Source organism: Ochotona princeps, chromosome 1, assembly GCF_030435755.1.
Source record: "Ochotona princeps isolate mOchPri1 chromosome 1, mOchPri1.hap1, whole genome shotgun sequence".
Taxonomy (NCBI): domain Eukaryota; kingdom Metazoa; phylum Chordata; class Mammalia; order Lagomorpha; family Ochotonidae; genus Ochotona; species Ochotona princeps.
In genome coordinates, this window is record NC_080832.1 from 110,345,141 (window position 1) to 110,488,087 (window position 142,947).

The following is a 142,947-nucleotide window of genomic DNA, read 5'->3' on the forward strand; positions in this document are numbered from 1 at the left end:
TTATGACCAAGCTAAGTGGTTACACTCTTTTGGACAGGGGAACCAATGGCCATCTCCATCTGGCAAACCCTGAAGGATGCCCTTGCAGACTTCACCTGAGTTCTATCTCTCTTAGGACCCCTGAGTGACTGATCTTGTTACTGGTTTTTAGCCCATGGCTGTTTAGCCAACTCAGTGAATTCAATTCCTCTAGAAAACAGCAATGTTTCAAGATGATGCTGGCCACGCAAGGATTCCAAGCATGGGAAGCTGAGTGGGACCCAGCTCCTGACTCAGCTGCCCATCCCTGGGACCCCTAGATCAGGCATCCAGAGAATTCCACGCTCTGGATAGGCATGGATGACCAGTTCATAGCAGATTCAGAGACGGGGCCACTGTGAGCAAGCCTGCCACTCTGTGGGGTGTGCATTTCTGCTTTCTCCATGCAGCACTTGCTCCGTGCTGTGGGTGATGACTCCCCAATGCACTCCTGAATTCTTTCTTGAGGCAGTGTGAAGAATCTGGATACCTGGTAGTGAGCACTTGCTCTGTGGTGCCAGTACCACCTCACACCATGACAAGAAAGGTGCATAAATAGCATGCTCATCTGAGAAAGACCACACCTGCCTCTTATCATATTGCCATGATTGCTTTATTTTTAGCTGTTACTGATAATATCACATAGCGCCTAATTTATAAAGTACTCTTATCTCAAGGGTATGTATATGTATTGCAGAAAATATGGCATATGCTGGGTTCAGGGCTGTCTGTAGTTCTAGCCAGTTTCTGGGAATCTTGGAACACATCCTCCCCAAGGCAGTGGAAGATGACTGCACCACATTTTGGATATCCCCCTATGGATATGTGGGCTACTTCCTCTTTTCAACGATTGTGACTCATGCTACTATAATCATGGATGGTTCTGACTTTGTGATCTGACTTTCAATTCTTTGGGATGACATCTGATGTGGAACAACCTCCAAAACAGGTTGCAGAAGTTGCCATAGAACCCTCCCCCACAAACAAAACACAAATTTTGCTTGCTTGCCTAATGCATAGAAAGCCAATCACTGACACTGAGGTAGTGGACAAAAGCAGAGGATTATTGCAAAGCCACAGAACAAGGTGCTGGACAGCTAGTTTAATTCTCCATTCCCCCAAGGGGCCAGGGTACAGGTGCTTACAGGTTGAGGTTGGGACTGAGCAGTACATGTTCAGCTCACACCCAAGTTCCAGGTTGGTCTGCAGTGCCAGTGGCCCTCCTTTGATTGGTCACCAATATTGTGTCCTTAGGGAATTTAGTTGACTGCAGACTGCAGACGGCACCAATCTGGGGGTTATGTGAAAGGGGGAGTTAATCTTTGCTTAGCGATTCCTGGAAACAAAACAAAACTCTCAAAACAAGACCAAGCATTAAGATGTTATCTACAGGAGAGACAAATGACATCATGGGTGCAGTCAGGAACACCTTACCTGGGTGGTGATTAGGGAGCTGTGTGGCTGGCTGCACCAGCCCCTCAATTCAGCGAGTTCATGTGGGCATGGGCCCAGCTTTCATTTGAGTTGGTGTCCGAGGGGCAGGCTTCAAACCAAGCAAACTGCTGGATGACACGTGGTAATTTTAAGTTTTTTCAGGAACTTTCATACTATTTCTAGGACCTCTTTTACTATTTTTTCTATTTTAGTTTCAGTAGTTTCAGAGGGAGGTGGTTATTCTGCTTGGTTTTTGTGGCATGGTATTGTGAAATAAGTGTTTCCTATCCATTTCCAAGTCTGCAACTCCTAAAGTCTTTGGAATCTTCAGGGAGCATGGAGGTCTCATTTGTACCACTGAGCTGACTGGGAGCTGGTCGCTGGAAGATCCAGGTGGGACGAGAGGCTGGGGCTCCCAGCCAACCTTACCTTTCATCTGGCGTGGGTGGCTGTCTGAAGGTCAACCAGTGGTCACTGACTTAATTAGTCATATATAAAACATGAGATCCCCAAGAAGCTCAAAAAAAGCAAGGCGTGGGGAGCTCCTGGAAAGCTCAACACATGGAGGGTCCTAAAGGGAGGCGCCGGAGAGGACACAGAAGCCGCATGCCTTGCCCTGTGCAACCTTCCACATAGCCTTCACCAGTGTACTCCATAATAACCTCTGCACTGAGCCAGTAAACGTGAGGCAAGTGTTGCCCCGGCTTGAAACTCGAGGAGGGGTTGGTGGGTCCTCCTCCCCACAGGTAGGGGGTCCATCAGCAGCACACACAGGTCAGACAGACAACTTCTGCTGGCATCTAAAGTGGATTGGAGGGCAGTGCGGAGCTGAAGCTGTCTCTAGGGAAATAATGTCAGAGTTGAATTCCTCTGGGGAATGGTGGCTCGCTTGCTGCTTGGGAGAAATCTCCCCAACACGTGGCATCAGAATCACAGTTTGGTACTTTTTCCTGCTTTATCTCACTCCTAAATAACAAAATAATATTTGCCCCCCCCCCTTTTTTTTAACATTTTTAAAAAGATTTATTTACTTTTACTGGGAAGACAGATTTGCAGAGAGAAACAAGGAGAGACAGAGAGAAAGATCTTCCATCTGCTGGTCTACTCCCTAAGTGGTCACAATGACTGGAGCTGAGTTGATCCAAAGCCAGGAGCCAGGAGCCAGGAGCTTCTTCCGGGTCTCCCATGTGGGTGTAGATTCCCAGGCCACAAGCAGAGAGTTGGAAGGGAAGTGGAGCAGCTGGGACATGAACTGGTGCCCATATGAGATCCCAGCACATGCAAGGTGAGGACTTTAGCCATTAGGCTATCACGACGGGAACAAACATTTGACTTTGAAAAAAGAAAGGTGATTCTGACTCAGGTTGCAAATTAGGATGAACTTTGGGCACATTACGCTAAATAAAATAAGTACATCACAGAAAGACAAATACTGTGAGGGACTTGATACATGTGGGACTTGGCACAGCCAAATTCAGGGATAGAAAGTGGGAACCATGGCTGCCAGGGTCCAGGGACAGAGGGAATTGCGAGCTGATGTATAATGGGAAGAAAGTGTCAGGTTTGCAAGTTGAGGAATTCTGGATAATGTGAAGGTGCTTAACAGTATCTCGAGTGAACGCTCAGAAGTTACTACGATGGGAGCAGGTGTTGCGGGCAGTGTATAAGCTGTCTGTGTCTCCCATCAGAGTACCTGGTTTACGTCCCAGGTCCTCTGCCACTGAGGCAGTCCCTGATGGGGCACAGCACTGACGGCTCCAGCAGCTGGGCCCCTGCTAAACCTGCAGCACTCCCAGATCTCACCCCAGGTTCTGGCTTCAACCTGGCCCTGCCCTGGAAGTGAATCAGTAGATATAAGATCTCGGTCTTAGCTTTTCAAATAAAATGAAATAAATTTGAAAAATGTTTAACTAAGATCATAAATGTTAGGTTGGATACATTTTATCACAGTTCTTTTTAAGTCTGAGCAACACGATGAATGGAACATAGAACAATGATTTCAATGACTGCAGATTTTAAAATATAAATCATAGAGCAAACAAGTAAAGTAACATCTTTAAAGTGCCAGAAAAAGAGAGAAAGAGAGAGACAGAGAGAGAAGGTGGGCTTAGCAATGAAGGCAAAATCAAGACATGAGCACAAGCATGAATGCTGAGAGAACTGTCAGCAGACCTACTGGGAACGGAAGTGCGATATTTTTAGCTGAGAGGAAAGAACTCTACCAGGAGCAAACGTGGAACTTAAGGAAGGAAAGAACATTCACCGCTTCCTCTTCAGGGCCTTACGCATCTGCGTGATCACCGAGAGCAAAACTCCCAGATCCTGGCCAGGTTTCTCAGTACGTATAGATGTCATCCACCCGCATCAACTACAACACCCTGGGGAAGGTGAGAGGACTTAAACGTTTATAAAGCTTGCACATTTGACTTTAGGTAGCAAACTATTTTTTTTCAAAGATCTATTTATTTTACTTGAAAGTCAGGTTTTTTCTTTAAATGTTTGTTTTTATTTGAAAGGCAGGTTCTACAGAGAGGAAAGATCTTCCATCCACTGGTTCACTCCTCACATGGCCACAACAGCTGGAGCTGGGCTGATCCCAAGATGCACCTGGGCCATCCTCCACTGCTTTTCCAGGCTAATTAGCAGGAAGCTGGATCAGGAGTGGAGCAGTCAGCCCAGAGCTATGCTTAGCGGCTAAATTCTTGCCTTGCGTTCACTGAGATCCCACATGGTTACTGGTTCATCTCACGGCTGCTCTATTTCCTATCCAACTCCGTACTTGTGGCCTGGGAAAGCAGTAGACGATGGCCCAGAGCCTTGGGAGCCTGTACCCATGACAGAAACCTTGGAAAAGCTCCTGGCTCTTCATCGGCTCCACTGTGGCCACTTGGGGAGTGAGACAGCAGATGGAACATCTTTCTCTGTTTCTCCTTTTCTTGTAAATTTACCTTACCAATAAAAATAAATAAACAAGTCTTAAAAAGTGGAGCAGCTGGGTCTAGAACTGGCACCTATATGGGATGCCAGCACCACAGGATACAGGATTAGCTTTACTTTGCCACTGCTCCAGCCCCAACAGATGATAAACTAAGTCTAAGTCTAAGCAGATTCTGCATGGTTAGGCTTAATCCTTAGATTAATCTCTTAAAAAACAGAGATACAGCCCAAAGTCGATAGAGGAGAATATTCAAAGAATTCAAAAGAATTAAGCTGAACACAAAAATAAGTAGAATGGCAGAAATAAATCTAATCATATTTAGAATCACTGTAAACCACCTAAATGAAAACAAGTCTGTTTGACTGCATGGGAGAACAAGACCCAACCGTTATCACATCTTGAAGAAATTCACATTAAATATGAAGACAGATAAGTAGTGAGAAGGATGCAAAAAAAAAAAAAAAAATGTGGAGACCAGCTCTGGGTTCTCCCCTGTCCGGCAGGTGTGAGGTGGGACAGGTATCATGGGGTCATCCTTGGGACATGCATGCTTCATGTCCCTACAAGCACGAGTAGCTGAGGATCCGTTTCTCTGGTCTTCCCCCGGCCCCCACCCCACAGCCGTCACTCTCACCCCCTGCATAGCTAAACTGGACAGGTGTCCTCAGTCCTTGTCATAAGGGGATGCTTCTGCTCAACGTGTTGGCTGTGGGGGCAGAGCAGCCACTCTGGCACGCTGGCCCTGCCCAGGAAAGCCACTGAACATTGGTGCAGCTGACAGCTTCCCAGGCTCTCTGACCAGGAAGCAAGGGTGGGAAGTGCTGAGAGAGGAGTGGCAGGATTGGTTCTGGGGACTTGATTTTAGCCCCTGATCCTCCAAGCTTCACATGGGCCAAGCCTAGCCACACGCTGTCCACCAGAGGCTCCTGCCTCCAGAAGCCTATGAGGTGACCAGCAGGAGATTCATCGCCCAATCTCTTCCTGGAAGAACAGAAGCAGAGGTCTGTTTAGGTAGAATTGCAGAGACTGAGCTCCACCAACATCGCACATGCTGAGGTCACACTATGCCAGCGCTGGCTTCACAGGTTTTGTCAATTTTCCAGTCACAAGCAAACACATTTCAGAAAATGCTAGACTTCAAAACACAGTGAAGAGGAGTTCATGTTATCTTCAGCCTCAGGAACAATTATGGCCTTGTTTCTGATCATAACAGAGATAATGTCCACGTTTTATGGCAAATGTTTTATGGCAAAGTCAACTGCGAACAGGCTCCCCACTATATCTAATGGGGAAGTTCTGTTTTCATAGGTTCCCACTGTAAATCCCCCTTTCTCCCTAAATCCTAGTATGTTTCCCCCTGCCCTGGTCCTCACAGAACCCTCATTTTTATTAGGGCATATTTGGCTGGCTGGAATAGAGCAATCCCCCAACCTCCCCCTGTCACCTGGTGTGACCTGCTGCAGAGACTTGCTTCTGCCCAGTGCATTGTAAGAGGAAACACGACAGGGAAGTGTCCTCAAACCTTAACCCAGCACTGTGGGCCAGGCCTTGTTGACACAGTGGGTTACACTTGTGCATGAATTGCCTGCATCCCCATCAGAGTGCCTGGTTCGAGTCCTGGTTACCTCATGCTTTCGTTTGAGCTCTCTACTAATGCACCTGGACGGCCCAAGTGTGGGCACCTGCCACCCACATGGAAGACTGAAGGGGGTTCCTGACTTATGGTCTCAGCCTGTTGTGTACATTTTGGGAGCGAACCAATGAACAGCAAATCTGCCTCTCCTGGTCTGTCACTCTACTTTTGAAAACTAATCAACCCCCACCCCCATACACACAAAAAATCATTGTCGGCACATTTCCTTTGTCCCTTTAATTGATCCTGTTGCCTAGAAAATTGGGTGTGGAAACAGCTGGAGTGACAGCGAGCCAGCTGGATCAAGGAGACCTAGCAAGGAATCCAGCAGACCAGCCCTGGCTTTTCCATTCTGGAATTGCAAACAAGTATAATTCACTTAGTTTTGGTTTGTGTGACACATGGCTGAATCGAATTCTTAAATGGCTCCCAACAACTAAAATCCAGAAACTCTCCCAAAGTATTCCAAGGTGGAGTAGCAGGTGGGACATAGGAGACACACCAGACAGAGCAGCATCCTGTACCTGAGTGCCCGGACAGGAGTCTGAGCTGCACTCGCCTTTCCAGCTGCCTCCTTGTGTGCACCTGCAAGGCAGCAGGTCATGGCTCAAGTGCCTGGGTTCCTGCCATCCATACGGAAGACCTGAGTTCCTGGCCCTGACTTTGGCCTGGTGCACTCAGGCATTACTGTGGGTATTTGGGGAGTGAAGCAAAGCAGTGAACTAGAGGATGGGTGACCTCTCTTGGTCTCAGTATTTCAAATAAATTCATAAATCTTAGAAAATTTTAACATGAATCCTTTGAACAATGAAGTAGGGAGAAGCTCTGGGTAGAGAAGCTATTCCAATCTACCCTCTGTCGGGGGTAGTTGGGTAGCTTTCTTCAGACATTTTGCAGTGAGGTTTACGAAGAGAAAACCATCAGCCACCAGCCCAGAGCAGGCCTGCTGAAGGGCCTGATGGGGAGGCCAGGCCGTGGTATGGCCTGGTGGCGAATGGCCTCAGTAGCAGGTTGGCTCTGCACTTCCATCCTTGGCCCTGGTCTGGGTCCTCCATGTGCCACAAGGATGGTTCTAGAGAGACTGCAGGCTTTTGCCCACCACTGGGATTCCAGTGGGGAGTTTCTACCTTCCACTAGGCTGCCCACTTCTTGTGCATCAGTAAAGCGGCCCTCAGCAGGGGCTTGTCCCCACACTCAGCACCTGGTACCCCCTCCATCAACGGTGAAGAACCATGTCCCCAGCTCTGTCACCTCTGTGGTGTCCTTCACTGAGCAGGTGTCAGGTGAGTGTCTGCTGGAATCCTCCAAGGAGGCCTTTCCACCTCTGGGTGAGGCCCTGCTTGCCCACCTGAAGACACATTCCTATATGTATAAGGAAAACCCAAAGAGGGAGATCCTTGAGGTTATGACTTCACACAAACCACAGCACAGAAGTCAGCAGGTGGAGGAGGAAATACACTGTTTATTTACAATTCTTTCACTTTATCCACAATTTCCCATACAAACATAAAAACTAAAAAAATAAAACCACCACTTGGGAACGCAAGTGTCTGTCTGTAATTAGTTTGGATGAAGGAGGCTCCCCGCCTCCCCACCCCATGTAGAGGGAACTACTGAGGCACACCGACTCGGGGAGAAGGGTGGGCAGAGGGGGGATGCCTGAGAGACAGCTCTGGGTGGGACCCTGACCTTCCCACAGGGTTGTGGGTGGGGCTGGGGTTCCTCTGTTGGCAAACTTGGGGATATCTCCCGCTGGGGATGCAGCCCTGTAGGGTGACAGGTGCTGTTCCACCTCCCAACACCAAAACCAAGCAGGGGTCACATGCGTCACGGGCTGTGTGAGGAGCGATGGTGGTAGCAGGGGACATGGAATGCTGCTGTGAGAAAAGCTCCAGCCCGGGAACATGGGCAGCCTTAGCCTTGGCAAAGACCAGTCAAACCACAACTTCTGAATTGCATGTTGACCCAAAACACGTTAAGTCGAATGTGCTCCCTGGACTCTTGAGTGGAGGGGCAGGGCCAGAAACTTGCTTCTGCCTCGATGGTCCCTGCATCGGGAGGTTGCTGTGGTGACGGTCTGGGCAGGGTGGGGTTGTGGGGGTCTGTGCCACAGATAGCAGGGCAGATGCTCCAGCAAAGTCCGGGAAGAATGGGAGGAAAGCGGAGGAGAGAAACAGAGACCGATGCTTGAGAGGGGCTGCAGTCAGTGTCCAAAGCTGCTCCCTACCCGGCCACATTCACACCTCCATGCAGGGTACCCTGGCACATACACAGAGTCCCAGTGGCCCCGCGGGCGCCTTCTTCTGTGCTGGTAACCTATGCTGCGTTCACATGTTGATGCACATTATAAATATAAAATCATATCTGCTACAAAGAGGACATATATTTGTACATCTTTACCCATATACATAATAACACAATTTACACATAATATCTTGGAGTGGGTCCTCATGGAAAAAGGTTTGGAGAGGGAAGGAGTCCCTTCTCCCTCCCGCCTTGATCCCTCTCGAGGGAGCTCAGCCAGTTGGGCCCCTGTGGCCCTTCCCAGCTGGGGCGGTCAGGACTGGAGAGGATATGGGGAACCAGACATGTGACAAGAAGTGGAGGGACGGCATGATGCACACACTGGCCCTGGGGTGCAGGCCTCACCCAGAACTCCCAAGCGTCCATGTTCCTCCATCTGAGAACCATGGGCTAAGAGGCTGCCCCTACCTGACTCAGGGCAGCAGGCAAAGGGTTAGGGAGAGGTCTTAAGGGGCTGGTAGTCTTATGAAAACAAGGGTGTTTCTGACTTGTGATCAAATCATATCAAGTTACAAAAAAACAATCAGTTGGGGGGCCTGGAGGCAAGACACATGGCCAGTTAGTCCGTGTCGGGACAATGTGAGTGGGGACCCTGAGCCCTTCCCCTTCTTTCATCCCGTTCACTGTGAAGGGGCAGACAACCCTGTACCTCCTTCTCTGGCCTTCCCCGCATGGCATGGAATACTGACAGTGGTCCAAAGGGCGCCTCCAGAGACGTGGAGTGCTGGACGCCAGGCAAGTTAAGACCTGGGCAGCGGCTGGGAGCTTTGTACAGCACGAGTGGTTCCTGGCCGGGGTTCGCGGCTCGCGCCATGGCCACAGTGATCAGATTGCTATCAGAGATGGGGCAGTCTGGGTCCCCAGGCGGAGACAGCACCTATCGGCGGTAGTGATTGGGGGCGTCGGCAAACATGTACTTGAGTCTGTAGGCCTCAGCCAGCAGTAGCCCGATCTCTTCGTTGCCCCAGTGTATCGTTGGCAGGTTCTGCAGCAGCATGAGCAGACCCTGCAATGCGAGACAAGACTTCAACCCAGCCCACAGGCCCAGGCGTTGTCAGGCCCTCACTTGGAGGTCAGGGCCTAGAGTGGGGCCCCTGCCTCCTGGTCACATGCCCAAAGGCTCTGGTCCCCCTCCTACCATGGCCCCAGGCCCTTGCCACCACAGGAACACTCTATATCACACTCTGTGACTTACTAACACCCCTGGCCTGTTTAAATTCCTCCAGTAGATGACACGGCTGTGCTGAAGGCCGTGCTGAAGGCCGTGCTGAAGCTAGGAGCTGGGGGCTTACTCTGGGTCTCTCTCTTAAGTGACAGAGACCTAAGTACTAGGCCCATCCTCTATTGTCTCCCAGGCACATTTAGGGGGAGGTTGGATTAGAAACAGAATCAGGGGCCCGGCACAGTAGTCTAGGGGCTCATGTGAGGGCATCCCATATAGGCGCCAGTTTGTGTCCCGGCTGCTCCACTTCCCATCCAGCTCTCCGCTTGTGGGCTGGGAAAGCAGTAGAGGACGGCCCAATGACTTGGAACCCTGCACCTGCGTGGAAGACCTGGAAGTTCCTAGATCCTGGCTTCAGATTGGCTCAGGTCTAGCTGTTGTGGCCACTTGGGGAGTGAACCAGTGGTTGGAGGATCTTTCTTTCTGTAAATCTGCCTTTCCAATAAAAATACATAAATCTTTAGAAACATTGAAAAAAAATAAAGAAAGAAGAAGAAGCAGAGGCAGGAGTTGAACCAGATGCTTCACTACGGGATATGGCATTGTAATCAACAGCTTAACCTGCAGCGCCACAATGCCTGTCCTGACAATAAAGACTTTAAAGAGAGAAAAAGACTTATCATCCAAATATATAGCTCTTAATTTTCAAATATTTGTTTTTAGTCTTTTCATACATGTTCCTTCTTTAAATAGTTGTAATTATAACCTTCTATGTGGTTTTTTTAAAAAAGATTTATTTATTTTTAGTGCAAAGTCAGAGATATACAGAGAGGAGGAGAGACAGAGAGGAAGATCTTCCATCCGATGATTCACTCCCCAAGTGACCACAACAGCCAGTGCTGTGCAGATCCAAAGCCAGGAACTTCTTTCAGGTCTCCCACGCGGGGGCAGGGTCCCAAGGCTTTGGGCCGTCCTCGACTGCTTTCCCAGTCCACGAACAGGGAGCTGGATGGGAAGTGGAGCCGCCGGGATTAGAACCGGCGCCGCTATGGGATCCTAGCGTGTTCAAGGTGAGGACTTTAGCCGTTAGGCCACCGTGCCGGGCCCAACCTTCTATGTGCTTTAAAAAGCACTTTAAAAAGAACTTTCTTTTTTTTTATTTTATTTTTAATTAATATTTAGCATTATATGACAGTTTCATAGGCTTTGGGAATCCCCCTCCCCCTCCCCTCCCCCCTGGTGGATTCCTCCACCTCGATGCAGCATTACAGTTCAAATTCAATCAAGATTCTTTCCTTGCAAACATATATTAAGCATGGAGTCCAGCTACTTATTGTCCAGATGGGTTGAATAGTTTCTTGGGGAGACCATTTCTGGTCCGAAGTCAGAGCTGGTATAATATCATCACAGTCAAAAAAGAACTTTCATGCTCTCCCACATGGGTTTCTATCATGATTATTCCTGGCCTGAGCCATTATGATGCCGGGAGAACTGGTTTCAGTCCCAGCTCCAGTCCCAGTTCTGGCTTCCTGCTGATGCACGCCCAGGAAGACAGCAGGTGACAGCCGTTAGTTGGATCCCTGGAACGGATGTGAGCGCCTGGACTGGCTAACTGGTTAACTCCTGGCTCTGGCTCAGTCCAGCTCTGGTCATTACAGGCATTCTCTCTGACAGTCTTTCTCTTTCTCTCTGCCTCTCCAATAACTAAACAAAAAAGCTTTTTAAAGATTTACTTATGGGCCCGGCGGCATGGCCTAGAGGCTAAAGTCCTCGCCTTGAACACCCCGGGATCCCATATGGGCGCTGGTTCTAATCCCGGCAGCTCCACTTCCCATCCAGCTCCCTGCTTGTGGCCTGGGAAAGCAGTCGAGGACGGCCCAATGCCTTGGGACCCTGCACCCGCGTGGGAGACCTGGAAGAGGTTCCCGGTTCCCGGCATCGGGTCGGCGTGCACCGGCCCCGTTGCGGCTCACTTGGGGAGTGAAACATCGGATGAAATATCTTCCTCTCTGTCTCTCCCCCTCTCTCTGTATATCTGACTTTGTAATAAAAATAAATAAATCTTAAAAAAAAAAAGATTTACTTATTTATTACATGAAAGGCAGTGTTAAAGAGGGTGGAGGGAAGGTAGATTTTCCATCTGCTGATTCACTCTCCAAATGGCTGTAACAGCCAGGGATGAGCCAGGCTGAAGCTAGGAACTTTTTCCAGGTTTCCTATGTGGGTGCAGAGGCCCAAGAACTTGGGCCATTCTCCACTGCTTTCTCAGGCCCATCAGCAGGGAGTTGGACTGGAAGTGAAGCAGCTGGAACTTGAACCAGAGCCCATACGGGATGCTGGCATTGCAGGCAGTGGCTTAACTGATTATGCCACAATACTGGCCCTACCAAAATATTTAAAAATTATTCTTAATGTTAATAGTATATCACATGCTATATCCTAATTTACTCAACTGTTTTCCTTTTGTTGGATACTTAATTTGATGCTTTTAAAAAGATCTTTATTAATAAGACCACAGCACATCTTTCTCCGTATCTCCCCTCTCCTTTGTGATCTCCATGGGTCACCCTCTGCAGCCCTCAGTGACTGGCTTCGCCCTACTGTCCACTCACTGTCCTGTGTCCACAGCTCATCCGAGCCAGGCCCACTCCAGCCACCTGTGCCTGCACCGGCACGACTTACTTTCTCCTGTCCTTTCACAGCGGAACACCCCCCTCGCCCCTCCCCACTACCCAAATCTATCTCGGGCGGGCATTTAGCCTGGTGGTTAGGATGTTTGGGAAGATGTCCACACCCCCATCTGGGGGCCTGGGTTTGACTCCTGGCTCTAGCTTCTGGCTCGAGCTGCTTACTTTTCTGGCTCGAGTACAGACCCTGAAAAGCAGCAGGCGATGGCCTAAGTGGCTGGGCTTCTGCCACCTGCATGGGAGACCTGCATGGGGTCCCTGGCTCCCAGCTTTGGCGCAGCCGGCCTCAGTGAACCAGTGAATGGAGCTCTATCTCTCTGCTGCTCAAATAAATAGGTGGTTTGTTTTTGAAGTTACTAACAAAAATTTTTTTAATTTCTTTTTTAAAAAAGCTTTCTTTCTACTGGAAAAGCATATTTACAGAAAGAAAGAGAAACAGAAAGACAGGTCTTCCGTCTGCTGGTCACTCCCTAAGTGGCCACAATGGCTAGAGCTGAGCTAATCCGAAGCTAGGAGCCAGGAGTTTCTTCCAGGTCTCCCACGTGGGTGCAGGGTCCCAAGGCTTTGGGCTGTCCTGCTTTCCCAGGCTACAAACCGGGAGCTGGATGGGAAGTAGAGCAGCCAGAACATGAACTGGTGCCTATTTGGGATCCCAGCAGATGTAAGGCTAAGATGTAGCCATTAGGCTATTATGCTGGGCCCCAATTTTTAATGACAAGACTTCTCTTCAGATTCCAATGTCCTTCATACAGTTCCATGGAAACAGCATATTAGAAAGGACATTAGAATTAAAAGTGAATGTGATATTTTAGGTTTTCTCCACCTAATTTTTAATCTATTTAGCATTTAATCATAGTTACTTCCTCTCGTGTTAAAAACTCCTGTTAGACGTTCCAATGACCAAAGAGTTTTCCATAATGCAAGACAGACCATAATTAGCTATCTGTACTGAGCCCTGGAGTTTTTCTAGTTTTTCACCTTCATAAAACTATTACGAATATCTTTGAGCAAAAAGACACTTCTTGGATTGTTCCTTTGGATTAAGTTCCTAGAAAACGAAATTACTATGACACAGGGCACAGAACGTTGAAGGTACTTAATGCTCATTCAGAAAAAAATAAAAAAGTGCATTCCAGCAGGCGGCCCCTCTGCTGGGATCCCTGCCAACAGCAAGTACTCTCAGTACACACACACTTGATTCCCTGAGACCTGTTTCCCTCACACCGCCTGCATCCAAAGGGCTGTGAACTCATGGAGGAAGATGAGGAGCCAGGGAGGACTCCTTCCCCGCAGGCCGCACCCACTGCTTCCACTGCTTCCACCGGAGCTTGCAGCCTCTGCCCTGAAACTGCTGGGCTCGCCCCTGGGGTGTGTTGGCCACAGAGGATCGCCATTTCTATCTCAGCTTAAAAAAAAAGTTGACCTGCCCCTAGGCCTTTTGTCCTTACTCCCCCACCTCTTACACCCCGGGGGAGGAAGGGGAAGGGATTTATCTGGCTCAATGAATCAAGCTTAAATCAGGTCTCAGCCTGTTCTGTACCCTAGCATGTCTATATATACACAAAACACAACTCAGAGTAATCAAAATATTTTATAGACAAATTTGTGAACTTCACCTCTGTGTGGAGAGATTTCAGGTCACCATTTTGCTTGCCTGATTTGTTTACTGGAATTTTCTGCTTTTTCTCGTGTCACTGGTAAGAAACACAGCCAGCAGAGGGCTGAGTCTTCTAAAGCGAATATTTTTTGCAGAGATGGGAGCTACCCATAATTTCCAAAGCTTCCAGCCTCAAGAAAATCTCTCCAGAAGCTTCCAAATTATCCCACCCCGGCCAAGCTAGCTGTCCAGGCTTCCCCAAGGGAAGTGAGGCTTCGTTTGAAGGATCCACTCTGCCACCACGTGGTCGTGCCAGAGAACTGCAGCGCCCCAACCCCCAACCAGGGCTAATGAATGGAGCAGACATAAAGGCTGGAGGACAAAGGTTAATCACAAGCCAGGGTAGAGAAGAGGCGCTCCAGGCACATGGAGGTTGCTGACTAGTTACCAAGCCATTCTGGCAGGACATGTCATCAGAGCAAATTCTAGTTGGGAGAAGACAGCTTCTTCTTGATTGAAGGAAGGGACAGTGGCCTTTCTCAGGAAAATAAAAAGTGGAAATGTCTGGAATAGCAGGAAAGGGTCTTGTACGGGTACCTGCAGAAAACCTAAACATCTTAAAGAAAGGTGACAGGGGAGGAATCTAAGCCATGTGTCAGGGGTGGGAAAAACCAAAACTAGGTAAGGAGCAAAAGGAAAAGGACCAATATTACATAATAAGCAAGGAGACTTTTTAAAAAAAATTATCTTTGAAACAGAGAGATCTTCTAATCCTGGTTTATTCCCCAAATGCCTGCAAAGAGCCAGGGCTGGCCCAGACGCCAGAAGCCAGTCCTGCATTCCGATCTCCCACGTGGGTGGCAGGGACCCATGTCCTGCAGCCCCCATCTGCTGCTCCCAGGGTGTACTTCAGCAGAAGCTGGACTGGAAGCTGAGCTGGGACTCAGTGCCGGGCAGTCCAATGTGGGATGCAGCAGGATTCCCAGTCAGGGTCTTAACCCCTGTACCACAGCAGTCACCCCAAGACTGTTCTTTCAGTAAGGAAACCATACAGGGAAAACTCCTTAGAGCATGTTCAGAGGCTGGAAGTACAGGGAAGTGGGAGAACTCCAGGATAACATTTCTTCCATCAGCACTCAGTGCAGGCCCCATGGGGTTCTAGGTGCTTCACAGTTCACTGAATCCTCACATCACCTCACGAGACAGCATTACAGGCGAGGAGACTAAAGGACACAGTTTGAGGAACTTGTCCAAAGTCTGGCTCAGATCTGAACCTGCACAGTCTGACTCAAGGGCCTGTGCACATAATAATAACCCTGTATAAGAACACTTCTAAAAGTCTGTGGAAAATGGAATTAAAAGATAAAATTTAATCTGGTGCAGAAAACTTGAGATCCACGCATAGCTGGTTTTTTTTCCCTCCATAATACATACTTTCTGTGAACTTTTTGGAGATTCTGCATATGTGTCTGTCCTGGAGGGAGAAGGGAAGCCGGGCATAGAGCAGAAGGACAAAGGAAGTCCAAGAAGAGGTTGTTTGAAAAGACCCTTCAAGAGCTGGTTACTGCAGCTGCAGACAAAGGCAAGCGCAACCCAGCAACAACCAACAGCGGAAGAACCCAAAGGCCACAGAAAGCACTTTCTTCTCACAGAAGACGTGGGTCGGGAGTCACTTTGCAATGCTGCCACCGCCTCTGCAAGTGTCAATTTAAACATGCAAACTACTCTCCTAGTCAGAGAAGCAATATCAAGTCTCTCCTGTTTTGAGAACTGGGTCCCAGCACATATTCAAGACAAACGTGTCTTTGCGTGTCAGTTTTTGAGTCCCACTCTCATCCTCCATGCCAAAGCACCCAGTGCACCCCTCAGAGCTCCCCTCTACGCACCTGTGCCTCCCACACCAACCAAAACTGGGCTGAGAAGCTTCAAGTCCCTGGGAAGCCCTCTTATGGGCAGGACACAAACTGACAATTCAGCAAACGTCTGTAAAGACAGGGCTTGCACTGGGCAAGGCTCCACAGGACACCAGGAGTTCCTGCAGAAGCAGCGGGCGGATGCCATCTGGTTCAAGGGAATTATTTACATTCAGTTTGCGATTCAGGCCTGGAACATCCCACGGGTCTGCACTGCTTCATTGAATAATCCCAGCCCGTGTCCTCAAAAGGCACCTTCGGAGTGGGAGCCTCGTCACAGTTTGCTTCAGTAAGACAGGAGCCAAGGATTCTGAGAGCAGCTGGTCCACTGAACTCCCTGCCGTCTCCCTTTTATGTACTTAAAGGGGACTCTACTAGCTGCACAGCCTCTGGCTGGGGTTTCTTAAAACCAGCCTCGGTAAGCCATCAGTGGCCTCAGCGGCATTGCCCTTGGTGCTGCTTCTCGGGGGGAGTTCTGCAACTGTAGGCAGTGGGATGCCACACAAAGAGCTGCTCTCTGCCCAGCATCCTGTGCCAGTCTGTGGGGACGCTTTGGGCAGCTAACCCTTCAATGTGTCTTCAGCCTTCCAATGAGGGGGAGGCTATCTGGGGGATGGAGAAGTCGTAAAAAGAGGAGGAGGAAGAGGAAGAATACGCAGATCCTTGCCTGAAGCAGCCCTTTGTGAGCTTAGCTCATGTGTTCCTGGAAGCACCCAGCAGCTTGAGGGAGAGGAACCAGAGGGTTGGGATCCAGAAAGTGGATTCTAGATTCTTGCCACTCACACCCTGGGTTAGCCTGGCCTAGCAACATGACGCTTGCTGTACTCCCTTTTCCTTGTTCGTAAGATGGGGTATTAGGCTGGGTGGGGCTTCTCCCTTTAAATTCCCCCTTATCCCAAACACAGAAGAAAAAAAATGTGGAAACAATGGTCTTACCCACTTTCCTGTAGCCCTTGACCCTCTGTGCCCTAATCAACTATGTAAAGATCATAAAAATAAAATAATTTAAAAAAAAGATGGGGTATTACTTGTAGGACTGGCAAGGACTAAGCGAATCAGAACAGGACAACATTTGGAATCCTATTTACCCATTCTGAGTGGCTATTCAGACTCAGTCTCAGGAAATGACAGAATCAATCCCCAGCCTGAGGCTGAAACAGCCCAGGGCCTCCTCCCAAGAACCAAGAACTTTGGCCCAGCTCTGCTGGAAACTCAGGCGCAGCAGCCAGGAGCCCTGAAGCACCTGCTGACCCTGTCCTAGCAGTCGTACATGTGCCTTGGCTCCCCCCTGCCCAGTGGTCTCAGGCAGGACAGCCCTTGGTGGGATCCGCCCCTGTCTGAGTGTAGACCCCAGACAGCTACTTAGTCAGGAAAGCCCAGGAGGCTCCTGCAGAGGCGGGCACACTGCCCTTGGCCCCGGATGTTCTGTTGGCTCTGCAGGTGCCACCCAGGGTGAGCCTGCTGTGGCCTATTGGTTATGTGAAAGAAAAACAATCAGAAACTTGGGGTCTCAAGGTTCTTGATGCACTTCAGTGATACCCAGACTTGGCAGTATGGAGCAGAAAACAACAGGAATGAGAATAAACGCACTGCTTGGAGGGCTATATGCCGAGCACTGCATTCTAATAGCTTTTCATGGATTAACACCTTTAATTCTCATGATAGTCCTAAAGATTGGCACTGTTACCCCATTTTATAGACAATAACACTGAGGTGCGGAGAGCTAAGGCTACATGACTAGAAAAGCAGCAGAGCAAGGTAGTCTGGTTCCAAACATTATGATTTAATGCTGGACTTCTCTGCACTGTCCCCCACTTTAGTGGGAGGGGGCTGTACCCCCACCCTGCTGGAGGGAGAGGCAGCTCTCAGCCTTGTCGCTAAGGCTAACAGTAGGGGGTCTGATGAAACTCCCACTTGCATTTCTGTAACCAATTCACCCGGTTTATCTCCGCGTCAGTCACTGTAGCTTTTAGCCCTCAAACGCTGCCCTTCCAGGATACCTGTGTTCATTTCCCAGAGCTTCCTTGGCCGTGATTTAATTACAAGTGGCCCCTTAATGGTTAGCATGCACGCACCTAGCTTCTCTGCAAAGAGCACGCCCAGTGGCTCCCAACCTCACAGTGCTCTCCTGCCCTCACCCCTCACCCCTCATCCCTCTGCTACGATCCTGTCTCAGAAAGGCCCACACAGTCCTGCTGTGGCACTGGGTGGGGGGAGCATCTGGATTATCTGGTCTAATGAAAGAGTGAAATCCCTTCACTAGGAGCACGAACTGAGGTGCCAACGCAGCAGCAGCAGACGGCAGGCCCCAGGTCCTTCTGTGGGTTCCATGTGAGACCCCAAATCCATCAGATAATGGAAAACGAGACCCTGTAAGTAGCATCTCTAGACACACATTGTCTTAAAAAAATCACAGCGTCCTGTCCTCTGCTCCACGGACCTTGTGAATCACGAAGAGCCATTCCACGAATCCCCTCCACTCCCCTCTGCTCAGTCTCCTGCTGACACGGCTCTCAGCCTGGCTCATGATAACTCAATTAGACTTCGTGCTCTCGACACGCTGCCCACCTCAACCACATTATCAGAATTGATAGCTCGCCCCGGCACACGGCCATGCAGCCCCTGGTCCTCATTTATCGCAGGACAGCCCTTCTGCTGCTGCTTGGCAGAGGCTGTGGCTCTTCATCAGCGGCCCGTGGCCTCCGCGCCACAGCTAGCGTCTACTCTGGATGTCGGCTCCTCTGCTGTCCTCCTCCTCCTGAAGCCTTCCCTCAGGCCACGTGGGTGCCATCTCTCCTCTACCTGCTGGGCAGCCTCCAGTTACAGAGGGCACTGCCAGGGGACCGCAGGGAGAGGCTGCTGCTCCCGACACCACCTAGGGTACAGTCAGAGCTCAGAAAAACGTTCAGCCTTTTCTGGATTTCTTTTTCCTATGTTTACAAGAAACATATGCTTGGGCCCCTGCTATCCATGTGGGAGACCTGGATGAGCCCTCAGCTGCCAGCTTCCAGCTGGCCCAGCCCTGGTTTGCTAGCCACTTGGGGGGTAAACCCAGCAGGGAAATGATCTCTCTTCTCTACAGTCTCTCTCTCTTTTTTTTTTTTTTGGTTACTCTGCATTTTAAATAAATAAGTAAATCTTTAAAAACAAAACCCAGAAATATACGTTTATTAAAAAGAAACCAACCAACTCCTTCAGGTGGAAAATGTGCAGGCCTTCCCTGGGTGACCTGGGGCTGGCCTCCCTGCAGCTGCTGGCCTGGCGAGCTTGTCCTCTCCCTGCCAACCCACCTGCCATGCCCACCCAGCGCAGGCCCTTCCAGCACAGGCTCCCACCTATCACTCCACCCAACCTCCTCTGCGCCATCCACCTCTGCTCCCTGGCCTCTTGATGCAAGAGGGTGCCAGGGCTAGGTCTTGTTTTCCGCTCTGTCCACACTCATTTCCTTAAGGATCTCACTTGGGGTCTGGCTTTACGAACACCTGGCTGTGGGCACCTGCATTTCCGGGTCCAGTCCAGACCTCCTTTCCGCTGACCTCCAAACTCATGAGACACATGTGTCTAATCCACATGCCCACCTGCCTAACTAATGGCATCTCACATGCAAACTGAATTCCTAATCTCCACCCCATCCCAACCCTCCCACAGCCCTGTCCCTCCCTTTCTGTCCTGCTCTACTGACTAAGCAGACCCCTAGTGAGCTGTTCTCACAGCCCCGACTCTCCCGCAGACCCTGCAGGAGGTCGTTGCTGCAAGCCTTACCCCACCTGCTGCTGGCAAAACACTCAGAATGATCCTCTGAAAAGGGGTCAGTCACATGCTTCTGCCCGAGGCCCTCTTGGGGTTCCCTTTCACCCAAAGTAAAAACCCAAAGTCCTCCTAGTGACCTGCATCCCTGGTGACTACTTCCCTGTCCTCCTATCTTCTGCCATGAGATCAATGTCAAGGTCCCTCAGTCCAGGCATGCGCTGCACGGGCCAGTACCTTGGCCCCAACTCCCCCATAGTTTGCAAGGCTTGCTCCCTGACCCTTTTAAAGCCTTTGCCCAGCACCATCTTCTCAGCACTCTATTCTAAATGGCAACCTCTCCCTTCACTACTACCTAATCAACCCTTTACCCCATTCTACTTTTAAGAATTACTAGTCTCTGGGGCCGGCACAAATGCCCAACCAGCTAATCATCTGTCTCCAAGTGTCGACATCCCATATGGGCACTGTTTGTGTCCTGGCTGCTCTACTTTCCATCCAGCTCCCTACTTATGGCCTAGGAAAGCAGTGGAAGATGGTCCAAGTCCTTGGGACCCTGTACCTGCATGGGAGACCTGAAAGAGGCTCCTAGCTCCTGGCTTCAGATTGGCCCCATTGTGGTCATTTGGGGAGTAAACCAGCCGATGGAAAATCCTTCTCGCTGTCCCTACTTTTCTCTGTAAATCTGTCTTCCTAATAAAAATAAGTAAACCTTTAAAAAAGGACTCATTCCTTATCACTTTATAACATTTTAAAATATTTACTGTTTACCATGCTTTTGCTTATTGGATGCTTTCTCCCTATCTAGCACATCAGCTCTATGAGAACAGAGACTCGGTGTGTTTCACTTCTCAGGACATCTGTGCCCTTGCCATGCCCAGCACACAGCAGGTATGTGATGCATACTGGCTGATGAATGAGCGGCAGATCTCTCAGGCTCACCCACTCACTCTGCAGCCTTTCCTGCACAAAAGCCCTTTCCACACACAGCAACCCCTCTGGGAGGGGCAACCTCTCTGAGTAACCCCCCTCCTTGCCTCTTTGCAGCTGAGTACCTGCCAAGGCACCTTCTTGCTGCCCTTTTAGAGCCCAGCTCCCATTTGGGCATTCCTTCCCCGTTTAGGCCAGCTTCTAGGCTGCTCACCTGAAAGTCCTCTTCGTCCAGGATCTCCTTTCTCCACTTGATCAAGAAGGCGGCACACACATAGAGATGAAAATGAGAGAACCCTTCTGGCTCAGACTAGGAAGGGAAAGAAAGAGAGGAGCTGCTGAGCCCTGACAACGAGCCAGCTCTGGTCCTCTAGGCCTTCTGGAAGGTAGAAGAGCAGCACAAGACCTGTTTCATGGTTGGACACAGGGGCCAGAAAGGATCCAACTGAGGTCCCGCCTGGACGGCAGAAAAACGGGATGGGCATGTGGGAGGTCCGTGCAGTTCCCTCTGGCAGGGTGGGGAGCTGGGCATCTCCAGGGCACCCTGGAGGGAAGAGAGGGCAGGGGTTTCCTGGTACCTGATAAGTGTCCCACAGGCGAATGGTGCAGCGAAGGGGAAGCTCCCGCATCAACAGGTTGTTCATCCAGCGAAAGGCAAACTGCAGGTATTCGACCTCGTACCTCCTGAAGTGATTATGCACCTGCTCTGAAACAAGAAGCATCATTGGTCTCAAGGTCATGAACCAAGAGCTCTGACCCTGACAGGATCACATAAATCAAAAAGTTTCCTTTGCTTGATCCCCAGTTCCCAGGGAGCCAGACACAGACAGACCAAGGGGCACCTGCGTCGTTCACACTGTTCACACTGGACTCTGTTACCGCATAGTGACACTGCAGGGCCCCTGTCATGTCCCACAGTGATCTCCTAGGTGCCCATCTCCCTTCCAGGGGTCTGCTCTGGCCACAGGGCAGCAGATGGAAGGTTCTTGATGTTGTCCTGTCCTATCACTCATCAGAGAAAGAGCCAGACTGGGAGAGAACGTTGGAGGGCACCTTGGCCGCCTTCCCAGTGGTGTGGATTCCTCTGCAGCATCCCTGGCAGATGGCAAGCGGCAGGGCCTGAACCACTGGCTGCAGTCAAGGGCAACCTCCTGCACGGACACACTGCATGATTCACTACCACGTGCTCCATCGTATTCAACCAGCCACCTGCTAACTGCCATCACTCGGGGCCTGTGTGTTCTTCTGGGGCAAGGCAAAACAAGCCTGATCCCTTGCGACGGTTCTCCAGAGAAGGCTCATGGAATCTGTCCTCTCCAGTCTACAAATCTAAAGAATAGGAACAGGTGCTCCTACCACAGCGGGTTTTGAGGATGAGAAAATGTAAGTGCTTACAGCACTACCTGGCATGTGGTAAATATTTAATACAAGTTTGAAAGAACTAATAACAATGATTAATGCTGGCAAGAGGAATTTAAGGACGGGAGAGGATTTCTATTTATTTTGTGCTTTCCTGAATTGTTTACATTTTTGGAATCAGGAAGTTTGAGCACCACTTCCCTAGTGCTAAAAAATGATAAAGATATATTCATTTAAAAGTCCTTAGTTTACCTATGAAACTGTGTCACATAATACAATGTAATTAATGAATTAAAAAAAAAAAAGTCCTTAGTCCTGGGGCTGGTGTTGTGGCACAGCTGGGTAAACCGCCGCCCACATGCTGGCATCACATGTAAGTGGCCCAGTTCGAGTCCGAGATGATTCTGATTCCATTCCAGCTTCCTGCTAATGTACCAGGTAAGGCAATGGAAGATGGCTAAAGTACTTGGGCTCCTGGTGGCCCCTGTGGGAGATCCAGGTGGAGGTCCTGGCTTCTGGCTGCAGCCTGGCCCAGCCCTGGCTGGTGTGGTAATTTGGGGAGTAAACCAGCAGATGCAAGATTTCTCTTTCTCTTCCTCTGTTACTATGCCTTTCAAATATGTAAATACTTTTTTTTTTAATTAAAAAGGAAGTCCATGTTTCTGAATCACTGTGTCTTTATCTATCAGGAATGTACAAGGGACGGAAAAAACAAGGACACAGTAGAAGGTGGACAAAACCATCGTCTCCTTCCCTGGGCAGGCAGCTTGGCACCAGAAGAGGGTAGCGTACACCCGCACTGCACTGTGGGGCAGGGTGCCGAGGCCTTGGCGAAGGTCCACCAAGGAGCTGACAGCTGGCCAGGGAGAGGACACCCAGAGGGGGGAGCACTACACATCTGACATGCAGGGAACGGTTGCAAAGAAGCCACGCGGCTGGGAGACAGAAATTCCCAATTACAGAAGGAAGCTGGAGTGAATGGGGAAAATCAAGGAAGGTTTCCATGAGAAGAGAACCTGGGAAAGCAGAGATACAATCCTGGTTGGCAGATACTAAACCTCTGTTTGGATCCACACAGAGGAATTAGCTGGTGTGGCAACAGCTGGAATCCTATTGCAGTTTCTCTATGAGGTATGAGCTGAGCTCACGGTCTGACCGTATGTGCCCCTAGGAAGCTAATCCTGACTTGTGTTTATGGGTCTCGGTTTCCCACCAGTCAACAGCAGAGCTTCTCACAGCGCCTTTAAATTGTAACATTCCACACTTCTAGGCCAGACAGCAACTGTAAGGCCCAGGAAGAGCCACATCTCAACTCCCCCAGTCAAATCCAGATCACAGGAAGCTGCAGTGAGCCCTCCTGGGGTCCTGGCCAGACCCAAGGGCCATGGGGTGCAGGCCAAGAGCTCCGAGATCCATCACCTTATGAAGGAAAGGCCCAGACTGAAGACCAAAGGCAATGGAGAGCCCCAGGAGGTTTCATCGCAATAGCTGGGCGCAGAAGCAGGATGTGACCTCAGAAAGAGGCAAGTGTGGGAAGACAGCTGGGAAGAGGATGAAGTGTATGGAGGAGGCAGCTCCTTCTCGGAGGAAACTGCAGCAATCCAGGGATGGCAGGAGGGCGAATTGTGGGGAGGTACTGAAGGAGCAGGGATGGGACTCGGATACAGAACACCAGGGGGAAATGAGCAGAGATGACAGCAGAGTTCTCAGCTTCCCTCCCTGGGATGCGGAAGGATGCTGGTGAGTGTGCTGGTGGGAGAGGCCATGGCTGGGAAGGGGGCTGGCGAGGGCAGGAGTGCCAGGAACCTACCATCAATCCGGCTGACGAGCTCTTCCAGGGCCTTGACCTTCTTCTGAATCCCTGGCTGTGCAAAGGTGTAGTTATCCTGCAAACGCCACAGAGCTGGGTTGAGCAGGGACTCCCCACAGCTGTGGTGATCACTGGAACACGTTTAAAAGCAAAAGCTGCCTTTTGGCGGGGGTGGTGGGGACAAAACAAAGTTGGCAAAGCCCTGTGTTGTGGAAACAAACCCAGATGCTTAGGGTGCCCAGGAGGAACTTACTCCACAGACAAAGGCATTACACATCTGTCCGTGGCTGTTTGGAAGCTGAAAAGCTAACGAAGGACACAGAGACAGAACAAAAGTTGTATGTGTGTGGCGGTGGTGGAGGGAGCCTGCCCAACACAGAAGAGAAATAAACAAACCAAAGCCCTGAAGGGAGCCCCAGGGCACACTCACCTGGATCCCGTCCAGCAGCTTGCTCATGCACCAGAAACTGTCAGCCTCAATGCTGCGCAGCATGTCCTGAGACAAGTTGGTCACATCAAAGTTCTCCACATCCTCTTCTGCAAAACAGAAGGTGGAGAGAGTGCAGCGCTCTGATCCAACACACACAGAGAAAGACAGAGCCTGGTGTCTTCAACAGGGCCTGGAAGCCTGAGAAGCAAGCTGACCCGTTGCCAAAGACCCAGGGCGCGCCCTTCCACTCCCATTATCAGGTGGCCAGGCAACAAGGGGTCCCTTACATCAGTTCATCTGGGTGGGCCCTGTCTGCTATAATCCACTCTGTTGGAGAAAATGACACTCAATGAGCGTCACTAAGCCCCTGGAAAAGGTCTAGAAAATCTGATTTCAGAATTTCAGAGAGCTGCCCAGTGCACTGCCACTTAACATACAGTAAGAATAGCTGGCCTTAGAGAGCCCCTACGGTTCACTTCAAAGACGGAAAGTCAATTCTGATAAGGCAGACCTGTGGCCTGCCAACTCACAAGTACAAGGTGTGTGGTTTGTGTGGGTTGTGTGGTGTGGTGTACGGTATATTTGTGGGGGGGTGTGATGTACCAAGCCTATGAGTGCCCTGGGCGGGAGTCAATTCCCTTGAGATGGATTTCCAGGACAGGTTCTGAAACGCACCGACCACAAAAGGTAACTCCAGGAACAAGAACAGTCCCATAGGCAATGTAGCTGAGGCATGTTACATTACACAGCTCCATCTTGAAATTCACAAAGATCACAGCCTACAAAGACACAGTAGGAAATTCTGTGTTAAGTAAATCTACTTAAGTTTGTTTATCCAGCACTTCCCACATTTATGAGAGCAATTCAAAAAACTCATGGAAAATGAAACTAAGATATTCTGGTGCAAAAATTTTGAAATCCTCGCATACAGTTTTTTCCCCCATAATATACACTGCTGTGAACTTTTTGAAAGCTCTTCGTAGTTAGTCACAAAAAAGCTTTAACATAAAGAAAAAAATTTTTGTTTTTAGAGACAGAGAAGGGGGGCGGGAAACAGAGACAGAGAAAGGGTGGGGCAGAAACAGAACACTTCCATTCACTGGTTCATTCCCCAACTGGCTGCAGTGTCTGGGGTAGAGCTGGGAATGCAATCTCCCACACAGGTGGTAGGAACCCAGTTAGTTGAGTTATCACTGCTATGTCCCAGGGTTGGCATTGGCAGGACACTGGAGTCAGGGAAGGGAGCTTGGCATAGAATCCAGGCATGCTGATATGGGATGTAGATACCCAAACCACTAGGCCACACTCCTGGCTCCCCACAGGGCCTCGATGAAAAAGAACTATCAGCTTCTCCAATATGTAAGCCTGTCTCTGTCAACCAGACAGGCTCCAGCATACTGCTGTCAGAGATCACCCAGAGATGCACAGGCCCCTGAACTTTGTGCTCATGGCAGCTCTTCTCCTTGGATTCACAAGCCATGTTTTCCAAACGGGTCCTTGTGGTCCCTAGTGCTACTGAGAGACACAGGTATCAGTTAAGAGGCATTCAGAAGCCACCCTTCCAGGTAAGAGAACGATTACTAAGTCCTGCATTTCAAACTCCTTGTGACAACATAAACAACTCCTGGATTCTCATTCTGCTTAAAGAGCTGTTCTTTATGGACATCAAGGGCTATAAAAAACAAAAACAAAAAAAACCTTTTTGGGGAGGGCACGGTACTTTGCCAGGAAATCTATGACCCTGGAAATGACCTAAAAGTCTGGCTTGATGTATGGCCACAGTTAATGCACGCAAAGTGCTAGCCACACTGTCTGGCCACATCAGGCCTGCTGTAGTTGTTTTAGAGGAGGTTTATTAGGAATCTTTAATGACACAGGAAAGTGTTCAGAGGAGAGAGCAAGGTACGAGTGATTTATGGTATACTTTCAGCTACTGTACATACAATATTTATGTGTGTTTATGGAAGCACAGAGGAAAGGCAAAATATATCACAAGGTTTATAGTGTTTATTCCCCAAGTGGCAGGGATAAAGGATTTTATTTTCCTTAAGCTTTACTGGAATTTTCAAAATTTCTGTAATAAGCATAATTTGCTGCCAGGAAAAAAAAGTATTCATTATTTTAGCAAAAAAGGAGCCACTACTGACTACAATTTGCTTTCTATCATCAAAAAAGAATAAAGAAAAGGGAAAAAAAAGAATAAAGAATATTTTGTAAAAGGACATTAAGCTTGCAGAAATTAAAATATTTAGGTAATAAATAAAGGTCCATTTGAGAGATCATTTTTACAAAACCTTTCTGAACAGTATCACTTTCCTCTTAAACACTTATTATGCAGTGCTTTGGGCCATATGTATAATCATCACATATATTATCATTTAATATTACACTTATTAATTACACAATACTAGGTTCTATGTGCCAGCTGCACACACTTGACCTATCCATCCATCCACGCTGCTGGAGTCAGACACCTGGCTTGCTTCCACCACCACCAACAGTGTCCAGGGAATGTGTCCCCTTTGAGCCTTTGTGCGGCTGCTCTGGGCCAGCTGCTCAAGAACAGCCCTCCACACATCTACCCCTGAGCAGAAGGGGCACCCTTCCCTTTGTTAGTGAGCCTGGGCTAACAAGGTGCCGATGAGGAGCCAAGGCAGAAGCTCCCTCCGTGTGAACAGGAGAGTGTCAGTCACCTACACGATGGCTCAGGACACCACCTCACCCCTTGTCACACATGGCTCCACAGGGACTCGGAGAATCTTTGACCACTGGGGAACACCGCAATGCATGTGGGTCTCCAAGAGGACAATGTGGAGTGCCACAGCCATCTCAGCCCAGGCCACCTGCAGTGGCTTCATTCCACACAACAGCAAGTGCTTAATTGCACACTCTGGGGGGCCCTACTTGATGGTTTGGTTGGCTCGTCCTCTCCCTGCAAGCACTGTGATCCCATATGGGTGCTGGCTTATGTTCCAGCTGCTTCATTTTTCATCCTACTCCTTGCTTGTGGCCTGGGAAAGCAAGTGAGGATGGCCCAAAGCTTAGAACTCTGCACTTGCGTGGGAGACTGAGAGGAAACTCCTGGCTCCTGGCTTTGGATCGGCTCAACTCCCACAGGAATAAACCAGGGTATGGAAAATCTTTCTGTTTCTCTTCTCTCCATAAATCCGATCTGCCTTTTCAATAAAATAAATAAAATCTTTCCCCCAAAAAGAAAGAGTAGATTCTGGGGCTCAACCTCAACTCCTCACCTGCTAGGAGGTAACATCAGTACCAGAGTTACAGGACACTGTAAGGATTAAAGACACAACATATGAAAAGGACTAACAACAGTGCTTGGTATTTAAAAGAACATTTAAATGTTACATGGCATTATTCTTATTCTTGATGTTATACTAGGAACAAACATAATTTGGGTATCTGTCATCCCAAAAAACATCTTAAAAATAACTCATTCTTGAGCCTGTTGCAATAGCCTAGTGCTAAATCCTCGCATTGCATATGCCAGGATCCCATATGGGGATTGATTCCTGTCTTGGCTGCTCCACTTCCCATCCAGCTCCGGGGAAAGCAGTAGATGATGGCCCAGGGTCTGGGGATGTTGCATCCACATGGGAGGCCTGGAGGAAGCTCCTGGCTATGGAATGGTTGGGCTCTGGGCGTTGTGGCCACTTGGGAGTGAACCAACAGATGTAAGATCTTTCTGTCTCTCTATCTGCCTTTCCAATGAAAATAAATTTTAAAAACAAACAAACAAAAAAGTCATTCTCCACAGCTTTTCACTTTTGCCTGATGGGAAACCTTGATTGATGCCAGGAGATCACGAGTAGGCAGCAGCCACTCTCAGAATCTTCACCAAGGCCAAATCCTTATCTGTCCAAGGAGCTAAGGATCAACCATGTCCTGAGCCATATTTGGGGGCTCCCGGTTGAGGGCTGTGGTCTGCCCACCAGCTCTCTGATCTGACAGCAGGACAATCTGCCAGCACTTTGGAGAGTAGGAAGAGTTGTCTTCCTGCCTGCTGGGAGGGTAAAATTCACACATTCCGTCAAAAACTGTGAGCCTTGTGCACCAGCACAAAGCGGTGGGGAAAGGGAGGAGCGAGAGCTCTCTGCGGGCTTCATTCGGCATAAACAGTCTGTTCTGGAGGTTTATTAAACATTCACTTGAGGAAACTCAACACATAATTGGAGCTGGAATGGGAACCCATACAGCGGCGTGGTCTTGGATGAGGGAGGCATCATTGGTTGTCATGGCAGAGCACACGGCAGCCAGGGCTTGGCCTGGAGGGAATGAGACTTTAAGGGATGTTTTATGGCTATTTTCAGAGGCAGAGCATCTGAAAGGAGAAAACTCAAAAAGCTCTTTATAAAACTCAAATTGCTCACTCTGGGCTTGACAAGAACATGTCCATTTATTAGCTGATAAAATGTACTTGAGTGGCGGCCCCAGCCAACTGTTTATTTTGCTGGAACTCGGAGTCCTCCGCCTGAAATCAGCTTCGCGTGTGCTTTTAAATGCTCGCTGACAGCTGTGGGAAGAACTGCGTTTGCTTTAGCTGACAAGAGGAACTGTTCAGCAGAGTGAGCCAGCGCGGCTCCAGGCATCTCCTAGGGCTCACCTGTGACCCCTGGGTGATTTCCACACTTCACAGCCTCCTGAGCCATGGTGACCATCGGTCTCACAGGTGTGACTAGGAGATCTGAGGCCTAGATGCTGATGGCCTTTCTGTTATTCTGGCTTACCTGATGCAGTCTTAACTAAACTAAACTAAACTAAATCCCAAGCTTCATGGGGCAGGCATTTTGGCACAGCCCATAATATTACGATATCAACATTCCATCTGAATGCAGGTTCAAGTCTCAGCTGCTCCACTTCTGATCCAGCTCCCTTTTTACAATCCTGGGAAGGCAGCAGAGGATGGCCCAGGCACTTAGGTCCCTGCCATGTGAGAGGCCCACCTGGAGTTTCTGTTTGGGCTTAGCCCCGCCCTGGATACTGCAGCCATATGGGGGAGTGAGCCAGTGAATTGAAGTGCGCTCTTTCTCTGTAACTCTGCCTTTCAAATAAATCTTTTAAACCTACACTTGAAAGAATACCCTGCATACTATTTTCTGATCACAAAGGTAAACTCAAGCAAAGAAAGAAAAAAAGAACCTAACGAAACAAAAGTTTAAAGACTTAAACCAGAAAAACACTCTTTAAAAGTGTCAAGAAATTTGGGCCCGGCACGATAGCACAGCAGTTAACGTCCTCGTCTTGAATGTGCCGAGATCTCATATGGGCGCTGGTTCTAATCCTGGCAGCCCCAATTCCCATCCAGCTCCCTGTTTGTGGCCTGGGAAAGCAGCTGAGGACGGCCCAAAGCTCCCGGGACCCTGTACCCGCGTGCGACAGCTGATAAAGACTCCTGGCTCCTGGCTCCAGCCATTGCAGCCACTTGGGGTGTGAATCATCAGACAGAAGATCTTCCTCTCTGTTTCTCCTCCTCTCTGTATATGTGCCTTTTCAATAAAAATAAACCTTAAAGTGTCAAGAAATTCATCTTACCAACTTATATGTAATAATAATTATCATTATTATATTTAATCTGAGAGGCAGAGCGACAAAAAGTGTGCCTCGTGCCTACTCCCTGAACCCCTGCAATAGCTAGGGCTGGGCCAGGCTGGACCAGGAGGCTATAAACTCAATCCAGGTCTCCCAGGTCGGTAGCAGGCTGCCATCTACTTGAGCCATCACCACCGCCCCACAGGATGTGCGTTTGGAAGTCAGGAGCTGTGGCTGGGAATTGAACCCTTGTATTCTGGAATGCGTCAGATCTTTACCACGAGGCCAAATGCCTCTCTGCTGGCATCGTCCGACAAGGACTAAAGGCTGCAGCCGGGGTGATAACACTAATGCAAACCTGTAGCATGGGGAGGCCACTGGTTAAGTCTGGGAAAGAAAGGAGAGCCATTTCTGAAGAGGAAGCGGCTGCTCCAGAGACAGAGCTGCAGGCGAGTTATTCTGCAGTCTGCACAGGGAAGAGGCGTATGGGGAGGAGGTTCCGTTCACGGGCTTTATTTCTGACCTTCGAAGGAGACTGGCTGCTGTGGAGACGCAGAGGGGCAGCTGAACATTCAGCTCTCCCAAGACCGTGCCTGTCAGTCATGCTTGTGACTCTTACCTCTGGTCACTCACTGTGGACAGCCTGGACATACGCTCTGAGGAAATCTTCACAGGGCAGGGCACTTTGCTAAAGGTGTGCTACAATCCAATATAAAGTCCACACTTACAAAAGGCAGTAAGTCCTCAAGAAGATAGTAGGGAAAACCCCACCAGTCTTGTGGTCAATTTCCTCTTTGGTCTCAAACATCAAGCTAGACAGGGAAGAAGGATGCGGCTGCAAAGTGGATGTGACAACAGGAGGAGGCGACACCTCCCAGGAACAGAGGCTGGGGAGGGGGAGCTCATTTCACAAGGTCCCGGCTGCACCTGGCTGTGTGCAGCCCAACTCCTCTGAAAATGTGAAAGCTAACCTATTGAGAACTAGCTATAGGGCTCACCCCCCGCCCCGCCATGGCTCCAGGACTCTGCCACAGCGGCAGCTCATTACAACCTGGCTCACCACCTGGGTTAAAATCAGCCTTGCCCATGTGGCTCATCCATGCCCCTTTCCCAGCTCTGTTTTCATTCCAAGCAACTGCCACAACCTGACAAGTCTTTCAACTATTTTCTTTTGTAAAAAAAATTGTCTATTTAAACTGTAAAGAAGCTTTTATATGTTTTAAATTTTTTTTAAAGTTTCATTTTAATTATAAGGCAGAAACAGACTCAAAGAGACAGAGTGAGACAGAGAGAGATCTTCCATGTACTGGTTCACCTGCCAAATGCCTACAACAGCCAGGGCCAGGCCAGATTGAAGCAAGGATCCATACCTTCAGCTGGGTCTCCCATGTGGGAGGCTGGGCCCTGAGCACCTGGGCCATCCCCTGCTGCCTCCCAGGGTGTGCATTAGCAGGAAGCTGGATCCGGGTGGAACTTATGTTCTCTAACACAGGATGTCAGCACCCCAAGTGGAAACCCAGCTGCCACAGCAGGTGCCTACCACCCCAGGAGCTTTTTGTAATGTCTAATTTTAGTATGGTAAGCCGTGCTTCTGTGCAGTGGTGTGTTTTGACACGGTCATACAACTGCAGTAAGAGACTGCCCTGATCCAGACAGAGAACGTTTCTATGGTCCTGCCCAGATCTCCTCCCTCCTGTCCCAGTCAGTCTCCCATCGCAGGCAGCCCTGGCTCTGACTCCTGGCGCCACAGTTAGCTTGGCTTGCTTCTGTCTAGGCAGGATCACACAGCACGTGCTGTTCCTAGGGTGAGGCTTCTTTTGCTCTGCTCAGTGGTTTCTGGGACACTGCTGCATTTATCAGCAGGGTGCTCCCTCTTACTGTCACATATTAGGCCATGACTCAAATATCTGTTCTCTAGTTGGTGGTTATTGAGATTGTATCAAGTTTCTGTCTAGGAAGCTTCCAGCCCAAATCTTTTGCGGGCAACAAATGTTCATTTTTTCCTGAATACCTAAACATAGGAAGCAGGGCATTTTGTCTGCTTCTCATGTGGCCGTAACCCTGGCATCAGGAGCAGTGCCCAGCCTGGCACAGGTGCTCAGCAAACACTGGCTGAGCAGTGGTGGTCTGATATTCCTTAGGAGAGAGAACTCTGGTGAAGGCAGCAAAGTAGCAGAAAAGAGTGACTCACTGCCCTCCAGTGGCCAAGCCCAGCCAGGCTGCACTGAATGCTAAGCATCTGCAGTTTCATCCTAAGTGGACACCAAAACACACATCACATGGAGTCTAGAGATGTTTAAAACAGGTTCCGGCCTCTCAAAGAATCGCACTTCCTGGCAGCTGAGGGCAGAAAGCAAACACTAACAATTGGTGTGGCACAGTGCAACGGAAGAAAGGCAATGATGACAAGCCTAGGATGACACCACGTGGCCACGCTGCAACTGGCTTAGTCTGTGCAAGTGCACTCAGTGAGGTTTACAAAATGATGACATGGCCAAGGATGGCTTTCTCAGACTGCGTTCTGTTGTTTATGTGACAGTTGTGGTGCCACTGGGAAGGTTTCCAGGAGGAAGGCAAGTCTCAAAGGGCATGCAAAGATTAGCCCAGGGGAAACAGCAACGTCACAGGACAAGGATTTTTGATGAAAAATGCCGAGTCTGGACTGACTCGACAGAAGCAGAGAAGCTGAGTGTTTTAAGCCGGGGGTGGGGGATGCTCCTCCAGGATGTCGAGTAGAGGAGCTGCCTGGGCAAGCCCGTGTTTCAACAGATTGAGGATGGGTTTGGGGGGATGGAAGCCAGAGGCACAAACACTTGGCCATTTCAGCAATCCAGGCCTGACCTAGCACATCCTAGCGCGGCTCGGGGGGAAGGAGACGATTCAAGAAACATTTAAGACATAAGAATCAAGGAGAGAAAAGAGAATAACGAATGGTTCTTGGCATTTCTGACCAAAGTGACAGGAAATGCTGCCAGTGGAGAGATGAGGCTGGCTGGTGAGGGAGGGGGACGTGTTTGAGCAGAAAGGACAATGAGCCTGAGCAGCCTGGGTGGGTGGCACAGGCTGTAGCTGCCTAAAGGAACTGCCTCTTCCTTCCTCCTGGGTGGGGGACACCTGAGGGGGTTGGCAACCTGAGAGTATTTTCCTGCCTCCTCAAGACTAAGTTCGTACCAAAATGATTCAGGTGTGAGCATCACACGCACACAGACTTTCTTCCTCCATAGCGGCTGGAACGCACATGTGCTGGCTGGAGCACCAACAGCTGTTTTGACTATGAAGATGGCAGAAGAAAAGAGACGACACTGGATTCAGGGCATCTTAGAGCAGCACACAAGCTCCAGGCTAGTGATCTCTGGGCTTCTTATGTGGGAGAAGCAATTGTTTCTTATTTCAGGCACTACTGTTTGGGGTTCTATGCCACAGATAGCCAAGCTAATCCTAACTTGTGATCCATGACACACAAGTGAAAATATCATGCAGCAAACTGGGCACACAGGTCAGCTCTCCGGGGAGGCCTTCCCTGTCAGAGCTCCACCACCCTCATGCTCCTAAGGAAGACCTGCAACAAAAACCCACTTCCCTGCTGTGCGCAGAGGACAAGTCACCCGCTAATCAGTGCTGTGTTCTGGGCTGAAGGAAATCACCAGGTAGCAACTCCTCTTGAAAATGGAGCCCATCATGAGTCCTGCTCTCCTACAAGATTTCCTCACATCTGTTACAGTGGAGCTTAATGCATTCAGGGCTAGATCAACACTGCTGCTAAGCCCCAGGTCTAGAAGTATACCACAGCCTCAGGGAGGGGGATCCAGCAACCAGTCTCCCCAGAGTGGCCCCCACCAGCACCTCTTATCTGTAGAGCAGCTGGCTGCAACAGATACAGAAGCTTCTGGCTGTTAGGTGTGGTAGAGACAACTCCTCTGTCAACTCGCAGCCAAGTTGCTGGATCTTTTTTTCAGCTACAGTTGAAAATTCCTTGTTCACCATGTTTCATGTTTGTGACCTGAAATATTTTGTACCTTGCCTTTCTTTTTTTCTTATTTTGGAATATCTGCTTATACACAGTGAGCTACCATGGGGATGGAACTCAAGTCTTAACAAGAAGTGGATTTCTGTTTCATATGTTACATATACAGCTCAAGTATCATACAACATCGTGTGTTTTGACCACAAGCATCACATGAGTTCAGGTGCAAAATTTCCCTCTTTTGGAGTCATGGCAACCCTCAAAAAGTTTCAGATTTTGGAGCACTTTGGATTAGCGATGCTCAAATTGTATTTTACAACAAACATGATGTAAATTATGAAGTAAACTGAGACACTCATTTATGAAAGTAGAAGTAAGAGAGAACAGATGGGGGAACATGGATAAGAGAGGCCAGGCAATGTCCTGCGTCATGTGGACCCCCATGGCTCTCACAGGTGACGGTTCACTGAGATGGGGCAGTGGGGTTAGGTGGCCTGGTGAGACAAGGTTAGGTGCCTCAGATAACAAGGGCAACTACTGGGCTGCTCCACAGGGGAAGGACACCTGTGACTCATGCAGGGGGGAGACACTCTAGAGGAGTGAGCCGAAGTCTTGTAGTGCAGTTGCCTCTCCAGGATGTGGTAATGTCAAAGGAGTGGAGAGAACAGCATTGGTAGATAAGAGAAGATCAATCTCAAAGACCACAAACAATATTTTACCTCTGTTTAAGAAAGATTTGTGCAGAAGTCTGTGTGTTCATTTAAAACATAATTTATACCTATAAACTAATAAAGAGACAAATAAGATGTAGTGTATTGTTCAACAGAATATTTGGCCACAAAAAGCATGAAGCACTAATACATGCTGCCACATGGATAATTTTTTTAAAAAGATTTATTTATTTATTTGAAAGGCAGTTATAGAGAGAGGAGACAGAGAGACATATCTTCCATCTGCCTGGTCACTCCCCAAATGGCCACAACAGCAGGGCTAGGCCAGGAGCTGCATCCAGGTCTCACATGTGGGTGTCAGGGGACCAAGTATTTGGGCCTTCCGCTACCTTCCCAAGTGCATTAGCAGGGAGCTGCACTGGAAGTATACCTGAATGGACCTTTTTAATTGCAAGATATTTTTTAAACAAAGATATATTTATTTTTGTTGAAAAGGCAGATTTACAGAGACAGAAGGAGAGACAGAAAAAGATCTTCCATCTGCAGGTTCACTCCTCAAATAACAATGGCCAGAGATGAGCTGGTTCAAAGTCAGGAGCCAGGAGAAGGATTTGGGCCATCCTCCACTGCTTTCCTAGTCGATTAGTAGGGAGTTGGATCGGAAGTGGTGCAGCCAGGACACGAACCTGACCCCACAGAGATGCTGGCAATTACAGATGAAAGATTATCCAATTGAGTCACTGTGCTGGCCCCAAGACTAATAACTTTTAAACTTAAAAAAAGAGATAGATATCTTCTACCTATTAGCCCCCAAATGCCTGAAACAGCTAGGACTGGACTAGAGCAAAGCTAGATGCTCAGAACTTAATCTGGTCTCTCAAGCTCAGTGGCAGACCCAAGAACTAGAGATACCTCTCCCTGCTGCCACCAAGAGTGGACACTGCAGGAAGTGGAACTGGAAGCAGAGACAGGACTCAAATCCAGGCACTTGGATATAAGACTGGGTGTTTCAAGCACCTGTGTCAAATGTCTGCCCCTATAGTGGGTCTTAAAAACATGCTCAGTGAAAAATGCCAGACATGAAAGCATGTATACGATGAGGTTCCATTTACCAGAAATGTCTGGAAAAGGCAAAGATGACTAGTAGTTGCCTAGAGGGAGAGGGGATAGGGAGCTTGGGGATAATGGCTAAGGGGTACAAGATTTATTTTGGGGATGATAAAAATGTTCTGAAATTGATTGTGGTGATGGTTATATAACTGTAAACATAATAGATATCTATGAAGCTCTGACTTCTTGGCTTTGGCCTGGCCTAGTCCTGGCTGTTGAGAGCTTTCTGATAGCAACCCAGTGGGTGGAAAATCTCTTTGTCTCCTTCTCTGCTTTTCCAACAAAATGAAAATAAATAAATATTTAAAAATTCAAGGACTCAGTGTTGTGGCACAGCAGATACAGCTGGCACCTACAATGTCAGCATCCCATACAGGTGCCAGTTTGAGTCCTGGCTGCTCTACTTCTGATCCAGCTCCCTGCTGATGGCAGGATGGCCCAGGTGCTTGAACCCCTGCACTCACATAGGACACCTGGATCAAGTTCCTGGTTTTGGCTTAGCTCCAGCCATTGCAGCCATTTGGGGAGTGAAATAGCAGATGGAAGATCTTTCTCTCTGTGTGATTCTCCTTCTGCATTTCAAATAAACAAAATCCTAACCGAACCAAACCAAACCAAATAAAAAAAAAAAAAATCCTAATCAAAACAAAAAATCCCCACAAATTTAAGCCCAGGGGATGGTGTTGTGGTACTACAAGGTAAGTTGCTGCTTCTATCACTATCAGAGTCCTAGTTTAAGCCCTGGCTACTCTGCTTGTAACCCAGCTTCCTGCCAGTGTGGCCTGGAAAGGCAATTGGATGCTGGGCCAAAGTACTTGTACCCCTGCCGCCCATGTGGGAGACTGGATGGTGTTTCTGACTTAAGGCTTTGGTCTGGCCAAGACCTGGCTACTGTGGTCATCTGGGGAGTGATTCAGCAGATGGAAGATCCCCCTCCCTACTTTTCCCTCTCCCTAATGTTCTGTCTTTCAAATAAATAAATTTTAAAAAACAAAAGCAACAACTTGGAGCTCTGTGTGCTACTTGGGTAGGACTGAAGACAAACAGAACAGAATAAAGAGACAGAGCCACGTAAACAAAGGAATTTATAGGATATTATGAAAGTGGATCTCATATCAGTGAGAAAAGGATATGGACAAGGTTTATAAATAGTATTGAGGCAATTAGCTAGCCAGTTTGCTTAGTGACTTGAAATATCAATCCCTACCACACAGGAAAATAAATGACTGAGCCTGGCACCATGGCCTAGCAGCTCAAGTCCTCATCTTGAATGCCCCAGGATCCCATATGGGCGTCAGTTTTAATCCCAACAGCTCCACTTCCCAACCAGCTCCCTGCTTGTGGCCTGGGAAGGCAGTCAAGGACAGCCCATAGTCTTGGGACCCTGCACCTGTGTGGGAGACCTGGAGGCAGTTCCTGGCTCCTTGCTTCAGATTGGCATAGCACTGGCTGTTGCTGTCACTTGGGGAGTGAATCATCGGATGGAAGATCCTCCTCTCTGTTTTTCCTCCTCTCTGTATATCTGGCTTTGCAATAAAAATAAATACATCTTTTTTTTTTTTTAAAGATTTTATTATTATTGGAAAGCCGGATATACAGAGAGGAGGAGAGACAGAGAGGAAGATCTTCCATCCAATGGTTCACTTCCCAAGTGAGCCGCAACGGGCCGATGCGCACCAATCTGATGCCGGGAACCTGGAACCTCTTCCGGGTCTCCCACGCGGGTGCAGGGTCCCAAATCTTTGGGCCATCCTCGACTGCTTTCCCAGGCCACAAGCAGAGAGCTGGATGGGAAGTGGAGCTGCTGGGATTAGAACCGGTGCCCATATGGGATCCTGGGGCTTTCAAGGCGAGGACTTTAGCCGCTAGGCCACGCCGCCGGGCCCAAAATAAATACATCTTAAAAAAAAAAAGGAAAAAAAAATGACTAAGGGTATTTCAATAGCTAACTATAAAAACAAACATGAGTACTAGAAAACATGAGAGTGTGTTTAAAATTTTGAATTGAAGAAGCAAAGTTTTCCCAAGTGAGACACCAAATCCAGGATACTACAGGAAATGTTTCCTTCATTCTCCAATGATTTGTGCACTTGTCTGCCTGCCTCCCCAGCACATCATAAGGGGATGGATGCCACAGGGCAGGGCCCACACCCATCTTCCTAGTTACTCCATCTCTTGGTACACAGAAAAGGTTCAATAAATTCTCGTCAAAAAGACACATTTAACTACAGAGGAATTAGTAAAGTCTATACCAGAAGGTACAATAAACAAAGTTCAGAAATAAACAACATGGACCCAGTGCAGTAGCCTAATGGCTAAAGTCCTCCCCTTGCGTGTGCCAGGATCCCATATAGGGACCAGTTTGTGTCCTAGTTGCTCCACTTCCTATCCAGCTCCCTGACTGTGGCCTGGGAAAGCAGCTGAGGATGGTCCAAAGTCTTGGGACCCTGCACCCACATGGGAGACCCAAAGAAGCTCCTGGCTGCTAGCTTCAGATGAGCTCAGCTCTGGCTGTTGTGACCATTTGGGGAGTAAATCAATGGAAGACAGAAGATGGAAGATGGAAGGTCTTTCTGTCTCTCCTCTCTATAAACCTGACTTTCCAAGAAAAATAAATCTTAAAAACAAACTCTTACAAAACAACTAGGCAGGTCATTGGAAAAATGGGTATATAAATGATGGAACAAGGAGCTCTCAAGCAAAGCAAAGGATAACATACAGAAGAAAACGGCACAGCCTCTCAGATAAGCTGGGGAAACAAACTGAAACAGAAGCCATGGTACATTTGCCAGTCTGGTGAAACGGAACTGGATTAAGACACTTGGTTTGGCTAAGGTGTGAGGAAAGTATATCTACACATTAAGGGGTGGAGTTTTTGTTGGCCCAGACTTTCAGAACTATCTATTTTCATTTTTCTTTGAAAGGCAGCAAGATCGGTGGAAAATTTCCATCTGCTGGTTAACTCCTCCAATGTTTGCTACAGTCAGGGCTAGGTCAGGTCAAAGCCAGGAGCCGGGAGCCAGGAATTTCATTCAAGTTTCCCAGGTGGGTGGTAGGGACCAAGTGCTTGGACCATCACTTGCTGCCTCCTAGGGTGTGCACTGACAGGAAATTGGACCAAAAGTGGAGGATCTGGGATTCAAATCCAGGCATTTCAATACGGAAAGTGAGATTTCCAGGTGGTGTCTTAATCACTGCCTAAAAACCTATCCTATGATTATGAAATGGTAAGATGCTTAACATTGAGATTTTTTTTTTACTTATTTTTTTTTTTACTCTTACATATGCTTGAAGCTTAAAGCTTTTATGAAAGTAAAATGAATGAGCCCAGCTCTCTTTTTAAGTCTAGAAGGATGTGCAGCTTACGGTGAAGTCACTGCAGTGTTGCGGCCCTAGGCAGCTAGTTCAGGGTCACGAACTTAGATGCCAAGTCTTACCTCCTCCACACCCCCATCCGGCTCATGTGGTCCTTTCTGCCCGACTGTGATGCTCACCTATCATCACCTGGAACCTGAGATGGGGCGCTATATTGCATTGTTGCATAACCACTCCCCTCACAAGTCCCCATAAAGGCCCATGATAAGGAGTGGCTTGCTCTCTTGGTTGAGTGCTTCCTGCACTCTGGCACTCCAACTCTGGGCCTCTCCTGCTTGCCCTCTGGCTTCCTGCAGACAGACTCTGAGGGCAGGTAGCCCCCGAACAAGGTCCTTGAATGTCTGTATTCCTTACCCTCCATTCATTGCTTGGGCGAGTCAGTGAAGATGTTAAATGCTGAGATGCTTTATATTTCTAATGTGTATACTTTCAAGAGTTCCAGGAGAGGTGAAACCTAGCAGTAGCAGCATATGGACACAGAAGCCAGGAAACGGTGAATGTTTGCAGCTTTGTAAGAGTGTCCAGATTGTTTGCTGCATTTTTCTTAGGATAATTTATATTTCGGGGGAAGCTGGGACATAGCTCTTCAATTTAATGGATGGGTTTCATGGCAATTGCCATTTGTTCCTCTCAGGGTTTCAAATCAAATTGGATTGCCACTGGACTTGTCATTTTCTAGTGTGCCCTGTTATCACCAAGCTTGGCTAATAAAGACTCTTATTACATTCTATACCTATCTGGCATGATCTCTCTCTCACCCCACAAGAGGTGAGGTGAGGCTGAGTGCAGCCTGACCTGGAACCGCCTCTGGGAAGGACAGGGGTCCATCTTTCTCCCTGGGGAGGCCCTGTGGGTCAGTAGGTGGGACTGATCACCAGTATCAGAAAGGAGGTTTATCTATCATAGAAAGGGCTTGATGAGATTGGGATAAATGGATGTTGCAGGAAGTAAACAAAACAAAACAAAACAAAACCAGGTACAAGATACATATGGCAGTTAACAAGAATGCACCTGCTGAGGACTTGTTTGAAACATGTGCTAGTGACTGCTTTTGAAGAAATGTCTTTGATATACTTTATTTGGAAGAGAGAGAGAGAGATCTGAATATTTCTTCCCAAATACCTGTAACAGTTAGGGTGGGCCAGGCCAGAAGCCGGGAACTCCATTCAGGTCTGCCACGTGGGTGTCAGAGACCCAGCTACTTCACTGAGCACCTCCTGCTGCCTATCAGCTGAGCCTCCACCAGGCACTCTGACAGGGGGTGCAGAAGCCCCAACGGGCAGCTCAAGTGCTGTACCACATGTCCATACATTAACACTATTATTATTTTTAAAAATGAATTTTCACTTCATTTCATTTGAGAGAGAGAAACAAATAGAGATCTAATTACTGGTTCACTCCCCAAATGCCCACTGGGCCAGGTCAAAGCCAGAAGCCAGGAACTCTATGCAGGTTTCCCAGATGAGTGACAAGAGCCCAAATGCTTAGGGCATCCTCTGCTGCATTAGCAGGGGAGGCAAATCTGAAATGGAGCAACTGGGACTTGAACTGCCACTCCAAAATGGGATGCCAATATAGCAGGCAGTGGCTTAACTTGCTGTGCCACAGTGTTGGCCCCTCAAGTGCCATCTTAACTGCTGCTGTGTACCCCCAGCCCTTGTTCAAGGCTCTTAGTCTAAGGGAACTTCTAAGGGGACAACCTGAGAATAACACATGGACACGCCTGTAAATCTCCACATGCAAGCGATTAGGGAAACCAAAGCAGAGACACAGAGGATTCCCAGCTCCTCCTAAGGCTATTTAATCTTGGCAGGCTGGAGAAGTCTGGGACTGTAAGAAAACATAGCTGCCCCAGGAACTCAGTCACACCAGGGACAAGAATCTAGGTGGAGCGAGGCCAGAAGGAGTGAGGGGCAATCAGGGTCCTTGGCTCCCCCTGGCGTGCTCCCACGCCAGCACTATGAGCTGGACTCCAATGCCCCACAGCTTTGCATCTCCCACATTCCCACAGCCTGCTGTCAACTTCCCTTGAAGTACAGTGTGGAGGCCTGACACACAACTAGAATTCCAATGCTCATGGAGAAAGGCTATGCTGACAGAGCTCAAAATATCACTAAAATAGTTTCAGATAAACCATCAAACCACCTGTTAGTGGTAGAACAAAAATCTATCAGTTCTGTCATTCTAAGACAAAACAGGCCTTTTAGATGTAATCTGGGATATAAAATGCTTTTTATTTTAGCTCATTTACATTTTTTTTAAAATTTCGTTTTATGATACAGTTTCATAGGCTCTGGGATTCCCCCAATATAAGATGCTTTTGCTTTTAAAATAAGCTGAGTAGTCCAAAGCCATAATCTCTCTCCTCCATTTTAAAAAAGATTTACTTATTTATTTGAATGGCAGAGTGTTAGAGACAGAAGAAAAGACAGAGACCTTCTATCCACTGGGTCACTCCCCAAAGGCCCACAACAGATAGGTCTAGGCCCGGCCAAAGCCAAGTCCATCCTGGTCCCCCTTGGCAAGGACATCTACTGCTCCTTTCCTGGCCACATCAGCAGGAAGCTGAATCAGAGGCAGAGTAGCCAGGACTCTTCAATATGGGATACCAGCCTCTTAAGTGGCAGCTTAATTTACTGAGCCACAAGACAGGGCCCCACTCTCTCTTGTCTACCAAGACATGCCCACAGATGGCAACAAACAGATGGCAGATAAGAAAGAACAATAGCTTGTTCAACTTGGTACTCATGCTTCTTACCCACATATTCTGAGAGGAAGACGACAAAGAACGGAGTGACCAGGTCATTAATTCCCTGGACATACCCACTGGCAGGATGTCGGATGGCCCAAATAAAGAGAATTCTTTCAAAGATCTAGGAAAATGAGAAAGAAAGAAGATAATGGGTGTTAATTCATGGGACACACTCCCTCCCTCCATTTAGGTTCACCACAATGAATGCACCTCAGGGTCTGTGCAGAGCTTTCAAGAAAATCTTTAGGGCCTGGCGGGGGCGTGGCCTAGCAGCTAAAGTCCTCGCCTTGAATGCCCCGGGATCCCATATGGGCGCTGGTTCTAATCCCAGCGGCCCTGCTTCCCATCCAGCTCCCTGCTTGTGGCCTGGGAAAGCAGTCGAGGACGGCCCAATGCATTGGGACCCTGCACCCGCGTGGGAGACCTGGAAGAGGTTCCTGGTTCCCGGCTTCGGATCAGCACAGCACCGGCCATTGCACTCACTTGGGGAGTGAATCATCGGATGGAAGATCTTCCTCTCTGTCTCTCCTCCTCTCTGTATATCTGACTTTGTAATAAAATAAATAAATCTTTTTAAAACAAAAAAGAAAATCTTTCAACATAGTGGACAAAGGATATTCCTAAGTGCCAAAGCTGTCTACTACACTAGTTGTTTTAAAGTAGGCGTAGATGCTTCTCCAACTTGATTTTGTCAGTATATGGTCACTACAACACAAAACTGAGAAAAAGGCAGTGACAAAAATGACTTCGACAAAGGCTTGCTATGGGGATGTCACTAATTTAAGCCACCACATTCTCATTTGTGGATTCTGTATCTCTATTTCCGAGTACAAAATATCAGAACTCTCTAGTTTCGATGTTTTTTGCTAAGCCTTTTTCTGTCATGATGGTATTCAGAGAGAAAACCCTTTCTCTAGCACCCCATCATCCCCAAGCAAAGGAAGGAGATCTGGATTTAGTTCTGACTCAGTGTGACTAGGAACAAGTGGCAGACTATTCATGCAGGAAGTAGCTTCCTATACCAGATGCAGCTCTGACACTCATTGTGCATAGGAAGTCAAGCAAACCAAATGCTATAGACCCTGAAAGTTTAGAATTTGAGAAGAGAATAGCCAGAAAAGGCTCCCCATGGAAGTTCTTTGGGATTAAGTACATATATCACAGGAAGTCAAAGGGCTAGGCTGGGGACAGAAGAAGCTCTTTAATGGCCCCTGTCTGGTCCCACTCAACTGCTGCTTTTATTATTCTCTGAACTCTCCTTGTCTTCACTCTCAATCTCTCACCCTAAGGGTATCCATGGCTTGACTTCATTCTGCAGACCATAATGTCTAGGCCTGGCCAAGCTTGAGACCAGCTTTGACTGTGCTGCCTCATATCTCTGAAACCACACAAGAGGAATGGCAGAGGTGATGGTGAGCACACGTAGGTGGGACAGAACAGAGTGGCTCCACACTGTGTGGAGTCACACTGTAGAGGCCCTTGCTAGCAGGTGCAAGGGAGAAAAACCTCCCAGGGGTCCAAGAGAAAGGAAATACATGGTTTTGGAGATAGCTATCTAGTATAAACACAGCAAAGGATGTTTTCTTGCCACGGCATCATAGATACTAGTCTACACATATCTATGAGGTTTGCAAACCAAGCCTTCTGATAATCAGTGTTATTCATACTCTATTCCTTGGCTGGCATTTTTCTGCTTAAGATGACTACTGGTGCCAGCACCATATTATAGAGGTTAACCCTCTACCTGTGGTGCCAGCATCCTGTATGCTGCTCCACTTCTCATCCAGCTCCCTGCTAATGTGCCTGGGAAAGCAGTGGAAGATGGCCGTAATCCTTGGCCTCCCACATCCACAAGGGAGACCCAGAAGAAGCTTTAGGCTTTTGGTTTCCAACTTGTCCAGCTCCAACTATTGTGGCTATGTGGGAAGTGAACCATAGATGGAAGATTGATCTCTCTCTGTAAACACACCTTTCAAATAAAAATAAACAATTCTTGAAAACAACAACAACAACTAAACAATGACTACTGCCTGCTGGCAGAAAAGGTGATTCAAACAGAGAATAAAGTCTGTGCTTCCATCTAAACATTCAGGTTCCAATTCTAGGAGAAATCTCTTAAACTACTGTCCCTACCTCCAAATTCAGAAGCATGCGCTTGTGAAGGAATAGTATCTGAACATCGCCACTTTAAAATAAGAAGTGAGCAGGCCAAGCTGTGGAAATAGCACGGGTCTTTACCTTCCTCTGAGAAGAATTTAACAGATGAAATAATGGCATCCCTCTCAAGAGGTTTCTTTACGCTAAAGGTAGGTCAAGAGAAATTCCAGCCATGAAGATATCTCTATTTAAGCAGAAGTACGAACATAATCCAAAATCAAATAGAAACCATTTCAGTATTCTTATGACAATCCTCCTCTATGAGGACTGATAGCTCAATACAGAGGGCACCAAAAGAAACCCCAGAGCTCAAGAGTGTCCTGCTGATGCTGCCTAGCTGAGACCTCCCATGTGCTTCACTAACTTATTCTGAACATAGCTCTAGTAAGGCTTGCGTCATGGTACAGTGGTATCTTAAACCTCTGCTCACTCCCACCTTCTGGTCCCACATGTGTCCTGGTTCCAGTCTCAGCTGCTCCACTTCTGATCCAGTTCCCTGCTACTGCACCTGGAGAAGTAGTAGAGGATGGCCCAGGTGCTTGAATCCTTGCCACCTAGAGGAGATCAGGATGGATTCTCTGGCTCTTTGTTCCTGGTTCAGCCTGGTCCAGCCTTGGCAACTGTGGCCAATGGGGGAGTGAGCCAGCAGATGGATTCTCTGTCACCTTTCTCTCTAATTCTCCCTTTCAAATAAATAAGTCTTTAAATATTCATATAGTAATTTCACTTCTGAATACACAGCCCAAAGAATTTGAAACGAGGGCTCAAACAGATGTTTGCACACCCACATTAATAGCAGCATTATTCATAAAACCCAAAAGGCGAAAGCAACCAAAATGTCCATCATCAGATGATGGGACAAGAAGAAAAATCTGCACGTGCTCCAATACGGATGAGCCTTCCCAATAACACGCTAGGTGAAAAATCCAGTCACAAAAGGACAATTATATGATTCCATTTGATGTAACCTGATAAGTCAAATTCATAGAGATAAAATGCAGAAAGATGGCTGCTGGGGAATGGGGAGTTATTAGTTATTGGAGTTTCAACTCATGAAGATGAAGAGTTCTATAGACAGATGTTGGTGATGGTCACACAACATCACATGAATGTGTCTAATGATAGGAGACTATACATTAAAAATGGTAAATTTTGTTTTATATATTACCATAATTTTAAAAAATCACTACTGCCAGCTTCAAAAAGTACAATTTTTTTTTTTAAAGGGGAGGGAGTAGGTGTTCAGGGCAGCAGTTAAGGCATCAGCTGGGACACCCACATCCTATTCGTGCCTGGTTTGAGTCCTGACTCCTCCACTTCTAATTCCAGCTTTCTGCTAATGTGTACCCTGAGAGGCAGCAGTATAGGAGTTCCCTGCCACCCAGGCAGGAGACCAGATGGAGTTCCAGGCTCCTGGCTTCAGCCTGTTTTCTCACTGTTGTGGGTATTCAAAGATTAAAGTCAGCAGATGGAAGATTTCTGTCTTTGTCTCTCTGCCTTTCAAATGAAATGATGAAAATAAGGGGAAATTTTAAAGTAGAACAAACTCATAAACAGTAATTCTAAGATGTGGATTCTTCATTCTGCCACCGGGTAGCTTCAAGACTCTGGCAAGTTCTTTAACTACTCAAGGTGCTACCTGGCTAACAGGTTTGCTCTAAAGAGCAAATCAGAACACACAAGAAAGATCTCAAGGGAACTAAAGCTCTATATCCAAACATGAGATTCTACGATGATTAGCAGTAAATCTGCGAACAGATGCCAGCTATTGGAGGTAGGGAGGTGAGAGGAGGACCAAAGAGCATGAAGCAATCCCCTTACCTCCTGCACAAGTGGTTGCTGGAACAATGGAATGAGAGGATTCGTCCTTGGAATGTCAATGTGAATCTGAAAAACAGAAGCCGTGTCCAAACACACAAATGCCAGTCTGTTCTTTCGGCAGTTATTTTCTTAAGAAATGAGGACCAAAGGTGTAAGAGTTACAGCATAATTTTATGTTTAGTAAGAACTGACTGACACAGAAAAAAAGTCTGCATAAGTGTGTTTTCACGATATCAACAGCTTGTCAAACAGTGAGAAAACCATTTCCTGTCATCAACCACTTAAGCCAAATAGGAACAGGCTTCATGAACTATGAAAACCAACTGCTTTGTCTGTGGCTCTGGGCTGGCATTTCTTTGACAGGTGTAGTCGAGTATATACCCTCTTTCAGAATCTTATTCCTTAACACTTCTCAAGAACTAAAATTACTCTGACAACCAGAAATGTGCCAGGAGAGGGAACCGGAAGAGGATTTGCTGTTATCAAGGAGGTCCCTCTGTTTGGTTCAGTGGGAAAGAGGTGTCTAGTCCTTGGAGCTGTTGGGGATAGCTGCCCACTCCCACCACCTGGGCTCCTGCTCCCTCCCCCTCCGACAGGCAGCAGACTTTGCTGCATGGGCAGTGATGGGAGACTCTCTGTCATGACTACTGGCAGTTGTGCTTCCTACATGCAAACACAGGTGCTAAAGAGGCACAGTGGCTGCTAGGACACACTGATGTTCTGATCCTGAAAGACCAGACCACTCCTGAGTGAACTCATCCTTCTCGTGGGACTGCTACTCCTCACAGTGTAGCTTGCCCTGGCAGTGTGTTACCAGTGAGACGGTTAAGAACAGGCCTCATCCCAGATCTCCTGAGTCAGAATCTGCCTTTTTTCATAATCCCTAGGAGATGTTTTTAATCAACGTCTGAGGTACCACACACACATTAAGGTTTGAGAAACACACCGATCAGTGACCAAAAAGTCCACTGACAATGACTAAAATACGAGATTACGAATGAAAAGAGAAGCAGAAAAAGAGGGGAATTACTGAATTCCTAGCCAGCATGTCACAGCCTGAAGACCTGCAGCCTGCTGGCACCACTAGGAGACACACCAAGAGGCAAAGAGGCAGCAGGTGGCAACTGTACCTGTCTGTAGGTATCCTGGTGATGCTCCTCATTCCGAGAGTCATAATACTGCTCGATGAAGCCAAAATACTCCTCTCGCTTCCGCTGCAGCGTCAGCTTCCTCCTCTCTGTGTTTGCAGGGAGATAGCCCTGGGGACAAGACTGCTAGTCAGAGCAGACACTGGTTGCGTGAATCCTTGGTTTTTAATTTTAGCCTTGGAAGCTATGAAAGGAACAGAAGGAAAACTGCCAGTGGACAAGGGTAAATCCCTTGTTTTGGCTGCCCCATGCTTGCCCTCTGCTCGTTCAATGAGAGCCACATGTAGGCAGAAGAAGCCAGGCCAGCTTTCCCAGGGTTGTTTACTCCTCTGGCGCGGCACTGCCTTGGAGCTCACACTGTCGCTGAGCCTCTACAGCTCCTGGAGTTGGCACAGCGAGCGCTGAAATGTAGGTCAGCGGGAGGGGCCAGGACTGGTCACGGCCTCTGAGGCCTGGATGTGTGCTGGGCCTTACTTCTGAGAAGCACAGGGATCCAGCCACCTCCACGGCGCATCTCAGTGGTGTGCCAAGTAAGCTGGTGCCAGCTACATATTCTTTCTGTGTTACATTCAGAAATATGCAGCCCATAGAGAACTTCTGGCAGCAGCCACTCCTGGCCACAACTCCAGGCCAACTTTCATTCTTATCCCTGGTCTAGATGCCACTCACATTCTTACACCTCCTGTTCCCCTTCTGTTCGTACCTAATCTACCCTGAATAGCATTCAAGCTTAATAGAAGGGGCAGAGGCAATGACAACAGATCGTAGGGCCAGGGGTGGGGAGTACAGTCAGCAGAGACAGTTAGTTAGGCAAGGCATTCCACAGGGGATGGGGGCTGTAGTTTAAGCTCATAGCAACTGGAACTGTGTTTGCAAACAGCAGCCTCTCCACAAAGAAATGAATTTCACAGGCTCAGAAAATCTATGCTTTCCTATCGCAAAGGATGCTACAGGGCTCTGCCCTTGGGGAAAGCAGGACTCACAGTGAGGCTCTCAAAGAAGGCCCACCCAACCTCTCAGTTACAAAATGGGTTTCAATGCCTTTGGTCATTGCTACTGGAAAAGGAGTGAGGCATAGGTAATGCTGGGGCATGCTCAAAACAAGCACTGGGATGGCCTTGTCTTACCTCCTCCTCACTGTTGCACATGCAAAATGGTGACTACGGAAGCAAGCTTGTGCTTGTCTTCCACATGTGTGGGAGTGAGAACACCTTCCTGCTCCACATAGTGGACATAAACTCTAAAGGGTGTGTTTCTGTATGCACAGAAACAGGACTACGGTCCCTCTGTCTGTCATATCCAGCAGGACCAGAGGGGTCTAAGAGGAAGCCCCCTGTGTCCAGACTAACCTCATCAGGCAAGAATGGCCACATGAGGCTCATGCCGCTCTATGCGGCAGGTAGAACTCACCGACAGGAGTCTCCAGGTTACAGGCCGCACCTCCCTGGGAACCCCTGGCCAGCTACACTTCCTCAGTTCATCTGCAAACAGAAAACAGCCGGATTGGATCAGCTCCTCCCACCAGTGTCCTAAAATACTCTTCAACTGGCACTGCCTGATCCCTCCTATTAGTCAAGTAAAACCACCGCCACCACCACACCACTGCCACCACTGCCTGCTACTGACAAGCACAGGGGAAAGCTGCAACAGGCCTGAGCAGCAAAATGCCAAGGACACAGCCCTGCGGTAGCAACTCGGTCAGCTCAGAGGGGAGAGTTAGGGGAGAAGAGAAAGACCCATGGGTTTCAGGACGAGTCACCTGCAGGTGGGAAACCAAAGCCAGATGGATGCACTACAGTCTATAAGGCCACAGAGACCAGCCCGGCTACTCAGTCCCCTGATCTCTAGTAGTATGTTTCTGACTGAATACCTGCATGTCACTGCAATGGGCACCAGATCAGGAGATGCTAAAAAAGTAAAAGAAGGCAGAATAAAGAGCAGTAGCTTCCGGGTCTCTGAGAATTCCAGTCACCAAGCGCATCCACCTTGCTCAGGGCTCCCGAGGACTCACCTAAGTCAGTATTGTGGCTGGAGAGAAGTTGGCGGAACTTTTCTAGGCGGGTTTTCTCGCGGACTGTCATTGGCGGGGCCCCAGAAGCGTTCTGGTCTGAGATGCGGGCAACGAGGGGAATGATGGGTCGGAGAGGGAGTGACTGCTGTTTGTGGAGTGGGTTCCTTAGGCACGTGTCACCTTGAGATCATGTGAGAGAAAAGAGCAGGGATTTTAAGCAACACTAAACCCCCAGTTCAGGGTGGTGTTTCCCCCAGAGCAGCTGTCAGCAGCATGATCCCACTCACTTATCCCAGACCAAGGCATCTCAGGTGCAAACAGACCCTCCTGAGCCATGGCAACCCTTAGGACTTTCGGGGGAGATCCCTAAAGAGAAGCACAAGTTTTCTTTCCATTCCAACCTGAAGCTTTCTCAGTGCCTAACAGTGACTGCAAGGGCAGGGCAGCTGAAAGTGGTGTTTTCCTTCCTTTCCCTGATCCTACAGCGTGTGAGAGATGACACTGCTCTCACAGAATAAAAGGAGGTGGCACTGGTCAGGCTTGACGGACCCCAGTCCCCACTCAGTGGCTGCCCCAAGGGCTGGGAGGCTCTGCGCTCTGCAACTCAGATATGTGCCTGGCCTACTAGCATGCCCCGCATTCTGCACAAGCAGCCATGGGTAGCTGCAGATGCCCAGCACTCCTGCACTTCCCACCAAAATGAACCAGATTTCAATTCTGCTGGTACATAGCTAAAAACAGGAATGCTGACTGCAGCTGCACTCGAAGTCTGGTTCTAGAGGTTTCAGACGAGAAAGCTGCAGTTCAGTGAATATAACTAGTGTGCAAGTGAGAGCTGAGATGCTATCTCAAGCATGTCTGACTCCAAAACCCTTATTTATTGTACTACCCGAAGGAAAGGGTCGGTTTTCAGTTGTCACTATCCTTTCAGGAGTATTTCAAATTTGTACCAAGCCTAGGCCTTAAAAAGTAGTAGTCATAACAACAACAACAACAAATGAAACAGTGGATAAAGATCCACCAGCACTACAAGAAGGTTTGCTAAAACAACTGCCCCCTGGGTACCGGGATGGGAGGCCAAATAGAGTAATGGGGCCTAAAGAATGCAGGCCACATCTGGCCAAGCGGAGACAGACGTGCATCTCTGCTGTTAGCCACAATCAGATGGACGCACACAGGATGGAACCTCCCTGGGGAATGCACCAGCAGTCCTGGCCAGACAGGGCAATTCCTCAGGAGTAGCTTCTCAGGCACAGTGCAGGGAGCCTTCCCCAGACTGGAGGACCCTGATCACAGCGCACATTTTCCACAGTCAGTGGCTGGGGCCACCCGGCCTGTTGTCCCTGGTGCTGAAGCCTCAAGGTAGGGCCTGATTCAGTGGTGGAAACTGACCGTGGAGTGACTGTAAAGACTTCACAGCCTAATTGCATAACCACACACTTAGTCTGACTGTGTAAAAGGAACTGTCTTAGGGGGTGATCCAGGACACACTCCAGGGCTCTGAAATCTTTCCCTTTCATCCTGAGCACTGGGCTGTTTTAATTCTCACTACAACCACAACACTTCGCTGCCAGCTCAAAAGAATCAACTTCCATAAAACCCTTTAGGGCAACATGAAATGCAGCATTGCGGACTTAAAAGAGTACACCAAGAGTTCTCAAGCATCTTGTAAAACCATCATCAACTCAGCCTTCACAGAGGATAGTTTCCTGGAAAGAATCAGAATAGGCCTCTCCTCCCAACCTGATGAGCACACCCCGGGCAGAACAATCACTAGCATCAAGTAGTTTTTCCTGTTCCTGAGGCAGGAAGCCATACATGCCCAAAGGCACCAGGCCACTGTTCTCAAGGATGAAGGAGTCAATCAACAATGCCAAACACCTGTGAAATTCAACTCCCCCCCTACAACTTGAGACAGATATGTGTACCCTTAATCAGGCTAAAGCCATAAGCAGCAGTCAGTTCACAAAGCCCTGGGTGCCCTCTACAGCGAAAGCAGAACAGAGAGAAGGGCCATGCAATGTTTGAGCATCAGTAAATGAAGCCCCAGGTCGAGGGCTGGGCAGCCACCTAGGTGAGAGGCAAGGGAAGCTTGTGACCAGCTAGGTTTGTTGATGTCGTACCTCAGGCTTGGGCTTTCTTATTTATCCTCCAATGGAAGATCTGAGCGATGCCCTAAGGAAAAACCACTTTTCTCTCCTATGCACTCTGAGAAGATCCAGGCTATGGAAATGCTGAGTGGACTTACTGGAGTTTCTGGACAGCTGGGCATCGCTGCTGGACTTGATGACCTTGTAGTTAACAGAAGCCTCGGATGTCGTGGACTGTGACCGTTCTGGTTTTACTCTCAGCTTGCTGTGATTTTCTAGGACTTGGGCTGCGGTTGCCAAAGCAACTTTTGAGTTTAGAGTTTGGAAGGAAGGTGAGGAAAAGTCCTCTTCCTCATCGTCGCCAATGTCCCAAGCATCACTGGTATTCCGGGCAAACTCATGAAAACTGGAGGCCTTCTTATTCTTCAGAGGAACTGCGTTGACTTTTGACCGTTCTTTAATGAAGCTTCAAAAAAGGAGACACCGTTACCAAGGAATGGCGAACAAGTCTGACCACCCTCAACTCGCTTAATATTTTCACGTTAATAATTCTACAAAGTGTTCCCTATATAGCCATTATTGACTTCAAACCCAAACTTTCCTGGATGCAGCCAGAGCAGCCACAAGCAGCGGTGACAGGTGCAGCAGAGACAACTGTCAACGAGTATCATCCCATGTGCTCCTCTCCATCCATCAGCCCTGCCCCATGGTCCATTTAGCCAAGGCTGTGTGACACACTGTGGTCAGTGGGACCCTGAGAAGGAAGGTAATCACTTCCAGGCCAAAGGACCAAAGCACAGCTATGAGTCTTTCTGGAACCTCTCCTCTCCTGTGCTTACCAGCAAGGTTCCAGATCGCAGCTCCTCCCTTAGTCTCAGACACGGAGTGACTGGAGCACAGCCTGTTGGCCACCTTTACCCCACCCCATTGTGGATGGGTAACATACACAACAAATAAACCACCAGTGTGTGAATCCACTCAGATTCCAGTAGATTTGTTATGGCAATGTAACCAACTACTGGTAGGACAGAGTCAGCTTTAGGTGGTAACTCCAAACAAAGAAAACTGCTCCCTTTTTATTCTGTTAAAGTCCTTCTGCTACCTGAAGGAGACAGCCTAAGTATGGCACTGCTCTGCCTTTACAACCTGATTTTTTTAACAAAGTGAAGGAAGCCTCAGAATGAACATTTTTGCAAGTAGCAGGGCCTGGCTTTGAACTGAGTAAGACCGTTTTGTTTTTCTGCTTATTATTTTTTTTAAGATCTATTTTTACTGGAAAGGTGGATATGCAAAGAGGAGGAAAGACAGAGAGGAAGATCTTCCATCCAATGGTTTACTCCCCAAGTGACCGCAATGGCTGAAGCTGCGCTAATCAGAAGCCAGGAGCTCTTCTGGGTCTCCCACGTGGGTGCAGGATCGCAAGGATTTGGGCCATCCTCTACTGCTTTCCCAGGCCACAAACAGGGATCTGAATGGGAAGCAGGGATGCCGGGATTAGACCCAGCACCCTATGGGATCCTGGTGCGTTCAAGGCAAGGACTTTAACCACTATGCTATCGCGCCGGCCCCTTTTCTGTTTATTTTTAAGGTTACTTTGCATTTATGGCAAATGATAATGGTTCTCCATTGACAGAATTACATCTAAGTATTTGTAAAAACACATTTGCTAAATAATACAGAAAATGGCAGTCACGAAGATGGTGCATGACTGACATGTGGCAAGCTGTAGATTACCCTACTGAGGAAAGAGGGCCCACAGCGCCATAGAAACAGTTCCCAAGTCCCACTCGTCCTTAGAGCTCAGGGAACTTGATGAAGCTCCAGGGGACTATCTGGCTTGGACATGTCTAACTCAGTCTTGTTTAGTATGTCTCAGACCCCAATCAGGAAACAGAGGGTGTAACTGTGGATAGGTTCACAGTATCAGAGGATTAGAAGGCCACAGGGTGAGAACTTCATTTACACACTCACTTTCTTCCCTCTGTAAAGGTAAGAGGACGATAAAGGGAGAACCGAGCTGTGCCAGGAGAGCTGCAGTCCGCACTGCCAAGAGGTTTCTCCTCTCTGGGAGAGGACGGGGGTCTGCTAAGCTACCCTGTCTCCAGGGGTGAGTCCTACACATACTGTAAATGATACACACTGACTTTCAGTCTGCTAACATGTACAGCTCACCAGAATGCTCATTGCAAACCCCCCACGAGGGTGAGTACTACAAGGGTACTATTTTTTTTTTCTTAATTGGAAAAGGTAGATTTATAGAAAGGAGGAGATACAGAGAGAAAGATCTTTTATCTGCTGGTTCACACTCCCAAAATGGCCAAAACGGCAAGAGCTGAACTGATCCAAAGCCAGGAGCCAGAAGCTTCTTGTGGGTCTCCAATGTGCATGCAAGGCTTTGGGCCATCCTCTACTGCTTTCCCAGGTCACAAGCAGGTTGCTGGATGGGAAGTAAAGCAGCTGGGAGGTGAACTAGCATTCACACGGGATCCTGGCACTTGCAAGGGGAGGATTAGCCATTGCACTCAGCCTGGGGCACTATTTCCACACAAGCCTCGAAGAGTAAAGGAAAATATACCAGACACAATGTGAAAGAGTACAGGACTGCAAGGATGAAACAGTTCAAATATGGTGGGAACAAGGTATCATTTTCTACCCAATAGATTAATAAAGCTTTGGAGGCCAGCACAGTAGCATAGCACCCTAATTCTTCACCTGAGATGAGATGCCAGTATCAAATGTGGCAAGTCCTGGATACTTCACTTCCAATCCAGATCCCTGATTGTGTCCTGGGAAAGCAGCAGAGGATGGCACAGTCCTTGTGTCCCTGCATCCACATAAGAGGCCTGGGAGAGAAGCTCCTGACTCCCAACTTTGGACTGGCCAAATTCCAGCACTGAGGCTACTGGGGGAGTAAACCAGAGGATTCCTCCCTCTATCTCTCCATCTCTCTCTATAATTCTGCCTTCCTAACAAAAATAAACAAATCTTTAAAAAATAAATTAGCAATAATTTAAATAAAAACTTGTTTTCTTTAGCAACAGAGATACGTGTTGTATAGCCCTCTGGATGACAATCTGGCAACACCCATATGAGCCTTAATACTGCTCATAATCTCTGACCATAAGAAAACAGAGATGAGGATGAAGATGATCAAAATCAGTTCATACCAAAGCTGCTGCTTATTTTGGTTTAAAAATAGCAAACATAAACCTCTAGGAATTAGACATGATTAAATATGTAAGTTTTGGTTTAGCTATCAGATGCAATATGAGGCTACTTAACAACACCAGAAAATGATCTCAATAAAGTGAAAGCAAGAGTCAAAATTATATGCTTTTTATAATGATTGTATTAAAAATTACATTCATAGAAAAGACCAGAAAAAATGTATCAGAATGTTAACTGTGCTTATCTCTAAGCTATGAAATTTTATAGGTGACATGTAATTTCATTTTTATACATCTCTAAATCAGATCATATGAGCATATTACTTTTATTAATCAGCAACACAGGTTATTCAGCTGGTCTTTATCAACTTGCAGAGTAAGAGCACTTGTAAACCTATTAAAGAGCAATCAGAAGTGAATGGGCAACCAAATCAAAGAAAATGAAGGGGCGGCAGTGCAGTGCTAATAGCTGCATGAGGAGGATCCACCCATGGGCCAAAAGCCAAACTGCTCCCCTGCAGACACGCACACTAAGGCTGCACGCCATGAGCTCTGCTAGGACTGCTTCTCCTCTGTGGAAGAGGACCCAGGTTCCACCACGTGCAGAGCCAATCAGGGGATTCAGTGTCAAGAACAAACGAGCAGATGTGTAAGAAAGACCTGTCACCTACAAAACAATGTACAGGAGTTTGTGGTTGTTCTTTCTGTTTTCATCCTTGGAAGCCACCTGTATAAGAAGGCTGAAAGTCTGGAGGATTCTTTAAATAAACTATCAAATGAAAAAGATAAATTCTAACTCGGGTTGGAGTTGCCTGGTTGAGCACTGGATGATAAGTCACTGCAGCAAGAGACAGGGCACATTTGAAAATAAAATAACACATATCCAACCCAACCTAAGCTTTTACTCTTTCACCTAAAAGATGTAAGACAGCCCACTTTCAGGCTGTTGGAAATAATGTTAGGGACACTCAGCCTACAATACCCCAAACCCAACCAATTCAGAAGTCAGCTCTGTCTTTTTTTTATTATTATTATTTTATTTTTTATTATTTTTTTAAAGATTTATTTATTTTTATTGGAAAGTTAGAATATACAGAGAGGAGGAGAGACAGAGAGGAAGATCTTCCATCCGATGATTCACTCCCCAAGTGACTGCAATGTCCGGTGCTGTGCTGATCTGAAGCCAGGAGCCAGGAACTTCCTCCAGGTCTCCCACGTGGGAACAGGGTCCCAAGGCTTTGGGCCGTCCTCAACTGCTTTCCCAGGCCACAGGCAGGGAGCTGGATGGGAAGCAGGTCGACCGGGATTAGAACCAGCGCCCCTATGGGATCCCGGGGCGTTCAAGGCGAGGACTTTAGCCGCTAGGCCACTGCGCCGGGCCCGAAGTCAGCTCTGTCTTAAGGGAAGAGGGCCTGTGGATGAGATTGGGATCACTCAGAAAAGGGCAGAAGTGTGAGGACAAAACAACGTCAGTGAGAATCTCATACAAGCAAGGAGTGAAAAGATACTGAGGGCTGCCAGTGAGAGGGCAGGAGGTCCACTGACCAAGAACAATGATGGGCAGGTTTAAGGCTCTGAAGAATTTCCATGTTCACGTTTAAGGGCTGACAGTTACTGGCCACTCATCAAGAACACAGAGCTGATAGGAATTCTCACAGGAAAAACCGTTTACTCAGAATGGACCATGTGAGTCAGATCTAGCAAGGGGGTCCTTGGGTGGGAACTATCCCCTCTCTCGTTTGGCTCAAGGAGTTGCAGTAAAAAGCTAACCCAGGTCATTCTAGCTGTGGGGTAGCTTGGGTTTATGGGCTGTCTCCTTTAAACCAATTCACACATAACCGAAGTACAAGAATGTCACCTGTGGCTTGAAGTTTAACTAAGGTTATTTAAACATAACCCATGTCAAAGCTACAAGCCAACTGGCCTCTGATGACCACTTTCACCACATGTCCTTCTACCTGTATGCTAATTACAGTTTAGACAGCACTGACACAGACACCTTAGGTAAATCTCACAACAGTTCTGTGGGGTGAGTCTTAAATTTTATGGAGAATTTAAGGCTCAGAGATGTTAAGCAATTTGAGATTATGGAACTAATAAGGGGCAGAGAAAGAGGGATTCAAGAAGTACAGGGGATAGGTCAGCACTGTAGTGTGGTGGGTTAGGCCACAACTTATGATGTAAATAAAACTCATAATGGAGTGTTAGATATAGTCCCAGCTGCTTTACTTCTGATCCAGCTCCATCTGCTGGGAAAGCAGCAGATGATGGCTCAAGTGCTTCGTCCCTGCCACACATGTGGGAGACCCAGATGGAGTTACTGGCTCCTTGCTGCTGAATAAATAAATCTTAAAAAAAAAAAGTGCAGGTAACTCTAAAAATTCCTCCATTATAAATGCTGCATTTTAACAAACCCTGGTGAACAGTTCAGGACTATTTGTAGAAGAGTAACTTGTTAAATGGGTAAGTGGTAACACAAAAAAAACCTATGAGTGTTTTAAATAAGAATGGTCACAGGTTATACTGGGTAAGGACATCATTCGTTATGCAATTTGATAACATAAGATTGTCTTATTGATACATTTGTTTCACTTAACAGAACTTTTAAAGAAAATGTTTGACCCTGGTAAGGCATGTGAAACAAGTGGGGAAATTTTTTAACATTTAGTAACAAACAATCCAATCATCTCAGGGTCTTACGAACTAGCATGGTTTCACATGAATTAGGCTCCCCCCACCCCACCCATTGGAAAGGCAGATGTACAAAGAGGAGAAACAGAGAGAAAGATCTTCTGTCCACCGGTTCACTATACAAGTGACTACAACAACCAGAGCTGGGTCTTCTGAAGCCAGGAGCCAAGAGTTTCCTCTGGGTCTCCCACACAGGTACAGGGTCCCAAGGCTTTGGGCCGTCCTCCACTGCTTTCCCAGGCCACAGTTAGGGAGCTGGATGGGAAGTGGAGCAGCTGGGACACAAACTGGCACCCATATGGGATCCTGGCACATGCAAGGTGATGGCTGTAGCCACTAAACCACCACGTCAGGTCAAACATGAACTAGTTTTATGACTCACTACAAGACCTATCAGACCTTAGTATTGATTTAGAAAACAACAAATTTGGTCAAGTGGCCAATGGGGCTGTGTAGTAGCTATACTGGTTTTATCTGAGCTATAAAAATTACAGCAGGCAGTATTATCGCTATTAGTAATAATTTAGCAAATTGAAGGCAGTATACATGGACGGAGAAGGACTTAATGTGCTTGTGCAGTTTAGATGATTGAAGATCCAACATAAAGGCTTCTGCTGTGATAAGGATTAACTACATAGCAATTAATGATGGTCTGAAGTGGAATGATAACCACAAAATGGAGAATGTAATAAAAACGTCCCAACATAGGTACTAAACTAAGAGCTATAAATGTTTTATGGCAACAATCTGGAATTGTAAAATGGTCTGGTGTGATGCTAGATGCGCTCTCCTATTGTAGAGGATTAATACCAAACCACACATACATGAAAAAGGAAGGTAATTAATGCAGTGACAATCAGATTCCTCCCAAACTGCAAAGCTAAGTGATGCCTTCTATTAGAGTACAGCTAAAGCTCTGCTGAATGATCAGTGAAAATATTCACAGTTTTGCATCATTAACAAGTGAGAAGACAAAAGTATAGAAAGTTCATCTTGGCAGTCTGAATTACAGAGATGTTCCCAAAGATCTGCTATGACACAGGCTGAGGGGAAACACAGCGGATGACAGGTACAGACAAGGCATGATGACCCTGATCCAAAAATAAAATGGAACAATACACTTCACAGTCTTAATGTAAATGCAGATGAACAGATTTATAGGTAACTCACATTTATCAGAAACTTTTACAAAATGTGCTGGAGGGCATGGCATGATGCCTCACCTTGTAAGCACCAAGATCCCATGTGGGTGCTGGTTCGTGTCCCGGCTGCTCCACTTCCTATCCAGCTCCCTGCCTGTGGCTTGGGAAAGCAGTAGAGGATGGGTCAAGTCCTCAGGCTCCTGAACCTGCATGGGGGACCTGGAAGAAGCTCCTGGCTCCTGGCTTCATATTGGATCAGCTCTGGCCATTGTGGCCATGTAGGGAGTGATCCAACAGACGGAAGATCTTTCTCTCTGTCTCTCCTTCTCTCCATAAATCTAATCTGCCTTTCCAATAAAAATAAATAAATCTTAACAAACAAAGAGCTGGAATGAATCTCTTGTCAAGCAGTAAATCCTATCTGTGACCAGGAAGCTCTGGCTCAACTATGACACATAGTGGCAAGTCTGGGAGTAGTGATATGGGGAGGCTGGGTTGCAATCTAAGGGCCTTTGTCTCAGACTCCAAGGCAGTTGCTGCAGCTTAGGACACCTTGTGTGCACAACTGCCACATTGGAACGAAAAAGGAAACAGCTAAGTGGCAACCAGAGGCTTTCTTCACAGAATGCTCTCTGACCAAAAAGGATCATCTTTCCAGGAGACCACCCTCAGGAGACTTTTTTACATGTCATTGGTTCTGGCCAGTGAGAAGGAAAGTAAGGACGGGAGTGGCTTTGTGGCACAGCACTTTAAGCCTCTACCTGAGATGTCACTGTTCCATATGGGAGCCAGTTAAGAGACTAGATTACTGAACTTTTCATCCAGGTCTCTGCTAATGGGCCTGAAAAAGCAGTAGGAAATGATCCAAGTGCCTGGGCCCCTGGCACCCATGTGCGATGCGTGGATGGAGTTCCAGCCTCCTGGCTTTAGCCTGGCCCGGCAGACACCATTGCAGCCATCTGGGAGGTGAACCAGCAGATGGAAGGTCTCTGTCTCACTCTGAATCTGTAACTCTGCTTTTCAAATGAAGCAATAAATTTCAAAGCAAGGAAGAAGGGAAGGAAGTAGGAAAAAAAGAAGAAAGGAAAAAAGGAAGGTAGGTAGGTAGGTGGGTGGGAATGAAGGAAGGAAAGAAGGAAGAAAGGAAGGAAGGAAGCAAGCAAAGGGGCAGGAACAGGGAAGACAAGCAGGCAGATGATTAATAGTACTTGCCACATGGGCCAATGGACCAGAAAGTCTATTCTTGATAAAGATACAAACTAGGGAATATTAAAGTTCATTGAGTAAATGAGTTTTGTTTCTTCATGCCACAAATATTTACAGCATTTACTTAGAGCCTGCTATGTCCCTTGTGCTGGTCTTGGTGCTAAGAGAACAAAACAAAGTCCATGCTCTCAAGGAGTTTATACTTATTTTGCAAAATCTATTATTTGAGATGCAGAGAAACAGGGACAAAAGCAGACAGGAGATGAGAGGTAGGGGTGGAGGTGGGGAGCTCCCATCTACTGGATCTCTCTCCAAATGTCCATAGTATCCCTGGTCTGGCAGAAACCAGGAACTGGGAATTCAATCCAGGTCTTCCTCTTGAGTGGCAATATTCCAACCACTTTGACCATCATCAACCAGCTCCCAGGGTCCACACTAGCAAGAAGCTTGAATTGGGAGCCAGGATTCAAACTGAGGTCTCCAACATGGGACATATCTTAACCACTGGAGCAAATGTCTGCCCGCCTCTAATGATGTGATTAAAAAGCTGCATCTTAAAGAAGAGCACTCCTGTTTCAACAGTAACTCAGAAGACTGTCCTCCATACTCACCAATTCACAAAAAAAAAAAACCACACAAGTTGGTAGATTGTTTACACAGTATACCAGTCAGCCACATTATTTAAGAATACATTAAGATACTGATAACACATACTTGCTACAGCATTTTTCTAGCTATTAAAAACACATTATACATTATCATCTCCCTCCTTTCAAGGCTTAATTTACTTAAAGCAGTTTTAGGTTCACGGCAAAATCATGAGGAAGGTGCAGAGATCTCCTTTCCTGACATACGAACAACCTCCACCATTACCCACAATCCCCACCACAGGGTACACCTGACATATCCTGACATGTCTCAGTTCCTCAGAGGCCACAGACTGTGTGAGGGCTCTCTGCTGGTGCTTTACATTTATGGTTTTAAATGAATACATAGTACGTTTCTACAACTACAGTATGCAGGGTACATTCACTGCCCTAAAAATCCGTGGAGCTCTACCTAGTCATCCTATTCTCTACCCCCTGTACTCCTTTTTTCTTTAACTTGTTTACTTAGGAGACAGAAACACAGAGAAAACTCTGCCCTGCTGGTTCACTCCGCAAAAGCCTACAACAGCTGGGAGATGGGATCTCAATCTGGATCTCCCATATGGGTGACAATGCTCCAACAACTGAGCCATCACTACTGCCTACCAGGACAGCAAAAGGCAGGACTTGGAAATACTGCCAGGACTCAGACCGCACCCTGAGGTGGGCTGTGGGACCTTCACCACCACACAGAATGTCCTTCCTACTGATCTAATTCTTAACTATCTCCAATTGTACCTTCTCTAGACTGTTACATAGTTGCAATCCTAACTGCAGATTATCTTTACTTCTCCATTGTGATAAAAGAAAAAGATCATTACACAAGACCCAGGAGAGTGAAAATCTGAGTGTGTTCCTTCCAAATCATTTAGCATACCTTGCAAACTACAGATTTTTCAGAAACAAGGCTCTGAATTTAAGCGTGTCCAAAGACAGAAGCCAAAGTCTTTAAAAACCCAAGTTGATCACTCAATGCTGAGTGACAGCCCATGAGAGAAAGGTGGGATAATGTGATACTTGGGGTTTCAGTTGTGTCTGAAAATAATTTACCAGAGTTTTTTTTTTTTTTTTAAGAGAAATAACTTCCAAGAAGTCTACTGAATGTATCTGGGGAAAAATTAAAAAATATGTTGGTCATATTCTATTTGCCCTATTTCTTTTAGCCTAAGTGAAGGAAAAGTGGCAGATATACCTACTTTCAGGTACAATGAGCCCCACAAAATAGATCCCTGTTAGCAGATCTGAGTGAGTCACCAGTCAGCTCTTTTTCAGGGACAACATTAATCAGTAAAGACCCTCTGATAAGAGAGAATGAAATGCCAAATCCTCCATATACCAGCTCCCATGATAGAACAATACAAAATCCCAATGTGAATTAGTTTCCCACATTTGGAAGTACACAGACTATTCATTTCCTGGCCCCAAACAGGGCAGAAGAGAAGCAAGAAAAGGTCAAAGTGCGAACTGCCACTTCAATAAAATAGGAGTAGTGGGGGTGATAAACGCGGGGTCGCAGAAAGAAAAAAAATGCCTTGACTTACTTTTTGCTGAGCCGAGGATCCAGAGGAGGGTGCTGTGCTCCATACACAGGCTGGATGCTAAAGGCAAGAGAAAGGGGAAAAGAAACTTGTCAGGAAACTAAGCATGTTGGCTCAGCACCCTCTGCATCACAAACTACAAAAAGACTTATAGAAGTGGGTTAGTTCCAAGCTGCTCTTAAAACAATAAATAAATAAAATAAAGCATGTAACAATATAAATTTTCTCAGGTAATGGTCTTCAGTTTGAAGAGGGCAGAGGTCAAATACCAGTCAGTGCTGGCATCCAACACCAACATGAAATTACAGAGTTATCTGACTACTCCGGGCTTGTTGTCTCATCTGTAAAACCTGGCATCACACTGCCTGTTTTAAAAGCTCCCTGGGCTGATAGGGAAGACACACTATTTCAAAGGGACCACAGTTCTTACACATTGCAGGCAGGGTGAAAGGTGACACAACTCTTCAGTTGAGCCATATCTAGGAAGAATGCAATCTACATAGCCTAAGACCCAGTATTTTCACTCTCAAATACGTGTCTGAGAAGGCCAGCAGCATCGTGGCATGGCACATAAATTCAAAAAACCACACCCCATATGGGTATGATTCAAGACCCGCTTGCTGTGCTTCTGATCCAGCTCCCTGCTAATGGCTTTGGAAAAGCAATGGAAGATGGCCCGAGCCTCTGAGCCTCTGCAACCCAAGTAGAGACCAGGAGGGAACTCATGGTTCCTGGCTTGGCCTGGCCCAGCTCTGACCATCGCAGCCCTCTGGGGAATGGATCTTTCTCTCTGTCTCTCCATCTCTCTCCCTCTGTCACTATAACACTGACTTTCAAATAAATAAATATTAAAAAGAAAAATGTCTGAAGAGAAAGATATGCATACATGTATCAGAAGATACACGGAAAGCTATTCAAAACTCCAAGCTTATCTCATATGTCCAACAACAGTGAACAGAGAAAGTGTAATATGTCCCTGTAACACAATACTATACTGGTGAGTAGCTAGGAAGCAGGACTGCACATAACAATGTAGGTGGAGCTTAGAAATTTCATTTTGAGCAAAAGAAGCATTGTATAAAAGAGTAATACCTGATGAGTCAACTTACAAATACTTCAAAAACTAGCAGAAATAGGCTGCAGCACCTGTTGGTGAATGCTGGGCCACAGTACCTGCTTGCGTGCATAAGACCTGGGACTGGGAGTAGGTCTGGCAGGAAAACTTTAGACACTCCCATGCTATGTCATGGCTTCCACTGGTGAGAATGAGATTTGGGACTGGAGACAGGCCGGTCCAGGTTGGGCTAAGATGCTGGACTTGCTGGTGGACATGAGAACCAGAATGGGTGTGTGCCAGCCAGGTTAGGCCACAGCAACCTGCTGGCAAGTGCCAGAACTAGGTGCAAGTCATATCAGGCTGGACCACAGCAACCCCTGACAGGCACAAGATTGGGGTTGGGAGCAGGCTTGGTAGGGGGACTATGGGCACTCCCCTGCCTGGCTACAGATCCCACTGGTGAGAGCCATGGCTGGGGATGGGCCAGGTTGGACGAGGTGGCAGCATGCTGGGTCTGGGGGTAGGGCAAGCTGAGCTAAGGTGCAATACCCATGGGTATGCATGAGAGCTGGAAGGAATGTGGGCTGGGCTGGGCTAAGCAGCAGCATATGCAAGCACATGCAAAATCAGGGCCTCGTGGGGGGTTATCGAGGGTAGTGCTGACTAGTCTGCAGTACCTGCTGGTGTGCGTGAGGACCAGTTTGTGATGGACTGGACTCATATGAAAGATGGGGCTGGTGGTAGAACTGACCAGGCAGGTCTATGTGTTGACTGGTGCAGGTGATGGACCAAAGTTGACTCTGCACAAGCTGGCACCCATGAATCAACTCTGAGGTCTCCCCAGGTAAGGTTTCTTGGGGGACTCCCCAGCTAGATTGCTGGATTCAAACCCTAGCCACAGGAAGAATCACAGTATGTGTAGTTGACCTTGGAGTACATGTATTGGAACTGGACTTTCTCAGTTGCTGATGCCTGTGCAGTGAACAGCACGCTCAGATGCACATGGGGGACATGACAGCCAGCTCATCTAGGACAGCAGAGAACACTGAGTTCCACGTCAGAGGATGCCTGTTCCATCCAAGCAGAACAGGTCGGACAGCTCTCCTGGCCAACCTTTTCAACAAGTGCCTGGGTCTGTGGACCCACTAAGGTGGACTTCGTCAATCAATAGACCTTGAAAACATTTTTCTCAACCCTGGAGTAACGAGGCCAATGACATCTCAGAACTATCAAAACCACTTCAGTAACACCCTTGGAACATGCTTTCCCACATCAGAGTCTCTGAGGCGTCATCAAATGACCGTTACCCATGCCCAGGTGCTAATGTAGTTTGACAGCAAGGAGTGGTCCCTCTTCCTCCCACCCAAGCAGACACAGAAGGAAAAAAAGAACTGAAACATTTGTCCTACCCACCTTCCTCCATAGCTCAATCCTCCCCACCCTAATTGGAGGCCCACATGGGCATGCATCCCCCTCAATTATGCAAATAATCTTAAAAATAAAATTAAAATTAGAAAAAAAAGAACCTGGGGAAAATAAATCCCATTGTTTAGGGATGAATGCATATTAGTAACATCAATAAAGCAAGGGGCAATTAACATAACAGTGTGCGGTTTTTCTCAGGCGGGGAGTAAGGGACCTCGGGGGCATTTACCTTGCACCATTCATCAAGCCCTCATGTACTTTTCTGTAGGTAGTACACAACAATAAAAAGCAAAAAATGGGGGTGTGGGAATTAAGTCTGTGTGTGCCAAGCTAAACTCATATTCAAGCACAGAGGTGACAGAACACGTTTCCCAACATGTAAGGACTCGAGGGATTATGCTTTCCTGACTGCTGCCTGAAGAACCCTGGAAAGGACAAGCACCAGTGACCATGAGCTGAGCAGAGAGACCTTGAAACAGACACTAGCGGAGAGGCGTGTGCTGGTCTAACCTCAGAGCTGAGCCTCAAGTTGGAAGCTGGTTGGGGTGCAGGAGAAAATGTAAAAGTAACCTGACAGGGCCTGGCGGCGTGGTCTAGCGGCTAAAGTCCTCGCCTTGAAAGCCCCGGGATCCCAAATGGGCGCCGGTTCTAATCCCGGCAGCTCCACTTCCCATCCAGCTCCCTGCTTGTGGCCTGGGAAAGCAGTTGAGGACGGCCCAATGCTTTGGGACACTGCACCCGCGTAGGAGACCCGGAAGAGGTTCCTGGTTCCCGGCACCGGATCGGCGCACACCGGCCCGTTGCGGCTCACTTGGGGAGTGAATCATCGGACGGAAGATCTTCCTCTCTGTCTCTCCTCCTCTGTGTATATCTGGCTGTAATAAAATGAATAAATCTTTAAAAAAAAAAAAAAAGTAACTTGACAGGGGAATGTTAGGGGAAGAGGAGAAAAGAGGGCAAGGGCTCAAAAGATATTTAAAGCTGAGAGCTCAATTAGTAGAGGCATGTGTGTGTTCCAATTTAGAAAATAAAACTAATAAAAATAGTGTGCTCAACGCGGCAGGAAGGGCAGAATACAGAACTATTAACTGCATCACTGTTCATGGTAGGGAGTCAACAGATACTGTCTCAGCAATGTGGGACAAAGTTTCTGTTGGAACTGATGGAATCATGACTCCTTATGAAGGACTATACTATTGTAGTAACATGGGGAAAATCTGTGGGGTGAGGTGGGAGGGGAGATCTTTTGGGGGGGGAAATCCCAGTCTAAGAAATTGTACCATAAAATTCAAAAATTCAAAATAAAAATTTAACAACAACAACAACAAAAGATCAGCAAAAAAAAAAAAGTTTCTGTTAGGGTAACCCTAACAGGAAAATCCAAAATTCAAAACCCAAATTCTGAAATATTCTGAATGTCAACATGGCAGCAAAACAGGAAAATCCTATGCTATGAAATTTTGATTCACGCGCAAAATTATACAAATGAACAAAACTATCATCAGGGCATGTGTGTAAGAGATGCATAAATGAATTAATTCCATGCTTAGGCTTGGGTCCCATTCTAATACATCTTTTTAAAATTTTTTTCTCTCTAATACTTCTTCTTACATATAATGCATATTTGACAAAGTGACAAAACCCGATAAGCAAAATCTGAAACACTTCCCTCCCAAACATTTTGAATAAGGAATAGCAACTGCCTCTTAGAAACACTATAACTTTAACAAAAAGATACAGTTTCCAAATGATCAGAATACGAACCTCTCTCCTTCCAAAGTAAACTCAGCCCATATGATGAAGGACTTTTAAAGAAAATATTAAAAATGGAACTAAGACCAAATATATCAGTTCTTCCAATAAATACGTATAGGCTAAAATTACTAAAGAGAAAAGGAGCATTACTAGCAAGTTAACTGCTTAAATATATAAACAAGGCAGTCCTACATGCACTGATATGAAACCCAGACAGTAACTGAAAAACATGCTGAGCTATATGTGTGACAGCATTTTTATGGAATTCTTTAAAAATGTACACGTATGTAAGTGTGATGAGGTGGACATATTCCCAGGGTCTCTCAGGAAGAAAACACAGGACCCCAAAAGGAGTGATTGGGAAGAGGAGCCAGCTGACTTTGGATGGGCTGTCCAGCAGACTCAGCATGCGCTGGGAACCCTTGGACCCTTTCTGATACGGCTGCATGTAGATGAAAACCCTTTCCAGCAAAGCAATCAAGGCACCTGAAGAGGGCTGGCGAGGTTTCACTGGCATAAGCACTCCAAACACTCTGGTGGGTGCTATATTCACTATGGGTAAGCAGGGGGTCACACAGACTTGCAGACATACATTGCCCAACATATACACAGGGCCAAGAAAAAGCTTCCTTTCTCCCTCCCACTTTTACAACTTAATCCTTCCTCAGAGATTAGAAAGCAGGAAAAATGGACCAAAACCTTGGATTCATTTAAAAAGATAATCCCAAAGATGCTTTTAAACACAAATGTAGATCATTCGGTCATTTTCACGCAAACTTCTATTAAGATGTTAGAGGGAGGGGTTGGCATTGTGGCCTAGCACATTCAACCATTGGATGTGATCCCTGCATCCTGTGTAAGTGCTATTTTGAATATTGGCTCCTCCACTTCTAACCCAGTTCTCTGATAATGTACATGGGAAAGCAGTGGAAATGAGTGAGTGCTTAGGCCCCTGTACCCACACAGAAAACTGTATGGAGTTCTAGGTTTCTGGCTTTTGCCTGGCCTATCCATGGGCACTGCAGCCATTTGGGGAATGACGCAGTGGATGGAAATTCTTTCTCTCTTTGTCTTCACCCACTTTCTAACATTCAAATAAATAAATCCTTTTTAAAAATGCAAGAGGCAATCTAATTTTTTCAATATTTATCTATTTTTATTGGAAAGGCAGATATACAAAGAGAAGGAAGAGACACAGAGAAAGATCTTTCATCTGCAGGTTCACTCCCCGAGTGGCTGCAATGGCCAGAGCTGAGCCAAGCAGAAGCCAGGAGCTTCTTCTGGGTCTCTCACACAGGTGCAGGGTCCCAAGATTTTGGTCATCCTCTACTGCTTTCCCAGGCCACAATAAGGGAGCTGGATGGGAAGTGGAGCAGTTGGAACACAAACCGGTGTCCATAATGGGATCCCGATGGGCAAAGCAAGGACTCTAGCCACTGAGCCGGTCCCAGGTAATCTAATTTTTACAAGTGATTTATTTATGTGAAAGGGAGACAGAGAGAGAGAATGAGTTCCCACACTTTGATTTACTCCCAAATGCTTACAAATGCTGGGACTGAAATTCAGTCTAAGGCTTTCAGGTGAGTGGCAGGAACCCAATTACTTGGGCCATCATGACTGCCTCCCAGGACCTGCATTAGCAGAGAGCTGAAGTGAGGAACCACAGCAAAAATGGCTATAGTTCTTTCCTTTTGACTATAACAATGTCTATTCCTGGGGCCAGTGACAGGGAGTGGTAAGCTTAGCCTCTGCCTGCAGCAAAAGCATCACACATGGGTGCTAGTCCATAACCCAGCTGCCCCACTTCCCATCCAGCTCCCTGCTTGTGGCCTGGGAAAGCAGTGGAGGACGGCCCAAAGCCTTGGGACCCTGTACTCATGTGGGAGACCCAGAAGAGGCTCTGGGCTCCTGGCTTCAGATTGGCTCTGCTCTGGCCGTTGTGGGAAGTGAATCATTAGATGGAAGATCTTTCCTCTCTCTCCTCCTCCTCTCTCTATATCTGACTTTCCAATATAAATAAATAAATAAATAAATAAATAAAAATGAAAATCTTTAAAATAAATTTTTAAAGATGCTCAATATCACATTATTCATTTAAAAAATAAAGTTTTGAATATCTGAAAAAACTGCTTTAAGCTACTCTAGGTTATTAAAGTCATTTGTAAACAAACAATCATTACAAACACTTCTACAAAACTACAAATTCTGAAAAGCAAACAATATGTACTATTTACATGCACTTAAAGGCAGAGGAAAGCAGAGTGGGGAAGAAAACAAGAATCAAAGAATAGATGGGAAAGTTTGAAAGATGGGGGCAGAGGGAAAGCATAGACAAAACAAAAATTAAAAATCAAAACCACCACCAGAAACCCCCAAAAAGACACTGATTTGCATTTTATCATTTGCAAACACCAAGATGAATACACAGGTCTGCATACGAGGAAGGTTGCAAGCCTCCAGTGCCGTAAAACACAAAATCAGGGGATGAACTCTGCTGGAAGATCCCTATGGCTGCTTGAGTCAGGGAACTGGAGAGAAACAAGGAACAAATCATAGATCCTCTCTTTAAAAGATTATATACAGAGGCCAGTGCCGTGGCATTGTGTGTTAAACTACCGCCTGCACTGCCGATTTGAGCCTAGGCTGTTCCTCTTCCAACCAGCTTCCTGCTTATTTTATGTGCCTGGGAAAGCAGTAGAGTGGCCCTGCACAGTGGCTCAGTGGTTAACTCCTTCCCTTGCATGTCTGGGATCCCATATGGGTGCCAGTTTGTGTCCCAACTGCTCCACTTCCTATCCAGCTCACTGCTTGTGGCCTGGGAAAGCAGTGGAGGACGGCCCAAAGCCTTGGGACCCTGCATCCATGTGGGAGACCTGGAAGAAGCTCCTGGCTTCAGATCGGCTCAGCTCTAACCATTGCAGCTATTTGGGGAGTGAACCAGTGGATGGAAGATCTTTCTGTATCTCCTCCTTTCTGTATATCTGCCTTTCCAATAAAAATAATAGTAAAAAAAAAAAAAAAAAGGGCAGTGGAAAATGGACCAAGTGTTTGGCCCCTTGCACCCATGTGGGAGACATGGAAGAAGCTCCAGGTTTCAGCCTGTCCTAGCCCCAGTTGTGGCATGGATGTGGGGAATGAGCCAGTGGAGAGAAGATCTCTGTGTCTCTCCCTCCCTCTCTCTATAACTCTGACTTTTAAATAACTAACAAAAAAATTTTTTTTGAATTTTTAAAAAGAGATTACCACACCTTCCATACTACATTCAGAGAAAAGAAAATCTAACTGTGCAGGCCTAAGGGCCAGAAGCTATCAACTACCACGCCGCAGAAGCAGAAGCGTCATAGACTCCTTTTTAAAGACGTCAGCCCCAAGTGCTGCAGAGCCAGAGAGGCTAGAATAAATAATGCCCTCATCAGCAGAAGTATCAGAGCCCAAATTGAATTTGTTAACTTGGTCTGAGCTAAAGCATGATGTATCCGAACCTGGAACACTTTGTATAATAAATCTATTTCCGGTACCTTAAAAAGGACAGGCAAGAAGTGGGAAAACAAAGGGAAATCAAGATGATGGTTAAAGCACTCAATTCCTGGCATTTAAACCTCACTGACCAGCCTTACTATCCCCACTCCTCCCTAACCAAACTCAGCTGTCCAGGAGGCTGTTTTCCACTGCATCTTCCGGTCCTTGCTGAGTTCATTTCCCTACTACAATGCTTTTTCACAAAGGTTCTTTCAGAGACTGATGTATGGCATGTGATTAAGACTCCAGTTAAATTGCCTGTGTACATGGCTTGGATTCCTGACTCTGGATCCTGAATCAATAGGCACTCCTGTTGATAGGCATCCAAGGAAATGGTGGGAATGGCTCAAGCAGCCAGGTCCCTGCCACTCACATGGCAGTCCTGGATTGAGTTCCAAGCTTGAAGTGGAGCAAACCAATCAGTGGGAGCTCTCTGTCTCAATAAATAAATAAATAAATAAATAAATAAATAAATAAATAAAATATCTTCAAATTCTACAATCCCCAGGAGACTCTTCTGCCCACAACATACATGAGCCCATACTCTCTCTCATTCCCTAGGGAACTGAGGCAGAGTGGACTCTGTTGTGGCATGGCAAGTAAAGCTGCCACCTGCAACAATTCAATCTGATATTAGTGCTGATTTGATTCCCAGTTGTTGCACTTTAGATTCAGTTCCCTGCTCGTGGCCTAGGGAAAGCAGCAAGCTTGGGCTCCTGACACCCATGGGGGAGACCCTGATGAAACTCATGGCTTAAGTCTGGCCCGGTCTTGTCCACTGTGGCCATTTGGGGAGTGAGTTAGTGCATGGAGGATCTTTCTGTTTCTTCCTCCTTCTCTGTAATTATTTCAAGACTTACAAATAATTAAATATTTTTAAAGATTTATTTATTTTTCTTGGAAAGGCAGACATACAGAGAAGAGGAGAGACTGAAAGGAAGATCTTCAATCCAATGGTTCACTCCCCAAGTGGCCACAACGGCCAGAGCTGAGCCAATCCAAAGCCAGGAGCCAGGAGCTTCTTCTGGGTGTCCCACGCGGGTGCAGGGTCCCAAGGCTTTGGGCCGTCCTCCTCTGCTTTCCCAGGCCACAAGCAAGAGGTTGGATAGGAAGTGGGGCAGCTGTGATTAGAACTAGTGCCCATATGGGATCCCGGCATGTTCAAGAAGGACTTTAGCCACTATGCCATTGCACCGGGCCCAATAAATAAATCTTAACAACAACAGCAACAACAAAAAATGGATTTAGAGCACAACATAAGACCCATTTACGTAGGCATTCCATGTTCAGCTTAAGAAATAAGACTTCAAAACAAGGTGTTATAGCCAGCAGGTTAAGCTGCCCCCGAGACATGTGCATCCTATTCCCCAGTGACTATGATCTACTCTCACCTCTGCTTCCAAATCAGCATCCCAACGGGCCCAGGAGCAGCAGATGACAGCCTAACTACTTTGGTTGCTGTCACCCACAGACAGAAGCTTCTAGCTCTTGCCTTTGCCCTGCTCCAGCTCTGGCTGCTATGGCCATTTGGGAAGTCAGCCCACAGATGGAAGATCTTTATCACTCTTCCAAATAAAAATTTTAAAAGAAAGGAAGGAAGAAACAAACAAGACAATATGGGGTTGAAATCCCTGACATTGGGCCCAGTACGATGGCTCAAATTGGCTAATCTTCCCCCTTCAAGCACCAGGATCCCAGAGGGGCACCAGTTTATGTTCCAGCTGTTCCGCTTCTGATCCAGCTCCCTGCTTGAGGCCTGGGAAAGCAGTTAAGGATGGCCCAAAGTCTTGGGACCCTGCACTCATGTTGGAGACCCAGAAGAAGTTTCTGGCTCCTGGCTTCAGATTGGCTCAGCTCCAACCGTTGTGACCACTTGGGGAGTGAATAAACAGATGAAAGATTTGCCTCTGCATCTCCTTCTCTCTGTAAATCTAACTTTCCAATAAACATAAATAAAATTTTAAAAAAGAAAGGAGGAAATCCCTGGCACACTTCCTCTCTTCCGAGGAAGTCATTTTACTGAGTCCAGCATTTTTCACTATCATTCTTGGCATTATTTTTAAGTAAGTAGGTATCCGTAAATAATATACAGTATTATTTTACTTGGCTTTAAAATTTTATAGAAGTAGCATGACTTTAAATTTTATAGAAGTAGCATGACTTTGCGTATAAAACTTACCCTGACTCTAAATCATGTAACCTTGGATTTTAATTAATTTCATGGTTCAACACGTTCTAACACATTAAGAAAAAAAACCTGTTTGTATACAACTATAAATGCATTTAATTGACATTTTCAAATACAAGACATAGAATACAGTAAATATCCATGAACCAATAACAGTGACTTGATATGTTCTTATCTCGTATTTCTTTTTTATGTTTTCAGCATGTATGTATTCACTTGAATGTCAGAGTTATCGAGAGAGTGATAGACATCTTCCATGAGCTGGTTCACTCCCTAGATGGCCTCAACCCCCAGGGCTGAGACAGGTGCCAGGAGCCTCTTCCGGGTCTCTCACCTGGCCCATCCTTCTGCCGTCTTTCCGAAGACAGCAGCTGGGAGCTGGATCAAAGTGATGCAGCTGGGATAATAGGTGGCTGGCATGAAGGTAGCAGTCTAACACATTGAGCCACAACCACAACATTGGCTCCCACATTTCTGTAAGTATATAAAGCATTAGAGACTCCTGGCATTACCCAATCGTGTCTCCTCCCTCCCCAAGAGATAACCACTAATCTGAAGTTGGAGGGATCCCTCCCATCTGTTCTTACCGTTACATTCACAGAGCCATAAAAGAACAGAGAATATTTTACATTTTTAAACTTTACATAAAAGACTGCACACCATACATATCTTGCATATTTTTTTTGCACCCTCAGCAGTGTGTTTTTATCTAGTTCCATTTTTAAGTTTTACTGATTACAAAAGTAACATATGCTTAGCGGAGAAACCGGAAAGTCAGTCACACACAGTAGTCTTGCGAGGAACGGCACGTGCCGTGGTAGTGCCTCGTCTTTTCCTGCGGCCCTCTGCCACGTGGCAGAGCTTGACACACACCAGCAGCCCCTTAACAACACTCAGCAGGGGAAGACCCAAAGAACTCCAGGAAATCCCCTCTCCTGGCTACTCACACTTCTCTCCTCCTAGCCCTGAAAACTAGAAGCTAGTCGACTCACTGCATCCCAGGACAATCACCCTGCATTCACAGAGAAAAGAATACTCTGGGACGTGCTGCTACAAGAACAGAGCAACAGTCCTGCTTCACTTCAGCATTCTCTGGAATAAAACCAGCACCACACGATACTCTGGAATAGCTGTTTCACCTAGCTGGAAGAGTGCAGAAACCTGGGCATAAAAACCAATAGGTGGGGCCCAGCACAGTGGCCTAGCGGCTAAAGTCCTTGCCTTGAATGCGCCAGAATCCCACATGGGCGCCAGTTCTAATCCCAGCAGCTCCACTTCTCATCCAGCTTCCTGCCTGTGGCCTGGGAAAGCAGTTGAGGATGGCCCAAATCCTTGGAACTCTGTACCTGTGCAGGAGACCAAGAAGAGATTCTGGCTCCTGGCTTTGGATCAGCACAGCACCAGTCGTTGCGGTCACTTGGGGAGTGAATCATTGGACGGAAGATCTTCCTCTCTGTCTCTCCTCCTCTCTGTATATCTGACTTTCCAATAAAAATAAACAAATCTTTAAAAAAAAAAAAAAAAGAAACAAAACAGGTGTTTGCTTAGTGCTAACAGAGGAGCCAAAGAGAATTGCGGCATGGGGCTATCCAATCTTTATTTTTTTTAAGATTTATTTATCTTTATTACAAAGTCAGATAGATAGAGAGGAAGATCTTCCATCCGATGATTCACTCCCCAAGTGACCGCAACAGGCCGGTGCTGTGCCGATCCGAACCCAGGAGCCAGGAACTTCCTCCAGGTCTCCCACACAGGTGCAGGATCCCAAAGTGTTGGGCCATCCTCAACTGCTTTCCCAGGCCACAAGCAGGGAGCAGGATGGGAAGCGGAGCTGCTGGGACCAGAACCAGCATCCACATGGGATCCTGGCGCATCCAAGGAGAGGACTTTAGCCACTAGGCCATGCCACCGGACCCTGGGGCTATCCAATCTAAACAGCAAATGTGCTGGCAGCGTACTCACCTTCACACACTCAGCTGCGGAGGTTGTCCAGAACTGGAGAGCTACACTATTCTGCTGATAACCTAGTATCTTCTAGTCACTAAAACTTTAACAATAAAATGATTCCCAGCCAGAAAGAGGTTGTAATGAACCTGCCAAGACAGGCTGGGATCCATTACATGGAGTCTATCATCAGATTCATCAGTGTTTTAAGAAATAACTCAGTGGGCCAGGAGCAGTGGCTCAATCGGCTAATCCTCTCCCTTCAAGTACTGGGATCCCATATGGGCACTTGTTCATGTCCTGGCTGCTCCTTTTGCCATCTAGCTCCCTGTTTGTGGCCTAGGAAAGCAGTAGAGAATGAACCAAAGTCTTGAGATCCTGCAGCCACGTGGGAGATCTGCAGAAAGCTCCTGGCTCCTGGCTTCAGATCAGCTCAGCTCAGCTCGGCTCCAGCTGCTGTAGCCACTTGGGCAGTGATCCAACAGACAAAAGATCTTTCTCTGTCTCGCATCTGTAAATCTGTCTTTCCAATAAAAGTAAATAAATTTTTAAAAAGAAAGGAAAGAAATGAAGAACTAAATGACAGAGATGGTTTTAGTTAAAAATATATAGGCGTCTGAGTAATTCAAGTGATTTAAACAGCTTTCTTAGCTTCACACATGCAATGCTAATGAGATTGCTTTGACTTTGACAAAAACATTTTGCTTGAAAAGAGGGGTAAGCCCTTCTCAGTAGAACTGGAAATAAGAATGTAGGGAAGGAATGAAAAAACCAGGTTTGCGTTTCTCTCCTATTCCAAATCTCGTTCCTATTCCCCATCTCTCACTGGCAGAGTTCACCCTCTTGACTGGGTGGCTTTTGAGACAGAGGGGAACCTGAGGGGAAGTGGGAAGCAGCAGGAGAAAAAAACTGGACTCCAAGACTGTAAATCAGGAAATCCATGCTGTGAGCTGGGGCAAGAACTCCCCATCTCTGATCTCAGCTGCCTCAGCTGCAGTGGACACAGTCCCGAGCTCCAACACTTTCCAATTTCAAGACAGATATTCACCTGGGCCAAAAATTTGCTATCTTTTCTTTTCACTGTTTTATCAATGTTTTGCGTTTTGTTTGAAAGTTAGAAAGGGGTCCTGGCACGGTAGCCTAGTGGCTAAAGTCCTCGCCTTGCACACTCCAGGATCCCATATGGGAAGCCGATTCTAATCCCAGCAGCCCCACTTCCCATCCAGCTCACTGTTTGTGGCCTGGGAAAGCAGCAGGGGATGGCCCAAAGCCTTGGGATCTGCACCCACATGGGAGACCCAGAGGAAGCTCCTGGCTCCTCGCTTTGGATCAGCACAGTTTCGGCCGTTGAGGTCACTTGGGGAGTAAATCATCACAGGGAAGATCTTCCTCTTTGTCTCTTCTCCTCTTTGTATATCTGACTTTCCAATTTAAAAAAATAATAATAAGGAGAAAAAAAGGAGTCTCTTCCCCCATGTGCCATGGCAGAAGTGGACTCCAGGGAACTCATTTTGTTTCAACTCCTGCAGGAATGCTCTCTTCTTTAGGAAACGTCTGGCTGAACATTTTCCCTACTGAACTCTCAGCTTTCTGATAAATAAAAAGAAAAAAAAAGAAAGAAAGAAAGAAAGAGAAGAGAAGAGAGGAGAGGAGAGGAGAGGAGAGGAGAGGAGAGGAGAGGAGAGGAGAGGAGAGGAGAGGAGAAGAGAGGAGAGGAGGAGAGGAGAGGAGAGGAGAGGAGAGACGAAAAGAGAAGAGAAGGGAAAGGCCCAGATAACCATAACATCCAGGGCTGGGCTGGGCTACAGCCAGAAACCCAGCATTCAATTTGGGTCTCCCACATCAGTGTCAAGGGCCCAAGTACTGAGCCACCATCTACTGCCTCCCAAGATACACGTGATCAGGAAGCTGGATTAGGAAGTGAGGCCAGGACTTGAACTCAGGCACCCCAAAGCGGCATGTGAGCAACCCATGTAACATCGTAACTGCTGAATCAAACAGCTGCCCCACAATTTGCTACTTCTTTTCTTTAAGATTTATTTATTTGTATTGGAAAGTCAGATATACAGAGTAAAGGAGAGAGAGGGGAAGATCTGTTTGCTGACTCATTTCCCAAGTGGCCACAACAGCTGGAGCTGAGGCCAATCTGAAGCCAGGAGCCAGTAGTTTCCTGCAGGTCTCCCACGTGGTTGGTTGCAGGGTCCCAAGGCTTTGGGCCATCCTCCACTGCTTTCCCAGGCCACAGGCAGGGAGCTAGATGGGAAGTGGGGCTGCCAGGACACAAACCAGCACTGATATGGGATCCCAGTGCATGCAAGGCAAGGACTTTAGCCGCTAGACTACCATGCCAGGCACGATTTGCTACTTTCAAAAGCACAAAACAGAAAAGTTTCAGTCCCTTCCATCTCAGACTTACTCTGATCTGGTAATCATGCCTAGTACTGACCTAAGTGGGAATTGGAAAGTTCAAGCCTACTTTTCAACTTCAGAGCTGATATGAGCCTTAAAGCTCACTTAATCCAAATTTCTCATTTCATAGGCAAGGAAATCCAGCATGAATTAGTTAAGCATTCTGCCATAAAATCTGGCTTTTAGTCTGAAGACACAACACCATAATCTATCAGATTAGCTACATGTGGGAATGACACCTCCCTAGTTCCTCCTCCTTCTGTCACATCTTTTCATGCCATGATTTACCAATGTCGTACAAATCTCAAATCCAGCCTACTCTCTATTTCTATTGCCATTAAGCCACTACTCCTTTCTTTTCTTTTCAGACAAGATATCTTTGAAGGTCGCCCCCCCAACTGAACTGCTGGACTCAGAACTCCAACCACGGGGAGAGTGTTGGGACCTGTGATCTGACAGTGAAGTGCATGTGTCTGAGCAGAGCCTCCTCAGTTACTGAAGATGGTGCAGTGGACAGCATACCCAGCTGCACATGGAGGATGTGGCAGTCCACTGGAGCCTGCGGAAGACATCTGATACCACAGCAGAGAAAGGAGGGCAGAACAAATTGGACAACTACTCCAGAGAACCTTAACAGCAAATTTCTGAGCATAAGGAGACTCTGGTGTGAACTGTCAGTCAATGGACCTTGAAAGGATTTCCTAATTATTGGATTGGTGAGATCAACAGCATATCAGAACTATCGAAACAATTTAAGCAGAACCCTCAGAACATGCTCCACATCAGGGACCCTGGGATGACATCGGGTGACTGTTCCTCAACCCTGTGCTGGGATGGGATGGTTGGGAGGCTGGGTGTGGCTTCTCCCTTTGTCTCCCCTCAGATACAGGAAGAAAATAAGGAAAGTGTGGAAACAGTAGTCTCACCCACTTTCCCCTAGTCCTCAATCCTTTCCACCCTAATCAACTGTGTAAACATCATTAAAAATATAAATTTTTAAAAGATTTATTTTTATTTGAAAGGCAAAATCACAAGACGTCTTTCTTTCACTGATTCATTCAAATGGTCACAATGGCTACACCCGAGCCCATCCAAAGCCAGGACCCAGGAATTTCTTTCTGGACTCTCATAACACACAGGGGCCCATGGACTTCAGTCATCCTCCACTGCTTTCCCAGGCCATAAGTGGCTAGCTTAGAAGAGGAGGAGCAAGAACTAGAGCCAGCACCCCTAGAGGATGCTGGTGCCACAGGTAGAGGATTAGCCCACTACACCACAGCACTGGCCCCACCATTTTTTCATGAGAGCAGTGGTCACCTAACTCATTTCCTATACTGTCTTTGACCTTTGGGGAAGTAGGGGAGAGATGTTAAGGATGGGGCTGGTGTGTCAGCAAAAGTGAAATGTGTGTTCCAGTAAGTGGCATCCTTCCAGATCCCTAGGGGCTGGAGCCAGCCAGAGATACTCAATGTCCTAGAGTCCAATATAACCCAAATTAACCAAATAACAAAATTATCTAAATAACAACTGTGTGACCCTCCCTCTAACAGCCATGGAAAATCATTGGCCTAAACCATGCACCCCAGTGCAGCCAGATGAATGTTTGTTTATTTGTTTTGTTTTGTTTTAATTTCTTTGAAGAGCTGAGGTTGAGAAGGGGACAGGTATGCTGTATCTCTCATTCCCTGGTTCACTCTCCAAATGTCCACAAGAGCTGGAATGGGGACTGACCATCATCCGGGTCACTTACTGTGACCAGAAGAAACCTGACTATCCGAGCCATCACTGTTATCTCCCTGGGTTGCAGCAGATCTAAGACTCAAACTCAGGCATTTCCATCTGGGATCTTAAGGATTGTTCCAAACATATGGAATTTTTATAAATACAAATCTGATCATGCTACATCAGTCTTATAAAAGCACCCACTGCTTTTAAGAAAGACCACAGCTCTTAACTTGGCCCATTTTTCTAACTATGGAGGGCCTGGAAGACTAGGAAAATTTTGAATTTATTCTAACTACAAACAAGAGCCTGTCAAGAGGCAACAAGAGAAACCAGAAGGCCAATCAGAAGTCCAGAACAGTAGTCCAGGCAAGAGAGGACACAGTCTGATCTGAGGCGTATGGGTAGAAAGGGCAAGCAGAGCTAGGATTTAGGATAAACTTTAACGAGTCATAAGATTGTATCAACTAGTCACAGCTTAGTGTGTGCAAGTACACTCCCAGGTGTGCACAATGACAAAATCACCTAATAACACACATCTCAGAACTTAGCCCATCATTAGGCAACACATGCCTACACACAAAAGGATGGAAAACATCTGTCTGACCACATAGAGACCTGGACAAGACTGCTCATAAAAGCATTACTCACAGTAGCCTAAAGTGTAAACAGCCCATATACCCATCACTGAATAGATAAACAAAATGCAGTCATCACACCAAGGAACATTATTTGGCCACAAAAACAATCAAGTGCTGACTGATAACAGATGAGTTTGAAAACAAGACACTTCGTGAAAGCCAGTCACAAAAGGCTTCATAACATACTAGTCTGTTTAAATGAAATGTCCGAGTTGCTAATAGTCCACAGAAATAGAAAGATTAGTAAGTAGCAGTTGCCAGAGTTTAAAGAGGGAACACATGAGGCGTGGCTGCTAACAGGCACAGGGTTCCTTTTCTTTAAAGAAAAAATAACTAACTAATCAATTTGAAAAGGCAGAGTGAGAGGGTGAGATAGAAAGGTCTTCTGGCTTCTGGTTCTCGGGAACTACATGGTCCCAACAGCCAGGTTTAAGACATAGCAAAACCAGGAGCCAGGAATTCCACCCTGGTCTTCCACAAGCGTGACAGGAGCCCAAGTACTTGAAACATCATCTGTTGCCTTCCCGGGTGCAATTGTGGGGAGCTGGATGGGAGGCAGAGCAGCTGGGACTCAAGCTGGAACTGTGATATGGAATGTGGGAATTGTAAACAGTGGCTTAACCTGTTGTGCCACAATGTCAGTCCTTGGGTGTAGTGTTTTTTTTGGTGGGGGGGGATAAAAATGTTCTGACATTAGTAGTGATAGCTGCATAAAACCATCTATACTACAGGTAAGATTTGTACTTCAAAATAGTTAAGTTTATAATGTGTGACTTGTATCTCAATAAAGCTATTATTTATTTATCTTTAGATTTTTATTTATTTGAGAGAAGAGAAAGAAAAGAGCTCCCATTTGCTAACTCATTACCCAAAAATTCACAGTGGCTGAAGCCAAAGCCAAGTGTCAGGACTCCAACACAGGTCTCCTTCATGGCTGGCAGGGCCTCAGCTACCTGACACATCACTCTTGCCTCCCAGGGTCTACCTAAGCAGCAGGCTAAAGGAAGGCACTGGAGGCGGGTGCTGAACCCAGGCACTCCCACATACACAGGACACAAAAGTCTTAAGCCAAATTTTCACTGCTAAACCAAAAGCCTGTCCCAAAACTGTTACTTAAAACAAAGAAACAAACAAAAAGTTTCTTTGTTTTCAACTCTTAGGCTGTTTTATTTAATAAAATTCCCATTTGCTGTGGCTGGATCATAATCAAAGAAACTGAAAGTCACCTGCCATCACTTTGATTTTTTTCTTCACCTTTAAATTAGCAAAAAAGAAAGGAAGAAACTGGGCCCGGCGGCGTGGCCGAGCAGCTAAAGTCCTCACCTAGAACACGCCAAGATCCCATATGGGCGCCGGTTCTAATCCCGGCAGCTCCACTTCCCATCCAGCTCCCTGCCTGTGGCCTGGGAAAGCAGTGGAGGACGGCCCAAAGCTTTGGGACCCTGCACCCACGTGGGAGACCCGCAAGAGGTTCCTGGTTCCCGCCTTCGGATCGGCAAGGCACCGGTCATTGTGCTCACTTGGGGAGTGAATCATCGGACGGAAGACCTTCCTCTCTGTCTCTCCTCCTCTCTGTATATCTGACTTTGTAATAAAAAAATAAATAAATCTTTAAAAAAAGAAAGAAAGAAACTGCTTTCACATATAACATGGACCTAGACACAGTCATACATGTCCTTTCCCCACTCAGGAAAAAGTTTCTCTTCTCTTAAAGACCAAAAGATACAAAAGTTACCTTGACAAAATAACTTTAACAGTTTCCTTTCCTCAAGGAACCTTTCTATCTACATGCACCTCAGGCAATTTCCTCCCATCATCTGGGCTTTTGGGAATTCCCAGCACACAACTGAGCAACATTTTTCTTCAATCAGCAAAGTACTAAAAGCTAGTACGACTTGTGATGGCAGTTTATGATTAGAATATAGAACGAAGACAGTAACTAGGACTGGGGAAAAGGATCGGAATAACATTCTTTATAGAGATTACTTGCTTTACACTGTGTGCTGAGCAACAGATCACATGTTAAATAAACAGTCCTGTGTTCTTTACCAATAGGCTATTTCATTAGTAACATTCTGTTTTTCACTCATTTCTTAGATAACAGAACAAAGGCCTACAATGTCAACTGTTTGTCTTTGGCACACAGATAAGAGAGTACAAACAGTAACTCGGAGCCCTTCAGAACCCTAAAATTCATTCTTCTATATTCTTCAAAATGAAAAAGGGAGTCAGACACTTGAAGAAATGAAAAAGACTCCTCGGGCCCGGTGGCGTGGCCTAGCAGCTAAAGTCCTTGCCTTGTACGATCCAGGATCTCATATGGGCGCCGGTTCTAATGCTGGCGGCCCTGCTTCCCATCCAGCTCACCGCCTGTGGCCTGGGAGGGCAGTCAAGGACGGCCCTAAGCTTTGGGACCCTGCAACCACATGGGAGACCCGGAAGGAAGTTTCTGGCTCCTGGCTTCGGACCGGCGCAGCACCGGCCGTTGAGAGAAGAGAAAGAAAAGAGCTCCCATTTGCTTGGGGAGTGAATCATCGGACGGAAGGTCTTCCTCTCTGTCTCTCCTCCTCTCTGTATATCTAACTTTGTAATAAAAATAAATACATCTTTAAAAAAAAAAGACTCCTCATGCTTCCTCACAGATGCAGTGTTTTAGAAAAGCTCTCTGTACCAGTAGAATTAAACTAGAAGACAGTTAACAGTAAGCAGTGTCAGAAGGCACAGACGTCCAGGCCACGACCCATAACTCCTGCATCGCTTCCTGAGAGAACATTTTTCCCACTGATTCCCATAATAACCTTGGGATATCAAAATTTAATGATGTCACAATGGAAAACCCCAGAGAGCAGCAGTTAGCATAACTAGAGAGCTCACAAGATCAGGAAGGAAAGGAGATTAGTTGGCAGGAAGCGATGCTTATCTGAAAACACACAACATCTTTAACACTGATATTAGCACTATAACTCCACAGTGCAGTTTCCACGGTGATCTGTGGCCATCTTTACACTGCCTTGTATTGATATGTACTGCTATTAAAAGCTGATTCCTCCAAGTACCAGCTTTCCATATGGGCACCAGTTCGTGTTCCAGCTGCTCCACTTCCCATCTAGCTCCATGCTTGAGGCCTGGGAAAGCTGTAGAAGGTGGCTCAAAGCTTTGGGCACCTGCACCTGCACCTGCACCTGCATGGGAGACCTGGAAGAAGTTCCTGGCTCCTGGCTTCGGACTGGCTCAGCTCCAGACACTGCGACCATGTGGGGAGTGAACCAGCAGATGGGAGATCCTTTTCTATGTCTCTCTGTAAATCTGTCTTTCCAATTAAAAATTAATAAATCCTTGGGCCTGGTGCGGTGGCCTAGCAGCTGAAGCCCTCGCCTTGAATGCACCGGGATCCCATAGGGGTGCCGGTTCTAATCCCGGCAGCTCCACTTCCCATCCAGCTCCCTGCTTGTGGCCTGGGAAAGCAGTTGAGGATGGCCCAAAGCCTTGGGACCCTGTACCTGTGTGGGAGACCTGGAGGAGATTCCTGGCTCATGGCTTTGGATCGGCGCAGCACCATCTGCTGCGGTCACTTGGAGAGTGAATCATCAGATGGAAGATCTTCCTCTCTGTCTCCCCTCCTCTCTGTATATCTGACTTTGCAATAAAAATAAATCTTTTAAAAATTAATGAATCCTTTTTAAAAAAGCAGATTCCTACTATTTCCCATATGTTTAATAGGGTCCTGAATAAAGTAAGACTGATGGCCACTACAGAGTCTAATTTCTCTCTTAAAAGGGTTGTCCCAGAAAGGAAAGAACTGAACCAGTTAGGAAATGGAGCATAGGAGGTACAGCCAAACAGGAATTTCATCACCAACAGAAGTCTTTAAATTCACAACTGAAACACACAAGCCTCCTTATACTTCTCAGGACTCTGCCCCAAACAACTGAAACTGAATTAAAAAAAAAAAAAAAAGCTGTAAACTGCAGACTGACAGACGGACAACCTCTAAGAGTCAAAACACGCCAAAACGGAAGAAAAAAATCACTTAGAAGATTTTCTCTCCACGAACCCAATGGAGAATAAAAGAATTCAGTGTGTTTGCACAAGAGCATTATAACGCAGGGGATGGGGGTGAGAGGTCACTTGCAGTTGAACAAATCCTTAAAAAACTCCAGGGGAATAACCCCGACTCCGTGGTCAGCTTGCCTCGATGGGAAAGGGTCAACTTAATACAGTAGGGTCCGCCCCAATCCCTACCCCGACCCCTTCTTTCCCAGGCGGCCCCAAACTCCCATTAGCACCCTCTGGTGCGAAGCTGAGGGAGCAAAGGAAGGGGCCATCCTCGTAGGAGCAAGCACTCGAGCATGGTGGAGACCCTCGAGATGGAGTTCTATCTGAAGTGGGAAGCAGCTCTGGCAAGGGCCCTCCAAGCCCCGGCTGGAGCGAGGCGACACTGGGTACTCTCTCAACTTCTCCGCCCCTTGACGCCCGGGGGTCGGCCGCCTCCTCCCAAGCCCCCCGCCCCCAGACCCTAGTCAGGAACTCACACTCAGCCGTCCCCGTTCCGCCGCCTGACAGCAGCCCCGCCGCCCCTAGGCTACCCAGGCTTCCCCCATCCTGGGTGCTCCCAAATCAGTCTTCTATCTTCGAGGGCTCCTCAGGCCCTCACGATTTAGGGATTAAGATCTGGAAGGGTTTGGTCCAATCCCGTCTCCCCCTCAGCGTCCTGGGCTCACCTCCCCGGCAGCTTGGCGCTCCTCTTCCAAAACTGCTTGCTGTTCTCGGCGGCCATTGCTCTGGCCCGGGGAGGGCCTCGTGTAGGTGGGCCACGGGGTGCCGGACGGGACGCCCCTGAGGCCCGGCAATCTGAGGGGCCAACCCAGGCCGCTTCCTCGCCGCCGGTCACCCGCTACCAGATCCTAGAGGCGCCATCTTGGATGTGGGCACCCGCCCACCCAGCGCCGCTGCCATTGGTGGGCTGCGCAAGCTGTGGACAGACGGACCAATTGGGAGCTTGAATCCTGTAGGATGCTGAAGCCGAACGGCAACGTCAGGGGCTGGGCACCCAGGTGAATCTGAAAGGCGGAGCTTGAGCGAGCAGGGAGGCGGAGCAGAAAGTTCCTACCCTCCTGAGGGAAGAAGCAGGTAAAGGAGACCTTTGGGAAGGAGAAAGGAGAACTATTTACTTCAGAGAAATGAGATTCCTGAGCCTAATATTTTTTGTAAAGAGAGAACGTCATGTGTTTCTAAACATAAATCTTTAAGCTGAGAGTAAGGTTCCCCTTGTTGGTTATGACCCATTTGTAACGTCTCCCGACTCAGTGCCACTTTGTCTGTTACTTTCCCCTTCCTCGTTCCGGTTCCGTTTAGATCCGGATTTTATTTTTCTCCTCGTGAAGGAAGACTGATATGGTTCAATTCACCCAGGCTTGCTGTTTAACAGGTGACAGTTGGTCCATTCGTGTGCCAACTCTGTTGGTTGAATACTTTAAAATTTTGATGCTGTGAATGATTCAAAGGATCGAATACCATTTCAATCCCTAACTTTTGCTTTCTGACAGTGAATGCCTCCACACTGACTGTTTGGCAAATGTGATTGTATCCATCCATCCAACCCACTTGCCCAAGGATCCCATTTTTTTTTAAGATTTATTTTTTTTTAATTATTTATTATTTAACTTCATTAATAACATTGTATTATGTGACACAGTTACATAGATACTTGAGTTCGCCCCACCCCTCCCCAAACCCTCCCACCATGGTGGATTCCTCCACCTTGTTGCATAACCACAGCTCAAATTCAGTTGAGATTCCCCCATTGCAAGCGTATACCAAACATAGAGTCCAGCATCTTATTGTCCAGTCAAGTTCAACGGCTTCTTAGGTATACCCTCTCTGGTCTGAAGACAGAGCCAGCAGAGTATGGCAGATTTACAGAGAGAAGGAGAGATAGAAAGATCTTCAGTTTGCTGGTTCACTCCCCAAGTAGCCGCAACAGTTGGGGGCTGAGCTGAGCTGATCCAAAGACAGGAGCCAGGAACTTGTTCCAGGTCCGTTTCTGTAGAGGATGTAGCATGGCCCCATCATGTGAATCGCAAAGAGTAGGTAGGTTGCACCCCAGCAGACATACATAGCCCAAATTTCCTCATAAATCTTTCACCCTTGGCTTTCTTTTCAATTTAATTTTGACTCAGAATAGAAAGTCTGGGCTTACACTGGTCACTGGGATATTAGCCACTGCAGAAAAGTGGAGTGGCAGACAGTGGACCTTGTGGGGAAAGGAAGGGCTTAGGAGTTAGAGCAGCAGGCGGCCCTCTGTGCTTTGCAGAGGATAGGACCCCTGAGACTTGACGAAATCAAGCTGGGGTTCAAGAGCAAAAGAGCTTTTTCAGGACTTCAACAGCGACCAAGGAGGAGCCGAGTTAGAGAGATACCTTAGAGAAGACAAATGAAAAAGCCCACACTGAAGGAGCAAGAGGCCATTGGAGGAAAGAGCAAGGGAATGGTTAGCATTTGGGGAATGGAAGGAAGATGAGGGATTTTACTCCTAGGAATTTACTCAGAAAAGAACTCTAAAGGAAGACTACAAAAGCTGTGTGTACAAAGACATTCTTTGCCTTATATCCAGTATTAAGTAGGAGAATATGAAAAGAACATAAAAGCTTAAACATGGGAGTTACACCAACTATGCTCTGTGTGGTGTATAAATAACCATAGTATGCCATTAACAGTGCAAATTTCAATTTTTTTAAAAGATTTGTTTATTTACTTATTGGGAGTCAGATTTACAGAGAAGGAGAGACAGAGAGGATCTTTATCTGCTGGTTCACTCCCCAATTGGCCGCAATGGCCAGATCTGAGTCGATTTGAAGCCAGGAGCGTCTTCCAGGTCTCCCACATGGGTACAGGGTCTCAAGGCTTTGGGCCATCCTTGACTGCTTTCCCAGTCCACAAGCATGGAAGTGGACGGGAAGTGGGGCAACCAGGACACGAACTGGTGCTCATATGGGATCCTGGTGCATGAAAAGTGAGGACTAAGCACTAGGCTACCGTGCCAGGTCCTGCAAATTTCAGTCTTGAATGACACAATAAAATGATTGATAAAGGGGCATATAAAAGGAAAAAACAATATAAAAATTCTTTGCTTGATTTAAACAAAAACAGTATGAGCCTTTAGTCCAATGCCAGTTAAGATACCAGTGTATCCAATTTGATTTGAATCCCAGCTCTGGTTCCTGATTCCACCCCCCTCTGAATGCAGACCTGGGAAGGCAGCAGTGATAGCACAGGTAGCTGGGCTCCTGCCACCCACATGGACAGCTTCCAGACCCAACTGTTGTGGGCATATTGGAAATGAATCAATGGATTGCCACTCTTTGTCTTTCAAATAAATAAATGTCTACTTTGTCAAAGACTTGAAGAAGATATGGAAAAATTATGCAAATTTTGATAGATGGTAGAATTACACATCTTTTTTCTTCTGGAAAATTTCCATACTTTTTAATGTAACATATATGTTGGGGCTGGTGTTGTCTCACAGTACCTTAAATTGCCACTTGCGATGCTGGCGTCTAATACAGGCGCTGATTTGAGTCTTAGCTGCTTTACTTCTAATGCAGCTTTTTGAATATATGCCCAGGAAAGCAGCAAAAGGTAGCCCAAGTGCTTAAGCTCTTGCCATCCTCATGGGAGACCCGAAAGACGTTCTTTCTGCTAGCTTGGGCCTGGACCAGTCCTGGCCATTGTAGCCATTTGGGGAATGAACCGGTGGATGGGAGAGCTCTCTCTTTCTATAACTCTTTCAAATAAAGAAATAAATCTTTTTACAAAACACACAGAAATTCATAAAAAATATGTCATACAGTTTTTCAGGGATTAGTACACATTTTTCTATCAAAGCCTGGATTTTAAATATCTTGGGCTTTATGGCCCTTAATCTCTGTTGTAACTGCTCAATTCTGCTATTGAAATGTGAAAGCACTAGGTAATATGTAGATAAACTAGCCTGATGACATTCCAATAAAGCTTTATTTATCAACATTGAAATTTGAACTTTATATAATTTACACATGTTCACAAAATAGTCTTTCCATATTTTTACATCATGCAGAGTTACAGAGAGAGAAAGTGAGGGAGAGAGGGAGATCTTGTATCTGCTGATTCACTCCCTAAAAGGCAGCAACAACGAGAGCTGGGTCAGGCCAAAGTCAAGAGCCAGGGGCTTCATCCAGCTCTTCCATGTGGGAGGTAGCGGCCCAAGTCCTTGATTTTCCTGACCGTTATCAAGGAGTTGGGTTGGAAGTGGAGCAGCTGGGACTGAAACTGGTATTCATTTAGGAGGCCTGGACATTGCAAGTACTACAACACTCGCCCCATCCTTCTATTTTTTTCTTCAACACTTTAAAAGTGTACAAACCATTTTTAGTTCACAAAAGTCATGCACTAGCTTTGGCCCACAAGTAATAGTTTATAAGAAAAATATTAAGAAACAAAAAATTATTACGATACAGTTATAGTCTGGGTTTTGTTTCGCTCTGATCTCATTCCCCTCCCTGTCTCCAGTGGCAACCACAATCCTGGGTTTGGTGTGCTGCTTTGCCATGCATGGTGAGCCTGTTGCTACATATGTGTGTATCCGTAAACAACATGCCTGCTGTGTTTTGAAACTTTATCAATAGCATCACATTGTACATATGCTTCAGCAACTGGCTTTTTTCATTCAACGTTCTGCTCACACATGGAGCTCTTGTTTACCTATCTTAACTGGGATATATGGTTTTATTAGGTGAATATCCCTCTATTCTATTTCCACTTATTTTGAACTATGCTGAGTCACACAGAAAGAGAAAAAAAAATGGTCTCTCTCACGCCCTTGGCCAATAGCCACCCACTTTCCCTTGTACTAGGCAACCACTCATGCCAGCTCCTGTGTGTCATTTTTCCAGAATGATTCTTACAAGCACTCAAGCACTGGTAGGAACATTCGAGATTGTTTCACAGATGAGGGGACAGAGGCTCAGGGCAAGGGAGGGCTGTGCCAAAGGTTGTCAATGACAAAGATCCAGGTCCTCTCTTTTTTGTTCCCCTTTGCTCCGCGAGAGGTGGTTGGGAGCAGATTTTGATGTCAGGACGGGGAGAGAGAGAAGGAGGCTATTTGGTAAGTGAAGGAAAGGGAATGTCATGCAATGAGAAAGGGGAAACAAAAACTGCCCTGATTTTGCCAAAATTTGGCTTCAGCTTCATGCAGCACTGCCAGGCTCTGTAGAGAGAAACTATTCTTTCTACTCAACTAACTTTTCCTGAGAGTCTACTGTATTTTCCAGGCACCAAACTATACTAAAAGCTAGGAATATGCCTTCTCTGCCCTCAGCGAATGTGTGGAGGGTACTCTGAACAGTTTGGGACAAAAAAAATGGAGTGAAAATAGAAGCTTATTGTGATCTGAAACAATTTGAAATCCATGCTTAGTTTTTCCATAGTACACAATTCCCATGAACTTTTTGGGGACCCCTTATATAATCTAGTAGGGTAAAAGGTACAACAGTTAACGAATACAAACACTATATCCTACAGAAATGTAGTGTTGTACACACACTCACACACACATGCACAGAGAGGAGCCCTGGGAAAGCTGGGAAAGATCTTGAAGGATGCATAGGAGTTCACTCTGGGAGGGAAAAGCATTTTAAGCAGAAGGATGAAACATACATGGAACCATGGCAGTCTCCACCATTTGAGAAACATACAGGAGATTCTCTCAGAGCCTCATTCATTTCCCTTGACTACCCAGTCCATTCAGTGCATCTCTTCACCTAAAGGCCCCTACCCCAATCCCCAAGAACACACACACACACACACACACACACACACCACACGCGCGCGCGCGCGCGCACAACCCTCCCCTACTCAGAGCACACGGGACTCAGGGCAGCTAAGGACTTTCAGGAATTGTGACGGGTGGGATGATTCCACAGGATCATCGTGGTGGTGGTGGTCATTGAGTTGGTTGGCTCACCGTTTGCTGATTGCCTGCCTTGCCTGTATCACCTCCGCTTCTTGCTGCAGGTGTTTCTGCCACCTCCAAATAAACCACCTGCCCTCAAACCCTCTTCTCAGGGTCAACTTGTGGGAGGACACAAATCAAATTGACTAGAAGTTAAATGCTAAGAATGCGGTGCAGTGACGGGAAACATGGGGACCAAGATCTATCACCATCCACTTTTTTTTTTTTAAGATTTGTTTATTGCTAATGCCAAGTCAGATATACAAAGAGGAGGAAAGACAGAGGAAAATCTTCTGTCTGATGATTCATTCCCCCAGCGGCCGCAACAGCCAGAGCTTAGCTGATCCGAAGCCAGGAGCCCAGAGCTTCTTCCAGGTCTTCCACATAGGTGCAGGGTCCCAAGGTTTTCGGCCATCCTCTACTGCTTTCCCAGGCTGTATGCAGGGAGCTGAATTGGAAGCTAGAACCCGCAGCCTTATGGGATCCCGATGCATTCAAGGCGAGGACTTTGGCTGCTAGGATACTGCACCAGGTTCTGTTTTTGTTTTTTTTTTTTTTTTTTCACTCTTTTTTAAAAAGATGCATTTATTTTTATTGTAAAGTCAGATATACAGAGAGGAGAAGAGACAGAGAGGAAAATCTTACGTCCGATGTTTCACTCCCCAAGTGAGCCACAACGGCCGGTGCTGTGCCGATCTGAAGCCAGAAACCTGGAACCTCTTCCGGGTCTCCCACGCAGGTGCAAGATCCCAAAGCTTTGGGCCATCCTCAACTGCTTTCCCAGGCCACAAGCAGTGAGCTGGATGGGAAGTGGAGCTGCCGGGATTAGAACCGGCGTCCATATGGGATCCCAGCATGTTCAAGGCGAGGACTTTAGCCACTAGACCACCACGCCAGGCCCTGTTTTTCCACTTCTAAAGGCATGGTGACAGAGGGAAGAAGAAACAGAAAAAAAGAAATCTTCCATCTGCTGGTTCACTCCCTAAATGACTTCAATGGTCAGAGCTGGGCAAACCCTAAACTAGCAGTCAGGAACTCCCACCTAGTTATAAACATCTGAAGATGCAAGGAGGGCATTGTCCTTGAAAAGAGGCCACCAGGAGCCAATTCTATGGCATAGCAAGTTGAGCCTCAGAGTGCTATGCTAGCATCCCATATGGGTGCCAGTGCAAGTCCCAAATGCTCTAGTATATGCTCTATATGGCTTCCTGCTAATGGCCTAGTAAAGCAGCAGAAGATGTTCTAAATGCTTGGGTCCTATACCTATGTGCAAGGCTTAGAAGAAACTCCTGGCTCCTGGCTTTACACTGGCCCAGGTCTGGCCATTGTGGTGGTCTGGCCAGTTGGTAGTGATGGCAGGGGATGGAGGTGGGGTGGGAATAAACCAGCAGGTGGAAGATTATCTGTGTATGTGTGTATGTCTTCTCTCCATTGTAATTGTGCCTTTCAAATTAAAATAAATAACTTTTAAGAGGTTACTGAAGAGAATACTGCTGCTTAATTTTAAGGACATTTCTGGGAATAGGTGGAGAATGTCTAGATAAAGAACAAATTACTGTGTTTAGTTACTCAAGATGGCTGAAAAGCAATAGATTCTGTATGCGTATCATCCAAGTAAAACTGTCATAATGGATAGCATACCAGCTCTGTCTGGAAACTGCTTGAACAAGTCCCAGTGTCTCTCTTGGATGTCCTGCAGACTCTTAGAGGCCGTTTGTTCTCACCCTTGTAACACACTTTGGTCATTTGCATATTAGTAAACATTACACAAGCAGAGGATGGAAAAGCACTTGTGTCATTGGGCTTGCTTTCCTTGTTGCCGCTGCAATGAGAGCATGTCTAGGCTAGCCCGGGGGATGCTGAGAAACACGTGGCACCAGGCCAGGCCCGCCTGAATTATCCCAGCCGGGGCCATCCTAGATCAACCAACAGCCAGTTGAACCTCAGACACATGAATGAGCTCAGCCAAAAGTTGTCTGGAAAATGCACAACTGACCCCAGACACTCAATTGAGCCCAGCTGAGATCGGCCCAGCCCAACCCAGCCCAGCCCACCATAAACTGAGCCCCGCCAAAGCATGAGCTAAAGCTGTGCTCGGAATGTCTTGTTGAAGCCTCTATGGTTGTTTGCACAGTGTTGTTGTGGCAGCTGAGAGCCAAAACATATGATCCTCAGACCCCCTGCCCTGGCCTTCTCCACAATTCTGTGATTTATGCTATGTTTTTTTGTTTTTTGTTTTTCTCTGCAGAAACCAGCCAAGGGGTGGTATCTGTGGCTTGCTGTGATACAGAGGAAGATTGAAGGTAAATGAAAAACAGGGTCTTTTAAAACGTGAGAGAGGCTTCAGCATGCTTGTAGGTCAAGGGTTGAAGAAATGTATGTTAAGATATAAATGTTCAGGGCCCTGCGGCGTGGCCTAGCGGCAAAAGTCCTCGCCTTGAACGGGCCGGGATCCCATATGGGCGCCGGTTCTAATCCCGGCAGCTCCACTTCCCATCCAGCTCCCTGCTTGTGGCCTGGGAAAGCAGTCAAGGACGGCCCAAAGATTTGGGATCCTGCACCTGTGTGGGAGACCTGGAAGAGGTTCCTGGTTCCCGGCTTCGGATTGGCGCAGCACCAGCCATTGCAGTCACTTTGGAGTGAATCATCAGACAGAAGATCTTCTCTGTCTCTCTTCTCTGTATATCTTTGTAATAATAATAATAAAAAAAATGTTTAGCACGGGTGCTGGGAGAGACAGGCAGGGCCCCAGACTGTCCCATCATAAAACCAGACCTGTCTGGGGACCTACATATGGTCACAGGTGTGGGAGCTGTGGATTACCCAGGAAAGGTAGCATTTGGGGATGTGTGGGATTGGGGACTGCTGAGGGAGTACTTTACAGGGAAGGAATGGCTTCTGGGAAACTTCCACAGACCAGACCACTACATTCCCCCAGGGGAAAGCAGAGGGCGTGTCTGGGACAGACCAAGACACCTGACCATGTGGGAGACTTGGTCTGAACTAGTTGGCATTGACAACAGCCTACTGATACGCATGAGAACTAGGACTGAGGGGCCTGCCTGGCAGGGCTAGGCCATAGTACCCGCTACTGAGTGTCAGGGGGAGAATGGGCCATGTTAGGGTAGGCTGTGACACGACACTAACCAACATATGAGAGAACTAGGTCTGGGGACAGATTCAGTGAAGGATTTGTGGGCTTATCCCTGTGGGACTATAATACCTACTGGCTTGCACAAGAACTGGAGGTGGTAACAGGTGGACTAGGCTTGATTACCACAGAACTCACCGACACTCATGGGTACTGGGGTTGGGAACAGGTCAGGCTGGCCCAGGCTGTAGCACCCACAAGTGCACCCAAGAATTGGGTGTTGGATGGGCCAGGCTGTAGCATCCACCAGCTCACACAGACTGAAACTTGGAGTGGGAGGGTCAGACTATGCTGAGCAGGTGGACTGGCACACATATGATCCAGGTCTGAGAGAGGGCCTGGTGGAGGAACTTGGGGAACCCCTCTACTTGGCTGTAGCTCCTGTTGGTGAGCATGAGAGTAAGGGCTGGGTGTGGACCAGGCTGGGCAAGGCTGTCCCACTTGTTGGCAAGAGTGTGGGCTGGCTTGGGGGATGGACTGGGCAAGGCCAGGCCAAGTTATAGCACACACTGGTATGCACAGTACCTAGGATGAGGTACAAGCCATGCCAGGCCAGACTACTGCATGGCTGGTTCACATGAGAGCCAGGAATGGGGGCATACTGGGCAGGCGTTGGCTACAGCACCCACCAGCAAGAGTTGGGACTGGATATGATTTAAGCCAGGCAAAACTGCTGCATCCAATGGCAAGGGCTAAGACCATGCCAGGCTGGGTCAGAGCAACTACCAGGCACGAGCAAGAACTGTGTCTGGGACTGGGGCTGGTAGGGGAGCTAAGGGAACCCCCCTACTATGCTATGATTCTCACTGGCGCACTTCCCAATGGTGAGTATGAGGGCCAGAACCAACGGCACATGGCTACAGCATCCCTTGGCATGAGTGTGGCTAGGCTGGGACTGGGCTAGGCTCCAGCACCCACTGGCACTTATGAGGGCCGGAGTTGGTATAGGACATGCTGGGCTAGGTGTCTGCACCTTCTGAACCATGTGAAAGCCAGGTCTGGGGGTGGGCCAGGTGGGGCTGGGCTGTAACACCCACTGGTGAGAGCCAGAATGGGTGTGGACTGTTCAGGTAAGACTATAGCACCCAGTGAATGCCAGGACTGGAAATGGGCCAAGTCAGGCTGGGCCAAGCACCCAGTGGTGCTCACAAGATCTGCAACTGGGAGATGGGCTGATAAAGGAACTTGGGGAACTCCTCTTTTAAGACACAATCCCCATGGTGAATTCAAGAGCTGAGACTGAGGGCAATCCAGATCAGTCTGGGCTACAGTACCAGTCAGCATGATTGTGGGTCAGGTCTGCTTGTGGAACCAGGCTGGGCTAGTCCGTAGCACTCATTAGCAGATGTGAGAGCCAGAACATGTTGCACACAGGTCAAATTGGGCCACAACACCCACCAGTTCACATTAAGGCCAGGACTGGGGGCTGGTCAGGCTGGGTTAGGCTGTACCACACACCAGCATGAATTGGAACCTGGAGTGGGCTGGACAGAGCCAGGCTACAGCATCCTCCAGTGAATGCCAAGGTGAGATGAGCCATGCCAGACCTAGGCTGCAGCAACCACTGGCAGATGCAAGATCCTGAGCTGGGGGCTAGCTTGGTTTGGGAACTGTGGCGGCTTCCCTGCTGGGCCACTGTTTCCATTGGCAAGTGTTAGAGCTGGGACTAGGGGTGGATTGGGCTGGGCAGGGCTTACATCAACCATTGGCCTGCATAAGAGTGGGTTTGGGGGAGGGCCAGACTAGGCCAGGCCACTTCATCCACTGGCACATGCAAGAGCAAATGTAAGTACAGATTGATTGGGCTTAGCTACAGTATCTGCTGGCAAGTACCAGGGCTGGGTGCAAGTCAGTCATGTCAGACTGGACTTCAGTACCCCTTGAAAAGTGCAAGAACCAGGACTGAGAGTGGACCCACTAGGGGAACTGTAGGCATTCCTCTCCTGGTCTGCAGCTCCTGTTAGTTAGCAAGAGAGCCAGGGCAATGGGCGGGCCAGGCTAGACAAGGCAGCAGCACCCATTGGCATATGTATGGGCTGGATTGTGGAATGGGGTGAGCTGAGCTAAGCTAAGCTATGGCATTCATAAGAATATACAAGAGCTGGATGGGACATACGGACTGGTGTGCTGCACATACCAGTGTGCACAAGAACTGGGCTGGGGGTGGACTTAGTGGTAGTTCTTGGGGGTTGTCCCAGTAGGCTGTAGTTCCCACTGGTATACATAAGGACCAGGTTTGGTGTGGGGTGGGTCACATTACCTGTTGGTTTGCTGGAGACAGAACTGACCAGACAACTGCAGTCACATTGTGTGTCTAGGCTAATGTGGGTGACAGGTTGAACTGGACCCTGCACTGACTGGCTCACATAGGTTTCAGATCGGGGGTCACTCAAGGTAAGTTTTCCTGGAGGATCCCCTAACTGAACTGCTGGACTCAAAAGTTTAGCCACAGGGAAAATTGTAAGATTTGTGATCTGATCTTGGAGTGCATGTATTGGAACTGGGCTTCCTCAATTGCTGATACCTGTGCAGTGGTTGGCATACTCAGGTGCACATTAAGGCTTGTAGAGAATGTTGAATGCCATGTTGAAGGATGGAGAGCAGAACAGGTTGTACAACTTTCTTGGCCAAACTTTGGCAACAAGTGAATGAGTAGATACACTGGGTGGACTTTGTTAGCCAATGAACCTTGGCAGGATTTTCTCAATCTTGGAGCAATGAAACCAACAATGTCTCTGAACTATCAAAACTACTCAAATAATACCCTCAGATCATTCTTCTCCATATCAGGGCTTCTAAGATGACATCCATGCCTTGACCCTCCTCACTCTAATCATATGTGTGCATCCTTGTCAGCTATGTGAACAACATTTAAAAAGTAAATTTTTTAAAAAAATCTTTAAAAAATAAATAAATTTTTAAAAATATTTATGTGTTTTTATTGGAAAGTCAGATATACAGAGAGAAGGAGAGACAGAGAGGAAGATCTTCCGTCCGCTAATTCATTCCCCAAATGGCCTCAATGGCCAGAACTTAGCTGAGCCAAAGCCAGGAGCCAAGAGCTTCTTCTGGGTCTCCCACATAGGTGCAGGATCCTGAGGCTTTGGGCCATCCTCTACTACTTTCACATGCCACAAGCAGAGAACTGGATGGGAAGTGGGTCCACTGGGACATGAGCCAGTGCCCATATGGGATCCTAGTGTATGCAGGTCAAGAAGTTTAGCCCCTAGGCTACCATATCAGGCCCAATTTTTTAAAATAATTTTTTTAAAAGATGAAAGTGTGCAGGGGCTGGTACCATGGCTCAGCAAGCTAATCCTCCACCTTCCAGCACCAGCACCGCATATGGTTTAAGTCCTGTCTGCCCCACTGTCTCCTCAGCTCCCTGCTGAAGCAACAGAGGATAGCTCAAGTCTTGAGACTCCCATATCCATAAGGGAGACCCAAAAGAAGCTCCTGATTGCAGATTGGCTCTGCTACACTCTGTTGTGGCTATTTGGGGTGTGAACCAGCAGATGGAAGGTCTTTCTCTGCCTCTCCTTCTCTCTGTAATCTGTCCAATTGAAATAAATAAATCTTCCTCCCTCCCCCCAAAAAAAGATTTAAGTGTGGCTCCAAAGTCGCGATGTGTTTAACGTAGTAGAAGTTTGCATCCTTTCTCTCTTGTGAACGTAGGCTAGTGTGGCCATGTACTCTGTGAGGTACTCAGGTCCCAAGCTCCTGCTCTGTGTGAGGACATGGTGGTCCAGGATTCCTGCCTACTGCAGCCATATTTTAACTGCTGAGATAGAATATGGGAGGAAGTGACCTTTCACCTTCATGGTCAGTAGATATCTATATTTATTTATATATTTTTAAAAATTATGTTGAAAGAGTTTGGGAGGGAGGGCAGGAGAGAGAGAGAGAGCACACTTCCATTTGCAGATTCACTCCCCAGATGGCTATAATATCCAGCAACTGGGCCAGGTGGGAGCCAAAAGCCAGGAGTTTCATCAGGGTCTCCCATGTGGGTGGCAGGGGCCCAAATATTTGGGCCATCTTTCACTGCTTTCTTAGAGCGTTAGTAGGGAACTGATCAGAAGTGGAATAGCCAGGACTCATATTGGATACTGACATCACAGGCAGTAGGTTAACCCACCGTTTCACAAAACTGGCTCCTATTTATTTATTTTTACTTGCTCAGTGGAGGGACAAGAGAGAAAGCAAGAGAGAAAGACAGAAAGCTCTCATCCACTGGCTCACTCTCCAAATACCCACAGCTGCTGGAACTGGGTCAGAGCTAAAGTCAGAGGGCTGCAGCTGCAGTCTAGTTCTCCCATGTGGGTGACAGAAGCTCAGTTATTTGAGTTGGCACTGATGCCTTCCAGAGCCTGCAGGAACCAGAGGCATGTATCAGAGGGCAGGTATGCCAAGTGAGGCACGGACATCTTGACTAATGTCTTAATCACAAAGCGAAACACCCACCCAATTTCATTTCTTCATCTTTCCTTTTTTTTTCTTTAATTGCAGTCAGATATACAGAGAGGAGGAGAGACAGAGAGGAAGATCTTCTGTCCACTGGTTCACGCCCCAAGCAGCTGCAACAGCCGGAGCTGAGTCAATCCAAAGCCAGGAGCCTACACGCAAGTACAGGGTCCGAAGGCTTTGGGCCGTCCTCCACTGCTTTCCCAGGCCACAAGCAGGGAGCTGGATGGGAAGTGGAGCCACCGGGATTAGAACTGGTGCCCATATGAGATGCTGGCGCATTCAAGGTGAGGACTTTAACCACTGTGCCATCATGCCGGGCCCCATTTCTTCATTTCAACCCTTCTCATTTTCTCTTTGTCCCTATTTTAAAAAAATTATTTATTCTCATTGGAAAGGCAGATTTACAAAGAGAAGGAGAGGCAGAGAGAAAGATCTTCCATCTGCTGGCTCACTCCTCAAATAGCCACACTGGCTGGAGCTGAGGTGATCTGAAGTCGGGAGCTAGGAGCCTCTTCTGGGTCTCCCACGTGAGTGCAGGGCCCCAAGGCTTTGGTTCATCCTGCACTGCTTTCCCAGACCATAAACAGGGAGCTAGATGGAAAATGGAATAGTTAGAGCCCAGCACGATGGCCTAGTGGCTAAAGTCCTCGCCTTGAACATGCCGGAATCCTATATGGGTGCCAGTTCTAATCCTGGCAACCCTGCTTCCCATCCAACTCCCTGCTTGTGACATGGGAAAGTATTCGAGGACGGCCCAATGCATTGGTTTCCTGCACCCACATGGGAGATCTGGAGGAAGTTCCTGGCTCTTGGCTTCAGATCGGCAAAGCTCTGGCTGTGTGGTCACTTGGGAAGTGAATCATCAGAAAGATCTTCTCTGTCTCTACTCCTCTCTGTTTATCTGACTTTACAATTTAAAAAAAATGAAGCAGTTTGAACATGAACCAGTGCCCATGTAGAATGCTGGTTCTTGGAGGTGGAGAATTAGCTAATGAAGAGATTGCACTGGGCTCCTTTGTCCCTATTTTTCTTTGAGATTGTTTACTTAAAATCTAGAGTTAGAGGGCCTGGCATGATAGCATAGCGGTTAAAGTCATTGCCTTGCACACCCGGGATCCTATATGGGCATCAGTTCTAATCCTGGCAGCTCCACTTCCCATCCAGCTTCCTGCCTGTGGCCTAGGAAAGCAGTGGAGGACGGCCCAAAGCCTTGGGACCCTGCACCCATATGGGAGACCTGGAAGAGGCTCCTGGCTTTGGATTGGCTCAGCTCCAGCCTTTGCAGCCGCTTGGGACATGAACCAGTGGATGGAAGATCTTCCTCTCTGTCTCTCCTCCTCTCTGTATATCTGACTTTGCGATTAAAAAAAATCTAGAGTTAGAGAGAGAGATCTTTGTTCTGCTGGTTCACTACCCAAATGACTGTGATGCTCAGAGCTGGTTCAGACGGGTGTCAAGCGCTTCATCCATGTCTCCCACATGGGTGCTTTTTCTGGACCATTAGCAGGGAGCTGGGTCCGAAGCGGAGTAACTGGGACAAGAGCAGGTGCCCATATGATATGCTAACCTCACAGGTAGCAACTCAGACTGCCATGCTGTGCTACCGCCCCTCAGCCTATTCTCAGAGAAGAGTCACACAGCCATGTCCAACTGCAAGGGAGGCTGGGAAAGTCAATCTGATTGTGGCCAAGCACATGAGTGTCTAAAGGGTGTGCAAGCACGAAGTGATAGTCCTACCAGTTTAAAGGAGAAGGGTTAACTGATTAGAACAAGATGTATGTGGATGGCAGGCTGTATTAGCTCTTTCTTGCCTTCTTGTTAAGGCAGGGCTCACATTATGGAAAGTGGGGCAGCTGTGTTTCCAGTCTGGGTGTAAATCATGATTTGTCTAAACAGGTCATGGCAATGCTATCAACTCTGCCAGGAACTTGTTCTCTCAGTCTTCCCTGCAGCTGTCAATGGGCACACAGCCTTGTTCTGACCAGTGTAACATGGAAGGAAGAGTGCTGAGTGTTTCTGGGAGATGCTTCACTCCCTGTGCAAGAGACAGAGGAGGCCTTGCTGGCATACTCCTGCCTGGGATGCTGGTGCAAGACAGTCAGCTCACAACTATGAATGGCCAAGGGCAGCAGGCGTTTAGGGCAGCAGTTAAGATGTTCGAGTTTCACGTTGAGGTACCTGGGTTTTATTTGTGACTCCAGTTCCTGACTTCAGCTTCCTGCCAGTGTAGACCTTGGGAGGCAGTCGTGACAGCTCAGGTAACTGGATTCACCCCTCGGGTGAAGCATGGCTTAACTTCTGGGCTTTTGGCCTTGGCTCAGCCCTGTGCCAGCTGCTGCAAGCATTTGGGGAGTGAACCAACAGAGAGAACTGACTCTGTTTCTCTCTCTCTCTTTCTCTCTCACTCTACCTCTCAGATAAGCAAAATCCAATAAACCAGAAAAAAAGGCCAAAAGAATTGCAAAGCGCAGCCAAGAACCCTGACATCTTTTTGTGGCTTCAAACAACCTAAAGGGGCCAACCATTTGGAGGGGGGCGGGACATGTGAGGAAGTGAGAGTATTACCTCCATGGGAAAGGGCACTCAGCACCAGCCGCGAGCCCCGGAAGGGTGGATGGGAGTCAAGTCAGGAGGACTTTGTGTGCAGCAGCGTGACTTATGGGCACAGTTATCTCATTCCCAGTCAGGGCAAGTTTCCCTGCCTGTGAGCTGATTCACCAACCAAGCATGGCAGGCATTTGCTCTTCTTGGATTGAAGAGGTCTGCCGCATGAACAGGCTTTTAGTTTGGAAACCCCAGGCTCTCAAGGCGAAGCTCTAGATTCTGTGGGTGAGTAGGGAAGGGCTGCTTGGATGGAAACAGTGCCCAGGGTCTTGCAGCAGATGGGACTTTCCTGTTACTGGGAGAAGGGTGAGGAGCTCTGTGTTTCACTTCTTTCCAACCGCAAGCTGGCAGGCTGTCAGCTGGAGTGGGGCTGGGCACTGCTGGACATTTGCAGGGACTGAGCTCTAAGCTACGTTCCTCCTGGACACAGCAAGCCCCCTAACAGTGACTACATCAGCCCTGCTCCCACGCCACTGCCTCCCAGTGTCGAGACTGGGCAATCTCAGAGGTTCTGTGTGACTCCCCGCAAGAACTGAGGGGAAGGAGAGTAAAAGCAACAAATTTAAAACCCAGAAGGCTGAGGCAGACTTTGCCTTGGAGTCTTGAGGATGTGGCTGAGTCAGACTGTGTATTAATTTTTAAAGACTAAGATAAGATCCTAAAGCTACTTTCTGAGTTATATGGTGCATTATAGACCTTCTGCAATGGCACAGATTCATTTCATTTTATACAAACCCAAGGAAAGGTAGTGAAAAGAGGTGATACATTATCTCAGTGACTTTTTTAATTGATGACTTTTTTAGAGATTTATTTTATTCTTATTGGAAAGGCAGATTTATACAGGAAGAGGAGGAGGAGAGAGAGAGGAAGATCTTTCATTCGCTGGTTCACTCCTCAAGTAGGCGCAACGTCCGGAGCTGAACCGATCCGAAACCAGGACCAGGAGATTCTTCTGGGTCTCCAACATGGGTGCAGGGTCCCAAGTCTCTGTGTGGGAGACCCAGAAAAAGCTCCCTAGCTTCAGTTTGGCTCAGCTCCTGCCATTGAAGGCATTTGGGGAATGAACCATTTGATGGAAAATCTTTCTGTCTCTCCTACTCTGTAAATCTTCCCTTCCAATAAAAATAAATCTCTAAAAAGAAAAAAGGAAAAGAAACAGGTGCCAGCCTGTCACTTGCAGCACCCCTTGGACTGCTGGCAGCCACCCGGTGCCAGGCACACAATGGAGCCCCAAGCCCAAGGAAGCTCCCTAAGTTGTGGGGCAGGGAAGTCCCTAGCAGGCGAAGTCCACGCCCTTTCTCGGGCGCTGTCCTGAGAAGTCCTTTTGAGATCCTGCTCCCTCCCCAGCATCTTTCCATTCTACTTTGTTAGAATAGTACCTTTGTTGTCTAAGGAACTTACACACATGGTGGGGGGAGGGGAAGCCACAGACATCCTAATACAAGAATGTGTTAGACAAAAGGCATTGCTTGCAAAAGCAGCAATAAAACAGTTAACTGCTTAGTGCAGCAGTTAAATCACAGCCACACACACACACACACACACACACACACACACACCATCAGAGTGCCTAGATTCAAGACGTGGCTCCTCTGCCTCCGATTCATCTTCCTGCTGACACACACCCTGGGAAGCAGCAGATGATGCTGGATAAAGTACCTGGAGTCCCTGCACTCTCACCTGAAAGACCTGGACTGAGTTCCAGGCTCCTGGCTTCATGCTAGCCACCCCCTGGCTGTGTGGGGCATCTGGGGAGTGAACCAGCAGACAAGAGATCTCTCTCTATCTTTCAAATAAGTTAAAAATGAATAAGTAAATGGGTGAATATATACACCCTGCCCTGTGATGTGTACACTCTGTACCCTTCCTGCAGTCGCCTGCAACTTCCCTGTGTGTGAGGCATCAAACATAGCACAAGTAATGGATGTCAGTTCTGAGATGAGGCTATAAGAGGCACTGCAACTTGTTTTAATAACTCTCTCTCTCTCTCTCTCTCTCTCTCTCTCTCTCTCTCTCTCTCTCTCTCTCTCAGTGCTTACTCCAGAGACGTGCCAGCTCCTCTGTCATGAGAAAATTCAAGCACCAAATGGAAAGGCACAGGTGAGAAATTGAGGGTTCTGGCCGATAGCCAGCTGAGAACAGAGCTTCCTGCCGGCTGCCTGGTGTATGAACTTGGATGAGAGATGACTGCAGCCCCAGCAGACAACTCAAGACCTTGAGCCACAACCGTCACTGCTACGTTCCTGAGGCACAGGAGCCACAGAGAATGAATGTTTGCTTTCATAATTATCTGAGGATTCAGGTGACTTGTTGGAGAGAAATAGATAACTATCGACAACAGAGAAATTAAATGGTGGGGGGCGGGGCTCGATTACTTCAAGCTTACAAAACAGCAGTTTTAGAGGCCGGCATTGTGGCATAGTGGATAAAACCGCACCTGCAACACTGCTGTCCCATATAGGTGCTGGTTCATGTTCTGACTGCTCCACTTCTGATCCATCTCCCTGCTAGCAGCCTGGGAGAGCAGCAGAAGATGGCTCAGAGCTTGGGTTCCTGCCACCCAGGAGGGAGACCTGGATAAAGCTCCTAGCTTTGGCTGGCCCAACCCCAGCTATCGCAGTCATTTGGGGCAGTTGAAGATCTCTCCTTCTCTCTCTGCAGCTCTACCTTTTAAATAAATAAGTGAATGTTTTTAAAAAGTAATTTGTAGGCTTACTTAGACAAATTATTTATCTTACATTAGTATTTAATGCTCTATTTCAAGAATAATCGATAAAATGAAAAAAAGTAAAATAAAGTTCTTTCTCTCTTGGTGTTGACATCCTTAGCATGTTTACTCTTGTGTTCATACCTGTTGCCTCAGTAACAAAATAGCTGCTGTAGCTGCAGACATCACACCATGTTCAAGGCCAAAAAAAGGTGGGGTTAGGGGGAGAGGACAGTCCTGCCCACACCGTTCTATTTTATCAGGAAAAGCAAAAACTCTTCCTTGATTGCCCCAGCAAATTTCTACTTGTGTGTCATTTTCCATAGACACCACTAATGCAAACCAGTGTTTTTTTTTTTTTAAAGATTTATTATTATTGGAAAGTTGGATATACAGAGAGGAGGAGAGACAGAGAGGAAGATCTTCCACCCAATGGTTCACTCCCCAAGTGAGCCGCAACGGGCCGGTGCGCGCCGATTCGATGCCGGGAACCAGGAATCTCTTCCAGATCTCCCACACGGGTGCAGTGTCCCAAAGCCTTGGGCCGTCCTCGACTGCTTTCCCAGGCCACAAGCAGGGAGCTGGATGGGAAGTGGAGCTGCCGGGATCAGAACCGGCGCCCATATGGGATCCCGGGGCGTTCAAGGCGAGGACTTTAGCTGCTAGGCCATGGTGCCGGGCCCCAAACCAGTGTTTTATCAGGACCTGAGCTCAACGTCATCCTGAGCAAAAGCAGACTTACATTAGCAAAGGGGATTTGGTACTGAGAAGGAAATTAGTGGTGTCTGCTGCAACTCTGCTTAATAAACAGGACTTTCACCTGCATGAGAAGTAGCTGTTACCCTTTGGCATGAAGGATTTGCATTACCAGGAAGCTGGATTGGGAGTGGAGGAGCCAGGACTGAAACCGGGCGCTCCAGTAAGGATGTGGGCATCCCAAGCACGTAACTGTTGTGCCAAACACCTACCCATGCTTTTAAACAATTCATATTTTGGGGCCTAGCGCGATAGCATAGTGGTTAAAGTCTCGCCTTGCACTCCCAGGATCCCATATGGTCGCCAGTTCTAATCCTGGCGGCCCTGCTTCCCATCCAGCTCCCTGCTTGTGGCCTGGGAAAGCAGTCGAGGACAGCCCAAAGCCTTGGGACCCTGCACCTGCACGGGAGACCTAGAAGAGGCTCCTGGCTCAGGGCTTCGGATTGGCTCAGCACCAGCAGTTGTGATCACTTGGGGAGTGAACCATCGGACGGAAGATCTTCCTCTCTGTCTCTCCTCCTCTCTGCATATCCGTCTTTCAAGAAAAATAAATACATTAAAAAAAAAAACAATTCATATTTTTAATCATGAAATCTTCTACCCAAAATAAAATGTAGGATGTTGAGAGAGCATTTGCATTTATCAATGTGGTACCCCGACCATCCTACTTCTGCCCTTGGTTTGATATGATTATGGTCCTAAAACTTGAGTTTGTCATTCCTTTCCTCTTCGTAGCTTTATGGTTTATTGTGTCTGTTTAATATGTGTATAATCGTTGATAACTGTATCTTTTCTACTCCTTTTCTCACTGGCACATCGCAGGATTCAACTGTATTGTTGGATTGCTAGTCATTCACTTTGACAACCATTGCCCTCTCTAATTGTGTGACTCTGTAGCAGTGTGTTAGAGTGTCTGCCCCGTTCCTGTCCTTTTCTCTTCCTGGTAATTTTTTTTAAATTTTTATTGCAAAGTCAGATATACAGAGAGAAGGAGAGACAGAGAAGAAGATCTTCTGTCTGTTGATTCACTCCCCAAGTGACCGCAATGGCCAGAGTTTAGCTGATCCAAAGGCAGGAGCCCAGAGCTTCATCCAGGTCTCTCACACGGGTGCAGGGTCCCAAGGCTTTGGACTGTCCTCAACTGCTTTCCCAGGCCACAAGCAGGGAGCTGGATGGGAAGCTCCCTGTGCAAGAAAGGGAGCAACCCAGACCAGGCAAGAGAAAGATACCCACTGGCATACATTTGGCTTAGGTCAGGGGCAGATCAGGCTGAACCAGTTTATATCACCCACTGGGGAATCCAAGCACCAGAACAGAGTATGGGTCGAGCCAGGTTTGGTCGCAACTCATACCAGTGCACATTACAGAAAGCCAAGGTGAAGTGAGCCGTACCAGATGTGCCCGCAGCACCCAACCAGCACATGTGAGAACCAGGGAGAGAGAGGGCAAAGCCGGCAGGGGGAATGTGGGCTCCCCTGTTGGACAGCCACTCCCACTGGAGAGCATGAGCTGGGATGGGGGCAGACCAGACCAGGCAGGGATACAACACCTGTGAGCCTCATGTGAGCTAGATCAGGGAAAAACCAAGCTGGGCTGACTATTACGACTGGTGCAAGCATAAATTAGAGTGGGTGAGGATTGTTTGGGCTTAGCTGCAGCATCAGCTGGCAGAGGCTGGCACTGGGGGCTAACTTTGTCAAGTTAAACTCCAGAACCACCTGCAGAGTGCATAATCTGGGAGTGGGGCTGGACTAGTAGGGAAATAGTGGACACCTCCCTCTTAGTGGGTTACCACTCCCATTGGAGAGCATGAAAACCAGGACTGGGGCAGGGGTGGCTAGACAGAAAGGCAACTGCCAGTATGTGTGTAGGCTGGATAGTCGGGCTGGATGGGTTGAACTAGGCTTCAATGCCCATTGACATGTATGAGAGCTAAATGGGATGTGGGACAGACTGAACAAGTCTGCGGTACATAGTGGCAAGCATAGGAACCAGGGTAGGGGGCAGTCCTGGTGGGGGTTAGAGGGAGTCACCCTGACTAGGCTGCAGCTCCCACTGGTTTGCGTGATGGCTGAGTATGAAGTGGGCATGATCAGGCTGGACTGCAACAACCATTGGTTCAACTGGAAGAAAGGGCTGGAAACAGAACTGACCCAGAAATTGCAACCACCAGCATGTGCATAAGCTGACTGGGACTGTGCCGGACCATGTACTGGCAAAACACATACAAGAGTCAGGTCTGAATCACCTCAGATAAAGTTTCTCTGGAAATCTCTCCAACTGAATTGCTGATCTCAGAACCCCAACCATGAGGAGACTATGTCAGCCAGTGGATTCTGAATAGATTTCATCGTGCTTGGAACAGCGAGATTGGCAGCAATTCAAAACTGTTAAACTATCAAATCTGCTTCAGCAGGACCCTCAGAGTGCGCCTCACATTGGGAACCTGGGATGGGTGGGAGGCTGGGTGGGGCTTCTTCCTTTGTTTCTCCCTTACTCCAGATACAGAAAAAATATATATATATATTAGTGTGGAAACAATGGTCTTACCCACTTTCCTGTAACCCTTGACCCTTTGTGCCCTTACCAACTATGTAAGATTATCAAAATAAAAAAATCCTCCCTTAAAAAAAAAAAAGAAAGAAAAGAACTGGCACCCCTATGATATCCCTGTGCATGCAAGGCAAGGACTTTAGCCACTAGGTTATTGTGCTAGTGGCTAAATATTTCAACTAGCTGGTTTGACTCTGTTGCATCCATATTGGCTAAGAGCCCAGCATGTGGTTTTAGCAGGTTCCTTGTGTTTTCTGTAAGGGCTGCAGGAGCTGCAGTGGCTTGTCCAGGCTGGGGCTATCACTTTGCAAGTGTCTTCTTTGTGGAGCTGAGCACAGAGCTGCCAGCAAGAGGCTGACTAACGAAGACGTTCACCCACCAACGCTGGGTGACCACAGAAAGCCCTTACCTTCAATGAGGATGTCTGATGGCAGGAGAGGGGCAGCGGAAAATGTGGGTTCCTTGGTGACTGTTCCTTGCTTCCCTGGTGGAAGCTGGCAAAGGCAGGGACTAGGATCATGAACAGTCGGAATAGAATTCCCTTGAACCATGCCTCCAGCAACAATTTGAACCTGAGTCCCCTCCGCTTAAGGACGTGACTCCAAGAGTGCAGAAGTGGCACTGTGAGACATCTGTGAGGCCACTGCCACCTTGGGGGACACTCACTGTGGGGGAGCCAGCCATCAAGACAGAGAAGCAGTCAGAGGGATGCACCCTATCCAGAAACACCCAGTGGAGAAGCTGCGTGGACAGGAATTGAGGCCCTCAAGTGGCAGGCAGCAGCAGACACCAACCATAATCCTCTAGGGAGCAGTGACATCCTCACGCGTTAAAATGCCCCACCCCACATAGAGCTCAGCTAACCAAAGCTCTCAGCCGCAGAGTCCCACAAATTTGTCCTACAAATTTGCAAATTTAGGACAGGTGAGGAAGCTGAGACCTGGAGACAGTAAGTTGACAGTAAATGGAGAAGCCAAGATTTGAACTTGAAGAACATGCTGCTCTTCACCTTGACTCTACCCTTCAAATTGCCTAGAATCTATTTCTTCCCCCTTGCACTTTGAGAATGCCCTCAGTGACTCAGAACATGACTCAGTAATCTGCTTCCCCCAACTGAGGGATTGAATCAGGAGAACAATGCCTCCACTGAAGACACAGCCTCAGCCATGCCCTAAAAATAGCACCCTCAGAAAGGGAGAAACTGAGCTAAAGATTGGCAAGTGGAGTCTGCCCAAGAGAAAAGCCTGGCTTGAGACCTAAAAAAACAAAGACTATGTTACACATCAGTTTTGGAGTTCAAGAACCAGCCCCATTATGGGAATCTCAGCACTACAGGCTAGAGCCTAGCCTGTTATAGTACCAGACACCAGATGCAGTTTGAAAATTATTGTGCCCTCCACAATTGATGTGTTGAGACTGAATCTCTTTGGTGTTGGTATTAAGAGACAGGGCCTTTAGAGGTTGGCGGAGTCATGAGGGTTCTCACCTCACCAATGGGGCATGCTGGGTCAAATGACCAGAGGGAGCTCGACCTTCAGTCACAGCAGGAAGACACATCGACAAGTCACCACCCTGGGAGCAGAGAGCAGCTCCCAGCAGACACTAGCGCTGGCTCTTGGATCTTGACTGTACGGGACCACAGGAGAGAAACACCCCTCAGCGTGTGGTGTCCTGTGATCCCAGAATTGTGTGTTGTGGCCCACATGGACAAAGGCAGATGTCTTTAATTTGTTGTAAACATTCCAAAATGAAATCAGAATCACTCCTTAGGGTATAGTACAAGCAATCCCCAGCTTAGGATGGGTTGACTTAGCATGTTCCCAATTAGGACACGTATGTGCATCTGGGAGAAAGTGTCCTTGTACTTGAGAATTCTGACCTTTTCCCACGGCACCATACCCTCTCCCCCTGCACCGGGCAGCAGGGCAGCAGCAGGCAGCCAGCCCCGCCATCCTGGCGGACACCCTGGGGTGCTGTGTGGCTGAACTGACGGTCAGTAGGTCAGGTGAACCAAGGGCATCTTCAGAGTTGATGGTAGTTTCCCTTCACCATGGGCTTATCCCATCATGAGTCCAGGAGTGTTAGTGCTTGCAACAAAGAAAGCAAACAGGCTTTGCAGTCTCCCCTCTGCTCCCCCGCCCTGTGAAGTTAGGCGGGCTGTGAGTTAAGAGGAGCACAAAGCTCTCTGGGCAAATAATTAGGATCATGTACTTGGGGAGTTTTGTGTAGGTTTCACCACAAGATGCTGATTTCCCCAAAATCTGCACTAGGGACTGAAATGCTAAGGTGTTTTGTTTGTTTTGCTTTTTATAATATAGAGAGGATCAGAAAGGGCCAGGCCACAGGGAGCTGAAGTTCGGCTCAGTTCCATCCATTGAAGCCAGTTGCAGAAGAAACAGCAGATGGAAGATCTTTCTGTCTCTCCTTTCTGTAAAATCTGCCTTAAAAAAAAAAAAAAAAAAAAAAAAAAAAAGCAGAGCAGTTAGGACCCAAACCAACAAACCACCAATCTAATATGAGATGCTATTGTTTCAGTCAGTGTCTTAACCCACTACATCACAATACTGACCCCATCATTATTTCTTTTAATGTTCATTTACTTATTTATTTGAAAAGTAAAGAAAGACAAAAACAGAGTTTCTGTTTCTGTCTACTGACTCACTTCCCAAATGCCTATCCTGTCTCAGGCTGGGCCAAGCTGAAGCCAGGAACCTAGGATTTCGTTTGGTTTCCCCAGGTGGGTGTTGGGGACCCAACCACTGGAACCGTTGCTGCCACCTCCCAGAATCTGATTTGGAGTCATGAGCTGGGGCCAGGAGTCCTACAGATAGGCCATCCTGGGGCATAGCTGTCTTTTTTTTTTTTTAAGATTTATTTACTTTTATTACAAAGTCAGATATACAGAGAGGAGGAGAGACAGAGAGGAAGATCATCCGTCCGATGATTCACTCCCCAAGTGAGCACAACGGCCAGTGCTGTGCCGATCCGAAGCCAGGAGTCAGGAACCTGCTTTCCCAGGCCACAAGCAGGGAGCTGGATGGGAAGTGGAGCTGCTGGGATTAGAACCAGCGCCCATATGGGATCCCAGCGCTTTCAAGGTGAGGACTTTAGCTGCTAGGCCACGCCGCCGAGCCCCATAACTGTCTTAATAGTAAGCTAAATACCTGCTCCCCATCGTTCTCTGGGTTACTGCTGCTCATTCCATTTGACTGACACATCAGGAGAAGGTAGATATTTTCATTTGTTCCATGAAGACATAATCTTTGGGTCCAGCATGATAGTATAGCAGCTAAAGTCCTCGCCTTGCACGTGCCTGGATCCCATATTGACACCGGTTCTAATCCCGACAGCCCTGCTTTCCATCCAGCTCCCTGCTTGTGGCCTGGGAAAGCAGTCGAGGACGGCCCAAAGCCTTGGGACCCTGCACCCGCATGGGAGACCCAGAAGAGGTTCCTGGCTCCTGCCTTTGGATTGGCTCAACTCTGGCCATTGTGGCCACTTGTGGAGTGAATTATCGGTTGGAAGATCTTCCTCTCTGAATGTTTAACTTTTCAATAAAAAAGAAATAAATCTTTTAAGAAAAAAGACATTATCTTCTATTGACTTCCTATATAAGCTGAGAAATTTTTCAATCTAGAGAGAAAACCAAGATTTTGAAAGGCCCAGCGCCATGACCTAGTGGCTAAAGTCCTTGTCCTGAACTCACCGAGATCCCATATGGGTACTGGTTCTAATCCCGGCAGCTCTACTTCCCATCCAGCTCCCTGCTTGTGGCCTGGGAAAGCAGTCGAGGACAGCCCAAAGCCTTGGGACCCTGTACCCACATGGGAGACCTGGGGGAAGTTCCTGGATCCTAGCTCCCGGCTCCGGATTGGCACAGCACTAGCTGTTGTGCTCACTTGGGGAGTGAATTATCGGACGGAAGATCTTCCTCTGTCTCTCCTCCTCTATGTATATCTGACTTTGCAATAAAAATAAATAAATAAAGTGTTAAAAAAAAGTCACAAGTAGGAGTACCAAAGGGACACCCCTCCCGCCAAGCTAGTGGCTTGCTATTTTGTTTAAAGATTTACTTATTTTTATTTTACTTATTTTTATTGGAAAGTCAGATACACAGAGAGGAAGATTTTCTGTCTGCTGGTTCACTCACCAAATGCTCACAACTGCTAGAGCTGATCTGATCCAAAGCCAGGAACCAGGAGCTTCTTCTGGGTTTCCCATGTGGGTGCACGGTCCCAAGGCCCTGGGCTGTGCTTAACTACCCTCCCAGGCCACAAGCAGGGAGCTGGATGGGAAGCAGGGCTGCCAGGACACGAATCGGCACCCACATGGGATTCTGGTATGTGCAAGGCAAGGACTTTAGCCACTAGGTTACCGTGCCAGGTCCTAATAGCTTATAATTGACAGGAGTTTATTCCTCTGTCAAGCAGCAATGACATGTGATTGCTTAGGGTGCTTGCCATATTCAGCAACAGCTTGCAAGCTGGAGTCATAGATCAGCTCTGGGGACAGGTGCTACGGCACAGCGGTTAGGGCCTCATTACCTATCAGGATGCTGCTCACACAGGAATTGTGACTGCTCCACTTCTGGTGCAGTTTCCTGCTGATGCTCCTAAGAGGCAGATGACAGCCCCAATGCTTGCATTCCTGCTGCTCACAGAGGAGACCTAGATGGAGTTCCAGCCTCCTGGCGTCAGCCCAGCCCAGTCCCAGCTGCTGTAGGCATTTGGGGAGTGAACCAAAAGATGGAAGAACTCTTGCTCTTCCTCTCTCTCTCTCTCTCTCTCTTTTTCTTCCCCTCTCTTTCTCTCTTACTCTGTCTTAAAAATAAATAAACAAACAAACAAACAAACAAACAAATAAATAAATAAGGCCCGTCAGCGTGGCCTACGGCTAAAAGTCCTCACCTTGAACGCGCTGGGATCCCATATGGGCACCGGTTCTAATCCCGGCAGCTCCACTTCCCATCCAGCTCCCTGCTTGTGGCCTGAGAAAGCATTCGAGGATGGCCCAAAGCTTTGGGACCCTGTACCCGTGTGGGAGACCCGGAAGAGGTTCCTGGTTCCTGGCTTCGGATTGGCACAGCACCAGCCGTTGCAGTCACTTGGGGAGTGAAACATCGGACGGATGATCTTCCTCTCTGTCTCTCCTCCTCTCTGTATATCTGACTTTGTAATAAGAAATAAATAAATAAATCTTTTTAATAAATAAATAAATAAATAAGTTCTGGGGCCAGCATTATTGCAAAGCAGGTGAAGCTACCACTTGCATTGTTGGCATCCCATGTGGGTACTATTTCATGCCCTGGCTGCTTCCTACTAATGGCCTGGGAAAAGCAGTGGAAGATGGCTCTTATGTTGGGGGCCCTTCCACCCATGTAGGAGTCCCAGATGAGTCTTCTTGCTCCTGGCTACAGCCTGGTCCAGCGCTGGCCATTGCAACTATCTGGGGAGTGTACATCAGATGGGAAGCGCTCTCTCTCTCTCTCTCTCTCTCTCTTTGTAACCCTTTCTAAATAAATAAATAAATAAATAAATAAATAAATAAATAAATAAATAAATAAATAAATAAATAAATAGATTTTAGGGCTGACATCATGGTGTAGCAAGTCAGCCCATCACCTGCAAAACCAATATCCTATGTGGGCACCAGTTCATTTTTCAGCTGCTCCATTTCTGATCCAGTTCCCTGTTACTGCGCCTGGGAAAGCAGTGGATGATGGCCCAAGTGTTTGGATCCCTGCCACCCAGGTGGGAGACCTGAAAGAAACTCCTGGTTCCTGGCTTTGTCCTGGCCCTGCCCTACCTGTCTCAGCCATTTGGGGGAAATTAGCAAATGGAAGATTCTCATCTCATTCTCTCTCTTTCAAGTAAATGAAGAGGCTTAAAAACATCTTTTAAAAGTCGGTTTCTGACCATAGCTAGGAAAGAGGAAGGAAGAGATGGAAAAGTGTCAGCACTCCTAACAGTTCCATGAGCGACACTGAGGTGGCAGACGTCACTTCTCTTGACCCTCCAATGTTCATGTGACCACATAAAACTGCCAGAAGCCCCAGCCAACGTGTAAGGGAACTTCAAAAAGTTGAAAAGCAGAATTGAAAGGCCCAGTCTATTTTGACGTAAAAAGAATTGAAACTCACCCATTCCTTATGTTTTCTCCACGGAAAATTCACTTCGTCATTTTAAAGAATGGAAGTATAAATATTTCTTTATTTTTGAAAGATAGAGTAACAGAGAGGGGAGAGAGATCTGCCGTCTGTTGAAACTTCTTTCTGCAACAGTGGGCCAGGCTGAAGCCAAGAGCCTGGTACTCGATCCAAGTCGCCCACACTGGTGACCAAGACCATTAAGTCTCGAGCCATCAAGGACACACACTTGTGCCTCTCAGGATGTATGATGACAAAAAGTTGGATTATTAGCAGAGCAGGTGCTTTGCTGGGGGTGTAGGCATCACAAAGCAATATCTTTACTACCCCCAAACACCTGCCAACCACACTATCTTTCAATTCAGTTTTTCCAGGAACTTGTTGAAGTCCCTCATAGTTACTGTGTGGCCATGTGTTTGATTCCCCCACACCTCAACACACTCATACGCACACACACACACACATTATTGTTGGGAGAAAATGATCAGTTGACAGGAACACAAAATCATTACGAGCTTTTACAGACTGGCAAGAGAAAGTCTTCTGTGTGTTGCAGGTGGATGGGAAGCAGTGAAGGTGGCAGGGCCAGCTACGCTGCAGGTACGAGGCTAGATGACATGTCTTCTCTCAGCCAATTTTAAAACATGCGTAGCCCACTTTCAATCCTTCATTGATGAACTAGTTTGCTTGTCTGTTTTAAACTGTGATTGAATCCTGTGCTCCTCCCATCTGACCCACTCATGTCTGTCCCCTTACTCGCTGGCCGCTGGCCCCTCTCCCCCTGTATCACTTTCAGGATTAGCAAGAGATCTTGTTCATGTTCTCTCCTGCCCATGTCCTCCATGGGGCCTTCATCAAAGCCCGATCTTCCAAAATGGCGAGCTACATAAAACTTCTGTCCTCGTAAGACAATCATGGTAGGAACAACAAAAAAATAACTGGTTACAAAATAGTCAAGCACATGCTTGACATGTGATATCTAATTTTAGTTATTTTTCTAATTTTCTAAAAAAATAAGGGGTTGTATCATCATACTGGGTGCTCTCAAGTCTTGACAAATATTTTAGGGGCTGGCATTTTTGCATAGCGGGTAAAGCTGCCACCTGTGATGCCAGCTTCCCAGGTGGGTGCTGGTTCTTGCCCTGGCTGCTACACTTCCTATACAGCTCCCTGCTAATGGCGGCCTGGGGAAAGGAGCAGAGGAAGGCTCAAGTGCTTGGGTCTCTGTAGCCACATTAGAAGGACCTGGAGGAAGTGCCTACTTCTTGCTTCAAATGGGCTCAGCTTTGGCTATTGCTTTAATTTGAGGAGTGAACCAGAGGATGGAAGATTTCTGCCCCTCTTCTTTCTGTATAACTCTGCCTTTCCAATAAAAATAAATACATATTTTATTTTATTTTTTTAAAGATTTATTTATTTTTGTTGGAAAGGCAGATATATATACAGAGAGGAGGAGGGACAGAGAGGAAGATCTTCCATCTGGTGATTCACTCCCCAAATGTCCGCAACGGCGGGTGCTGTGCTGATCTGAAGCCAGAAGCCAGGAGCCAGGAACTCCCTCCAGGTCTCCCACATGGGTGCAGGAACCCAAGGCTTTGGGCCGTCCTTGACTGCTTTCCCAGGTCACAAGCAGGGAGCTGGATGGGAAGTGGGGCCACCAAGATTAGAACCAGCACCCATATGGGATCCTAGCACATTCAAGGTGAGGACTTTAGGCACTAGGCCACGGCACCGGGCCCGTAAATACATATTTTAAATAATTTTAAAAAATGTTTAAAAGTCATCTGAAGGGCCAGTGTGTTTAATTAACTGGCTAATTATCTACCTTGAAGTACCAATATCCTATATGGGCACCAGTTCATGTCCTGGCTGCTCTTCCTCCCATCCAGCTCCTTGCTTATGGCCTGGGTAAGCAGCAGAGGATGACCCAAAGCCTTGGGACCCTCCACCTCTGTGGGAGACGCAGAAGCTTCTGGCTTCAGATCAGCTCAGCTCCAGCTGTTGCTGCTCTTTGGGGAGTAAACTAGTGGATAAAAAAATCTCGCTTGCTCTCTTTCTCTGTGTGTAAATCTGCCTTTCAAATAAAAATAAAATAAATCTAAATAAAAAAAAAACTATTAACAAAAGAAAAAGTACAAGCAGGGAGCTCGATGGGAAGTGGGGCTGCCTGGATATGAACCAGCACCCAAATGGGATCCTGGCACTTGCAAGGTGAGGACTTTAGCCGCTAGGCGACCACACCAGGCCCTTCCTTCTAATTTTAAAAGATTTATTTGTTTATTTGTTTGAAAGGCATCAACAGAGGGGGTGGAGAAGAGAGAGGGAGAGAGAGAGAGAGAGAGAAAGAGAGAGAGAGAACACTTCCCAAATGGCTGCATTGGCTGGGAACTAGCTAGACCAAAGCCAAGCACCAAGAACTCCATCTGGGTCTCCCACATGGATGGCAAGAGCCCAAGGACAGAATGGGAAGAGAGGAGCTGGTATTTGAACCATCTTTCTGGTATGAAGTGCCAGCTTCATAGGAAACAGCTTAGCCTGCCACACAGTAATGTCCCCATCCTATTTTTTTAAAAAATTTTTCTTGTTTTACCCCCAATTTCTTGAGTTTAACACTTAGCTCAATATTGTCTATTCTACCATAATGTATTCTTTTATGAATATTTATTTATTTGAAAGGCAAGATGGCAGGCAGATATTCCACCTGCTGGTCCACAACAACTGGGTCTAAGTCAGGTCAAAGCCAAGAGTCAGGAACTCCATTTCCTGTTGTCCACACAGGTGGCCTGAGTTCAGGGACTTGAACCAACAGCTGCCCTCCAAGGTACATTAACAGAAAGTTGTATTGGAAACTCAAGAGTAGCCAGGACTCCAACTAGCACTCTGATATGTGAAGCAGTGGCTTAACCACTGTGCCACAACACCTATTGCAGCTATTATAAGAATATTCTGTTCGCTGCCTGGCATGCCAGCAATCCATACGGACACCTGCTCGGATCCTGGCTGTTTCACTTTCCATCCAACATCCCTGCTAATGGCCTAGAGAAGCAGCAGAGGTTAGCTCCTGTACCCACATGGGGGACCCAGCTTCAACCCAGCCCAGGCCATCGTGGCTATTTGGTGAGTAAACCAGCATATGGAAGCTCTGTATGTGTGTATGTCCAATTCTGGTTACAAATAAAATAAATAAATCTTAAATAGAAAACGAATATTGGGTTTGGCATGATGGCTAAGTCACTAAATCCTTGCCTTGCATGTGCTGGGATCTCACATGGGCACTGGTTCATGTCCCAGCTGCTCCACTTCCAATCCAGCTTCCTGCTTCTGGCCTGGGAAAACAGCAAAGGATGGCCTAAAGCCTTGGGATCCTGTACCCACGTAGCAGACCCAGAGGAGGTTCCTGGCTCCTAGCTTTGGATCAGCTTAGCTCCAACGATTGTGACCACTTGGGGAGTGAACCAGTGGATGGAAGATCTTTTTCTCTCCTCTCTGTAAATCTGCCTTTCCAATAAAAATATAAAAATAAACCTTGGGCCTGACGCGGTGGCCTAGCACCTGAAGTCCTCACCTTGAACATGCTGGAATCCCATATGGGCACCAGTTTTAATCCCGGCAGCTCCACTCCCCAACCAGCTTCCCGCTTGTGGCCTGGGAATACAGTCGAGGAGGGCCGAAAGCCTTGGGTTCCTACACCCATGTGGGAGACCTGGAGGAAGTTCCTGGCTTCTGGCTTCAGATTGGCGCAGCACCAGCTGTTGTGGTCACTTGGGGAGTGAGTCACTGGATGGAAGATCTTTCTTTCTGTCTCTCCTCCTCTCTGTATATCTGACTTTTCAATAAAAATAAGATAAATGTTTTTTTTTAAATCTTTGAAAAAAAGAATTTTTAATACTCTCAATGTGCTCTAAAGGATATATTTCACTGTGACCCATACATTTTGGTGTGTAGTGGGCCAGTTGACATCCACCTGTTACCATCACCTCCTTGGCGTCAGGAGAGCCACTGCTTGGAATATCGGAGTGCCAGTTGGAGTCCTGGCTTTAATGCTGCCCTGGTGATTCCCCAAGATGCCTGAGCTCAGCACAGCTGATTTTCAACTCAGACACACAGCAAGGGTTGCCCAAGGCATTGCTAGGAGAGCCCAGTTTAAAGTCCTCTTGTCTAACAGTGTCTTCTTAACACTGGATAGATCTGAAAACTCCTGAGGAGGTTTCAAGCAACAGTGCTCACTGCTGCCAGACTCCTACCTGGACAGTGCTCCCACTGGCACGGGTGGGGGCCGGGGCATGAAGACTTCAGGGACCCCAGGGTGCAGCCAGGGACCAGTGCTGTGATTCATGTGCTCACGGCTACCAACCCCAGACTGAACCCTCTGACACCCCTCTCCCTGGTGGGCTTGAAACAGTCCTTGTCCTTCCCATGCTGTGCTGTCCTGGTTTCCATTTCTCCATCTTCTTCTAAGTGGATCTGGGGACAGAGACAGTAGCCCTGGGAGTTTCCCACGCGGCCAGAAGCCACCACGCCCCCGAACATTCTGTCTTCGCAGGAAGGTTGGGCGGGAAGCAGAAGCGCTGGTGTGGGATGACGGCCAGGATGGGCACCGTGCTGTCAGGCGTCTTCACCTTGTTGGCCGTGTACCTGTACCTCAACTTCGAACAGAAGCACCTGAGAGACAGCTACTGCCCTCCGAAAACCCAAACTCGCTACAATAGCACGGACGACGTCATCAACAAGTTCATCATTTGTCACAGCCAGAAGATCGTCTTCTACCTGTCCATCATCACCATCGTCATCAGCTGCTTTCTCCTCTACTCAGTGTATGAGAAGCTCTACAAGGGCCTGATGACCTACGTCATCTGGATCCTCTTCTACGAAACCGTCAACATCATCGTCCAGGGACTCACCAACACGGGGTTGCACAGCACGGAGGTCCGAGTCCTGCGCTGGTTTGGCTTGGTGGCTCGCGTGGTCATGCACTGCTTCTGGGCGTTCTACGTCATCACCTACGCTCACATCATCTACAAAGACCATAGCCAGGGCAACATCCTGTCCTACAACAGGCGCATCTCCATGGGGGGCGGCGATTTCTTACCACAGAAATCGAAGATCTCCATCTACCACTAGAACACACAGCGCCGGCCCTTGGCCCTTACCCAGGCTCCGGCAGCGGAGGCAGAACGAGGGGTGGGGGGAGAGGCGGTTGGCTGGTTCCTTTTTATTTATTTATTTATTTTATTGTGCTGGAGGGGTGGGATGTGTTTGGTTTTGTCTTAGCAACTAGAGACCTTTACTGCTTACTCTTTCTAGGGAATGGAGAGAGAGAGAGAAGAGAGAAGAAGAGAGTGTGATTTATAATCCCATCTGGAACCTCCTGTGCACTGAGGCTGTTTTAACTAAAAAGGCCCCTGTCGTCGATGAAAACCTTCCTGGATTGCTTTTTTAAATGGCTCCTTTTGCATATCAGTGTTTGATGTGGTGGTAGACTTTGCGATTGCTGCCTTGCTGCTTGCGTTCTGCCTGGGCTGCAGCTGAGCAGGTACCGCTCTGACCGTCCATCGGTTTAGGCAGGATGGATGGATGCCTGGCTCAGCAGAGGGGTGGGGGCTACCAGGTCCTCACAATGGGGGCCAGGCCTTGTTGTGTGCTCTGCGTAATTCCCCATGAATCATGAAGTTTTCCAGTCTGGCTGGTGAGAAAAGGCACCATTTCCGGCCCTGTGTGAACACTGGGCACAAAGAATTGTCACCACTAATCCTTCAGGGTCGCTCTTCCGCAACTCTCTGTTGCTACCCTGGCGGTAGGCGGCGGGGCGGGGGGTCCCCTCTGCTGACCACCAGTGTTTACATGGTCAGGGCATGGCGTCTCACTCCGGTCTGGTCCCCACCCCCCTGCCTGTCCTGTGAACTCTAGCCAGACTTGGAGCCCCCTCTCTGACTCAGAGCTGTCACTGGATCCCACTCCCCACCCCACCCCACCCCCAGCTGCCACAGCCTTGAGCTGAGCTACCCACAGCTTCACTTGCTCCGTCCCCCATTTTGGAGGTCAACACCTTTCCCAGCAGCCGGTATGTCTAGAATAGTTTGTGAATGTCTTTGTTTCAGGTTAGGAAGATAAAGACTGATTCCCTGAGACACTCCACCCTGGATGGGAGCAGAGTCTCCAGCCCAACAATGCTCTCACCCACTTTCCTCTAGCCCTTGACCCTTCGCACCCTAATCAAATATGTAAAAAATGATCAAAAATAATCTCTATACAGTTTTAAAAAAAATCTGCAGTCCTGGGTGGGAATAGAAAAGAGAAAAGAAAGCAGAAAGTGTATCATGAGTTTGTTTATTTCTTAAAGGGAAAAGTTTTGACATCAGAACAATGGCCCAACTCTCTGTTATGCTTCATGACTGTCCTGCTGTTAGCTAAAATACGCTTCACAAACACATCTATGCAAACCAGGGCTTAGGAATTACATCTTAAAAAGAGAAACACGGGGCACTGCGCAATGGCCTAGTGCCTAAAGTCCTCACCTTGAATGCACCATGATCCCATTTGGGCACCAGTTCTAATCCTGGCAGATCCACTTCCCTTCCAGCTCCCTGCTTGTAGCCTGGGAAAGCAGTCAAGGACGGCCCAAAGCCTTCGGACGCTGCACCCACGTGGGAGACCTGGAAGAAGTTCCTGGTTCCCGGCTCTGGATCAGCATAGATAGCACCGGCCGTTGCTCTCATTTGGGGAGTGAGTCATCAGGCAGATGATCTTCCTCTCTGTATATTTGACTTTCCAATAAAAATAAATAAATCTTAAAAAGAGAAAGAGAGAGAGAGAGAGAGAGAGAGAGAGAAACACAGGACTCTCACCTGCACCCCAGTGCTATGGCACCACAGGTAAAACTGCGACCTACAGTGCTGCCATCCCATATGAGCACCGTATGTTCTAGTCCTGGCTGCTCTACTTCCAATCCAGCTCCCTGCCAGTGCACCTTGGAAAGCAGTGGAAGACGGTCCAAGTGCTGGGGCCCCTACATGCACATGGAAGAGACCCAAAGGACACTGCAGGCTCCCAGCTTTGGACCGGCCCCACTGCAGTCATTGTGGCCATGTGAGGAGTAAATTGGAGATGGATGTCTCTGTGTCTGTCTGCTCTCTCTCTCTCCTCTCTGAAACTCTGCCTTTCAAATAAATAAATAAACCTTAAAAAAATAAAAAGAGAAAGATGGCTCAGTACACTTTGGGTGGCATTTTGCTACCCACGATCGTGAAGAATCCACAGACATTTTCTCCATGAAGGTCTAGATTGTGTGACTGAGAGTGCAAGAGAAAGAGAGTCCAGCAGGTAGCAGCTTGGACGAGGATGGAAGATGTTGGCCCCAGCAGTGAGGTTGGAGGCTTTATGGTCTAGGGGCCGGAGGTCGGGGGGAGAGGGGAGGAAACCAACACTTGCGAGGGGACACCGTGTTCTACAGAATAACCTGGATAAGCAAAAGGCACAAATGATGCTTGCAGATGGAAGATGAGCCAGTTGAGCCATTGTGCTGGCCCTTCAAAAGATATTAAATGGTCCGTTTTATGTGTGCTTTATGTTTTTTTAATTTATTAACTGAAAGGCTGCAAGCGAGGGAAAACTCTTCCATTCACTAATTCACTCCCCATATATCTGCAACAACTAGAGTGGGCCAGGCCAAAGGCAGGAGCCAGTAAATCAAATCTAGGTCTGCCATGTGGGTGGCAAGGATCCAAGCTCTTGAGCCATCACCTGCCACCTCCCAGGTTGTGCATTAGCAGGAAGCTGGCATTGAGAGAAGAGCCAGCACTCAAACCCAGGTCCTCCAGTACTGGGCACTGGGCTCCCAAACAGCATCTTCACCCCTGAGCCAAACCTGCCCCAACTGTACGGTGTGTATATTTTGTCATATTTGAGGTTGAACCAATACATAAAGTCAGGGATGGTGGTGAGTGGGGAGGGAGCCAGGCAGCCTGTGTGTGTACCCATTGGCTGGGCAGGGCCCCCTCTGACTGCCTAATGGAGAGAGGCTGGGACCAGCCGCCGGCTGCCAGCTGCCCTCTGGTTGGACCACTGGAGACGCCTCAGGCAGAAGACAGACAAGCTTCAGCATAATGCATGCATGACTATTTCTTGCCTTTCTCCCCTCATAGGCTGGCACGCCAGTGAGGTGCTTGAAGAAGAGAGAGCCTTCCTGGGTAGCCGTGTGATGTGGCAAAGAAGGCAAGCCAAGCCAAGCCCGCCCCAGCCTCGAGCCCTCCACGACAGGCACATGCCAAGCAGTGTCTGCTGTGGTTCTGAGCGTCTCTCCCTGGCCAGAACACAGCCTTGAGGGTTCAAGTGTGGCCCAGGTTGCATCTGGAGGTACACCTGCTGGGTGATCTCTGCAAGCCCTCACACTCACAGCCTTCTGCTTCCAGTCACTGCTGGCTGAGGACAGGGCCAGGGCACACCCAGGGAGCAAGGCCGGTGCAGGGTAGGGATGCTGGAGGAGAGCCAGGAATGACTCCCAGCCTCCAGCCAGGGAGCCAATGTAGGCTTCTGTCTTCAGAGAAATGCTTTCCCTGGAGCTTCCTAACTCCAGCAGGAGACCCCATAGAGTGAGGCTGGAGCTGGAACAGAGGGAGCTGAGAGCCATGTTAGGATTTAACCAAGGCATGTCTCCCACTTCCAGCCCACCAGGTCAGCACAGGGGACAGACCCCGACAGCCCCAACCACAGGCTACAGCTGGCTACAGCTGGCTACAGTGCTAAGGGAGGCTGGGGACTCCTTCAGGGCTGGCTCTGTCCGTCGAGTCACAGACTTGGTTTCCTCTCTGTCTCCCCAGGAGCCACTCCGCTAGTACAAGCTTGGGATGGCTCCTGAGCAGCTTTCCCGTATAGCGGGCCTCTTCTCCGTGCTCAACACCATCCAGTTCCTCATCTTTGATGTGAGCCAGCTCACCCACATCGGCTATGAGGACAACTACTCCATCTACCTGGAGTCCGACTCCAGTCTGGCCTCCTGGCTCATGAAATTCCACCGTAACATACGCACGGGCCTGTCGGTTGTGACCATCCTGATAGGCAGCTTCCTGGTGTTCTGCATCCGCAAGAACTTCTACCTGGGGATGCCCATCTACGTCGTGTGGATCGTTGTCTACGAGCTGGCCAGCTTCTCCATGGTGCTGTTCACCCAGGGCATGATCCGCAAACAGTTCAAGCAGCTGAGCTACCTGAACCTGCTGCTCTCGAGCTCACGCATGATCCTGCACTTCTGCTTCCTGCCATTCGTTATCAAACACACCTACTTGCTCTACAAGGACCCCAAGTCCACCTTCAAGGTGAGCCGCCTCTGGCACTCCTCCACCAGCACTGTGAACTGGCAGCCCGTTGGACCAGGGATTGTCCACAGCAAGTCAAACTGAAGAACGCCAAACAAGGCGGGTGAGGTGCGGAGGCTCAGGGCCCATTGCCCACTGGGCAATCCGGGGGTTGGTGCCTGACCTTCACACACAGTTGACCGGCGGAGAGGGAGCCCCTGGGGCAGTTCCTGCGCAGGTACGTGTCTGCGGTGCTTGTTTCAGCTGTTCATGATGTCCTTGCCTTTGAGTTGACCTCACGTTGTGACTGCTGTGTGTCTTTGTGGCTCCCTCTCAGGAGCCCCTGCTCCCACACCACGCCCCTGCTCTCTGTTTCCCCCATGGGCCATCCGCCAGGCGCTCAGTTCTGTGGAGTCCTCCATGGGCAGTGCTGTCCCACAGGGCGCTTTGTGTGCAGATGGCAACCCACTATATCCATTTGTCCGTCCGTCCGTCTGCGCTGTGCACGAGCCGCCTGTGCCTAGAGCAACCCTGGATTTGAGCTTTGGGTCTACTGCCAATTTCCATCTGCAGAGCCACAGGAGCTGGTGTTGGGGGCAGAGTGGGGCACACACGCTGCTCCTTTTGCCTAAGCTCATCTCCTCCAACTCCAGGAGACCCTTGTGCCTTTCAGAGAGCAGCTCCTGGAACTAACCGGGCAGACAGCAGAAAGGGGCTTCGTCTAAGGAAGCTGAGACTTCTCCACTGACCCGCCGTGGACTTTCTGCTCACATAGCTCCGGCTGCAGGGGGTGGGTGGCCTGCACATGGTGGGATGTTCTTGAACACCATCCCTGGCCTCCACCTGCCAATTGCCAACGGCATTCACCCATTCCCTCTCCAAATCCCACCCCCCAATCCCAAGCACATTGTGACAACCAAAGTATCTCCAGACCTTGGCCAAGTCCCCTACAGGTTCTCACTTGAGAATAATAACCACTATTATTTTACTTTTTTTCTTTTTTATTGGAAAACAGGCAGAGAGAGAGAGCTCTTCCATTCACCGGTTCACCCCTAAGTTCTGCTGCAGTTGGGGCTGGGCTGGCTGAAGGCAGCAGCGAGAACTCCATCCAGATCTCCCACACCTGGGGGCAGGATCCCAAGCCATCATGGTTATTACCATTGCTTCCCAGAGTGTGTGTTAGCAGCAAGCTGGGATTGGAAATGCAACCAAGACTTGAACCCAGAACCCCAGGATGGGACACAGGCACCCTAGGCAGCGTGTTAACCGCTGAAGCCAAAAGCTGCCCACTGTTGAGAGCTGTGGGCTGCTGCTCCTCCCGGGAGCTCTGAGTTCTGTGCCTTAGGTGATTTCACTCCCAGTGTGCCCGTTTGTTTTAGGATCACTTGAGATGGTAGCTCAGGGGACTCGAGTGATGGGATCAAGCTGCGCGGCAGCTTGCAAAGCAGGTCTCGGATCCACATTGCCTGACTCCCAGCACATTATTTTTGCCAAGATAAAAATGAGGAACTTTCTCTCATGGCGGTTCTTTTCCTCTCCAACAACAACAACAAAAAAGGCTGGGGGTGAAGAGTGCTAGACCCTTCCAAACCATGTTCAACGTGACAATAGCTTCTTTTTCTTTATCTTTCTTCTGGTAATCCATCACCTCCTCTTCCCTCCTGCCTAGAGTGGGAGAAATGTAGACCTTGGACAATTCCCTCAAATGACCACAAGAGGGCGGTCAGTAATAAGCTTTTGCTGATGACAGACACTTACCGTCCTAGTCTCACAGAGGCACTTTGGCCGACTTCCAGGTCCTGAACCTCCATCCCATTTGGGGTGTCTGAACGAGGACTTGGAGGCCTGTGTGTTATGGAGGAGAAGTTGCCTTCCCAGGCCAGGCCCCACTGAGAGCTCTCCAGGCCCAGACTCCCCAGAAAATGTTGTTGCTTTGGTCTCCAGTTCCTTCTGAAGGCTTCTGGAAGCCTCTGCAACAGGGTCCTCACCCCTGCCTTTCCAGGGGTACCAGTTACCTCAGGGACAGCTCCTTACTGCCCTCACCCCTCAGGCCGGCTGACTCTTATCGGGGCAACAGGGATCCCCAGCACAGCCCTCTCTCTCCTCCCTATTTTCCTTCCCCTTCTTCCTAACCCAGGATCAGGCGCTTTCTCTTCTCTTCTCCGTCCCTTCCTCCCAGGCCCCTCTCTGGATGGGCCTCTGACTGTCGTGTGTTGAGGACTCTGCTTACCCAGTCGCTTGCCTGGAGGGGAGCGAGCCTCCATCACACCATGCTCGGTTTCCTGAAACCACCGTGGGCTGGCCCAGGTGTTCTTGCACCCGCAGAAGCAGCAGAACGGACCAGTGGCACTGCCAATGTCCATCACTGAGGGAGGGCCGGGGGACCCTCGCGGAAAGACTGCAGGAGCAGCTCGTGAGGCAGCTGGTCCTGCCTGTGGCCTTGGAAGCAGAACCTCTGTTAGTGGCCTCTAGCAATGACCGTCATCATGGCCAACATCCTCACTGAGGGTGAGCTGCACCTTGGCTCCTGACCCCAGCACCTCGGACAACATCGAAGTGCATCATCTCAAGCTGCCAGGTCATGGGGTGACCTGCTAGCGAAGCGCAGGCAGGAGGTACAGGTGACATCCCTTCCTCAGTGCTGGGTGTCTGTTTAGTGTGCGTCCAAGGCCACACCCCTGGTCTCATACCATACCCTTGCCTCAGCCTGCCTTTCCCACCTCCATCGACCCCAGTGGCATCCCTGGCTGGTTCAGTCCAAGCCCCACCTGCACTGCAGAGCCAACCATCCCTACTCCTCATCACCTCCTTCACCACCATCTGTCCCTCGATCTGCAGGTCACCATCTCTGTCCAGGCTGCTGCCTGAGTCACCCCGCCACACTCCTACAATGCCACTCTTGCCTTCCCACATAGGATGATGGGAATCCAATCACATGAGCCCTCCCCAGAGAGAAGGAGAGATGGAGAGAAAGATCTTCCATCCCTAAGTGGCTACAGTGGCCAGAGCTGAGCCAATCAGAAGCCAGAAGCCAGGAACTTCTTCCAGGTCCCCCATGCAGGTGCAGGGGCCCGAGGACTTGGCCTATCCTCAAATGCTTTCCCAGGCCACAAGCAGGGAGCTGGATGGGAGGTGGGGCATCTAGGACACAAACCAGCACCCACATGGAATGCTGGAACTTGACAGTGGAAGATTAGGCTATTAAGCCAGGGCACTGGTTCCCAGCACTTTCCAGTTATTAATGAAACTCAAGCTTATTGATATGGCTGCAATGTTTCTTCCACAATAAATTCTGACTTTCTACCCTGTGGAACAGGCTTCACAAATCCCATGGAACTGAGGTAATTTTGTTTTATAAACAAAGGCTTTGTGCTATGTGCTATGTGTGAGAAAGGCTTAATTGAACTTGATGCGGATCAGACATAACTTACATGTTCAAGAAACAAGGTCAGCTTCCCGGGGGCTTAGCAGGTCTCCGAGAGCTGCTGCTGCCTCCTCTCATGGCTACCTCTTGTCCTCAGCAAGAAATCCCACACGAGAGATCCCGGGAGGCACCTGAACAAAGGCAGTGTTTGATCCCTCCAGCCTAGCAGCGTGACCCAGACCAGATGTTTCTATGAAGGAGAAGGTAGGGAACAAAACTTGAACCCCAGACTGCATTCCAAATGCATTTAAAAAAATTTTTTTTTAAATTTTTATTGGAAAGTCAGGTATACAGAGAGGAGGAGAGACAAAGAGGAAGATCTTCTGTCCACTGATTCACTCCCCAAGTGATCTCAATGGCCAGAGCTGAGCTGATTCAAAGCCAGGAGCCAGGAACCTCTTCTGGGTCTCCCATGCGGGTGTGCAGGGTCCCAAGGCTTTGGGCGGCCCTCAAATGCTTTCCCAGGCCACAAGCAGGGAGTTGGATGGGATCCTGTCACTTGCAAGGCAAGGACTTTAACTGCTAGGCTACCACGCCAGGCCCCCAAATACATTTTTTAGAATTTTATTTATTTGTTTTTATTAGAAAGACAGATCAGACTTATGGAGAGAAGGAGAGACAGAGATGAAGATCTTCCATTTGCTAGTTCACTCCCCAAATGGCCACAATGGCTAGAATTGAGCCGATCTGAAATCAGCAGTCTCTTCCAGGTCTCCCATGCAGGTACAGTGTCTCAAGGCTTTGGGCCATCTTCTACTGCTCTCCCAGGTCACAAGCAGGAAGCTGGATGGGAAGTAGCCGGGACACAAACCTGTGCCTTTACAGAATCCTGGTACTTGCAAGGTGAAGATTTAGCCATTGAGCCATTGTACCTGGTCCCCCAGCTGCATTTTGAAGGCAAATGCGGGGTGCCTTCCAGAGGCACAGCAGCTAAATTGTTGCCTGGGACAATTCTGACTCATGGGCTTCCGTCTCTACTTCCTACCAAGGACCAGCAGCGATGGCTCCAGTGCATGGGACCTGTCACCACGTGCAAGGGTGGGATTCCAGGCTCCTGGGTTTCAGCCTAGCCCAGCCATGGCTGTCGCAGGAATCTGGGGGACTGAATAGGCAGTTGGAGGTCTCCATCTCTCCCTCTTTCTCTGCCACTGTGTTGCTCAACCAAATAAATCTGAAAGAAAAAGAGAGTAGACACATTTAAAAAATGATTTTTTAAAAAACGATTAATTTATTTATTTTTATTGGAAAGGCAGATATACAGATAGGAGGAGGAGAGACAGAGAGAAAGATCTTCTGTCCATTGATGCACTCCCCAAGCAGCTGCAAAGGCTGCAGCCAATCCAAAGCCAGGAGCCCGGAGCCTCTTCCAGGTCTCCCACACGGTGCAGGGTCTCAAGGCTTTGGGCCATCTTCGGCTGCTTTCCCCAGCTGTAAGCAGGCAGCTGGAGCAGAAGTGGAGCATCAAGATGTGAACTGGCACCTATATGGAATCTTTGGCACTTGACAGGTGGAGGATTAGCCTGTTGAGCCACCACACTGCTCCCAGACAAATATCTGTTGCTACAAAACTTAACCCTCTAAGGAGGGAAGACAGATCCCGCACAAGTGAACACACAAACCTGCGGATTAATTCCAGCCCATGATTGGAGCTGTGGAAAGAAGACAACAAGGTCAGGTCATAGATTTTCCCCAGGTAAGGAGACTCAGCAGGACTTAGAACGCCACACTCCAGTGACTGACCACCTCAGGGAAGCCCGGGATCCAAGCCAGGAGGCCTGTGGGTCAGGAATGTCTCTTAGGGGAGGTGATGCCAATGGAACCGGATGCCTCCAGGAGCAGGGCCACGGGGAGGAGCTGGCTGTCGACTCTTGTCAGCGTGGGAACAACAGAATAGATGCTGTCATGAAGAAAGAGTTTTCCTGGCACTCGTGGCTCTGGTCCCAAGTTGAGGGGCCTTCCTCCAGCCAAGCCCAGCGGAATCCCATAGTGAGAGACAAGGAACACCTTGCAGACCCAGCCCAACCGGCTCCCCAGAGCAGACCCACTTGGGAGATAACCCGCCAGTTAATCCCTTAATCCACTCTGGAGGACACAGTCCTAATCTCCTCCTGAAGGGCCCACCTGGTCCCAATTGTGATCTCACAGCAGGGATTAACTTTCAGTGCCAAGTTTCGGGAGGGGTAAACCATATGCAAGCCTGGAGGGACAGGATCAAACTGCTGCAGCACCCATGTTGCCTCCTGTGCCTTCCTGTGTCTTGGCCCAGAAAGTCGATGCCAAGTCCCTGCAGCTACAAGTCCTGGCGGCTACATGGGGAGTGTGTCCTTGGGAAGGTAGACTAACGCAAGCACCGTTTTGTCATCTTCTGTCTTCACCGCCGGTGCACCACTGCATGTCGAGTTGCCTGATTCTCTGCAGCAATTTTCCCCGTGAACCCTCGCTGGCCTGTGGGCAGCTGTGACCTGGTGACCCCTGGGTTGTGGCTGCAGTGGTGCTTTCTGGAAACACGTGGTTCCTCCAAGTCCCCCCACATCTTGTTGGCGACAGTAGTAGCAGGTCTCAGCATCAACCTCCTGAAGACCGATCCTGAGGGAGGCAGTCCCCTATGTTCAATCCCTTTCTGCTACAGAAACACACCTGGAGTGGTTCTCTGCAGCTGGTCCCACATGGTGCAGGGGGTCGGGGAAGCAGTTCTTACCTCTGGGAGGCTCCATTGAGACACAAATGTGCCTACCTGACCCCACCTTCCATTTCCCAGGTTACAGTCCACTTTCCTGGTGATGCAGTAAACAGCCCTGGGCAGGGGAAGCACTCACATAGTTTTGGTTGACACAGCATTGGACTGCTATCCCCTGGGTAGTGGAGATGCAGAAGCCTGTAGCTGGAATCCATCAGACACCACCTCCCCAGCCCAGGGGCTGTCCTTATTATCATCACAGCCTGTGTTGAAGGTCAGTGGGAGACCACAGCCACCCAATCCAGACAGGACCATGATGGCACAGACCCCTCAGGAATGAGAGTGCCTAGTGCTGGTAACTCCCCTGGGGGAAGAACCATGAGCAGCCAGGGAGCTTACTGCAAACCAAGAGGTGGGTGGTAGAAGATAAAGCCACCAGGCAGGACCAGCTGCAGAAATTAAGGCTGTGATTGCCAGCAGTAGTCTCTATCTTGGGCACTGGCATATGGTAGAGAAGGTTAAGCTGCCACGTGCAAGGCTATTATCCCATATTGGAGCACCAGTTTGAATCGCAGTTGTTCTTCTGAACCAACTTTTTGCTAATCAGCCTGGGGAGGCAACAGAAGAAGGCCCAAATGATTGGGGTCCTATAACCCATGTAGGAAACCCAGATGGAGCTCAAGGGTCCTGGCTTTGACCCAGCCCAGGCCAGTGTAGCCTTCCAGGGAGTGAACCAATAGATGGAGGATCTCTCTCTCTCTTTCTCTCTCTCTCTCTCTCTCTCTCTCTCTCTCTCTCTTTTGTCACTCTGCCTTTCAAACAAAATTTTTTTTAATTATATTTTTTGGCCTGGTACAGTAGCCTAGTGGCTAAAGTCCTCACTTGAACATGCCAGAATCCCATATGGGTGCCGATTTGTGTCCCAGTGGCCCCACTTCCCATCCAGCTCCCTGCTTGTGGCCTGGGAAAGCAGTGGAGGACGGCCCAAAGCCTTGGAATCCTGCACCCACGTGGGAGACCTGGAGGAAGTTCCTGGCTCCTGGCTTCAGATTGACACAGCACCGGCTGCGGCGGTCACTTGGGGAGTGAATCATCAGACAGAAGATCTTCCTCTCTGCTCTCCTCCTCTCTGTATATCTGACTTTGCAATAAAAAATCTTGTTAGAAATTATATTTTCATATATATCTGTTTATATTTGGCAAATATCTATTTCTTATAAAAATATATATTTATTTTTATTGGAAGGGCAGATTTACAGAGAAGGAGAGACAGAGAAGATCTAGTTGCTGGTTCACTCCCCAAATGGCCGCAGTGGCGCAGCTGAGCTGATCTGAAGCCAAGAGCTTCCTCTGGATCTCCCATGTGGATGCAGGGTCCCAAGGCTTTGGACCATCCTCTACTGCTCTCCTAGACCACAAGCAAGGAACTGGATAGGAAGTGGAGCAGCTAGGACACAAACTGATACCCAAATGGGATTATAGGGTGGAGGATCAGCCTATTGAGCCATGGTGCCAGGTTCGAACAGCTAGGTGTTCTTTCCTCTGGCTTCTGCGTGATATTCCATGAGATGGATCGAGCTTGTATTAGAAGTAATATTGCTGCCACATCATGATGCTGACGTTAGGAGATCTTAGGAGAGGAGTAAACATAACTGAAGCCTGTCAGCTGTCCCCCTGGGGAAGGGATTAGGATGTTTTCCATTGTCCACATGATCATTGTATCACCATAAGCTGATTGTTAGTCTTGTTCCTGTCTCAATGTGGAGATTAGGACTGTTTGAAGGAGAGGCATGAGTGTGCCTAGCTGACCAGGGGCAGACTCACTGTGGTGATTTCAGGTGTGTCTGGTGAGGCAGTGATTGTTCTCCTTGCTTCTATAGGCTCTGAGCCCTTCTCTGGCCCAAAGGGAAACCTAGGTGATAGGGCTCTGATTGGACCGCCCTAGGTGTGTATGTGTATGTGTGTAAGAGAGAGAGAAAGAGAGTGTCTGGGGTGGAGATGAGTATGTGTCAACTGGCTGAGTAGCAGGTGCCACCCATCAGCTGGGGCCCCCCGACAGAATGAAGGGCAAGTGCCTGCTCTCCCTTCTCCTGCCCTAGGGGTATCAGAATGCAACTTTTCTGGCCTTGGGACTCCAGCAGTGACCGTAGCAGGTCCTGAAGGCCATTAGCTTTGGATTAGAAGTTACGTCATAGGCTGAACTCAGGCCTCCAGACACAGACTTCAACCACCCTCCCTGCTTTCCTGATTCTCCAGCTTGCAGATGGCCTATAGCATCTGGAAATGAACGATCCAATTCTATCAGATCCCTTCTCACTTCCCTGAATCTCATCTTATAGTCCCCTCACCTCCCAATCCCTCCCTTCTTCCCTCCCTCTCTCTGTCCCTGAACTAATACAGAGAACACAGAAACAATAATATCCTTGTGGCAACTCAACACACCAAGAACCCAGATACGAAGTTTAAACTCATCAACTTCAGTAACAGGAGCCAGGGTGGGTATAGGACGCAGCACTTGGGACACCCACACCCCCAGCCAAGTGCCTGTGTTTGAGTACTTGTTCTCATCCCAGCTCCAGCTTCCAGCTCAGGTGTACCCTGGGAAGCAGCAGCTGATGACTCGAGTAGACAGGTTCCTGCTACTCATGTGGGAGACCCAGACTGAATTCCCTGCTTCTGGCTTGCCCAAGCCTGGCTCAGGTCATTGCAGGCACTTGGGGAATAATTCAGTAGATGGGAGATCTCTCTTTGTCCTTCTTGAAAGAAAAAGAAACCAGAGGTTCTGTGGAGAAGTGACCAATTCCAGAAGTGAGACGGTAAGCATCGGAGATGAGCCTGGAGCATTGCACAGTGCAGGAGGTAAGAAGGATGGACCTCATCGAAAAGACACAGGAATCAATCTGAAAGACTGCTCGATTGGAAAGTGGGCAATGATAGAAATGGATTCTACAGCCACAGACTAAAATGTTTACCCATGAGATCACACTGAGATAGCAACTGAACAACAGACATTACTACCTTTGTTTTTAAATTCTTACTTATTTACTGTTATTTATTTGAAATGCAAAAGTAAGGCCAGCACAGTAGCTCAATAGTCTAACCCTCCACCTTCCAATGCCAGAATCCCATATGGACACCAGTTCTAGTCCCAGCTGCTCACTTCCTATACAGTTCCTTGCTTGTGGCTGGGGAAAGCAGCAGAGGATGGCCCAAGTGCTTCAACCCCTGCACCTGTGTGAGACACCCAGAAGAAGCTCCTGGCTTCAGAATGCTATTGAGGCCATTTGGGGATTGAATCATCGGTGGAAGATCTCTCTTCTCTGTCTTTCCTTCTTTGTAAATCTGCCTTTTAGGGCCTGGTGCAGAAGCCTAGTGGCTAAAGTCCTTGCCTTGCATGCTCTGGCATCCCATGTGGGTGTCAGTTCACATCCTGGCTTCCCTACTTCCCATCCAGCTCTCTGGTGTAGCCTGGGAAAGCAGTTGAGAACAGGGCAAGGTCTTGGGATCCTGCATTCAAGCGGGAGACCCAGAGAAAGCTCGTGGCTCCTAGCTTCAGATCACCTCAGTTCTGGCTGTTGAAGCCACTTGGGGAATGAACCAACAGATGGAAGATCTTTGTCTCTCCATCTGTTTGTAAATCTGACTTTCCGGGCCCAGCGGCGTGGCCTAGTGCCTAAAATCCTCACCTTGAACGCACCAGGATCCCATATGGGCGCCTGTTCTAATCCCGGCAGCTCCACTTCCCATCCAGCTCCCTGCTTGTGCCTGGGAAAGCAGTCGAGGACGGCCCAAAGCTTTGGGACACTGCACCTGCATGGGAGACCCAGAAAAGGTTCCTGGATCCCGGCTTCGGATCAGCGTAGCACCAGCCGTTGCAGTCACCTGGGGAGTGAATCATCGGATAGAAGATCTTCCCCTCTGTCTCTCCTCCTCTCTGTATATCTGACTTTGTAATAAAGTAAATAAATCTTTAAAAAAAAATCTGACTTTCCAAAAAAAAAAAAAAAAAAAAAAAAACACTGCCTTTAAATTAAAAGCAAATAATTCTTTAAAACGATTTTTTTGAAAGCAAGGCAAAGGGGGCCCGGCGGCGTGGCCTAGCAGCTAAAGTCCTCACCTTGAACGCGCCAGGATCCCATATGGGCTCCGGTTCTAATCCCGGCAGCTCCACTTCCCATCCAGCTCCTGCTTGTGGCCTGGGAAAGCAGTCGAGGACGGCCCAATGCATTGGGACCCTGCACCCGTGAGGGAGACCTGGAAGAGGTTCCTGGTTCCCGGCTTCGGATCGGCGTGCACCGGCCCATTGCGGCTCACTTGGGGAGTGAATCATCAGACGGAAGATCTTCCTCTCTGTCTCTCCTCCTCTCTGTATATCCGGCTTTCCAATAATAATAACAAAAATCTTAAAAAAAAAAAAAAAAAAAAGACAGTTATGGGGCCCTGCGGCGTGGCCTAATGGCTAAAAGTCCTCACCTTGAACGCCCCGGGATCCCATATGAGCGCCTGTTCTAATCCCGGCAGCTCCACTTCCCATCCAACTCCCTGCTTGTGGCCTGGGAAAGCAGTCAAGGATGGCCCAATGCCTTGGGACCCTGCACCTGCATGGGAGACTCGGAAATGGTTCCAGGTTCCTGGCTTCGGACCGGCGCAGCACCAGCCGTTGCGGCTCACTTGGGGAGTGAACCATTGGATAGAAGATCTTCCTCTCTGTCTCTCTTCCTCTCTGTATATCTGACTTTGTAATAAAATAAAAATAAATCGTTAAAAAAAAAGGCAAGGCAAAATGACAGTGTTTCTAACTGTTGATTTGCTCCCCACTTGCCCACATTCCCTAGGCTGAGCCAAGGCAAAAAGGCAGGAGCCTGGAATGCCAGTCAGTTCTCATACATGAGTTCCAGGAGCCCAACCTTTTGAGTCATCCCTCGCAGCCTTCCCGGGTGTGCCTGGCAGGAAGCCAGATTGGAAGCAGAGTCAGGACCTGACCTTGGATGTCCTAACCAGCAACTAATCACTGCACCACAACTCCCACCCCCTTCCTCCTTAACTTATATAGACATCTGGGAAAACAAAGAATTTAAAACTCAGTACTGGGGCAGCCACCTTGACACAGTGGATGAAACCATCAACTATAGTGCTGGTATCCCACGCTGGCATCAGTTCAAGTCCCAGCTGTTCAACTTCAAATTCAGCTTCCCACTGACTGCCTAGGGAACAGCAGATGATGGCTCCGGTCCTTGGGCTCCTGCACCCTTGTGAGAGTCCCAGAGGAACCTCCAAGCTCCTGGCTTTGGATTAGCCCAGTTCTGGCCATTGTGGCCATTTGGGGAGTGAACCAGTGGATGGAAGATCTCTTTGTGTCTCTCTTTTTCTCTCTATAAATCTGCCTTTCAAATTAAAATAAATAAATAAATACATCTTTAAAAAAAGATAAAGCGATAAATAAAATAATTTTTAAGAAAGAGTAGCTGTGAATACCTGTGAATTGATTATGTTTCATAGTAACTAGAACTAAAACCGTGTGTCGTGAGGATTGAAGTAAGTTTTCGCTCCATCCTGTAACTGCCACAATAAGCTTGTCACCCTCAGTATCTAAAACAGGAATCAAAACATCTACCATGCTTACCAGATCATTCTCCAAAGAAATCAAGTGTATGAAAGGAAGTGACGGGGAAAATTTAAACATCAAGCCTTTCAATCATCCATAATGAAGCTGATTTTCATTATTTATGGGTTCTATATTAGTGAATTTTTCTACATACTAAAATTCATTCGTGACCCCAAAATCTGTATTCATGGTGTTTCTATTGAGGGCATGTGGCTAAGTGGCAAACCTGTCACTCAATGTGGCTGAGCTGCCCGATGGCTACAGCTGAGGTTGAGGTTGCCCCGCCTTCTTTCAGCTCTCCTACTGTAGAGAAGCCTCCTTTCCGGCATCTGGCGTTGCATTTTTCATGTGTTCATGCTCTGTTAGTGATTCTGCTGTTTGTGACGGACCCCAGGGGCCAGTGTTGTGGTGTAGCCGTTGGCGCCTCTGTTTGTCCCGCTGGCACCCATCTCAGAACACCCACTGCTCTACTTCCGACTCAACTTCCTGCATGTGAACCTGGGAACACAGCAAATGAAGGCCCCGGCACTTGAGCCCCTGCCACCCCTGTGGAGGACAAGGAGTTCCTCCTGGCTTTAGCACTAGATACATAAATCTTTCAAAAAATAAAACAGCCCCAAGCATTATGCTATAATGCTATCTAAGGTTCCCAAGTCTCAGAGGCTGACTGTAATGTGTCTTATGGAGAAAATACATGTGTTGAGTAAAGTTCACTGTGGCATGAGTTATAGCGCTGTTGACCCTGAGTTCAGCGGAAATGAGTCAACAACATATATTTCATAAGATGTCTTTAAACAGAAACACACATTACATAAAGCTGTATATTGATTGATGGAAATGTAAACACAGGCTTAAAGGAAAACAGCCCTGTACTCTCCCTGGAAGCAGTAGTAGGATTCACTACCTCAGTGTTTATGGCAGCTTTACAAAACATGGCGACTTTGAATAATGAGAATGAGCTGAGGGGGCAGGTGTTGCGGGGCCCTGCTTCCCTCGGGAAAGATCTGATGTGAGCTCCAGCTACTCTACTTCCAATTCAGTTTCTTGGAAATGTGCATCCTGGGAGCAGCCAGGGACGGCTGAGCACCTGCATCCCTCCCACTCACCTGGGAGTCTGGAGAGGGCTCCTGGCTCCTGGCTTCTGGCTCCTGGCTCCTGGCTCCTGACTCCTGGTTCCTGGCTCCTGGCTCCTGGCTCCTGGCTCCTGACTCCTGGTTCCTGGCTCCTGGCTTTGGCCTGTCCCAGCCTTAGCTGTTGTGGCATTTGGTAAGTGAATCAGTGGATAAAAATTCTCTGTTACTCTGCCTTTCAAATTCATAAAACATACATAAGCTTTTAAACCCTACTTCATGGGCCCAGAGGCATGGCCTAGTGGCTTGAACGCCCAGGGATCCCACATGGGCACCGGTTCTGATCCTGGCAGCCCACTTCCCATCCAGCTCCCTGCTTGTGGCCTGGGAAAGCATTCGAGGATGGCCCAAAGCTTTGGGACCCTGCACCCGCATGGGAGACCTGGAAGAAGTTCCTGGTTCCCAGCTTCGGATTGGCGTAGCACCAGCTGTTGTGGCTCACTTGGGGAGTGAATCATTGGATGGAAGATCTTCCTCTCTGTCTCTCCTCCTCTCTGTATATCTGACTTTGTAATAAAAAATAATAAATAGATCTTTAAAAAAAAAATAAATAAACCCTACTTCATGTTTTGTTTTGCTGTGTTGTGGTTTTTATTGTGTACTTTTTTTTTTTTTAACAATTATCTGGGTTTAGGGCCCGACGCAATAGCCTAGTGGGTAAAATCCTCACCTTGGACTTGAACTGGTGCCCACATGGGATGCAGTGCTGTAGGCACAGACTTACCTGCCATGACACAGTCCTGGTCCCCCCATTCCTAGTAATTTCTTACATTCCAGAAGGAAAATGCTTTTATCTAAGTCCCCCACAAGGCACCAAGACATCAGCGTTCTTTGGGCTTTCGGTCATATTGTCTGACAGTGCTTAGCTTTGTACTTTGTTGTCCCAATTTTTCTCAAATAAATCAATAATTTTTCCTGATTATTATATTCACTCTTTGCTAGTTTCAGAGAGGAAAATTTTTCCCCAGGTTCCAGTCATTGAGGGATTTAAAAAAAAATCTTGTAACTTTATTATTAAAAATTGTAAAACATATAGAAAAATTGAAAAACAATTAAGTCTGGTATTGTCCACTTAGATTCCATGACTAATGTTTTGTCATGCTGACCATCTACACGCACACACACACACACACACACAGATTTTTGGCTTGCATTTGAAAGCAAGTTGTGGAAATCAAGACTCCCTACCTCTAAAAACATCATGCAGCCCCTCCAGTCCCAACAGCGTCATTATCACACCAAGGAAAAATAGCAACCACTCCGTATCTTTTAAGATCCGGCGCACAGGGAAAGTTTCCCAGGTATCCCAGCAACGGCTGGCAGGCCAGATGAACTAGCCTTATCCTCCCAGGACTTACATATTCAAACCGGAAACCAGAATCTATGGGCCCTGAGAAATGACAGGTTTATGGGAACAATGGGTCCAAAGACTCTCTGATTGTCCTAAGATCTCTAGCAGCAACTTCCTCCACCCTGCTTCCTCCCCACCTGACTCCTAACAGAGGTTCCCACCCTTCCAAGCCAACTTGCACGCTGACCTGAGGCCAAGTCTCCACCCGAGGTCTCAGGGACGTTCTGGATACAGAACGTGGGGACTTCCCCACACCTTGCCCTCGGTCTCATTTTGATGAGGATCCGTTCATCCCACTTCCCGACATCCTAAATACAACTTCTTTATATTGCTTTTGTGACTAAAGGCCTCCATAACTAGGATGTTGCGCAAGAGGATAAGAGGCACCTTACCCTTATCAAGGAAGAATGAATCCACACAGCCAGCCTCTGGGGTGAGCTTAGAAGGTGCCATCTGCTCACGTTCAAGCGCTCTAACCCTGCCAGCACCCCACTCCCTCATACCTGCCCATCCTGCTGGGCTTCAGAGCCTTGGACTTCGAGGTGTATCATGTCATTGGGTTATTGAAATATGGTTGTCTTCAGCCCAGCACAGTGGCTCAACTGATCAATCCTCCCCTTGCAAGCAACAGGATCCCATGTGAGCACAGTTCATGTTCTGGCTGCTTCACTTCCCACCCAGCTCCCTGTTTGTGGCCTGGGAAAGCAGTCGAGAACGGCCCACAGCCTTGGGACCAGGCACACATATAAGAGACCTGAAAGAAGCTCCTGGCTCCTGGTTTCGGATCTGCTAGGCCCTGGCCATCCAGCAGATGGTAGCTCTTTCTCTCTGAATCTCCTCTCTATATCTACATTTCCAATAAAAATAGATTATACAAAAAAAAAAATACAGTTGTCTCCAGTGAGCTACAGTTCAATCCCATCCACATTTCATCAATATCTCAGATAACAGGGTGGGTAGGCCTTTAAAAAAATTAAGATTTATGTATTTTTATTGGAAAATCAGGTATACAGATCTTCTGTCTGTTGAATTACCTCCCCCCCAGTGGTCGGGATTAGAACTGATAACCTAACATATGGGATACTGGGGTGTGTGAAGTAAGTAGTTTAGCCACTAGGCTACCATGCTGGACCTGTATGTCTGCCTGTTAAGAATACAATGACAGGGGACCGGCATGATAGCTTAGCGGTCAAAGTCCTCACCTTGAATGAGCTGGGATCCCATATGGGCACCGGTTCTAATCCCATCCAGCTTCCTGCCTGTGGCCTGGGAAAGCAGTCGAGGATGGCCCAAAGCCTTGGGACCCTGTACCCACATGGGGAATCCAGAAGAGGTTCCTGGCTTTGGATCTGCGCAGCTCCAGCCGTTGCGGCTGCTTGGGGAGTGAGCCATGGGACGGAAGATCTTCCTCTCTGTATATCTGCCTTTCCAATAAAAATAAATAAACCGTAAAATCCAATGACAAAAAAAAAAAAAAAAAAAGAAGAAGAAGAAGAAAAAGAAGCTAAACTTTGTCCTGTGGCACTGTCATCCCATGTGGGCACTGGTTCTGGTCCCAGCTGCTCTATTTCTCATCCTGCTCCCTTCTTTTGGCCTGGGAAAGTAGTAGAAGATGACCCAAAGTCTTGGGGCCCTGCACCCATGTGGAAGACCTGGAGGAAGTTCCCAGCTCCTGGCTTCGGATTGCTTCATCTCTGGCTGTTTTAGCCATTTAGGGACTGAGCCAGTTTGGGAGGTGGGGGGGGGAATCTTGCTCTCCCTCCCTCTCTCTCCTCCCATACTTGTCTCTCTGTAACCCTACCTTGCAAATAAAAGTAAAAGAGTAAGTCACATTCACCTGTGAGTGTGGGCTGCCCCACTGAGAAACCCCAAACATGGGCAAACCACCGAGTCGCCCATAAACTAGAAAGACAGAGAGAGAGAGAAAAAAAAAATGAAACTGGTAGCTATAGTCAGGAGGGTCTGTTATGTTGTGCCTGAACATGTTCTCTGATGCCTCTGAGCGAAGTTGGTGGGAAGAGCTCTCTGCCCTTACACGTCTTTTTATAAGGAGGGGGTTAGAAACCCTCTCAAATGGATATGCAAATGAAGTGGAGTCTTAGCCTGGTCCTGGAAGCGACTGGTACATCCCAGGAAAGTGGGCATGCATATCAAACTTAAGGAGATAAGGATTACAGGGCAGGGGTACAAGAATTCTTGTGACTCCTGAACTCACTTCCTGTTTACGTATCATCAAAGGGTCTCTTGTTGACAAGAGAATACAGAGTCTGAGGATGACATTAAAAGGAGAATTCCTAGCATTTTCTGATTTGCGTGATAACGAATACTCCTACCCTGACTTACCAAGATGATGTCAATGACTCGTAAAACTCCTGAGAGTTTAACATTCAGTTCTTCTGAACTTACTTGAGGCAGTAGCTGGACGCCTCCGGGGCAGAGGCTCTGGCTACCAAAACATCTACCAGAGGCCTGAAGGCCCCGCGGCTGTTTGAAGATTCAGTGGACAGTCATCAGATCCAGTGGAATGAGGGCCCAGGAGGAGAAGACAGCAGCAGATAAAACTTCAACTTGAAGCAGGGAAGCCTGCTTTATCTTGTGAGGAGAATGAACTCAGCCCAGGCAGGATAAAGTAGGGAGGGGACATGCCAGAGACCTAGCCCTGCCTGGGGAAAGAGGAGAACCCCAATGATACAGACGTCCCCAGGTTCAGGATGCGGAAGCTGCACAGGGCAGACCCAGGTGGGTTCCATTCTGTCTGGCTCAGGGTGGTCGCACCTCGTTTTCCCCACGGTGATCTCAGCCACCTGCAGCCGTCCCTTGGCCCTAGAACCCAGCCTGTGGTTCCTAAAGGAAGATGAGTGGAATCTCAAACTTGTGAAAGGTGACATTTGATCAGCTCTCTGTTCTGTCTTTCCCTTGTCCTTAAACTCTCGCATTTGGGAGTTGGACACTGTGTGTTTGCCTTATGAAATTCTGACTTTCTGAACTTCAGATTTCATCATGCAGTTGATCTGACAAAGAAGAAGCCTTGGGACTTGGTCCCTTCTGGGTTCCAGGGTCCCAACCCAGCTTCAGATTTGGCCTGAGATGAATGCTCTGGGGGACAGATAATCCTACCCCGCTAATCCCCATATGGTAACACCTGCAGGCTGCAGCAACCCAGGCACTTTCTTTTGAATTCTTCGTTACAATTTATTTTGTGATTTGACAATGGATCCTCTTGTCTGTCCTGCAAGTGTTCTATGTGCTTTACTCTGGGGTTTTCATGAGAATGCAAGCCTTGATCTTATTCCTGCTCCTAAAGTATTTATTGCTTATAGTCTCCATAAACCCAAGGGCAGCAGCAGCGTAGGGCATAAGGAAGGGAAATAAACTTGGCGACACAGAAATCCACTCAGAATTCTACCCTGCCACTTACTAAGCCATGTGTCCCTTGGTGAATTAATTTCTTAGGCTTGCTTTTTGCATTTCTAAAAGGGAAATGGCTATACTCTTGTAAAATATCCGTCACATGCTAGGAACCAATAATACATGGCCGTTCTTGCAAACCAACACATGTTATATGACACCATTTCGATGAAATTCTAGAACAGGCAAAGCTAATCTACAGTGACAGAAAGCAGATCAGTGCGAGACTGGGGGCTGGTAGGGTGGGGCAGGGAGCTTGCTTGCCAAGGGCCCAGCAGCTTTTGAGGGTGCTCTACACCCTGTCTGTGGTGTATGTGCACATGGTGGGTGGTGGCCATTTGTCAAAACTTGTATTTAAAATGAGTGTTACTGATGGTGTGTAAATCATCATTTAATAAAGCCAAATTAGAAAAATATTCAGAAGCAAGTGTTCAGGTAAAGACACCAGCTGAAATCCCCACACCCCATGTCCTAGGGACTGGGTTTGAAGGCCAGCTCCGCTTGGCTTGCTGTAATGCAGGCCCTGGGAGGCAGCCATGCAGCTGTTTCTAAGAACTGGAGAAGTGGGGCAGCAGGTGGGAGTGGGCGTTGCCTCCCTCTCTGTCTCTTTCCTTCTTGGATGGGGAGCTGGTATGGTCGGATGGTGAGTTAAGCAGCTACCTATAATGCTGACATCCCAGATGGGCACTGATTTGAGACCCAGAGACTCCACTTTGAATCCAGCTCTGTGTTAATGTGCCTGGGAGGACAGCAGAAGACGGCCCAGGTGTTCGGGCTCCTGACACTCACATGGGGGACCTGGATAGAGTTTGAAGCTTCAAATCGGACCCAGTCCTGGCCATTGTAGCCATCTGAGGAGTGAACCAGCAGATAGAAGATCACTCTCTGTCATTTCTTCACTCCTTCTAAGTCTGACTTTGAATTAAGTAAATAATTATTTTATAAAAATAAAAAGCAAGATCGTGTATAATGTTGGCATATAATGTACGCATATCCTCCCATCTACTTTAAATACAGATCACCTCACTGCTTAACACTACATAAATGGTGTTCAGCTATATTGCTCAAGGAATAATAAGAAATAATAATAAGAAGAAATAAAAAAGAAATAATAAGAAATAAGAAATAATAAGAAATAAAAATAATAAGAAATAATAAGAAATAAGAAATAAAAATAAGAAATAAATAATAAAAAGTAAAAAATAAATAAAAAATAATAAGAAATAAAAAGTTTATATGTGTTCATTACAGATGTGGGGTTCCTCCCCACACATCTTTTGTAAGAGATGTATTTATTATTTATTTGAAAAAGCAGAGTGACAGAGGCAGAAGGATTGTTCACATGCTGACTCACTGCCTGGATGGCTGCAAACCAGGAGAGCCTGGAGCACCATCCGGGTCTCCCATGGGAACGCAAGGGAACAGGCCCCTGGGCCATCTTCTACTTTCCCCGGGAACTAGACCAGAAGTGGAGCATCCGGTACAAGTCCTCATGCGGGATCCTGACAGGTGGTGGTTTAGCCTTCTGTACCACACTGCCAGCACCATCCCCCCTTCCCAGCCTGCAGATGTGGAATCAGTAGCTGTGGAAGACCTGTTCTATTAATGCACAAAGTCTGGACATATTAACAGAATTTCTCTCCAGGGTGATAAGATTATATCACAGAGCTTTAATTCATTTGATGACATTATCCCCCATCAAAAATAAATAAATAAATAAGGCATTTTTAGCAGCAGGGGGAAAAAAAAGCTGCCTCCAACTTAGAGCTTTGCGGCATCCGTGTTTGGGGGGGCACTCGGTGAGTGGAGTTGCCAAGCAGCCTGTGGCTGGGGTGGAGGGTGACAGCTGCTGCCCCCCAGAGCAGTGACTGTGTTACTGAGAGTTTCTGGGCAGACGCTGCTGACCCTGGACTGGAATACAACCAAGAGCTGCCTGCTGCAGCTCTGGGCTCGCTCCTGAGAGCTGGTTGGTATGGCCAGGGGAGAAGGTCCCCTTTGCCACTCCAGGGCCACTCCTGCCCCGGAAGCTGAGGACGACAGCATGCCCAGCTCCCTGCCTCTGGAGGCAGATGAGAGAGCTGCAAGCTGTCACAGCTTGCTTGGGTGATCGTTCCTCTTTCTTTCTTTGTTTTTTCCTTTCTTTTCTTTTTTTTTTTTTTCTTTAGATGTTTTTTGAGTTCAGCATGATAGCCTAGTGGCTAAAGTCCTCACCTTGCATGCACCGGGGAACCCATATGAATGCTGGTTCGTATCCTGGCTGCTCCACTTCTCATCCAGCTCTCTGTTTCTGGCCTGGGAAAGCAGTCAAGAATGGCCCAAAGCCTTTTGACCCTGCATCCATGTAGGAGACCTGGAAGAAGTTCCTGGCTCCTGGCTTCAGATTGGCTCAGCTCTAGCCATTGCAGCCACTTGGGGAGTGAATCATCAGACATAAGATCTTCCTGTCTGTCTCTCCTCCTCTCTGTATATGTGACTTTCCAATAAAAATAAAATAAATCTTTTTTTTAAAGATTTTTATTCATTTTATTACAGCCAGATATACACAGAGGAGGAGAGACAGAGAGGAAGATCTTCCGTCCGATGTTTCACTTCCCAAGTGAGCCGCAACGGGCCGGTGTGCGCCGATCCGAAGCCGGGAACCTGGAACCTCTTCCGCGTCTCCCACGTGGGTGCAGGGCCCAAGGCATTGGGCCGTCCTCAACTGCTTTCCCAGGCCACAAGCAGGGAGCTGGATGGGAAGTGGAGCTGCTGGGATTAGAACCGGAGCCCATATGGGATCCCGGGGCTTTCAAGGCGAGGACTTTAGCCGCTAGGCCACGCTGCCGGGCCCCACCCCCCAAATAAAATAAATCTTAAAAAAAAAAAAAAGAGTCTTCAGGGTAGAAGTAGATGCGATTATGAGAAACTATTACACTGAACTATTACAGTGGGATGAGGTGTCTTGGCCGAACTACGGTGATATTAAAAGGAAGGAGCACGCAGAAGATGGCATGGGCCAGTCCCTCTGCCTCCTGCTGACATGAGACCCTCCCTCCACACGCATTCCACCCCACATCCACCCCCTCTTGGGCTGTGAGCCCCCCAAAACTGTGGACTGAAATACACCTTCCTGCTTCCTAAGGGGCTACTCTGAGGTGCCCAGCAAGGCGCCCATTGGCTTGGCTTCCTCTGGGAGGTCCCAGAGTTGCCACAGGCTTCTCTGAGCCTGCTTGGAGTCCCCCATCCTCATCCCTGTGGCCGAGAAAGAGAATGCTTCCCCTGAGGGCACCACTGTCCCTTGGCTCCCCCAACACCTGCCCCAGAGACTGGCTCTCTTTGCCCATCTCCATGCCATGACTCAGTCTATATACTTGCTGCTGGCTGCCAAGGTCCTGCCCCATACGGGAACTTGGGAGTAAGGAAGGGAAAGAGCTCCTGAGTTCAGAGGGCAGAGATGGACGAAATCTGGACCAAACTGACAGAAAAGGGGAAGGAAACCCAGGGTTATGAAACCAAGCAGGAAGCTCCAGAAGCAGGCAGTGAGGAGTGGTGTTATGGCAGGTTAAGCCAGTGTCTGTGATGCTGGCATGCCATACAGGTGCAGGTTCAAGTCCCAGCTGCTCCAGTTCTGATCCAGTTCCCTGTATTGTGCCTGGAAAAGTGACAAAGGATGGGCTGAGTGCTTGGATCCCTGCATCCAGACCTGGAAGAAGCTCCTGGCTCCTGGCTTCAGATGGGAAGAAGCTCCTGACCATTGCAGCCATGTGAACCAACAGATGGAAGATCTCTCTTTCTTTGTAAACTTAGCCTTTCAAATAAACAAATCTTTTTAAAAAAAATTATGAAAACTGTGAAGAGGTCAAAAAACAATAAGCTCAGGGCCAACATTGTGGTGCACAGAGTTACGCTCTTGGCTATGACACCGGCGTCCCACGTGAGTGCCCATCAGAGTCCTAGCTACTCTGTTTCTGCTCCAGCTCCAGCTAAAACACCTGACAAAGCAGCAGAAGATGACTCAAGTGTTTTGGCCCTTGTCACCCCCCTAGGACACCTGGATGACATTCTCAACTCTCCATTTCAGCCTGGCCCAGCCCTGGACATTATAGTCATTTGGGGAGTGATTCAACAAATGCAAGATCTCTTTTTCTCTTTCTGTTTCTCTCCTTCTGTCACCCTGCTTTTTTTTTTTTTTTTTTAACATTTTTTTAAAATTGGAAAGTCAGTATACAGAGAGGAGGAGAGACAGAGAAAAAGATCTTCCATCTGCTAATTCACTCTGAACTCAGGAGCCAGGAGCTTCTTCTAGGTCTCCCACATAGGTGCAGGGTCCCAAGGCTTTGAGCCATCCTCAACTGTTTTCCCAGGCCACAAGCAGGGAGGTGGAAGGGAAGTGGAGCAGCCAGAACAAACAAGTTCCCATATGGGATCCTGGCACGTGCAAGACGAGGACTTTAGCCACTAGGCTATCACACCAGGCCCTGCCACCCTGCTTTTTAAATTCATAAATAAACCTTTTTAAAACTTAAGGAGTGATAGAGGTAAATGAAGAGACAGATCTTCCAATTGCTGGTGCATTCCCCAAATGACCACAACAGTCAGGGCTGGGCCAGGCCAAAGCCAGGAGCCAGGAATTCTATCCAGGAATCTCATGTGGGTTACAGTGGCCCAAGTACTTGAACTGTCATCTGCTGCCTGTTGGGCACATTAACGGAGCTGGATCAGAAGCGGGCAGCTAGGTCTTGACCCAGTGCTCCGATATGGGATGTCAGCACAGCAAGCCTGGCCTAACTTGCCCCCTCCAATCTGAATCTTTCAATAGAAGCCTGCTGGACAGCTGATCTTTGCAATGCCTTGTCTGCTTATTGGCAGCATGTTGAACCCCCATGGAGAGAGATGAGAAGATTCTTGCTTCTGTCTGCTCATGCGTGGATACGACTCTTTTGCCGTCTGGAGCATGGTGCCTAGTGTTTAGCAAGTGTTCTGTTGGTGGAGCTGCCTCCTGGTTTCCACCCTGGGGTGGGAATATTCTAGAATAAAAGTGAGCTACAATGGGTTCTGCCATGCACGTGAATCCTCATGATGTTGAGTAGAAAGGGGCAAGTTCCAGATTACTACAGGGTGTTTTTATAAAGTTCAAGTTCATTGAAAACTAAATATTATGTAATATAGAGACACATACTTACAAGAAAAAAGCTCTTTTTCTTTTTTAGGTAAAAGAATGCTAAATACCAAAATCCAGTACAGTATGTTACATCTGAGGGAGGCTGATAGTGGACCAACAGGGGACTACATAGAGGGGGACTTCTGAAAATTTGTAAGAATGTGGAATTAAGGGGCAAGGTGGTTCACAGCAGGTTAAGCCACAGCTTGTGATCCCTGCATCCCATTATGGAGTGCCTGGGTTCAAGTCCAGCCTCCTGCCCACGTGAACTGTGGGAAGCAGCAGGTGACAGTTCAGGTCTGTGCAACCCTATCGCCCACGTGAGAGACCCAGATTAATTCTTGGCTGCTGGCCTGGCCTGGCCAGGCCTGGCTGTTGTGGGCATTCAGGAGTAAACTAGGGGGTGAAAGGTCTCGCTTCCAATTAAAAATAAATATCAAGGGCCCAGCGTGGTAGCCTCATGGCTGAAGTCCTCACCTTTGCATTCACCAGGATCCCATATGGGTGCCAGTTCTAATCCCAGCAGCTTTGCTTCCCATCCAGCTCCCCTGTTTGTGGCCTGGGGAAGCAGTCAAAGACAGCCCAAAACCTTGGGACCCTGCACCCGTGTGGGAGACCCAGAAGAAGTTCCTGGCTCCTGGCTTCGGATTGGTACAATTCCAGCCGTTGCAGCCATTTGGGGAGTGAATCAGTACACAGAAGATCTTCTTCTCTGTCTCTCTTCTCTGTCTATCTGTCTTTCCAATAAAATAAATAAATAAACATTAAAAGAAAAGAGAGAAAATGAAGTTAAAAAGTAACTTCAGGGATGGAAATTTTATCCCAGCAGTTAGGATGTCTGTATTTCACATTGGAGCTCCTGGGTTGGAGATCCAGCTCCACACTGTAGCTT

General features: G+C 47.8%; 3 protein-coding genes and 1 long non-coding RNA gene across 7 annotated transcripts; 3 read left to right on the plus strand and 1 right to left on the minus strand.

Moving 5' to 3' along the window:
• Positions 1-5,161: 5,161 nt before the first annotated feature.
• On the minus strand, positions 5,162-82,584 carry TBC1D22B (TBC1 domain family member 22B). Of its 4 annotated transcripts, XM_058663768.1 has the most exons (15): positions 82,381-82,584; positions 61,003-61,059; positions 50,767-51,074; positions 48,519-48,698; positions 47,918-47,988; positions 46,490-46,618; positions 45,360-45,425; positions 41,388-41,502; positions 23,963-24,069; positions 23,533-23,608; positions 20,942-21,069; positions 20,578-20,673; positions 9,245-9,333; positions 7,275-7,385; positions 5,162-5,590 (listed from the first exon to the last, which is right to left on the minus strand). In XM_058663768.1, the coding sequence occupies exons 1-14, from the start codon at positions 82,434-82,436 to the stop codon at positions 7,289-7,291; spliced, it is 1,575 nt and encodes a 524-aa protein (XP_058519751.1). In that variant the 5' UTR covers positions 82,437-82,584; the 3' UTR covers positions 5,162-5,590; positions 7,275-7,288. The 4 variants fall into 4 exon arrangements, with proteins under 4 accessions (XP_058519751.1, XP_058519767.1, XP_058519761.1 ...); XM_058663784.1 differs by lacking the exons at positions 5,162-5,590; positions 7,275-7,385 and adding an exon at positions 62,173-62,376 and having other exon boundaries at positions 7,466-9,333; positions 82,381-82,513; XM_058663778.1 differs by lacking the exons at positions 5,162-5,590; positions 7,275-7,385 and adding an exon at positions 62,173-62,376 and having other exon boundaries at positions 7,466-9,333; positions 23,963-24,102; positions 82,381-82,513.
• A 91-nt stretch (positions 82,585-82,675) lies between these two features.
• On the plus strand, positions 82,676-100,068 carry LOC131480220 (uncharacterized). Its single transcript, XR_009245348.1, has 3 exons — positions 82,676-82,789; positions 89,896-89,950; positions 99,902-100,068. It is a non-coding gene; the product is annotated as an uncharacterized LOC131480220 (long non-coding RNA).
• Positions 100,069-103,539: 3,471 nt separating this feature from the next.
• On the plus strand, positions 103,540-115,158 carry TMEM217 (transmembrane protein 217). Its single transcript, XM_058669767.1, has 2 exons — positions 103,540-103,564; positions 114,574-115,158. The coding sequence occupies exons 1-2, from the start codon at positions 103,540-103,542 to the stop codon at positions 115,149-115,151; spliced, it is 603 nt and encodes a 200-aa protein (XP_058525750.1). The 3' UTR covers positions 115,152-115,158.
• Positions 115,159-118,850: 3,692 nt separating this feature from the next.
• Positions 118,851-119,552, plus strand: TMEM217B (transmembrane protein 217B). Its single transcript, XM_058672099.1, has one exon. It carries the CDS (start codon positions 118,874-118,876, stop codon positions 119,423-119,425), a length of 552 nt encoding a protein of 183 aa, XP_058528082.1. The 5' UTR covers positions 118,851-118,873; the 3' UTR covers positions 119,426-119,552.
• Positions 119,553-142,947: the final 23,395 nt, after the last annotated feature.

Coding starts and splice junctions, on each gene's coding strand:
- TMEM217B (XM_058672099.1), top strand. CDS start 118,874: ATGGCTCCTGAGCAGCTTTCCCGTATAGCGGGCCTCTTCTCCGTGCTC.
- TMEM217 (XM_058669767.1), top strand. CDS start 103,540: ATGTACTGGCAAAACACATACAAGA. Junction 103,565..114,573: donor CTGGCAAAACACATACAAGA/GTCAGGTCTGAA, acceptor CTGTCTTCGCAG/GAAGGTTGGGCGGGAAGCAG.
- TBC1D22B (XM_058663768.1), bottom strand. CDS start 82,436: ATGGCCGCCGAGAACAGCAAGCAGTTTTGGAAGAGGAGCGCCAAGCTG. Junction 51,075..61,002: donor GATCCTCGGCTCAGCAAAAA/GTAAGTCAAGGC, acceptor CCTTTTTTGAAG/CTTCATTAAAGAACGGTCAA. Junction 24,070..41,387: donor CTTCCTCTCAGAATATGTGG/GTAAGAAGCATG, acceptor TCTGTTTTGCAG/AAGAGGATGTGGAGAACTTT.